Source organism: Sprattus sprattus (assembly GCF_963457725.1).
Source record: "Sprattus sprattus genome assembly, chromosome: 11".
Classification (NCBI taxonomy): Eukaryota; Metazoa; Chordata; class Actinopteri; order Clupeiformes; family Clupeidae; genus Sprattus; species Sprattus sprattus.
This window is the reverse complement of record NC_137909.1, coordinates 909,883-1,031,778: the sequence shown is the minus strand read 5'-3', so window position 1 is coordinate 1,031,778 and position 121,896 is coordinate 909,883. Positions and strand designations below refer to the sequence as shown.

The 121,896-nt window shown below is 41.8% G+C and overlaps 1 protein-coding gene across 1 annotated transcript; it reads right to left on the bottom strand.

Moving 5' to 3' along the window:
- Nucleotides 1-1,914: 1,914 nt before the first annotated feature.
- On the bottom strand, nucleotides 1,915-75,814 carry ermp1 (endoplasmic reticulum metallopeptidase 1; the record flags this gene model as incomplete). The annotated part of the gene is made up of 15 exons (XM_080847261.1): nucleotides 1,915-2,715; nucleotides 2,900-3,063; nucleotides 3,192-3,307; nucleotides 4,318-4,520; nucleotides 13,715-13,867; nucleotides 14,161-14,351; nucleotides 14,451-14,625; nucleotides 47,847-48,067; nucleotides 48,251-48,463; nucleotides 52,107-52,199; nucleotides 52,297-52,443; nucleotides 55,486-55,591; nucleotides 56,066-56,193; nucleotides 72,062-72,366; nucleotides 75,543-75,814. 15 exons carry the CDS (start codon nucleotides 75,812-75,814, stop codon nucleotides 2,548-2,550), a joined length of 2,655 nt encoding a protein of 884 aa, XP_080703387.1. The 3' UTR covers nucleotides 1,915-2,547.
- Nucleotides 75,815-121,896: the final 46,082 nt, after the last annotated feature.

Here is a 121,896-nt window from a genome sequence, read left to right as displayed (position 1 = left end):
TTGATGGGTAATAGTGTATTACAGCTGTAGACTCCATGTTTTTACCAACATATTACCTATGGTCATTCCCCAAAAATCTACTATAATCTACAGAGTAAATACTTAGTTATAAGGGGACTGCAAGAGGAATGGCGACAAATGAAAGTTTAGTGAGTGAAGTTGTTAGATGTGTCAATACTACTTTGTCTGCTCTTAAAAATAATCGTCATCATATGAGTCACAAGGAAAATGTATTTAAATGCGAAGAGCTGCATTGCTGTTTCAACATTCTTGTAAAGTCTTATGGTGAAGGACTTTCAGAAGGTGCTAACACATCCCTGTTGTTGTGGTGAAGGTGCTAACACATCCAACACTGCTAAGGTGCTAACACATCCCTGTTCTTGTGGTGGAGGTGCTATCACATCCCTGTTCTTGTGGTAAAGGTGCTAACACATCCCTGTTCTTGTGGTAAAGGTGCTAACAAATCCCTGTTCTTGTGGTGAAGGTGCTATCACATCCCTGTTCTTGTGGTAAAGTTGCTAACACATCCCTGTTCTTGTGGTGAAGTTGCTAACACATCCCTGTTCTTGTGGTGAAGGTGCTATCACATCCCTGTTCTTGTGGTGAAGGTGCTAACACATCCCTGTTCTTGTGGTGAAGGTGCTATCACATCCCTGTTCTTGTGATGAAGGTGCTAACACATCCCTGTTCTTGTGATGAAGGTGCTATCACATCCCTGTTCTTGTGGTAAAGTTGCTAACACATCCCTGTTCTTGTGGTAAAGTTGCTAACACATCCCTGGTCTGTAGCAACAATCCAGCTCACTACAAAAGACTACAGGAGTCCTTGGACTTTTTTAAAGAAAATCCTTCTCCATGACTCTTTGTACACATGCACACTACCTTGCCAGAACAAGTAACACGATGAAGTGGGGATATCACGCAAAGGCATTTCACTCAGACAGATTAACAGTGTGAGAGAAGGGAGCGCAAGAGAGACAGAAGTGAGAGACCACGGTAGAGAGACAGAAGAGAGAGACCACGATGGAGAGATAGAAGAGAGAGACCACGGTGGAGAGACAGAAGAGAGAGACCACGGTGGAGAGATAGAAGAGAGAGAACACGGTGGAGAGATAGAAGAGAGATAGAGAGAGAGACCACGGTGGGGAGACAGAAGAGAGACAGAAGAGGGAGACCACGGTGGAGAGATAGAAGAGAGATAGAGAGAGAGACCACGGTGGGGAGACAGAAGAGAGACAGAAGAGGGAGACCACGGTGGAGAGATAGAAGAGAGATAGAGAGAGAGACCACGGTGGGGAAACAGAAGAGAGACAGAAGAGGGACACCACGGTGGAGAGATAGAAGAGAGATAGAGAGAGAGACCACGGTGGGGAGACAGAAGAGAGACAGAAGAGGGAGACCACGGTGGAGAGATAGAAGAGAGATAGAGAGAGAGACCACGGTGGGGAGACAGAAGAGAGAGACCACAATGGAGAGAGAGAAGAGTGGAACAGAAGAGAGAGATCATGGTGGAGACAGAAGAGAGAGACCATGGTGGAGAGACAGAAGAGAGATAGAGAGAGAGACCACGGTGGAGAGACAGAAGAGAGATAGAGAGAGAGACCACGGTGGGGAGACAGAAGAGAGAGACCACGATGGAGTGATAGAAGAGAGAGACAGAAGAGAGAGACCACGGTGGAGAGAGAGAAGAGAGAGACCACGGTGGAGGGATAGAAGAGAGAGACCACGGTGGAGAGAGAGAAGAGAGAGACCACGGTGGAGAGACAGAAGAGAGAGACCACGCTGGAGAGACAGAAGAGAGAGACCACGGTGGAGAGAGAGAAGAGAGAGACCACGGTGGAGCGATAGAAGAGAGAGACCACGCTGGAGAGACAGAAGAGAGAGACAAAAGAGAGAGACCACGGTGGAGAGTCAGAAGAGAGAGACCACGCTGGAGCGATAGAAGAGAGAGACAGAAGAGAGAGACCACGGTGGAGAGAGAGAAGAGAGAGACAGAAGAGAGAGACCACGCTGGAGCGATAGAAGAGAGAGACAGAAGAGAGAGACCACGGTGGAGAGATAGAAGAGAGAGACCACGCTGGAGAGTCAGAAGAGAGAGACCACGCTGGAGAGACCGAAGAGAGAGACCACGCTGGAGAGACCGAAGAGAGAGAACACGCTGGAGAGTGGAAAAACATTTGGGTTGGTCCTCAATAAATAAACTTGGTTCTGGCTTGGCTTTGCAGTTTCTCCATAGTATCTTAGACCGTTGACACAGTGATGGTTGTTTTTGTTTAAGTGTGTGCGTCAGAAAAAGGTGTAAGGATATGTACACGGTACAAGTATGTATGTTTCTTGTGCATCTGTGTGAGGTGGACTCATCCAGTGGATGTTTGTGCAGCAGCAGATTGGGTGTGAATAAGTGTGTGTGTCTGTGTGTGTTTGAATGTGATATTTTGTACCGGCAATAACTTGAGAAACTCTCTCAACCCTTGTAATGGTATATGTAATGTATGTAAGGTGTGAGTGTGTGTACATGTGTGCATGGCTGTATGGATGGGAGAGCCCCTCAGTAGCGGTACATGTCGTAAGTGCTGACCCAGGATGAGGGGAAGGCCCATAGAGGGAAGCGCTGCAGCATCAGGTCCAGCTGGGGGGTGAGCTTGTCCTCCCCGAAGAAGTAATGAGATGAGATGGCCATTGATATCATGCCCTCGTCTGATTCTGTGCTTGAAGGCTGTACACCACACAGACATGAGAACATGACCATCAACAAACATGTACAATTGACATCAATGCATTCAAACCATCAGCAGAAAATACCGGACCACATATTTCAGCCATGAGTACAGGGAACACACAGCTATATATAGTCAGTAACACAGGCATTGGGTCACACTTGTTGGCAAACAAATTCTCACCTGAATTTCAAACCAAAAGTTCCAAACAGGGGCCTCCAGACCATGGGAATAAAATATAAAGTATTCCCCACTGAGATCAAACTTGGGAATGCCATCCCCCAATGACCAGCTGGTGAGAGTAGCTCCACTGTGGGGGAGCAGGTACAGGGACATGTGGCTGGGCCCTGGAGGACACAACAGCAGTTGCACACAAAAGCCACATGTTGATATTGGCTATTTGCCCTAATTGAATAGAAAATTTCAATTTGTTTACAATCGTTCTACACCTCTTTTTATGGATGATTATTCTGACCTTCTGCCTCAAAAGACAGTCTGATTGTGCCCCACTCCGTCTGGTGTTTGGACACAAGTCTGAACTTCATAGGGGACTTTGGGGACACTTCTTCTGCTGGGAGGTACCAGTTCTTTCTAAAAACACAAAGCCAGAATAACACAAACCACTCATGAAAGTGTAACTATGTATGTACAACTTGTTCTAATAATAAATATCAAGAAGCATGTTCCAAAATCCCCTGCACCAGGGGGGTACTCTTAGTGTGGCATTTAGTCATTTCGCAGACGCCTTTGTCCAAAGCGACATACAAGGTAGAGATGTACAAGGACAAAACGTAGGTTGTCAAACACAAAGCCAGATATAACACTAACCACTCATGAAAGTGTAACTATGTATGTACAACTTGTTCTAATAATAAATATCAAGAAGCATCTTCCAAAATCCCCTGCACCAGGGGGGTACTCTAAGTGTGTGGTCTAAGATCTAAATTGGATAAACTGACTTACTGAGTAAGTGGTAATCCTCCTAAGAGAAGAGCCCTATGGCTTTGTTTTATTAGAAGAATGAAGCCACAGGGCTCTTCCATTAGGAGGTTTACTTATCCTAGTCACTGAACCACGTACTTGGTTTGGAGAGGACATTTACAATTAGTAATTTAGCAGACGAACCTAGGTTTTGTCATTGTACATCTCTACCTTGTATGTCGCTTTGGACAAAGGCGTCTGCTAAATGACTAAATGTAAATGTCCTCTCCACACGCTAAGCCTCGCCTCTTGGTTTACTGCAACGCTCTGGATCCTCTGCATTCTAATGGGCAGCTTCCCACAGTGCCAACTCACTTCTCCCGTGGAGCTTGTTTACTGCCTGAGAAAAGGCTCTGGTTTCTAATGTTCATTTGTGAAGTCTTTCTGAGAAAAGGTTGCCTCACATTGGGCATTGCCTCACCTATTGAGATTGTTTGGTTATTTGCCTGCACATAAGTCTGTTCTGTTATCTAGGCCTGTGGAACAAAATAAAAGACCCTGTCCCTGCATTTTGCTATGCAACTGTTACAGGCCTCTTTTTGTTTTTATGTTTGTACATGCACCGGGAGTATACAAGAAATACAAATGATGTTTTTAAGTTTCATGATCTTAGTACTCACTTCACCAGGAACTTGACGGGGAGGAACCAGGGGAAGCCGCAGAAGGGCAGGTCTTCCTGGCAGCGTTGGCGGATGGTGTCATTGATTTCTGGGATGTGAGGTGTGATGTGTTGCATAGCTGTGAAGTCAAAGCTGTTGATCCATAGCCCTGAGTCTTTGTGCTCGACCTGCCCATCCAGTCCATGGAAGGTACGAGTCGTGTGCTGAAAATATGCCAGAGCAAGTCATCATAGGACACAGTACCAAGGAACTAGTCATCATAGAACACAGTACCAAGGAACTAGTCATCATAGGACACAGTACCAAAGAACTAGTCATCATAGGACACAGTACCAAAGAACTAGTCATCTAGGACACAGGACCAAGGAACTAGTCATCATAGAACACAGTACCAAGGAACTAGTCATCATAGGACACAGTACCAAAGAACTAGTCATCTAGGACACAGGACCAAGGAACTAGTCATCATAGAACACAGTACCAAGGAACTAGTCATCATAGGACACAGTACCAAAGAACTAGTCATCTAGGACACAGGACCAAGGAACTAGTCATCATAGAACACAGTACCAAGGAACTAGTCATCATAGGACACAGTACCAAAGAACTAGTCATCATAGGACACAGTACCAAGGAACTAGTCATCATAGAACACAGTACCAAGGAACTAGTCATCATAGGACACAGTGCCAAGGAACTAGTCATCATAGGACACAGTACCAAAGAACTAGTCATCTAGGACACAGGACCAAGGAACTAGTCATTTAGGACACAGTACCAAGGAACTAGTCATCATAGAACACAGTACCAAAGAACTAGTCATCATAGAACACAGTACCAAGGAACTAGTCATCATAGAACACAGTACCAAGGAACTAGTCATCATAGGACACAGTACCAAGGAACTAGTCATCATAGGACACAGTACCAAAGAACTAGTCATCTAGGACACAGGACCAAGGAACTAATCATCATAGAACACAGTACCAAGGAACTAGTCATCATAGGACACAGTACCAAATAACTAGTCATCTAGGACACAGGACCAAGGAACTAGTCATCATAGGACACAGTACCAAGGAACTAGTCATCATAGAACACAGTACCAAGGAACTAGTCATCATAGGACACAGTACCAAAGAACTAGTCATCTAGGACACAGGACCAAGGAACTAGTCATCATAGGACACAGTACCAAGGAACTAGTCATCATAGAACACAGTACCAAGGAACTAGTCATCATAGGACACAGTACCAAAGAACTAGTAATTTAGGACCAGTGGCGGTCCGTGCATTTCACGACTGGGCATTCAGCGATGTCCTACTACACGATGTTAAACTGAGTGAATCCACCTCCTAATACTATCATTATGACGCCATGGCTCTCGAACCATTATATTTATACAGAAAGGCAGTATAAGTGAGCATTGCATCACCTTAACATAGTCGAGTACAACAGACTTTATTAATATTTCCGGAGCATTTAAAATCAATATACCCGTATTAACAATACATTAAGAGTAGTAAACTCTCAGTTATATGATCGCTTGGATATTACTGTCACAACTTAAAAATAAAAGGCGATTTTCAGGGATTAGTCTACAAAGTCCACCGAAAGTAGCCTATGAGAGCTTAAACAAGTTTGTCCACTAAACATCGCATTGTCCCACCTGCAAAGCAGTTTCATTAAACTTCCCATCCTCACGATATCCAGTTTTTCTTGAAAGTTCCGTCTTGAAAATGGCGTTGTAATTGTATCAAAAACTGGAATTATCAAGTTGGTGTAAACTAGTTTATTTGAGTTGGTTAATGTAATTATATTTAGTCTTACCAATTGAAACAACTAGCATAATAAGCATTGAAACCGATGTACGTCGTTTTCGCATTAGCCAGCTAAACTGAGCACTGAAGCACTGCACCGGTCTGCCTCAGTATCCAATCAAAGGACGTTTACGTGTCACGTTCACCGCGAGGAAAGACATCTTCCGGGCCTTCTAGAAGGCCCAGTGTCGCCAACTCGAAATCTGATTGGTTGTCACAACTGTCTGTTTCAGTTCATTCAACTTAAATGAACTGAAACAGCCAGTTGTGAAAACCAATCAGATGTACACGGGCCTTCAATGTGAATTCTGAAGGCCTCAGGGAAGAATTCTGTTCTCGGGGAAGGTTTCTCGGAGCGTGGCAACACATGATAGCTGAAATATGATTGGATGAAAGCTCTAACATAAATTAACAACGCTGGAAGCTATGAAATGAAGATAATGGACTATGGGGAATAATTGAATAAATATTTATGAAAAGAAAATATTAAAATTAAATGTATTTATTACATTTATTTTCTGATGATGTTTAGGCCAGCAGAGAAGGCCTTGAAGGCCCTGACGGACCACCACTGTTTAGGACACAGTACCAAGGAACTAGTCATCATAGGACACAGTACCAAGGAACTAGTCATAATAGGACACAGTACCAAGGAACTAGACGTGGAAATCTCTCCAGATATCTACAGACGTCTGAAGGCAACAGTGAAATATATATTAAGTTTACTTATTTTATGTATGTTTTTGTATTATTTATTTGTGTAATATGCCTTAATTGACACCCAGTGCAAACATACAGGGACAAAGTCACTATTTGACTTGAACCACGGATGAGCTACAAATAAATTGCCTTCATCTTATAAGTATAGTGATAACATATTCATGTGAACATGATGGTGATGTTCAATTACATAGAAAGCTTGATCAGACAATCAATATTTATTTCCACTATTTAGTCTCAAATTTGTCATCATATATGTTTTGTTTATGAAACATCATTTGAAATTTAGCAATGCAACCAAGTTATTAAGGATGACCTGAGAGTTTCCTTCACTGTCATACACCTCTTTCGAGCTAGGCACCTGCTTTGGGTTGAACTTGGAAGGGCAAAGAGGAAATTAATAGAGGTAGATACCAAAACAGCTCATCTGATGGTTTCTAAATATGTGTTGAATCTTAGCCTGGTTTATACGCCTCTTTCAAACATTGAACGTTGAATTCACTGTGGTGGGGGTTAACAGAATTGCTTTTTGCTTGTATGCAGTCATCGGACACTAGAGTGGTGCAGAATGGCATATTAATGCATGCATGTATCGTTGAATTTGTGTCTGAGCTTATCATACCAAGGCGAATTCAGATGTGATAACAAGCCATTTATCACTTGTTTAGTTCAAGTTCACAGACACCAATGCATGTTATGGAAATATTTTAAATAGTTAATGGTCATAGTTAAATAATCAAATGTGTTGAGTTAGATTGATAACATTGCACTATTGACTACAGTTAATAAACAACTCACTGGTAAGAAGATGAACTCGTTACTACCTGAGACAGGACTTAAGGCGCTTTCCCACAGCAGGAACTCTGGGCACTTAGGCTACCAGGTGGTGCAAACGTTTACAGAATGGCCTCCGGCCCTTACAGCCTTTCTATTTCCATTGCAGTGCAGAAACTATGGACCAACAAGTGACGTTTTGACGTTTCAAACCAACATTTTGCTCTTCAATTGCAATGTTGAAAAAAAATATATATATTTCTTCAAGCAGCATCAAGTTGAGACTGTTGCTAACACTTGATTAGCGGTGAATGGCATCATGGCAACGCCCTCAAGATATCTGACATGTTCCTAGGTTTACGGTGTCCACTGTTTTCAGTTCACTTCATTCATGTATGCAAACACCATTGCACTTTTTCGACTACCACTATCACTACCACACCTGCGAGTAGGGATCGGTTGCTTTATACTTAGTCTCGACACACATCTGAAATTAACTAAGCAATACTGCGTCAAAGCAATAGTCCAGAGCCTCAACAAAATGGATGATTCCTCACTAACACCCCATGCATGTCTCTTTCCCGTCCCACTGTAGAGATCATGTTAACTGTGTACGACTACTCACATGATGTTTAATTATGTGTTTTGTTGTTTTCAAGAAGATTTGTTAATTGTATGTTTTGGGACTTTATAAAGAACAGAGAAAAACGTGCATTAAAAACAGTATTACATAGGTTTTGTTTGAAATCTGAATCAAATATGGGGGTGAATCAAAATGAAATAGAATGCACTCCATACCACAAGTTAAAACGAGTGTGCGAAGCATTGGAATAACAACACATACGAATGTAGGCATACAAATTTGAGTGACCACCAGACGTCACCATTGTCACAATAGTGGAGGGTATCAGAGGCTTCCAAGACCCAAACCACTTCTGCTATGAAAGTATCACTGTTTGAAAAGCTTTGCTTGGCACATCTCTGTCTCATTTAAAACTGTGTGAGGGACCCCCAGGTAAGTTGACCCCTGTGTAAAGCACCTAGAGACAATTGTATTGTTATGGCGCTATATAAATAAAATTGAATTGAATTTAATTGATGGGTGAAGCACTTATGTGTGGGGCGCTCTGGATGGGAGAAGTACAGTTAGTGGATGCGCAAGGAATGCCTGTGTGTGTGAAGCGCAAGGGTGCAGTTTGAGGATGTGATCTTCACTCCAGATTAGTTTGTGCTCTGACTGCCATGTCATCTAGCCTGCCTCTTTGGCGTTGCTGTCAGAGTGCATGTTTGGCACCCTGTGGACCAAGGTTCGAGTCCGGGTGGGGTGACCACGCTCTCCCTTCGCTACAGTAGGACATAGAGACATTTGCGTAAATATGTTAAAATGGAGTACACTGACGTCAATGGACACTGTAAAATAAGTTAAAATGGAGTACACGGGCACTGTAACCCTAAGAACAGCTCTTCCAAAACACTTTTCAGATAGCTTGACGGCTGTTTCATGGCAGCTGTAATGACTTAATAAATGAATATAGCAGCACAACTATGAGCAGGCACGTGCACAGACATTTTCGGGGGCAGGTGCTCAAAAAAAAAAGGGCACCCATCGCCAAAATGATTTATAAAATTAAAAATAATAATAATAAATATATAAAAAACACAGTAGGATATTTTCTCCCTCATTTGTTTTACTAGTTTATGGCCTTTCAATAGTCTGCCTGCCTGCCTGCCTGCCTGCCTGTCTGCCTGTCTGTCTGTCTGTCTGTCTGTCTGACTGTCTGACTGTCTGACTGTCTGACTGTCTGTCTGACTGTCTGTATCTCTCTCCCTCTCTCTCTTTATTAAACATGACAAACGTCAGTAAACAGCTGGACAAGATTAGAATTCACGGATTCGTGAGTTATTTGTTTGTTTATTTTTTAGGAAACGTCGGACCAGTTGAAACGTAATGTTTTCAACACCTCTAATTTTGTGGTTAATGTATCACCAAACAACGTCGTCCGGGGATTGCACCGTCACCGTCATTACCTGTTTGTCAGATGCTGCGGGTCATTTGACCTGACGCTCAACACTGGATGAGCACTAGGAGGAGGAGGGAGGGGCGCGGCGGGGGCTTGTGAGTTCCACGGAGCATGTCGGGTCGAAATTATAAATGCCCCGTCAGATATCAAAACACATTTAGGGGGAATTGATAACAGAAAGAGTAATTTTGATTCTGAATAATCATGAATGAAGAAAAAATGTGGCCCCAGCAGAAGGGGCACTTTTCTCATCCAGGGCAAAAGGGCAGGTGCTTGAGCACCACTAGGGGTCTATCTGTGCACTTGCCTGACTATGAGGTTATTTCATATGTCTCTTGTGCTCAGTCAGTGGCTGGGACCTTACCAAGCTCACTATGTAAACCAGTGCTTCTCAAACCTTTTCAGACCAAGGACCACTTAGCCAATAAAAAAAACTTGCAGACCATCTAACTAAATAGTATATCCCCAGTACAACAGGCCTCCTACCCAGACCTGGCCCCATACAATTGTTAGCGGCACATAATTGTCATGGGTGGGCACTCCTTTTCTACATACCGGTAGGCTAGTTATAGATATGACGAGTTTCTAGTTTAGTTTAGTCTACTTTTTGGAATGTTTTTGTTTCATTTCTGAAAACTGGGCCTTCCACCATCACTCAAATGTATTGTACTCTCCAAAAACATTAAAATTGACAGTAAAATCGGTAACACTTTCTATGAAGCCCAGCGTTATAAGGCCCTATAAGGACATTATAAGGGCCTTAATAATGACTTATAGCGATTGCTACGATGACTTATAGCTACTTTATAACTACGTATAATTTCTTCATGATGACTCATAATCACCTTTATGATACATTATATCAGTTCATTATGAATGGTTATAATTAAAGACGGAATAATGCATTATAAATATGTGACTGTCGGGTAACACTTGCTATGAAGCCTGCCTTTATAAGGTCCTATAAGGACATTAATGATGACGTTTTAAAAGTAGCTATAAGTCATTGTAGCACTCTTTATAACTATGTTTAGCATCTCCACAATGACTCATATCCACTGCTCTGAAACGTTATGTCAGTTAATTATAAATGGTTATAATCTAAGATAAAATGATGCATTATAAATATGTGATCATAGGTTTGTGTGGGTAATCATGAATCCTATGAAGCCTGCATATATGAAGCACTATAAGAACATTCATAATACCTTTAAAAACTAGTTAAGTCATTGTGGCACTCATTCTTACCTTCTCAGTCCTACGTCTTCTACCTTCTTGAGCGTGCTCTCAGGTCTGAAAGCTGTATTACCATCGATATTTGCTTGACTGGTTGATGAACAGATTTCATTGGTCCAAAAGCGCGCAGTGTCAAAGTTATGCTTTTATGTAGACAACTTTAATATTTCGTCGTTTCTGCAACTATCAGTATTTATTGTGTAGGGACATTGGGTTTGGAGTAATAACAGCAACTCTGAAGTTCAAAAGCCCGAAATCTTTACAATGTGTTTTTGTATAAAGTTTGAGCACTTCCAGAAAGTTTTAAATAAAAGGGTTTTCATCTGTATCCTGTTGTATTTACTGTCAGCACTATTAACAAGTTCATAATGCCTTATCTTCTCTTCTCTTATCTTATAATAATCTTATATCTGTTTAAAACAACATTACCCTTTTGTCACTTTACTTAAAGCTGACAAAGTACACTTATAGAATCTTATATCTGTTCATAACAACACCACCCTTTTGTCACTTTACTTAAAGCTGACAAAATCCACTTATAGGATCTTCTAAAAGTTTATAATATTCTATGTCTGTATAGCAGCCTAGTCACCATACTAATAACCACTAATGAATATGCATAATATATCACAAAGGTGGTTATGATGTGCCGTGAAGACCTATATACATAGTTATAATTAGGGATGGGTATCTTTTGGGTTTTTTCCGAAACCGGTACATAACCGATACTTTTAAAACGATACCGGTGCCTAAACGGTGCCAGAACCGATACTTTTTTTTTTTTTAATTAAAGACATTAGGCTTATTTATTGCCAAGGCAAATAGTTTTCTTCAAATTTAACAATATATTAACTGTTTAAGGTATACTATAAATAAAAATAAATACAAAACACTTGGCTTCAAACCTTTTAACTTCAAACTATGAACAATATATTAACTTATAACAACTGTACAGTATACTTAAATAAATATAAATAAATACATAACAAACTCTGTACACACACTTCACACTTAAATAATACTTTTGCAGAAATATGAGCATGTTTGCCTTCAGAGTAAAACAAATATTAATTAGTTTGCATTTATTTAAACCCACTGGTTTCGTGAATGTGTACTGCCCCTTTAAAAGTTTAGTTAGTGCTCTCTTAAGAACTCACATTGAGAAGGAATATCTTTGGATGAGACGGTAGCTCTCCGTTTAATAAAGCGTATCCAACTTCTGCTTAGAACAACCACACTTATCTTGAAACCAAAACCACACGCAAGTCAACCCATTACCATGGCAACTCCTCAACACAAATCCCGTTTCCACTAGTCCCATACGGAATGCAGCGTGAGCGACACAGGCGAGAGTCTATATTGGGAGATGGAGCAGTTTTATATGTGCCCCACGAAATCTGTTATCAACACAAAAAAGTATACAGATCGTACTCGGAAAGATCTACGCCACTAACGTTACTTCTCGTTAGCTATCGCTAGTTTTGTTAAAAAAAAAAAAAAAAAAAAAAAATGATCTGCTCAGGCACCGAAAGGAAGCACCGAAATCTGCGTTGCATTTCGGTCCGGGTAGGTATCGGTTGTATGGAACCGGTGCCGTATTGGTACCGGTTCTCGGTACCCAACCCTAGTTATAATGAGTGCCACAATGACTTAACTAGTTTTTAAAGCTATTATGAATGTTCTTATAGTGCTTCATATATGCAGGCTTCATAGGATTCATGATTACCCACACAAAACTATGATCACATATTTATAATGCATCATTTTATCTTAGATTATAACCATTTATAATTAACTGACATAACGTTTCAGAGCAGTGGATATGAGTAATTGTGGAGATGCTAAACATAGTTATAAAGAGTGCTACAATGACTTATAGCTACTTTTAAACGTCATCATTAATGTCCTTATAGGACCTTATAAAGGCAGGCTTCATAGCAAGTGTTACCCGACAGTCACATATTTATAATGCATTATTCCATCTTTAATTATAACCATTCATAATGAACTGATATAATGTATCATAAAGGTGATTATGAGTCATCATGAAGACATTATACGTAGTTATAAAGTAGCTATAAGTCATTGTAGCAATCGCTGTAAGTCATTATTAAGGCCCTTATAATGTCCTTATAGGGCCTTATAACGCTGGGCTTCATAGAAAGTGTTACCGTAAAATCTTCCATGTTATTCATCGTTTTTTCCCCCGCAAAGTGTTACCAAATTGCTACAGTTATCAATGACAGTTACAGTTAGATACAAATAACCACAACGTTCCGTTACGTAAATGACCGGACCACTTGCGGAATGATATGAAAGTGTGAATTACAAGCACAAAACCCGTTGCTGACACTGACATTTTTGGAACATTCTGAACAGCCGTATAATAATCTTTAATAGCTCAGCTACTACTGACTGTGTTCTCTTCGTTCTGAGTGGTATGTCAGAAATGTTGCAGTAATCTACTTGTGGCTGTCGCGGACCACTAGGGGGCACCACACTTTGAGAACGACTGATGTAAACTATCATGTATGTAGTAGTATTCAACATATAATCTCTGGTAAATGTTGCTGGTTTAAAAAGATGATGGTTGTTGTCTCTCTCTCCCTCTCAACACAATTAATAAATCAAAATAATAAAACATTGATAAACAAATAATAAAACATAGACCGATTACAGTTGTTTACACAGGGTGTGTGTAAAACAAGAATCTAAAGATATCGTTGCTGTTAAGAACCCACAGAAATAATACATTTGTCAATTTTGTCATCAAGTTGTGTTAAAAATCTGTGAGGAAAGCTGACGTTCACAGAGAGTGGATCTACCTGCAGAAATACTCGCTTTGGTCTGGGACAAGAAGGGTCGGAGGAGTACGGGAAGAGCATCCCACATGACACCAGAAGAAAGACCCCTGTAAACACAGTCCCCAGCACCGACAGGATCCACTTGGTGCCACGGGCCAGGTAGATGAAGTGCAACTAGCAGTGAGAAAGAGGAGAGAGGAAGAGGAGAGAATGTGTGTATATACGTAGACAGACAGACAGACAGACAGACAGACAGACAGATAGAGACAGACAGACAGACAGACAGACAGACAGACAGACAGACAGACAGACAGACAGACAGATAGAAAGAGAGAGAGTATGGTGAATGTGGGAGAATGTGGGTAGAGGGAAGACCAGAAACAGAGGCAGATACACAACAATTAACCACAGCTGTATTTCTATATGCATTTTAAAAGATAAATATCACTACCAGCATGATAACCTACGAAGTATGAGGAGAGGAGAACGGTTGCCAGGGTGATAAGTGAGGCGAGCACCACATCTGGAGGTATCTCAGTGCCACTACGGCCAAGGATCGGAGTGAAAATCTCAAAGACCACCCAGATTAGGAACATGAAGTGCACATAAGGTAGAGCCAGTCCCACCAGAAAGAGGATTGAGTATTTCACTGAGGCACCTTGGAAAAGAAACACATAGCAGAAGAAAGACTGAGTGACATAAGCATATTGATAGAAGAATGGAGGATGAGAGACAATGAGAGTTCAAATGTTCCCACCTCTCAGTTTGAACTCCCTGGCTAACAGCAGCTTGGTGATAAGGGGGAAAGCCACCATAAGCATTGGCACATAGGCAGAGCACAAGCCCTGCTGGGTGAGGTAGACCAGGGAACAGCACCACAGCGCCAGGCTCACGTCGAAGAACAACTCTCCCAGCTCCAACTGCTGCACGTTCTAGGATGACAGTCAGAGGAATATAGACAAGGAATATAAAAGAGGGATATATACAGGAAGGGGGTGAGGAAAAGACAAAACAGAAGGCAGCAATGGAAGATTCTAGACGAAGAAGACAGAAGAGAAAGGGGGCAGGCTTTCAAATCCAATTCAACGCGAAATGTATCAATGAAACTGAAATGAAGAGGGACAGAGACTCTTATTAGGGTAGGGCTAAGAGAAGGACAGGGTGAAGGGGAAGGGACTCTTATTAGGGTAAGTCTAGAAGAAGGGTGAGGTGAAAGGACTCTTATTAGGGTAGATCTAGGAGAAGGGTGAGGTGAAAGGACTCTTATTAGGGTAGATCTAGGAGAAGGGTGAGGTGAAGGGACTCTTATTAGGGTAGGTCTAGGAGAAGGATAGGGTAAAGGTGAAGCGACTCTTATTAGGGTAGATCTAGGAGAAGGGTGAGGTGAAAGGACTCTTATTAGGGTAGGTCTAGGAGAAGGATGATGTGAAGGGGAAGGGTGGACACCGCAATGGGTTGAGAAGGATAAAAAGTTGCAGGTCATAGGTTATTGAATAATACAGTACAAGAGAAGAGACTGGAATATTTATACCATAGCCTGGTTGGATGCACATAGTGTGTACATTTATACCATGGCTTGGTTGAATGCACATAGTGTGTACATTTATACCATAGCCTGGTTGAATACACATATATAGTGTGTACATTTATACCATGGCTTGGTTGAATGCACATAGTGTGTACATTTATACCATGGCTTGGTTGAATGCACATAGTGTGTACATTTATACCATGGCTTGGTTGAATGCACATAGTGTGTACATTTATACCATAGCTTGGTTGAATGCACATAGTGTGTACATTTATACCATGGCTTGGTTGAATGCACATAGTGTGTACATTTATTACACGGCTCTTCTTAATGCTGTAGAATTCTCCATTCACTTGAATGGGGCTTCCCAACGTTCTGCGGTCAACTATTTTCCGATAACTGACCGTTGCTATGGACTTAATGACCGCTGTCAAGGAAAGTGGCCTTTTTGCCTCTAATTCACGTCTTTCGTAGCACTCCGCAAGTAGTACGATAACTTATCAATGGAGTTTCAGCGGACGGTTGAGCAGCTGTGTTCTAAAGAATGTTCAACTGTCTTTGAAGTTCAACGTCTTTGGCGAACTATTTCTCTCCTTTTAAACACTACGTATAGTAACAAATGCATTGTAAAAAGACACACGGTGTTAAGTAATTTGTTTGTTTTAGTTGTAACCGTATAATAAGCGGGATAATGTATAGAACGCCGGTCATTGTCGGGAAAATAAGCCCCTTCAGGGTGAACCAACACCCCTCCGCTTTCGCGTCGGGGTGCTGTTCGCCCTGTCGGGGCTTATTTTCCCGACAATGACCTGCGTTCTATACATTATCCCTTACTTATACCATGGCTTGGTTGAATGCACATAGTGTGTACATTTATACCATGGCTTGGTTGGATGCACATAGTGTGTACATTTATACCATGGCTTGGTTGAATACACATATATAGTGTGTACATTTATACCATGGCTTGGTTGAATGCACATATAGTATAGTGCAGGGGTACTCAATTAGAAAGCCAAAAGGTCCACTCGCCAAATTTCCACTCAGTCCAGGGTCCGGAGCAGTGACGGTCATAAAAAACATAACCTAAAAACATAACTCCAACAAAAACGTATAAACTATGCACGAAAGGTGATGTGGTCTGGCCATATTTGTGTGAAAGACACCTTTTTTGTGCTTTAAACTTGGGCATAAAAGGTGTGAGGGCCAGACGGAGGCACTGAGGTAAATGTTCATTAGTGAGTGTGCTCCTGTATTTGTTTTTCACCATATTCATGGTTGAAAAGGCAGACTCACAACATTATGTTGAGGTATGCATGCACTTGTTGTGTGGCTGATCTAACAATTACACTCAGGGCCGGATCTACCATTAGGGCCCACGGCACTGTGCCCAGGGGCACCAACCATTCCACAATGTTTGTACTCTTAAAATAGTTATACATGGTATTATTAAATAGGGTATTCATTTAAAATTCATTATTAAAACGAATGTCATAAGAACAGCAATATAATGATTCTGAACAATATAGTGGCCTAATGTGACAGTTAACCCCCCTCCCATAACCTGTCAATTGAGCCAGTCCACCTATGGTGAAAAAAAAAAAACGCGGTAGAGATGAAAAATGGACAGTCACAGACATGAGACATCAACTGAGTGGTTTCGCTAAAAGACAAAGAAAAAAAGTGAAAGACAACAGGCGTTTAGCCGCAATTCAAAATGTTCCGGTGTTGGATCGGACTACACCCAGCGCTGACGCCGAGGCTAGTTCCATCAGCAATGCTAGAGAAAGAGATTGCCCTGCCACTGCCAGCACTAGCCGGGGAGATGCTAGTGCTAAAGTGCTACAGGGGGAGAGGTTAACATCACAGCCAGGCGTCGGCCCGACGATGAGGATGATGGTCCCCTCCAGGAAGATAGGAGCGAAGGAGAAGAGGAGGGATGTGAGGAGGAGGAGGAGGATGTGTGAGAAGCCACCTTAAGCCATGGAGTGACACCCCCCCCATGTGATGAGAAAGAGGATGTCATTGTCAGCCACCCAACGCAGCCGATGCCAGTACACCTTCCAACTGATCCTGCGCTATGGGGAGAGCTCAGTGAGTGGAAAAAAAGATCTAGCTATTGCTAATGGTCCCGCTACCTACCACAACCGGGCGGATAAATATGTAGCATCTGCACGGAACGACGGAAAGAAAACCCGATGTCTTACGAATGATTTATTCCAGTGCCAACTGCCGAATAAACAGTAAGTGTCAAGGGATTGGCTGGTCTATTCCCCTTCGACTGGAATGGTCTATTGCTTTGCGTGCAAATGCCTGGCCGGGCAGCCGAATGCTTTCACCTCCGGTTACAGTGACTGGAAACACCCGGACAGAGTCATAGCCCACGAGAAGAGCACAAGCCACCGCGAGTGCATGCTCGCACTTCTCAGGAGGTCACGAAATGCAGGTACGGTTGATGCTGTTCTGAGGCAACAAAACGATGATGCGGCAAAGTATTGGCGAGAGGTGTTGCGACGCATTGTGGCCGTGATCAAGTTTCTAAGTGTACGGGGCTTGGCATTCCGGGGAGACAACGAGCTGCTGGGGTCATCTGGTAATGGCAATTACCTTGGGCTGATTGAGCTACTGGCAGAGTTCGACCCATTTCTCAAAGACCATCTGGACAAGCATGGCCAAAAGGGAAGAGGGCACGCGTCTTACCTGTCATCTACAGTGTGCGATCAGTTGATTTGCTTGATGGGCGAGAAAGTGAAGCGGAAGATAGCATCCGGAATTCCGTGTGCAAAGTACTTCTCCATCATTACGGATTCAACACCCGCCATGTCGCACACCGATCAGCTGACGTTCATCCTCAGGTGCGTGAGTGAAGGAGGAAACATTCTTGAGCGGTTCGTTGGCTTCGAGCCAATCTACAGCCACACCGGAGCGAGTCTGGCTGGTTGTGTCAAGGAAATGATAGCCGATCTCGGCTTAGATCTTTCAAATTGCAGGGGCCAAAGTTATGATAACGCCAGCAATATGTCCGGGAAATATAATGGTCTCCAAGCTCACCTGAAAAAAATCAACCCGTTAATTCATTACGTACCATGCGCAGCACATTCCCTCAATCTCGTGGGAGTGAATAGTATTGAAGACAGCTGCCAGCTCTGCTAAAGGTAAGAAAGCTTATTTATTTATCTCTGTCTCTTTTAAACAAAACTCAATTGACGCGGCCAATTTACTGGTTTTCTTTGCCTGGTTCCTGTCTAGGCCCTGTTGCTGTCATTGTGCTCTGGGACGGCTGTGGCAACGGATTTCCCCTCTTAGTGAAGTTATAGTTATTTGTTGCAATGAGCAGTGCTTTATGTGTCAATATGTGTGTGTGTTAAAATAATAATAATAAAAAAAAAATATTTTTTTTTTTCTGATTTTTTTCGGGGAGGGGGGGGGGCTCCAGACATTTGTGCCCAGGGGCCTATGATTTGTTAATCCGGCCCTGATTACACTGCATGCTGCTGGGTATGATGATTACAGATGGTTTCTGGCCCTAACCTCAGAATTCTGGGGGTAAAGCACACTTTGCTTCATAGTGACGTATCACTTTTGACAAGGACAACCGTCTCTTTGCAATTAAACACATCGGTTTTGTGCTCCCCACAGGCAGCATACTTGTCATCCACTTTCTTAATTCGCGATTTTTTGAATCACCTTTAGGTTGTTGTCGGGTTTAGAGCACGACATGATTTTCATTTAATGAGAAACAGATACCGTTCACAAATCGATCTGCACGCGTTGTTGCCATTGACACACACAACCTGCGTGACCCGCATAGCTCGCGCCCAACATTGAATGAGTGAGTTGTCATAGTGATGTTGTTATTACAGCTCCTGATTGGACCTCTGGATTGGACACGGAAGATACAAACCACAATGAGTAGGGCAAAATGGCGCTGTTGAGCGATAAGGAGATAAGACGCGCCTTGCTGTAGCTCCTACAGATTTCATGTAAAAATTACATATAATACAAAACCTATGCAATTTTGAATCGAACTTTTTTCAGATTTTGCATCTTAAGCACTCCTAGTACCTGCCATTAAGTTAAAATTCCGCCGAAGATAAGAGGACAGTCCAAGGCTGAGTCGAATGATGAAGGAGGCCCGACTGAAGCACAGAACCAGAGTGGAAAGGGTGACCGGGAGGCAAGCGTGCAGAGAGGAGACAACCAAGCGGTATTGGCCGCTATAGCATCACTACAAGCGGAATTGTCCCAAGCCAAATCAGACATTTGCGATAAAATTGACGAAAAGATTGCTGACGTGAGTACAACTTTGAGAGGTGAAATGGCCGCTCTGAAAACTGAAAGCGACACTGCATTTTTCGCAGGAAATGCTCGATTAGACCCCCAAAATGAAACTTTAAAAAGTTTAGGTGAGTCAGCTAATGTTACCTCAGACACAGTTGTGGAACTCGAAGCTAAGGTAAAGCAACTACATAGCCAAGTTGAACAACTTTCAGCAAAATGTTTGGACTTGGTGGGACGGTCTAAACGAGAAAATCTAAGAATTGCTGGAGTTAAAGAGGGGGAGGAAAATGGTCAGAAAACCAGGGATTTCGTGGCACAACTGCTTGTGGATGTTTTAAAGCTGGACGGAAAACCAGTGATAGACTGAGCACACAGAGCCCTCCGCGAGCGCCCCAGTGGTAATGGGCCACCTCGACATCTGATTTTAAGGGTGCACTACTGCCATGCTCTGGAGGACATATTGCAGAAGGTTATGAAGACCAAACGCCTCATTTATCAAGGACAGCAAATTCAAGTTTTCAGAGAATTTCCATCAGAAGTAGTTAAACGCCGAGTTGCCTTCACTCCGGCCAGGAATTTGCTGCGAGACCAACCTGGAGTCAAATTCGGACTCTTATACCCAGCCAAGCTGAGAGTGACGCACAATGGGAACAAGACCACATTCACAGACCCCGAGGAGGCCCGTCGTTATGCTGAACGCCACTTCGGCCAGGGCCACAAATGAGACACACACTGTAAAGCATGGCACATTCATTTATGAGGGTAAATGACAACTAAAAAGGGGGATATTGTGGCGAGTCATCCAAGTAAGCCTACACAATAGGCCCAGGCACACGTTCACAATCGCACTTAAGGTAACAATTTTACTTTGATAGAATGGTGACTGAATTTGAGAGTTTAAGGGATGTAACAGCTCTTCTTTATTTCCCTGTTTGGATCACTAAAGGCCAGAGTTTTTATTTTCAAAGTATTAGCCTGGAAGTTGTATGTTTATTTCAATAGGATCTGCTAAAACTTTGGAGTTCACATATCCTAATTTACTAAATGGAAGATGCATAATCTTTATTTTGAGAATCTTTAAGTTTTATAACTGTAGAGCTACTAGTTACAGTAGGATAAAGAGTTCAACCACTGTTGGTTGCTAGAGTTGGAGTTCATTCTCGGTTTAGAGAGAGTAGAATTGCTTAAACTATCAATGTTATCAATGTTTTTTTTTCCCTTTTTAATCGAAGTGTATTTGGGGTGGGGAGGGAATGGGAAAGGGTGGGAGGGAGGATGGAGTGTCGTTCAGCTTGTGGTTACATACACCCAACGGTGAGAGGAGAGAGTCAAAGGACAGATGCCTTAATCGGCTTACATGATGCACAATAAAACACTTAAAGGGAAGAGGGGGGATGATATAACATTTTGTTCATGGAATGTAAATGGTGTTAACGAACCTGTTAAAAGAGGCAAAGTGCTTGCACACCTTAAATCACTACAAGTTGACATTATTTTCTTACAAGAAACGCACCTGCAGAACGACTCACATGCTAGCCTCAGGTGTAGGTGGATACAACATACAGTGGTGGCCAAAATTGTTAGAACACTCAGCATATTTAAGAGATCTCAGATGTTTTTGTTGAATTGACGATTAAAATACCCATCAAACAAATGAAATATCTACAAAATGATCTTTATGCTCTATTAACCATATAATAGAGACATTTTAAGTAGATTAAGGTCATTTTCCTTACAAAAAACAAGCTAGGCCTATTTCACTGTCAATATCACACAATCATGTTCCTTCACAGAAGCAGCCAAATTACTTGTATAATCATTGTCAGGTGTGATCCCGGTTGAATTGCTGGTGATGAAAGAGTCTTAGGACACAGCTGTGTAATTATTTTGAATGTACAAGGCCTATCCTGCTCATTAAGTGATTGGTAACACCAGGGTTTTGTCACATAGGCCACACCACCAATTGGTATAAATTCAAAGCCTCTAGAAGTTGTCTTGTTACACATGTTGTTCTTTGAACATGGCTAAGGTAAGGAAGGAGCTAACAAGTGAGCAACGGGCTCGAATTAAGGCCCTTTTTGATGCTGGCTGGAGTTACCGCCGCATAGCCAAGGACTTGAGATGCAGTCCAAGCACCATCAAGTACACTATAGACCGCCATGATGCCACCAAATCACACCAGAACCGAAAGGGGAGAGGTAGAAAAAATAAACTTTCTGACAGACAAGTGAAGCATCTGAAAATTCTCAGTCTTAAGGACCGAAGAAAGACCTCACGAGAACTTCGTGATGAGATCAACACCACAATGAATGATGGTGCAACAGTGTCTTCAAGAACTGTGCGACGGAAACTTGGAGAAAAAGGACTTGTTGGCAGGATAGCAGCAAAGAAACCATTGCTGAGAGAGAAAAATAGAGTGAATCGCCTGAAATTTGCAAAAGATCACAAGAAATGGACTAAGGAAGATTGGTCTAAAGTGTTGTGGACTGATGAGTCCAAGTTTGAACAGTTTGGCAACAAGCGTAGAGTGTATGTTCGACGGAGGGTGGGGGAGAGGTATAAAAATGAGTGTCTCTTGCCCACAGTTAAACACGGAGGGGGTAGTGTTATGGTGTGGGGTGCCATTTCAGCCTCAGGAACAGGTAACCTGGTGAAAATTGATGGCATCATGGATAAAAAAGTGTACCACAACATTCTGGTGAGGCACGGAGTACCATCTGGGAGTCGTCTTATTGGGCCTGGATTTATTTTCCAAGAGGACAATGACCCTAAACACTCTTCTCACCTATGCCGGAACTACCTGCGACAAAAGGAATCTGCTGGATCACTGAAAATGATGGCCTGGCCACCTCAAAGTCCGGACCTCAACCCCATCGAGCAAATTTGGGGCGAGTTGGACAATAAACTCGACAGATCCATTATACATTCAAAGGAAAGCCTTTGGCTTGAGTTGCAGAAGGCGTGGGATACAATTAGTGTTGAAGTTCTAAGGAAATATATTGACACTATGCCAGAGAGATGTGCTGCTGTAATTGCTGCAAAAGGTGGACATACCAAATATTAAAGTTAAAAGTGGATAAAAACAGAAAGACTCACTTCATCTGTTATTTGTTTGTGCTCAGAGCAACCATGTGCATGTTTCATGAACATTATGAGTTGAAATTATGTTTTGGAGGCGAAAAAAATGCACATTTATTCAAATTTGTAGGGTGTTCTAACAATTTTGGCCACCACTGTATATACCACTCAAATTTTTCAGTAAAGGCTAGAGGCACTGCCATTTTGATTCGCAGGGGAGTTCCTTTTAAACACCTATCTACAATAGTAGACAGGGATGGGAGATATGTCATGGTCGTGGGGGAAATCCATTCTACACCAATAACCCTATTGAATGTTTACGGACCAAACAATGATGACCCTGAATTTTATAGAAAGGTTTTAAATCTGATACCAGATATTTCTAGTACTAATCTAGTAATTGGTGACGATTTTAACTTAGTGTTGGACACTTATTTGGATTGGTCTTCTACACAGAGGGTGGAACCTTTTGAAATCCTATATTGAAACAATGAATGTCTCTGATGTATGGCAGATTTCTAATGCTACTGGCAGAGAGTATTCCTTTCATTCCAAAGTACATAATGTCTATACTAGAATGGACTTTTTCTTAGTTGATGGCAAACTATTACCATTTTCCTATAATGCAAAATATCACAATATTATTATTTCTGACCACAGTCCAGTATCATTTTCACTAAAGCTTGGTGAAGATGGGCCTATCCACAGAAGTTGGAGATTTAACCCCCAGCTTACCACAGATGCAAAGTTCTGTGAACACCTAGAATCTAACATTAAGATATATTTTGAAACCAATGATAAAAATGATATCTCTCCTACACTACTATGGGAAGCTTGTAAGGCTTATTTGAGCGGGTGCATTATTTCTTTCCAATCTTCTCTCAAGAAGCGCAACAAAGCAATACAGCTATAACTGGAGAAAGAAATTCATCAGTTAGACATAGAGAATGCCCAGCAACCGTCTTTAGAAAAACATACAAACATCTCAACCCTTAAATACAAACTTAACAAAATATTATCAGATAGAATTTGCAGAACCTTTATCTTCACAAAACAGAGATATTTTGAATTCGGAGACAAACCACATAAATTGCTAGCAAGGCAACTGCGTAAACTTGAAAATGACAGGACTATTCACAAAATTAAGTCTGGCTCAGGTAATATCCTTACATCCCCCAAAGATATTAATGACAGATTTAGGCAGTTCTATGAAACATTGTATACATCTGAATCAACTTCTCTACCTGAAACAATGCAATCATTTTTAGACAAATGTGAACTCCCATCACTTAGTCAAACGGACCGCGATGCCTTAGAGGCAGACATTACATGTGAGGAATTACTAGCAACCATTGGGTCAATGAAAAATGGTCAAAGCCCAGGCCCTGACGGATTTAGTACTGAGATATACAAGAAGTTTGGAGGATTGCTGGCTCCCTATCTATGCAAACTATACACCCAGTCATATGAAGATGGTGTATTGCCTCAGACGCTGACTGAAGCCACCATCATTCTTCTCCCAAAAAAAGGGAAAGACTTAGAAGAGGTGGGCTCATATAGGCCAATATCATTGTTAAACACAGATCAAAAAATTCTGGCCAAGACAATGGCCAGAAGACTTAATGCCTTTATGGGTAATCTGGTGCACCCTGACCAAACTGGGTTTATTCCAGATAGAAACTCCTTCCACAACTTTAGACGTCTTCTAAATATCATGCATTCTCCCAGACTTCCCAAAAAAGACCTTATTATCCTCACCTTGGATGCTGAAAAGGCATTTGACCGAGTTGAATGGCCATACTTATTTGCAGTCTTGCAGAAATTCAACTGCGGTGAGAAGTTTGTGTCCTGGACTAAGCTGTTATACAATGGCCCCTGCGCCAGGATACTCACTAACCGGACTCTTTGTACTCCTTTTCAGCTTGGCAGGGGTACTAGGCAGGGATGCCCACTTAGCCCGTTACTGTTTGCACTAGCCATAGAACCACTTGCTGAAACCATCCGATCACATCCCGAAATCCATTGCTACAACACAGAGTTTACCAAAAATATAATATCATTGTACGCAGATGACAATTTGTTATATGTTACTCAACCAAGGATTACAATTCCATCAGTGCTGAAAATGTTTAATTTATTTGGTACTTTTTCTGGGTACAAGATTAACTGGAGTAAAAGTGAGCTATTACCAGTACAATTTGAGGATCAAGACAAACAGCTTCCCTTTCGTAAAATATCGGACAACTTAACTTATCTGGGGTTAGTAATTACCAAGAATTATAATGCTCTTTACAAGGCTAACTTCCCTGTGCTGTTAAACAAGCTAGAGCACAATATTCAATTCTGGAGAACACTCCCTATCTCTCTGTTGGGCAGAGTGAATGCTATTAAGATGATCTTCGTCCCCCAGCTACTTTATCTTTTTCAAAACTTGCCTATATACCTTACAAAATCTTTTTGGACTCTATTATTCTTCCCTTTATATGGAACTACAAGTCTCATAGAATAAAAAAGGACCATCTTTGCAAACAAAACACCAATGGGGGGCTGGCGTTGCCTAATTTTATTCTATACTACTGGGCCACCGGAATACGCTCTATTGCACACTGGTTGGATGACACTCCATCACCCTTTGATGGGCTAGAGATGGAACGGGAAGATTGCCTACCATTCTCTATTAGAGCAGTTATGCTATCCCCTGTACCAGTCAAAAAAACCTGTTTTAAGCATTATCCTATCATTCATGACACAATTAGGATATGGGAACAACTAAAAAAAACACTTCAAACTTAATGCAGTGTCTTTTTTGCTTCCTAGAGCAGCAAACCCCACCTTCACTCCCTCTGTTCTGGATGGCACCTTTAATACCTGGGGCCCTATCTTGCACACAGCGCAATTGACATTGTCACCAACGCATGTATCATTCCTATCTTGCACCCGGCGCACAGCGCGATTTTCCCTCCAGAGGCGCGCTTCGAAATGAACTAGCGCCGACATGGGCGGGGGCGGAACAGAGAAGGCGTTTCTCTGGCGCAAGTGGTATTTTGCAGTTTCAAAACAACGCCGTGCGCCATGCGCCGTGCGCCATTGACCACAAAAAAGCCGGTCTAATGTCAGAGGCGCAATGTCTAAAGTCTGTAACGCGTATTCAGAACGCTATTTTAAGGGCGCATGTGCTTGCCCGCACAGTATAGGACCTATAGGCTACACTTTACTTCTGTCGTCCACACGAGAGATTAACACCATTTTTTTTGGCAAGCCATATATAATTACAAGGGAAATAAAGTATTTACCACATATGGAAATCATTGTGATATCCATATCCAAGATATTTTAAAAATAGGCATATATCTAGCGTACACATTGACCCAAATGATTCAGGTTAATTGTAATGGCAGTGTTGTACCCGATTCCGCACCCTCCGCGGCAGATGCACCCCCTCGATATTTAGTCTTGTGAAACGCCGTGTCAAATAGCCTGCATTCAACTTGCTCAAAGGAAAATTAAGTTAATTCATTTTGTAGCCATGGCTGGGGTAGGCTATATATTTCCACAGAACAAAAAGGTGTTCTTTTGCGTTCGCTATTATCCGAGGTTTTTGGAAGAAAAACATCGGTTGTTTGTACTCTTTAGAACAGTTCTAAAGACTGTAATCACTTGTGTTCTTCTCTTCCATCTCTTTCACAAATAATGAAATCGTAGTATAGTATTTTTTCCTGCGTTTGTTTAGGCAAACTGCTTTCCTTTCCGATCAAGCGAGTGGTGCGCGCTCCCTCGAGGGGACGTTGCATTGAAAGCATCACTGTTGCATTGAAAGTGTGATCACATACTGTATCAGTGCATGGTATGTCAACTGCACAGACAAGCACAGGAAATCCCTCAGTCGGGTCATAAGATCTGCTGAGAGAGTAGTTGGACTTCCACTGCCTCCCCTGGACGACATCTTTAGGACGCGCTGCCTCCGCAGAGCACGTGGAATTTTGAAGGATGAGACTCACCCCGCAAACCACCTCTTCACCCTGCTACCCTCTGGCAGGCGCTACCGGGCCACTACAGCCCGCACTTCCAGACTGCAGAACAGTTTCATCCCCAGGGCCATCACAGAACTAAATAATCACACTACCCTCCATCCAGCACTTCTGCACTTTTTTTAGTGGTTGCACAAACTAATTTCGTTGTGTATCTAATGCACAATGACAAATAAAGTCTATTCCTATCTGCCGCCGAGGGTGCTGAATCGGGTACAACACAGGCGTTCTGGGAGAAGTATGGGTTCCCTGGCGTCCTTGGCGCTATAGACTGCACCCATATTCACATACGTGCCCCCCCAGTGTTTTACACAACATTGCCATGAATCATGGATGTGTCAATGACATAAATGAGGATAGATTAGAGAACTTTAGAAGACGTGAGGTTGAACTGCATGAGCCGATGGGTGCAATATTATTACCATGCATACATAACCTAGTGATTCAGTGAGGGTGAACCCAAAACATCGGAAAGTATGTTTTTGTGACTTTTATTTCAAATATGTTGCCACCAAAAAACGAATGCTAGTAACTGAAAAAATACAAACGAGAAATGAAAAGTAGAACCATTTCTCCAAACAAGCATGGGAAAATATTGCCGTGATTGTTTCTGGTAACACACGTTCTGGTGGCCTCACGGTCTTCCTCCCGGTAATTCCGCCATTACGATAAAAAGCCGCTTTGCAATATGCGCTCCTCGCTCTTAAAGGGAATGTGAGATGCCGCTCTGATTGGTTTATTGCATATTACGCCCAAACCACACCTATGGCTGAGTAACCTCCTTTGGACCAACCCTTTTGACACTTGCGCTGGGCGCAAGTGTGTTTTTTCCGCCGTTAAAATAGCAACTGCGCCATAGAGCCGCCCACACAGCTACTTGCGTTTGGCGCCGTCCTACTTGCGTTTCTGATCGGCAAGATAGGGCCCCTGGAAGCAAATAGGAATTTGTAATGTTGGCAACCTGTACATAGAAGGGACTTTTGCTTCTTTCCAACAACTCCAAGAGAAATATAACTTGCCTAAGAATCAGTTTTTCAGATACCTTCAGATTAGAAACTATGTCAGAACACATCTCCCTAACTTTGAGAAGGCAGTGGCAGACAAGTTAGAGAGTTTTATTAAACTAATAAATAAAATATTAAACTTTATTAACACTGTTTAATACAATTTAAAATCCTGCACAGGCTACACTTTTCAAAGACAAAATTACATAAAAATGTTCCAGAGGTCTCACCTTTGTGTGATAAATGTGAGCCCATGGAGGCTACCTTATCACATAGTTATGCTCTTTGCACCAAACTTCAAGGTTATTGGGGTAAAATATTTTGGTTCCTTTCTGTGATCTTGAAGGTTCAGATAGAGCCAGACCCTATTTTGGTGATTTTGGGTATATCTGAGGAGCTAAGGAGGTTGGATGTGGCACAACAGCGACTTCTGGCATATGGCCTAATAGCTGCAAAAAAGCTGATCTTGCTTCTATGGAAAAAGAGAGAGGTGCCCTCCTTTAAACACTGGCTGACGGATTTGGCTGATACTCTTCATTTGGAGAGAATAAGATACATCCTAAAAGACAAACTGAGGGACTTTCAGAGAATTTGGCAACCCTTGATCTCCTATCTCGCTAGAGAGTCCAATTGACACCCAAGTGGAATGCACTCATGGGGAGGGATGGGTGGGTTGTGGTGGGGGAAGGGAGGGGGGTTGTGGTGGGAGGGTGTCTTTTTTATTTTATTTTATTTTATTTATTTACCGCGGTCCGCCTATTGAGTATCCCTGTATAGTGTGTATGACATGGCTTGGTTGAATGCACCGCGGTCCGCCTATTGAGTATCCGCGGCCCGCCTATTGAGTATCCCTGTATAGTGTGTATGACATGGCTTGGTTGAATGCACATATTTTGTGTGTACATTTATACCATAGCTTGGTTGAATGCACATATAGGGCCCTATCTTGCACCCAGCGCAATTGACATGTATCATTCCTATCTTGCACCCAGCGCACAGCGGGATTTTCCCTCCAGAGGCGCGCGTCGAAATGAACTTGCGTCGACATGGGCGGGCCGGAACAGAGAAGGCGTTTCTCGGGCGCAAGTCTTCCTTTGTGGTATCTTGCAGTTTCAAAACAACAGTGCGCCATTGACCAGAATAAACCTAGTCTAATGTCACAGGCGCATTGTCTAGAGTCTGTGGCGGGTTTTCAGACGCTATTTTTACGCCGCGTGCTTGGCCGTACAGTATAGGACCTATAGGCTACACTTTACTTCTGTCGTCTACACAAGAGATTTACACCATTTTTTTGGCAAGCCATATATAATTACAAGGAAAATAAAGTATTTACCACATGAGGAAATCCTTGTGATATCCGTATCCAAGATATTTTAAAACTAGGCATACATCTAGCGTACACATTGACCCAAATGATTCAGGTTAATTGAAGCTGCGTGACATTTGATTTATTGTATGGCTTTGTAAAAAGCCGGGAGATAGATATATATGGGGATGCGAGAAACCCTCCAAAAGTTAGCAAAGTCAAGCAAGCATGGGAAGATGAAGATATGTTTCTACGGTTGCGTGCCCTAATAAGGAGCTGGCGGGGCGCGAATGTATGCAAATCCACTTTCACGAGAACGCGCATCAATTTCAGAAACTAATCCGGAGGAACACAGCAGAGAAGACTTTGGCTGTTTATGAACGCATTTTCAAGCGTGCGGGAATGAAGCGGAAGCATTTCCCTTGCGTTATTTTTACAAAGTCGCGTAAGTAACATTTCAGAAGAAGTTCAGAAAATGAACGAGAATGAGGCCCAATATTTTTATTTGAAATTTGGTAGAAATGTTATCAGTAGTTTATAGAATAAAACAAAAATGTTCAATTTACTTTAACACATCCCAATAAATAGTAAAACAAAAGAAACTGATAATTTTGAAACTTTAATTTTTTACACCATAGCTTGGTTGAATTTCCTATTGTGATACATTCTTCAGAATGTCCTTTAAAGGTGCAGTTTATAATCCAATATAGTTTTTGTGAAATTCAGTGAATTTCTCCTCATGGATCTCCATGTGGTGTTTTGACATAGGCTGGCTCTGTCAATGGGAAGGAAACAGAGTGGCTCTGACCAAGCAATACGCTATACCAGCCAGTCCACACTGCCAAAGGAGCAGTGAAGAGAGGCCTGGATATTAGGTTCTTTTCAATCTTTCGCCATGATCGAGGACTGCACCTTTAACTTTGTTTATATTTGCACATAAATGAGGTAGTTCCATTTGTTTACCGTATTACAACTGCTGATACATTTTCCAAGTTCATTTTGAAGTTTAAATGAGCTGCCACTTTGTGACAGCTACAAATTAGTGAAAAAACAGTACCTACATGTCTGAAATAGTTTATAACTTAAAGGCTATAAACTATGTTGTAGACTAACTAGGGCTGGGCAAATGAACACGTTATTATCGCGTTAATTCATCAATTAATTAACGCCGACAATTATGTTTTATTAATTATTTTATTATTGCAAAAGTCTGTTGCCTACAGGCTTTTATTTTGTAAAAGTCTGCTGCTGACTGCTTCGCAACCGGAAAAGAAAAGAATGGGCGGATAAACAAACCTGGAGAAGGGCATAGACACTTTAATAGTTGACCACATGTAAGTTAACACAGATAAACGAAGGCTAAACTTCTCGAAATAATGTGGTGATTCATTGCCTGTGCATCACCTCCAGCAAAGGGTGACAGTGGGCGTAAACCAGTCAGCTGTTAGCTAGAATCTAGAAGTTTTTTTGTCTCTGAATGATGTTAGTAGCAGCTTCCCTACTGGATCCATCATTAAGATCACATCAGGATGACAGAAAATCAACTATCGAAAATATGATTTTGAGCTTGTATCCACTATTGTTGTGCAATAATATCCCCTGTCCTCTCGGCTCCCGATAAGTTAAGCTAACTAATTTTAACGTGCTAGCTATCGCTAGCTAGCATGGGGAGTTTCCATTAACTAGCGAGCTACAAATGTCAGCCAACAATGCAAAATCCAAAGAGATATTGCAGAAACAACATCATAACCAGGCTGGTTAGTAACATTTCAGGGAAACCAGCCATCAAGTACATGGAATTCAGTTGTAATATTTCGTTTCAGGCTCTGGGCTGTAAAGCGCCTTGAGACCATTGTATTGTTCTGGTGCTATAGAAATAAAATTGAATTGAAGTTAAAAAAAAAAAGTAAAATGGGTTGATTTTGTTTATTCTATTCTGATTGTGATTTACAATGATATTAAAATCATAGGTAAAGGTTGTTTATGTCAAACAATGTCAGAGAAGGTCTGAAATGCCAGGTTTTATTTTGGCCGGTAAAAAATATGATTGGCTGGTAATTTTTTTCATGTACCAGCCATTTCAAGCCCTGCATGTATAAATACATGTGATAATCGCAAATCATTCAATGAAACAGCCAGTGGAGCAAGGCTTCGGCAGACTACGTACGGCACAGTAACTGCCAGCAGTGAACTTTTTGGTGCTTCACCACACTCTAAACATTAATAGCCTGGCAGTAGTTGTTGAGAATTACACAAAGTATTTATTTTATTAAACTGCTACTATATAAAAATGCTGATGTTAAGTTTTTGCACAACATGTTATGGCACTTTTGTTCATATGGCAGAACATTCAAAATAAAAGTGCGTTATACACTACTTTTGAATTGATTATTGGATTTTGCGTATAGAATGTGATTCATCGTGATTGATCAGGGAAATCATGCGATAAAAAAAAAAATGTAATCGTTGCCCAGCCCTAAGACTAACACTACTGAAATAGCTTATACACTAGGTTGAAAACTAACAGTACTGAAATAGCGTATACCCTTAAAGGCTATAAACTAGGTTGTACACTAAGGCCGAATCTCGATTCTTCTCCTTGAACCTTTTGCTTAATCTTGTCTTAGTCTTAACCCTAGCACTTGCAAGTGTAAGGGCCAAGGGCTGAGATCTTTCCCCTATGAAATGAGACGCCACTAGGTTTCGGGTACGTCATGCGTGACTGTATGAGCTATGAAACTAGCGATTTAAAAAAAAGTCTAATGAAGAACATGGTTGCAAATATATATGTATACAACTGTGTAGAGCACGAAACAAGACTGTCGTCATTTTTAAATTAATTATAAGCCAAAAATACTTACATGTAGTGTATGTAGCATGATAGCTGGCAAGCCAATGGAGTGGTGGTATACGCGCTAATTGTATCCTAAAACTACCGTTTGAAAGCTTCAGTTAAGACCGACAATACTATGCATCGCTCGTGTAGTACATTTCAGATCAAACCGAGTCATTATAAACATATAAAAAGTTGTGTAGATAGCTTTATTCATGTAAAATATTCCTCGCTTCAAGCAGCCATGTTTTTTTGAAAATTCCCGAGCTGGTTTCGCGGTGTGCTCTGGGATAGCCCTTGGAGGAGCAAGGTAGCTCTCCGATCATCTCAAAAACGAGGGCCATACACCCCTTAATCTTCCCCCTTAATCTTGATCAAGTTGGGTATTGAGACACCACTAGCTCTCACATGAACGCGCAATTTCAAGGGTAAGGGGTAAGATAAGGGGTAAGGGGAAGTATTGAGATTGGGCCTAACATTACTGAAATAGCTTATACACTTAAAGGTTAAGGCGAGACACTACAGGTGAATAGGGTAAAAATCTTAAATAATAGGTATCACCATGAAACTTTCTCAGTTGATTACTCATGTTTAGATGAGAACAAAATGTATTACAATTTGTTTGTATTTTGATGTTTGAATATGCAAATCAGGTATTATCTCGTTAAATATGCACTCATTTGCATAATGTTTAAAAGAAAAAATCTGATCATGGTTAAACATTCCTTTTCCCTTTTGTTGGCATATTAGAGGAAAAAAATTACAGAGGGATTTATGGATATCTACTTTTGTTTTCCTGTAAATCAGAAAATACTGTCAATAGCCTTAAAAAAAACGAGTTTCGCCATGTTTTTGGGGATATAATGTTATATAATTCAGGCTAGGAATAATATATTTACAAATCCCTCTATAAATGTCTTCATAATATAGTTGGGTACAAGACTGGAAAGTTTGGTGTATATAGGGTGAACTGAAGTGGAGATTTTTCCCTTGGAGTATGACAAAAAACTCATTTTGAGAAAATCGCATTTAAAGATTCAAGTAAGTGTCAAGCCATACCACGTGATGCGTCTGAACTAGGGATGCACCGATACCGATACCAGTATCGGGTATCGGGTCGATACTTCGTTAAAATACTCGTACTCGTACTCGTTTTAAATTACCGATACCAAAAACCGATACCCAGTGTTGCGTCTTAACGCGTGTGTTTTCTTCTCCTCTACTGTCTATGCCTGCCAGGTGTGAGGGCGCCGAGTTGCATAGAGGCCGAGAGCGGTATTGCAGACAGATAAGTTGAGGTTGAACTTGCAGTTTAAATCAATTCAATAACAGCTTGGATACGATGTGTGGAGGTGGCTTGCGTAAGCTAACGGTTTCGCTAGAGATTTTAAACTTAACACGTACGACCTCCAGTAAAGGTAAGTGCTATCTTCGGCTATTTTATGTTTTGCAGTTAACTTAGAACTGCTGTTACATAGGCAAAGTGTAGGGGCTAGCCTACTGTCTGTCTTTAGCGACGCTGCGCCTAAAACATTTTATTGCCATTTGCTACGGTTGATTGACGGGGACGGGAATGTATTTGTTTTCTCCTCTTTTACCCGGACGCATTTAGGTCTCGAAAGGAGGACATGTGAGGGTAAAAGAGGACGTCTGCCTTGTCTTGTGTTTCAGGAATCTTGTTGACTTGCTAGTTTGTCATAAACACCCGCTAGCAAGTAGCCGCTAGCAAGACATCCCGTTAGCGATGTTAGCAAGGTTGTTTTAACACTCTTGGACATTGATGCTAGTATTACGTTTTTTTTTTTCGTTTTTCCGCCTGATGCTAATATTAAGTGCTCTTGCGTTAACTTATTTGCAATGTTATTGTGATAGCTATGTTGGCTAGGTTGCAAACAACTTCCCTAACACAGTCACATATCAGGCAAGTGTCAATTTGGCTGCAAGAACGTAGCCCAGTTCATTGTCAACATTAAACTCTAGTAAGAAATCGCTATACCGTTGTGCTGCCTTAACGGCAATTTGGACTCATTTTAAGATAAATTATGATAGGAGTAAGGCACAGTGTAAGATCTGCACTGTTACAGTGTCGAGGGGCGAAAAGGAAAGTACTTCGTTTGACACAAGCAATTTGATTAAACATCTGAAGACGCACCATAGTGCTAAGCACACAAAGTTCACTCATGCCAGTGGCGCAAGAGACCAAAGCAACCAATCTTTACTGACGTCTTTCAAAAGAAAAAAACGCGCACGCACACAGACATAGAGAGAGAGAGAGAGAAGGGGAGGAAGAGAGTTGTTGATCCTTTTGTAACTGAACTGTGCTCATGTTCTTATTCAGGATAGTTCTGTTCACTTTTTGTTAAGCAGACTGTGTTGTTAACTATGCAGCAAATTAAATTGCCATCTGTCTATATTTACATTTTGTCTAATGTGATGATATTGACTCTTTTTTTTGTTGTTTAAACCAGAAGGCTCTGTTTATTTTTGGCTTGGGATAGCCTTCTGTTAATGTTGTACTATAGGCTTGACATAACCTGCAGAGGATAAAATAAAATCTTTCATGGAAACCAAATCTTGGAAGTATCGGTATCGGTACTCGGTATCGGCAAGTACACAAATAAAAATACTCGTACTCGTATCGGTTTGTAAAAAAGTTGTATCGGTGCATCGCTAGTCTGAACGAATCACGTTATCAGAAACCACCGCAAACCAATGAAATTGCGTCCTTAGGTTTAAAGCCCCGTTTTTACTAACATCATTGGTTACTGCTGGAAAGGAAATGTCCTTATTTGGATAACATAGCGTTGTGTGGGAGTTCCAGAGCTTTTCAATGATACCAAGCATGACAGGCATCACCCTGTAAGCAAAATGACGTCCCCTAGACGTCCCGTAATGGTCTCTCTGAACGTTCTAAAAACGTAAATGTGTATGGTTCCCGTGACAACTTTAGGACGTTTTGCACGACGTTCCCAGACTGTCCCGAGGACGTTGCGGTGACAACTGGGAAACGTTTTCTATAGGTCCTGGGGACGTTATGCAGGACGTTGCAAGCTCCTCCCGAGGGCATTGTGGTTACGTCTGGGGAACGTGTTTCTATAGGTCCTGGGGACGTTCTGCAGGAAGTTGCAAGAACGTCCTGAGGGCATTGTGGTGACATCTACAAAACCTATTTTAGACGTCCTGGGTACGTTATTCAAGGATGCACCGCGGACGTAGCAGGCACGACCGTTTTTGCTGAGCTAAATGAAGAAAATAAAATAATAATAGATCGCGGAGCCGTCATTTTGCTTACAGTGCGCACACACACACAAGTTCATTTATATTACACATTTCATATGATATGCATAGACACAGACACACACGATTACAAACTTGATTGCGGGCATGGGAATTGAACCGTAAACCTTCCTATTACTAAACGAGATCGCTACCTACTGTCCTAACACTGTCTGATTACTATAGTGCCACTTTAACAGGTTTATCACAGTGTGAGACAGCCAACAAACTTAGTCTTTTTTTCCGAGGGTTTGAGGAAAAGCATATTGTAGCAATCTCAGTCACTACGCATTGAGGGTTTTCCGTAATGATTCCTTTTTTAATTAACATCCATGGCACATCACGGACGTGCGGGCAGGGAGGCAGAATAACTAGCCAAACTAAGAATGATGAAATAAAATAAATATGAATGCTTCTGTACTGATCTGTGCTATAAATGTAATGTCTGCATGATTCCAATACAATGCATACATAGGAAGGTGACCAAGTGTCTAGCTTTAACATATTGAGCTTTCCACAGGCCTTCAAAGATGGTGCAACAGAACGAAGAGCTCACCGGTCAAATTGTCTGATTGGAATTTCTTTAAAAATCCCGTCTCGCAAACACAATTTTGACAACAATCCTAATATTACGTAAGGCCTATAAAGCAAACGTGCACTGCCCTTATTATGTTTAAAAGGAACAGGCTAATCTGCCGTTAGAAAGTTATTTAACAACACGCATATGCTGCATTTTAAAGCGCAAACCCTCGGTTTCAAACGAGGAGCGAACTGAGTGAGAAGGATCCAACATGGCCAAGCAGACTAGCCTTAAAAGCTTTTTTTCAGAGGCCAAAAACATCTGATGAGGGTAAACCTTCTGACGAGGATGAACCTGTAATACCTGCAGTGTTGCGCGTTTCCTTTTATTACCGTGCGTGAGCGCGCTGGAAGAGCCGAGAGCGGTATTGCAGACAGAGATTTTGAAAAATTATAGCACTCGCCTCATATTGAAAATTGGAGCTGTGAACGTAGTTCAAAATTATGAATTATCAACAATGAACTGAGCAAGTTCATGTAGAAAGTGAACTTTCCAAACACTGAATACCTGAAGCCCTAGATGTTCGAACAGCATCACCAAAGAAAAAGCTGAAATGTCGGGCGTTTATGTCGTTATGGAGTGACAAGTTCTCTTGGCTCAGGTGCGAGGTAATTGATAGTCACAGTAAAATGTGCAAAGGATTCACAAGAGGGTCGAATAATTTAAGAATCTCTGCTCTCATTGAACAGAGCAATGACCATGTTGCGGCGCTCATTTTAACGCCACAGCAGGTTGCGCTTAAAGGCCACTTATTGACGCGCATCAGACATAAATGTTTTTGTTTCCCATTGTAAACTTAGGAAAATAAACATGTTGCATTCTAAACTACCTGATTATGTTATTATTTAAGCTATGCAGGCCGTCAGTTTTCTTCAATGGGCTAATTTAGAAGCAGAAATAGGCTAGATATTTGGCCGGCTTATCATTAAAATGTCGGGCAAATGAAAATCATTTTTCTCTAGCGGAACTTCTGGTTCAGAGAGGACCATCAGAGGACCAAATAAGAACGGTCCCTAAAAGTCCGTTTTAAGGCTCATGCGAACGTCACGCAGAGGACCTGCAGGTAAAGGTTACGGGACGTTTTTAAATGACGTCCTGGGGATGTGTGCTGAGTTACCAAATTATAACGTTCCTTAATAGTCCGTTTTAAGGCTCATGCGAACGTCACGCAGAGGACCTGCAGGTAAAGGTTACGGGACGTTTTTAAATGACGTCCTGGGGATGTCTGCTGAGTTACCAAATTATAACGTTCCTTAATAGTCCGTTTTAAGGCTCATGCGAACGTCACGCAGAGGACCTGCAGGTAAAGGTTACGGGACGTTTTTAAATGACGTCCTGGGGACGTGTGCTGAGTGACCAAATTATAACGTTCCTTAATAGTAAGTTTTAAGGCTCATGCGAACGTCACGCAGAGGACCTGCAGGTAAAGGTTACGGGACGTTTTTAAATGACGTCCTGGGGACGTGTGCTGAGTGACCAAATTATAACGTTCCTTAATAGTCCGTTTTAAGGCTCATGCGAACGTCACGCAGAGGACCTGCAGGTAAAGGTTACGGGACGTTTTTAAATGACGTCCTGGGGACGTGTGCTAAGTGACCAAATTATAACGTTCCTTAATAGTCCGTTTTAAGGCTCATGCGAACGTCACGCAGAGGACCTGCAGGTAAAGGTTATGGGGACGTTTTTAAATGACGTCCTGGGGACGTGTGCTGAGTGACCAAATTATAACGTTCCTTAATAGTCCGTTTTAAGGCTCATGCGAACGTTACGCAGAGGACCTGCAGGTAAAGGTTATGGGGACGTTTTTAAATGACGTCCTGGGGAGGTGTGCTGACAGACCAATTTATAAGGTTCCCTAAAAGTCCGATTTAAGACTCATGCGAACGTCACAGAAGGACCAAACGTAGACTTGCTACGAACGTCAAAAACGTTCTGGTAACGTCCTCTAGCGAACGTTGTGGCGGGGACCAATTGGGGACGATTGGGGACCTTGCGAATGTCCTGTTAACGTCCTGGGGACGTTCCCTGTTTGCGGGGCAGAAAGCCGATAGACTGCGTTACGTTAGAATGCAAACTTTCCAGGAAACCTAGGAGAATGCTGATGCCGCGAACAGACAGAATGTGAATAAATATACACATTAATGTTTAATTAGGATATTTTCTTTATGCTAGTATGAAAGATTACATGTTTAGGGAGTGAACTAGCTCAAAATCTCAAAATTGACCACTGCTGAAAAAAACGATGTTTTTGCCTGCCGTGTCTCGCCTTAATTAAACACTAAAAGGTTGAAGACTAACACTACTGAAATAGTTTATAACTAAAAGGTTATACACTAGGTTGAAGACCAACACTACTGAAATAGCGTATACTAGGGGTATAAATCTCTCATGACAAAAACGATTCGATTCGTATCTCGATACATGGGCACGACACGATACAAGAAAAGATGCATGTTGATAAAAAAACGATTCAGTACGATTCGATGCGATGCGATTCGATGTGATGCGATGCCGTTCAATTATTGAAAACACTAAGTCAAACATCCGAACCTGCAAAAAGTAATTTCAAGGAGGTATTCCCCCCCTAGGCCTACGTATTTCTGTTGTGGTCCCTAAAAGTTATAAAAGCATAATATCATTCTATAGGCTATAGCCCTATGCAATTATTTGTGAATTATGTTTAAATATGTAGATACTTTTACTATTTATTATATGCCGCTAATACTATCCTATTTATGTTGACTGTTTTTATTTGTATTCCATTGCAACTTTAAAAGTGTAAGGAGCTTGTTGTTTTCATGTAGCCCTGGCAACTAGCGGGCATGAATAATATGCACATGAAATGAAACTTGTTGAACTCACCTCAACATGTCTTTTACAGTCATTTAACCCACCATGGGCAATGCTGAAATCACTGTTACAGATTAACCCTTGTTTGGTATTCATTTTTTTGTTACACAGAAGGTATTGTGGGTCCGCTAGATTTTTGGGTGTTTAATCAGTACAATCAAACAATTTTATTGGTAAAATACTCAACGGATGTTGTGGCATCACAGTGGGCCAGCTTGTAGTGGGGTGTGGCATTTTCCTGGAGGACTGGCTGCCACACCACAAGATGGCCGCCAGTCAAACTACATCCACCACCATGCAGCAGAACTTCACCAGGTGTAGGTGCTTCAGGCACCTAATTGATGAAGGAGCCTTTAAGACAGGTGGTGCCTGTTGTGTGGGAGAGACGCGAGAGAGCCAGAGAGAACAGAGCGCACCTGACGTGCGTTTGGAGCGTGCGTAGAGAAGCGCTTAGTAAAGCGCCACAGGAAGGGAGAAGGATAAGCCCAAGCCTAAATAGACCGGACTGACCCCTGGAAGCTGACTGACTGAGGGAAGTAAATTGGAGTTTAGGTTAATTTGGAAACCCTGAAGGAAAAGGGAAAAAGAACATTTTGTGTTTTGGACTTTTAAGTTAGGTTTGAAGAACTTTTGCCTGTGTTTGAAGAAATCCCTGAGTTGTACCTGTTTTGAGTGAAAACCTGAATTAAAAACCATCTTTTTACTGCCAGTTGTGACTGATTCCTCAGTTAGCTACACTGCCCACCCTGCAACCTGTTACACATGGTGGAGAATGCGGGCAGGGACAAAACGGGCCTAAGTGTGGACGAGTGGCAGAGAAGACGGTGAAGGTTTGGCTCAACTTTCAAGCAGACATACAGGACAGGAATACAGCCTTCACGCAGAGGAGCACCAACCAAAATGGAGGAACTGGTGAGGATGCTGGTGGAGAGCCAGGTGGCCCAGCTTGAGACCAGTAGAGCCTTACTGCAGATGCGGCTGAAGGACAACCCAACTGAAGCTGACCTACAGGAGGCTGCAAAGAAGAACGCCCGGTCTGGTGAGTTGTTTGCGAGAGCCGAGGAGAGGCTAGCCAAGATACGCAGCGCTGGAGCGTTTAACGAGCTGACCGCCACAGTGCAGCTTCCAGAAGAGGTGTTCCAGATCCAACAAGGGGCCGAAGAGAAGACGGTGAGAGAAATGCCTTCTGCCGTGATTGAAGTGGTGCAGCCTGAAGCTGATGGTTACCAGCCGCATGGAGAGGCAGCTAAGACTGCCCAGGTCTGGGAGGCTCTGCCGGAGTTTTCCAGAGAAGTGGCGGCACCGCTGGCCAGCATCAAAACGCTGGGGGTCCTAGGTGCAGATGATGATGACGAAGGTGGCGATGACTATAATGATCATGATGATGAAGATGTCAGTGATGAAGAGGTCGGTGATGTCTGTATCGAAGATGATGAAGGTGGTAAATATGATGATGACGAAGGTCACGAAGAAGGTGACGAAGACGGTGAAGACAACGGCGATGAAGATGACGATGGTGATAAAGGGGATGAAGAGGATGTTGATGATGAAGATGCCGAGATAGAGGGGGATGATGAAGATACTCCTGGTGAGAACAAAGCAGGTGAAGGTGCTGCCAAGATTAGCCTGGTGACACCAGCCTACGTATTTCCGCCTGAATTGATTTCAAGCTCATACTCAGTCTGGCCCAGCCCCATTGACAATCGTTTCCAGAACTCAAAATTTTGCCGGACCAATCAGCGAACAGTTCAGAGCTGTGACGCAAAACTCGCCTTGCCGAGTTGCATGTAGTCCAGCCGAGTTTGTAGTTTAACAGTATAGCAAAAATGGCTACGGAGGAAGAGACACGAAAAGCTATCGGAGAAGTTGTCTCAACTCTCGAGAACATCAGAAAATTAAAAGGAGAACAAGAGTATTTTCTTGTAAGTTTTATGATTGGAAAGGACGTCGTAGCTCTTCTCCCAACTGGCTTTGGGAAGAGTTTAATCTACCGAATGCTTACTAAACGTTGCTGATTGGTTAAGGGAACTCCAATGATTTTAAACCTCAAGATAAGCACCCGCCCATCTCGGAAACCAAAATGCATTGGGTTGGCCCAGACTGACTGACGGAATAAAATGGAGTCACAGTCTGGTAACGGCCAGGCTATGCCAAGATAGCCCCTGCTCAAGAAGAGTTGGTGGAAGACCACAACGGTGACAAGGCAGATGACCCAGAGGACAGTGCAGAAAAGGAGAAGAAGGAGAAACAGAGTGAAAAAGAGGCAAACAGCAGGGTGAGTAGATGGGTTCTAAACCACCTGTTTAATGTCTCTGTCGTTCACAGGCCAGAATGGCGCCATGGAGAAGCAGTTGGTTAATATGGTTAATATTTGCCCTTTAGCTTTGTTATTTCACATTTATGAATTTAAGTGCTACCCGTTTTTTTTTTTTTTTTTTTTTCTTGTCCATGTTTTACACCCCCTGCTTGAGGCATTATAATCCATGATGATCTCTGGTTTTTGATGCTCCAGGCCAGAGATGCTCCCAGCCGTGTGCAGTGTACTCATGAGTACAACATTCTTGCCTTTCTTTGGCACATAGGATACCAGGGATGTGTCAACCGTGTACACAAATTTAGAAAAGTTGACAGGCCTGTTCTTTGTAGGCAGCAGTTAGGGTGGGAGCTCAGACCTCCTTATTGTTCCCACCATGGTCAGCTCCTGTCCCAGCTTGTAGGATGTAAAAAGAAATTAGCATGTGAGGTTGTGTACACTGAGTCCCTGAGCCATGTCCAGGACAACTCTCATTCCTTGATTTTTCTCAGGGTGTCCTCATCAGGTTACCCTACGTAGACTTGTAAGTTCATTCGGGCGATTTCGGGCGAAATAAGAATCACCCCAGACCTCTCTCATTAACTCCCATTTTCAATCCATTTTTTTCACAAAACAGAGCTCTCAATACATTCTCTATGGCTTCCGGGAGGGCTCGCCCCTCCATGTCGTGTCATAACTAATGGACGATCCATTCAACAGGTTTCTACAAAGGGAGGGAAATTGGAACGAAAAAAAAAACACGGTTGTGAAGTGGCTAACGCGATCTGTATTTCTTTATACCACTGTCACTTTTCATAGGTGTCACAGTGTGAACTAACTATGAATTATTTTTTATGTGATGACTTATTTTGCTTTTGTAAGCCAATACTTTCAAGATCAATCAATAAATATCATTGGTTTTGACGTTTGTTGCCCCCTTCTTTATGTTGTTAGTGGACATATCATGTGTCCTGTTCAGCTATGTTACATCATACAACATTTGAGAAGTGTGGATAATGAAAAAGTGGGATCATTTAATGTGGAGCCACATCATGTTTGCTTATGAAGGCTCCTGAATGTAACTGACTTCCTTAGCGTTCCACCTGTAACTTTCTACTCTAGCTATGTAGACAGAGGGGGAATATTACTGTTGTTGCTGCCAATAGTGGACAAAAAGGTATTGCTGTATGAGTAAATCGGCTAACTTAATGTACCTACTGAATGGGTCGCTTTAATCATTATCAAAATAATTGCCCCCCCTGAGAATTTTTTCAGGAGCCGCCACTGCTAGGTTGTACACTAACATTACTGAAATAGCTTATACACTTAAAGGTTATACACTAGGTTGTACACTAACATTACTGAAATAGCTTATACACTTAAAGGTTATACACTAGGTTGCAGGGGCGGCTCGTCCATAAGGGCGATTAGGGAGTCGGGAGTAAATTAAATTTCCTTGTAAATTGCTCTGGATTAAAGCGTCTGCTGAACGGCTAAACACTACTGTTGAGGGCCTTTGAGGGCTCTCCCGTATCTTGCAGGGATAGGACTTCCTGGATTTCAAGAATTATGTAATAGGGTATTCTGTGGATTCAATTAAAGGAGGGGTCTGAGGAATTGGTTCTTCAGTGGGGTGGAGGGTGGGTGGGGCATGTGGGGGCTCTGGTCCCTGGCACAGTTTGATCTCAACATGCCATATCATGACCATTTCATAAATGTGCTTCATTAATCTGGCACAGAGTTTGATCTCAACATGCTATATCATGACCATTTCATAAATGTGCTTCATTAATCTGGCACAGAGTTTGATCTCAACATGCCATATCATGACCATTTCATAAATGTGCTTCATTAATCTGGCACAGAGTTTGATCTTAACATGCTATATCATGACCATTTCATAAATGTGCTACATTAATCTGGCACAGAGTTTGATCTCAACATGCCATATCATGACCATTTCATAAATATGCTTCATTAATCTGGCACACAGTTTGATCTTAACATGCCATATCATGACCATTTCATAAATATGCTACATTCATCTACGCCATGATTCAACTTTCAGCACAGATTCTACCCTGGAACTGAGAGATCCTTAACCATGGTGAGGCCCAATTTGCTGTTTTTTGGGCTCAATGCCCCAGCAGGCCACTGCAATGAATGGGAATGCTAATCCATCAGCCACTCCAAGTCTATATAACACTTCCACGTTCACAGAGAGCTCCACTGCCACCCACAGCCTCCAGCATTACCTCCTCAGTATTGAGAACAACAGCTTGTATTGTACATTGGTATATATTAATAATAAACTTTATTACAGGCTCAAGGCCCACATGGGAGATGAACAATACATAAAATCAATAAATTACATATAAATATACATTCATAAATGCATATAAATACACAAGGAAAGAAGGGCTAAAAAAGGCACTTATGCCAGTGTTCCCAGATCTTAGATGTGTACTTGACAGAGCTGCGGCCAGGGTCTGTCATCAGATCAATTAATACATTTGAAGAGCGGTCTAGCCGACACATAAACTTAAAAGTAAGGTTCCTCAGCAAGGCCATGAAGGTGGTAAGACCCATATTACAAAACAGCTGACTGGCTCTAGTACTCCTGGGTTTTTTCAGGAGTATCCTAAGACAGTCATTATAGGCTACTTTCAATTTACGCAAGCTCTCCTTCTTGTAATTCACCCAGAGTGGAGCTGTATAGAGAGGGGTGCAGTAGGCTCTAAACAAATTAATTTTAACATCATATGTACAGTGGTGGAATTTTCTAACCAACATGTTAGCTTGGACATAGAGCAATCTCCTCTGTCTAAACATGTCAGCATCATCCTCCAATGTGTCTGTGATAATGTGCCCTAAGTATTTGGTACTATTGGACACCCCCAGAGCTTGCCCAGAAAGATGAAAGGCAGGAAACTTAATTTCCATGTCCTCCTTAGTTCTACAGACCATTACCACACTCTTCTTCTTTATATTCAAGATGGCGGCGCGTGTAGACGCAGCGACCACCCACGCTCCCGAAAATGCGGTGTTTTGTTTATTTAATAAGTGTTTGTCCGAGAGTTTGTCGTGTTCGTCTCGTCTGTATGCGTTGGATTACAAGTACAGTCAACAGGCTCTGCTAAACATCTGTAAGAGCAACAATAACCACGTGTTGGACACTACAACAGAGAAAACAATCAAGGAGCTCGGACTACTTTGCCAGCCCTGGACTACACCGGACCCACACCGGACTACAGCCCCGATCAGGAGACGTCGAAAGCGGTGTGCGAGAGTGCAGAAGAGGGGCAAGCGCGGAGGGATCCGAGCCAGGCTAGCGGCTAGCCCAACTCGCCCAGCCATACCATCCATCATCATGGCCAACGTAAGATTCCTGGACAACAAAATGGACCACATACAACTGCTGAGATCAGCGAACCGGACAGTGAGTAACTGCTGTGTGCTTGTCTTCACTGAAACATGGCTAAATGACAACATCCCCGACTCTGCTGTACATCTTGAGCGTTTAACATGCTATCGAGCGGACAGAGCCCAGGTTAACGGGTGTAAACAACGCGGTGGAGGAGTCTGTGTTTACATTCGTGACGCGTGGTGCCAGGACGTTGTGGTAGTATGCAGACACTGTTCACCACTGGCGGAGTTTATGATCATGAAGTGCCGTCCTTTCTACCTGCCGAGGGAATTTACTGCGGTTTGATAATCGCTGTTTATATCCCTCCAACCTCCAGCAGCAGTGACAGGAATGCGGCACTCTTTGAATTATATAAGGCCATCAGTGAACAACAGACAGCACACCCAGATGGATTCACCATCGTCGCTGGAGACTTTAATAATGCCAATCTTAAAACACTACTCCCAAAACTTCACCAGCATGTTAATTTCCCAACAAGGGAGAAAAACACCTTGGACTTGGTTTACACCTCACACAAAGGTGCATACAAAGCCTCCCCCTCCCCCACATCGGACTTTCCGACCACATCACTGTTATGCTAATGCCAGCATATCGGCCCAGAGTGAGAGTGGAAAAACCGGTTCGGAAAGAGATTTCAGTGTGGCCGGAGGGATCAATGAGTGCTCTTCAAGACTGTCTTGCGACAACAGACTGGGACATGTTCAAGCAAGCAGCCACTCACAACAACCTCATTGACAATGAGGAGCTCACAGACACTGTTTGCTCTTACATCCGCAAATGCACAGATGATGTGACCCACACACAAAGACCATCATCACTCGGGCTAACAAGAAGCCATGGCTGACAGGAGCTGTCCATCAGCTGCTGAGGGCCAGGGACAAAGCCTTCAGAGCCGGGGATAGGATTGGCCTAAGAACAGCGAGAGCCAGCCTGTCCCGTGGCATCAAAACAGCGAAACAGGACTTCACAAAAAAGATTACAAGCCACTTCAAGGACAGCAGAGACACGTGCAGCCTGTGGCAGGGCATCCAGACCATCACGGATTACAAGCCTGCATCACAGACCTGCGACGACAACATCTCTCTGCTCAACGACCTCAACAGCTTCTTTGCAAGGTTTGAAGCAACCAACAACACAAGCCCACAGAAAACTCCACCCCCCCCCCCACGACCAGGCTCTGTGCCTGTCTGCAGAAAGTGTGAAGAGGGCACTCTCCACTATCAACCCCCGAAAGCAACAGGCCCAGACAACATACCAGGCCGTGTACTGAGGGACTGCACAGAGGAGCTTAAGGATATCTTCACAGATATCTTCAACACTTCTCTGAGTCAAGCTGCTGTTCCATCACATTTCAAGACCTCCATCATCATACCTGTACCAAAGAAACCGGCTCCATCCTGATTCAATGACTATCGCACTGTGGCACTTACCCCCATCATAATGAAGTGCTTTGAACGGCTAGTCATGTCACACATCAAGTCCATCCTCCCCCCCACCCTGGACCCCTTTCAGTTTGCATACCGGGCCAAACGTTCCACAGAGGACGCAATCTGCTCTGCTCTCCACCCAACCCTCACCCACCTGGAAAAAGCAGACTCACATGTGAGAATGCTTTTCATAGACTTCAGTTCAGCTTTTAACACCATAATCCCACAACAACTCATCTGTAAACTGGACCAGCTGGGGCTCAACACCTCCCTTTGCAATTGGGTGTTGGACTTCCTCAGCGAGTGGCCACAAGCAGTACGAGTCGGCAACAACATCTCGAGCAGCATCACACTGAGCACAAGGGCCCCACAAGGCTGTGTGCTCAGTCCCCTGCTCTTCACCCTGCTGACTCACGACTGCCCACCTACCTACAGCACCAATTTACATGGTAAAGTTTGCGGACGATACTACTCTGGTGGGTCTCATCACCAAGAACGATGAGACCTACTACAGGAAGGAGGTCAACCTCTTGACCACGTGGTGCAGAGACAACAACCTCCTGCTGAATGTCAGCAAAACAAAGGAGATTGTGGTTGACTTCAGGAGAAGACACACTGAACACCCACCACTGACCATCGATGGTGCTGCTGTGGAGCGAGTGAGCAGCACCAAATTCCTGGGGGTGCACATCAGTGAGGACTTCTCCTGGGCCACCAACTCTGCATCACTGGCGAAGAAAGCCCAGCGGCGCCTCTACTTCCTCCGCAAGCTCAAGAAAGCAAAAGCTCCCACTCCCATCCTGAACACATTCTACAGGGGCACCATTGAAATCATCCTGTCAATCTGCATCACTGTGTGGGGCAGTAGCTGTACTGAACACAGCAGAAAAGCACTGCCACGCGTGGTGAACACAGCTGCTAGGATCATTGGTGCCTCACTCCCTTCCTTGCAAAACACATACACCACCCGCCTCACCCGGAAAGCCACCTCGATTTCGAGGGACACCAGCCACCCCGCACACAGCCTTTTCAGCCTCCTACCCTCTGGAAGAAGGTATAGGACCCTCCGTTGCCGCACCACCAGACTCAGCAATAGCTTCATCCACCAAGTTGTCGGGAAGCTAAATTCTTCTCACTCCCCCCAGCCATATCCGACAGTCTGACAACAGGCTGAAATCCCCCCCCCTCCAAAAATCACTCAGCACTCTGAAACAAACTGTCTCTGCACTTTATCACTTTTTATCACTTATCACTTTTACCTCTTTTAACTTGCACTGCTAATGTACAACACTTCATACAGCTGCCATTACCAATTGCAAACAAAACCTCACTTTTAAGTAATAAAACCGATGCTGCTGTACGTTTATCTGTATGTTCTATTTAGTGATATGTTATGTTAAGTTATGTAATGTCTTGTCTGTATACTGTATACTACTTAGCTCTAATAAATGTTTATCTGTTGATATTATTTTTTGCATCAAATGCAAATAAAGTCATAAATCTTATAAAATGCAGTTTTCTGGATTTTTTTGTTGATATTCTGTTTCTCACTGTTAAAATACACCTACCATTAAAATTCTAGATCACACATTTCTTTGCAAGTCGGCAGGGGTTCAAATACTTATTTTCCCCACTGTATACTATGTCCATCGACCAAATGCTGTCTGTGTACAACCCCTGTTCTTTCCCTTCCCCTTCTGCCACACAACCCTCCCCCTTCCCACTTTCCCCCCTTCCTATCTCCACCCGGCCCACCTCAAGCAGATGGGTCCCCCCTTATGTGCCGTGGTTCTGCCTAAGGTTTCTTCCTGCCTAACAGGGAGTTGTTCTTTGCCCCTGTTGCCACTGTGCATGCATTAAGGGGGTTCAGGCTCTGGGCTCTGTAAAGTGCCTAGAGGCAATTGTATTGTTATGGCGCTATATCAATAAAATTGAATTGAATTTAATTTAATTTAATTTATTTTAATTTAATTCTGCTCGAATGTTTTCCTCCGTCAAAACTTTCAGAAGTTTTAGCATTCCGATTGCCATTGACATTCAGAAAGACAGCTAACTCAAAACAACTGGACATGGGATTTACCAAGTGGGCTTCTTAGGTAGTGAAACAAAAGAAAAAAATACCGTATAGTTTACAAAACAGTGGAATTAAAAGTCTTCTGAATGAACTGACGGTGCATTTCTGTACAGGGTTAAGTCAGTGATTGTGCATATGTACATATGTGTGTGCCAGTGCACTTACCCCATAATAGAGGTTTTTGGCCAGAGTGTGAATAAGGATCATTTTGCCGGTAGCGGCTGCCCCGTACAGGCAGATGGAGGCGTAGAAGTGGTTGTACCAGAACATGGACCGGCCCAACAGAGTCACTAGCAGCGCTACAATTAGCACTGACAAAAGAGTCGCCAGCCAGCTGAGCAGCGTCACACCAACCGCAATCACCAGATCCTGGACATATCGACCCCCTACACACACATAGATAACTTATAAGTGATAAATAAATGTAACGATATTTAATAGTCATAAATAACAAAACCTTTGTTACTGATGGTAAAACAGAATACCCGCAAGCCTGAAACTTTCTTTCTGTTAAGCCCCGTCACCAGCTTCATTCATTCATTCATATATTGAAAGATCTCATCACCTACCCATATTTCTGTGCAGCATGTACTTCTTCCCAAAGTAAAATAATGTTGCCATGGTAGCCATGCAGTTGATGATGGTGCCAACACGAGCTGGATATGCCACCACAACCACGCCCAGTAGGTCAAAAAACACCATGTTTCCGTGGCGATACTCAGAAGCATCAGCCAACTTCTCGGACATGACCAGGTGCTTAAGTACGCCTAGAATGTTGTCCCCTGAGGAGGAGACACACACAAATAGATACACATGTTAATGACAAGTTTAAAACATGTCAGATGCATTAAATACACATCATATACAAAGACACTTGTGATGAACATCTCACTCATAACTTAAGCTACATGTAATGCACTCATGCCAGACACATACAAAATATACAGAAATTGTACTGAGGTAATGTTCTTTTCTTGTGATACAGGAGAAAGAGTAATGAGAAAAATTGACAAAATGATGGGTTTATTAATGAAGTACAAACCTGTTGAAAATGAAGACGAAAAGGTTGCAAACCCAAGAACAATACGAAATTAAAATCAATCTGTAAACGTGTTGTGGAAAACGACACCAGTTCCTTGCTGAAACAGTTTGATGTCGATAGCTTATACAGGGTGCAGCAAGAGACACGTTTTGCGGCTGTCCCCAGCCAGTTGAGCCAGTTATTGATTCAAGTTAAAGTTTAAGTCCAAGTGTTTTATTTGTCACATACAACAAATGTAGTGAAATGTGAAAGGGTCTACGCTCCACACTGCGCAAAAATAAATAAATATCAAATTAATTAAGATGAAATTTTAATGTAAATAAAGTCTAAACTTAAAATGAATACATTTAAATAAGTGTTGAATTAAAAATTTGAATTCAAGTGTCTCACTGCCTGTGGATAAAAACTCCTTTCGAGTCTCTCAGTCCTTGAGTTAAGACTTTGTATGCGTCTACCCGACGGCAACAGGGTGAAGAGCCTGGCATTGGCGTGTGTGTCATCCCTCATGATGTTTTTTGCCTTGTGGTAGATATCATTCACGTTGGGTAGGGACGCTCTGATAGTCCGCCAGTTATTGAGCCAGTTATCCTGACACCCGTACTATCCTGTAGAACTACAATTTCAATGCACCATGTCAGCCAATATAACTAAACATAAGTTATCAAAACAAAACAACTAAATTCCCATACACCATGCCTCTCCCTCTCCCTTTTCGTATCTTTCCATATGATATTATGATAAGTATTAATACATGTACTAATCAAGTGACAATATTAACTCATCTTAATTGACCCTTCCGCGACCACTCCCCAAAACGGTAACTGATCAATCATAGCATAGCAACGGTTACTAAGCTCGGGACCTCAGTCAAGCGAGCCATTTTGATGAATGGAAGTCAATGAGAGAGATGTCTGCTCGAGAAGAGAAAATGAAACGTTGCGCTTATGGAGTGTGTAATTCTGACAGCCGATATCCAAAAAGGCTGGAGGGAGGGGTAACATTTTATCCCTTCCCGAAACCCAAGACCCAGAGAGAGAAATGCCTGCTGTGGATCAAACAATGTGGACGACCCCCCCATCAGCTGAATGTCAGCAACGTAAACAGAAGCACCTACGTTTGTTCCAAGAAGCTATGTCGCTAAAATCTGCCCACTGTATCGAAAACGTGAGAAAACCCTTGCTTAAAATACGATTCAGTTTTACCATCTTACATGTTTGCGTAGCGGCGACTGTGTAGATAATAGAACACATAAACATAGCTGGAATGAACCTGTTAGCCTTAGCATTTGTCTGTCTACAAACACGGCATGTAATGTCGTGGTTGTAGCCTATATAAGCATATTGCAGACCCTTTTGCCTGCTTCGATCTGAGATCTTGCCGTTTTTCCAAAAAATGCTTGTGATTTCTTTGGGTAGAGCTGAAATTGACACGGTTGAAAACATGTTGCCACGCCATTCATACCAATGCTGAGAACCTGGGAAACGTGAATGCTTGACTGATATAGCAACCGTTGCTGAGGGGGGCGGAGTTTGCGGAAGGGTCCATTGTTTACCAAAATGTATCTCTTTATTGGTTTATCAAATTGGTGTTTTCTAACCAAATTTTCTTGCGAAGGCTTGCGAACATCTTTTCTCATCACCATCCAAGCTCTACCCATTCAATTTGTCTCTTTCTTCCCCTCCTAATCTAGACTGTCTCCACTGTGGGATGCTGCTGTAGTCTCTCCACCTGATTTACTTGCAGAAACCTGCCTACACCTACCCATTCCCAACACACAGTCATGCATTAATTCAACCCCGCTCATGATATATCTGCATACTCTGTGCTAGCCTATTTACCCGTAATGTAAATAATTGCCACCATCACCATAGTTTTTCTGTTTCATTGCTCCACTTACCCTTGAAATCGTAACTTTATGAGCACATTATTCATTTTGTATGCATCATGAATATACCATCTTATGTTTGTATGTACCATGTGCATTTGCCATCTGTATGCTAACATTCTTGTCGTGCTACATGTATGAATTCATCTACCATGTTTCTGATTCTCTCCCCTCCCTTCACTTCTGCCCACTCTCCTTTTTCTGTCTCTACCTTTCTACCTGGCCGGCTGCACGCAGAAGCAAGACCACTGCCAGATATTCATGCTGACACAAATCATGAGACAGAAAGAGGATACTGCATTTGCTGCATTTTGAACAGAATTGATGACTAAGCAGGCAGGTCCATTTCAAGGAAGCAAAGGAGATTTGAAGGCCAATGTGGTTAATGTTTGGAAGACACAAATTGATGGCACTTTGTAATGAGCATTAAGTCTGAGGACACCTTCTTTTGCCTCGAAGAGCACTGAGAACAGACAAATAATGCATTGCTGAGTCCTATGTACTATTTTGCCCTTTATAAAAACATGAAATTGACCTTTGCAGTGAGAAATCAAAATAGGTAAATGAGTAAACACAGCAGAAGCATTTCACTCTGGTTTGGACAATGAAACACACCGTAAACACATGTTTGCAATTAGAAGTTTCATTATTCACTGATCAAAGTGATCTGGTATTGGCTACAAATCACAATGCATTGGTCGGTGCTAATTTGGGTTTGCATGTTGATTGTTGTTGTATGTAGATTTGATACATTACAGATATATAGATTCCATACATTAAGGTTCTTCCTGATGTGCTGAGAGAATACTGATTACTCTAGACCTGAAGTAAGTACCAGAGACAGTGGGAGGCCCAAACAGTAACCATGAAATGACCATCAGAAACACAGCTTCACATTGTCTTCCTTTTTTCCCCCTTAACCCCCCTTTTGGGATCGATCCAAAACCACATAGCGGTAGTTGCACTACACACACACACACACACACACACACACACACACACACACACACACATACACCACAGAGAGAGAGACAGTGTCAATAACAAAACAATGTTATCAACAGCCATGAAAGGCTCCTTGTCTACCGTACACAATAAATCTCTTCTACCGAGTGTGTTATTTAAGGCGATCTCAGCACAGAGTGCATTGCTACCTTTCCCAGCAAACATAGTTTGGCTCTCAACACAGACATAGCCTATCAATGCCACACATAGCTCCTACAGCTGGAGTTAAAAGGTCATGTGGATTTCATTTGAGTTTCTCTTTGTGCTGCGATGTGCATAGACTGCATGAGAAATAAATAATAAAAATAAAAATTATAATAACAATAATTATAATAAATATAGAAATAAAGGATGAGACCACACCATGATGGTGGGGTGATGTTAGGACAATGTGATGCTTAGACAGAGCAGAGCACATACAGCTGATACTCGTGTACAAAAAAACAGATACAGCTACATCCTCTTCCACACTCATTAACCAAAGCTCTGTCACCTGCTCTCTGGATGGAGTCTGTCAGGATGCGGTCTGGTGTATCATATTTGGTGTGGTAGATGAAGCCATTCTCAATGAAAGCCAGATCTATGCCTGAGGACAAGAACGGATCTCAGTAAAACATGAAACAGAACTGGGTTACAGGACTATGAAAGGTCAGCTTTGACACTGAATGAGTGCTCATTTATACCTGGGATATGGCCAAAGTCCCTGTAGATGCGGAAGTCTGTATCAGAAGGAATCACTCCACTCTGAAACACCTCCTGCCCGACCACAGAGGCAAAAGGGTGCTTGGCAGCGTGGACATAGGCTTGCACTAGCCAAGGGTTCTCTGGCCCTGTGAGGTTCAAAGGCATGGTTAGGTCAGGTTCATAAACTGCTTTAGTTGTATAAAGCCTCAGGTCTATGAAAGCATATGCTTCATTTGCAAATACAACTGTGTGTTGATTATGTCATAGGCATACAGAGAGAGCAGAGACGAGTGGAACAGGGCTTAATGCTTGTCTGATTTAAAGGCTGAAATTCTAGCAACCAGCAAAGGTGCTCAAACTGTATCCGGTTTCAAATCTAAACTTGAGATTAGCCAGTCAGATGTTTAAATATGTCACTACATGTCACAAAATATGCAAACTGTGGTGCGTCTTGCACAAAACGATTTTGATCAGACTGACCGAAATTTGGCTCTTGAAGGTGATTAACCCTTGCGGTGCGAACACGTGCCACCGTTGCGACGGAAGCGAAATTCTAAATCCCATTCATTTCTGTTGGGAGGCATTCCATTGTGACGTACGCCAGCGATTTAGGTGAAGCAAGCGACAAAAGTTGGGGAAAGTGTAATCGTATGCAAATGAGTAGTGATTTTCGCCGGCAGCGGCCAATCAGATTGTTTGGTGTTGTCTGACTGTTTGAAAATTGCAGGACTATGGCGTCGTTCGGTCGTTTAAGGGCTTGTTGTGGTTCCTGGTACATTACATATTTAATCCTGGGCTTACTTTAACAGAATGACAGTTTTGATATGAAGACAAGGGACTAGATAGCCTCTAGCTGGCTAGCCTGCTAACTAGCTCACTAGTCCAGTCTGTTATGCTATTTCCACACGCTACGCCATGCCCACTCAAAGCGATGGAAGCATTTCACGTCGCTAGCATGAGTTTTCACTCTGAAATTATAAATATGTAGTAATAAAACCACACACACTTTCTGAACGCTAAACACACATATGTATAGCTAACACCTTTGTTTAAAAGGTTCACAGTTCAAAAGTCTCGGTCCGAAATCTTTACAATGTTTTTTTTGTACAAATTCTAAGCACTTCTGAATTAAGGTTTTTGTAAGAGTGTGTTTGCACTTTGTTATACTGCATCCCTTTCACTCTCATGTTATTTTTGCTGAGGTCTTCTAGAATATAATCATATATGCCACTTGTGCATCAATACTTTTAGTTAGGGGAAATATACAAAAACATCAAGGCATGTGACACTTCCTAAAAATCCAAACAGGCCTCGGCCCCTAAGGGTAAAGACCTTTTGCATGGTATAAAACAGACTTTGCCCAGTAATCAAATTAATGTTTGCTTGCTTGCAAGTGGGCAGGCATAGCGCGTTGCAACTTGCATTACGCAAACCACCAACCAGTCAACTTCTTTCTCATACATTTAGACATACATTTGACTCAACTTATAGATTATAATTTATATATATAGACATACAGTGCCCTCCACAAATATTGGCACCCCTAGTGAATGTGACCAAAACAGGCTATGAAAAAATATATCTTTGCTGTTTATCCTCTTGGTCTTTCATTAAAAAAAATCACAAAAATCTTACCTTTTCATTGAAGTATGCTTATTGAAAGAATTCGTTTTTTGACATTACATAAAATATTTTTCTCCAAAACATGGGTGCCACAATTATTGGCACCCCTAGAAAATCTTATAATAAAAATCTAACTGAAGTATATAACCAGTCATGTTTTACATTTTTTAATTCACCTGTTTGATTAGGAACTCTTAAGTGGTCAACCCCTGCTTCACAGGGGTATAAATATGAGGGGACACAGGCCAAATACCCTTGGTCATTCATCAAGTTGGGAAAGACAAAATAACACAGTGTCGAAGTGTGACAAAAAGTTGTTAAGCTGCTGAAATCGGATATAGGGATATAAGAAAATATCTAAATACTTGGAAATACCCATTTCCACAATCAGGGAAATAGTTAAGAAGATTAAAGCAACAGGAGATGTATGAAATCAGCCTGGAAGAGGACCTGTCTGTAAATTGACCCCACGCACCGTGAGGAGGATGGTTCGACTGGCAAAATAATCTCCAAGGATCAGAGCTTGAGAATTGTAGAGGTTAGTTGAGTCCTGGGGTCAGAAAGTCTCCAAAACTACCATCAGACGCCACCTACATCACCACAAGTTGTTTTAAAGGGGTGCCAGAATAAAGCCTCTGCTGTCAATCGACAACAAACTAAAGTGCCTACAGTTTGCCAAATGTAAGTCAGAGTCTTTTATTATAGAGTTATATGTTCAGATGAGACAAAAATAAAACTTTTTTGCAACAAACATCAAAGGTAGGTTTGGCGTTTGACAGAAAGATAGCCATACCTCATACCCATTGTGAAGTATGGTGACGGATCTTTGATGTTGTGGGGCTGTTTTTCTTCCAAAGGCCCTCAACATCTTGTTAGGATACCTGGTATCATGGACTCCATCAAATACCAACAGATATTAAATGAAAACCAAACAACCCCCCTCTAGGAAGCTTAAAATGGGCCGTGGTTGGACCTTCCAGCAGGACAATGATCCGAAGCACACCTCAAAATCAACACAAAAATGGTTCACCGACAGCGAAATAAAGGTTTTGCCATGGCCATCACAGTCCCCAGACCTAAACCCCATAGCACATTTGTGGGAAGAGCTGAAGCCAAATCTACAAGTGTTGGCCTCAGAATCGGAAGGATCTGGAGAGATACTGTATGTAAAAATGGTCTCAGATCCCGTGCCATGTGTTAACCAACCTCATCACGCATTATAGGAGAAGACTCAGAGCTGTTATCTTGGCAAAGGGAGGCTGCTCAAAACATTAAATTAAGGGGTGTCAATAATTGTGGCACACCTGTTTTGAAGAATAATACGATGTAAAAAAAAAAAAGATTTCTTTCAATAATTTTACTTCAATGAAAAGGTTAGAATTTTGTGAATATTTTGAGTGAAAGACCAAGAGGCTAAACAGCAAAGACATATTTTTTCATAGCCTGTTTTCGTCACATTCACTACAGGTGCCAATATTTGTGGAGGGCACTGTACATCTGAGAGGCAAAAACAATGACGCACCAAATTGATCCGAATAAAACAAAGTATCCCCAGTTTGACATACCTGTCTGAAAGACCACTTCCTTGCCACCCACACCTGCAGCCTCAAGGTTAATAAAAGCTCGTACTTTCTCAGCCCAGGGGTGCTGGGTGATGAAACCATGACTTGCCTGAAGAGGAGACAGAGAAAAAAGACAGAAAGATAAGTGGAAAGCAAGGTAGAGGAATATATGCCTATCTGATCAGATTGCATTATCAAACAGGAGTTTTCTGAAACTTGAACTTGTTTCAAAGACTCTGGACCTTATTTTGAGGGCAAAAACAGCTAGTGGATATGGCCTATTCTGTCCAGGCAGGTTGTCTAAACTCTGGTGATAAACAAAACCACGCCTTTATTTTGTAAAAGCATTTAACAGTGTGTATGCATCTTTCATTTTCCCCAGATGTTTTATCCACTTGTACTCCGGGCATTTCATGACATACCGCCTATCTTGTATTTCAATGTAAGTGACTTCAAACAAGGACTGATGCCGGTCATTGTCTCTGTGTTGAGGCCAACCCATATTATTTTTACAGGTTAAAGCATGCGTTGTCTGGGTCATGATAATACACACTGAGTCACACTACAGTATGTTTACACACACCTGCAGAACATTCTCCTCGGCCCCGTTAAAGAGGAACACGACCCCGTGCAGCAGGGGAGTGGACAGGTTAGCAAGGGAGTGGAGAACCTCCAGCATGACTGCACAGCTCACAGCGTCATCACTTGCTCCTGAAACATGCCAACACACACACAGTCAACTGTCAACAAACTAAAAACACATACACAGAGCCACAGTGTCTGAAATGAAAACACAAACATACTTTAACAAAAGAAGTGTGATTTACTTGAACAACACCTTGGGCTGTGCCTCCTTGGGCTATGTGCTCTTTATTTTGCTTAGCCAGATGTATATTAACATATCGGTGCTTTGGAACAATTAGAGCATTAATGGCATTTTCAATTTCTAATTAAGTACAAGAAAATGCAGATGTTAGGGGTGGATCTTACCATAAATAGACATTGTTTATTTTCAATGCGCCTCGAGTTCACATTTTTAATGAGTTGTCTGAAGACTGAACTCTCGTCACATTAGTGCCGATGTCATGCCTAGCAAGTCTAGTTCTAGTTGACATTAGTTTTCGTTGTTGGAGTGAAAAGACTGAATATGCACAAATAATTTGCGTGTAAGCTAAGCTTAGCAAAACAAAGTTCGGCCGATGTTGAGACTAATAAGGTTACACTTCTACACCAGTACATTGAGAAGAACCCTTGGTATTTGCAGTTATTGTTGATTATTTGTGACCCACCAAGGCAAAACCCAGAATAATGCGGGAGAGAGATATTTAATGCATCACATTCTAAGATACCCAATGGTAAATATTTGATTTAATTTTGCCTGACAATGCCAAACTTTCAAAATAGAGCCGAATTTGGTGAATAGAGAACTATACATATTTCCATTATTGTCAAAATTAAGGAACAGCAGTTACCCATCATTAATCTCTCCTCTTCCTTTTTGTCCGCTTTCTCCTTTGCCTCTCTTTTTATGCCTGCGTTAACTATCCTGATCCTTTACTTAACAGTTATTATGTTATTTTTAACTTGCTTTGCATGCACTGGTATTTCCTTCAGAAAATGCACATTAGAGACACAGGGCACATTATTAATTGAATTCATTTTAGATTTTAGAAACTTATGTTTAATTGATACTTTTTGTACAATTTGATGCATATTGGAGATGCCACTGAAAATGAGTGATATAGACTTTGAAGTCCCGGTGATCCCAGGGTTTGGAGTCAAGTGAGAAAGGAGCAACATGGGTAACTGCTGATATTTGAGAATATTCTTACGCGTCCCTAAAATAACAAATCTCACTGACACAGCCGTGTGGGTGACCTGGCAACAGTGGTTCAGAAGGCTGAGCCTATGTTGGGTACGAACTGGAGACCTCGGCCATATAATGATGTGGGGTTAATTAATCCCCAGCACCACGGAGCATCCTTAATCGGTTCGGTTGAATTTCAAAGTCAAACAGTTGTCAAACGGTCAAACAGTTGTTTACGTTTTTATTGTAGTGCTACTTTTGTGCCAAGGTTTTGTTTAGTCCCTCTTCATGGCGTCATAAACATACGTACACATTTTCATGAGGATTGGACATTCACAGTGGTAATTATAACCTGCTGGATTTCGATTGGCTGCTGGCAGGGCTTTGCTTAAGATATGAAAGCAATATTTTGAGAAAAGTTAGACAATCTCACTATTACCAATGGTTCCAAATTTGAACCTTTTCAAAAAAAATTGTCATAGAAAAACAAGCATTTTTTAGTTGTAGAGCCTCCCACTGGTAGGAGGTACTACACTGCTCAAAAAAATTAAAGGAACACTTTGAAAACACATCAGATCTCATTGTGAAAAAAAAATATTTTGGATATCTATACTGATATGGACAGTTTAATGTCTTAGGAACAAAAGGATGCCACATCTTTGATGGAAATAAAAGTTTTCAGCCTACAGAGGACTCAATTTTATAGACACACCAAAAATCATAGTGAAAAAGTGATGTGGCAGGCTAGTCCATTTTGCCAAAATTCAATTTCTGCAACTCAAAATGCTTCTCGATATCTTGTGTGGCCCCCACGTGCTTGTATGCATGCTTGACAACGTCGCAGCATGCTCCTAATGAGGCAACGGATGGTGTCTTGTGGGATGTCCTCCCAGATCTGTCTAAGGGCATCAGTGAGCTCCTGCAAAGTCTGAGGAGCAACCTGGCGCCGTCTGATGGACCGAAACATAATGTCCCAGAGGTGTTCCATCAGGTTTAGGTCAGGTGATCGTGAGGGCCATTCAATTGCATCAATTCCTTCATCCTCCAGGTACTGCCTGCATACTCTTGCCACACAAAGCCAGTCATTGTCGTGCATCAGGAGGAACCAGTACCCACTGCACCAGCGTAGGGTCTGACCATGGGTTCAAGGATTTCATCCCGATACCTAATGGCAGTAAGACTGCGGTTCTCTAGCCTGTAGAGGTCTGTGCGTCCCTCCATGGATATGCCAACCCAGACCATCACTGACCCACCACCAAACCAGTCATGCTGAACGATGTTGTAGGCAGCATAGTGTTCTCCTTGGCTTCTCCAGACCCTTTCACGTCTATCACAGGTGCTCAGGGTGAACCTGCTCTCATCTGTGAAAAGCACAGGGCGCCAGTGGCGGACATGCCAATTCTGGTGTTCTATGGCAAATGCCAATCGAGCTGGGCAGTGAGCACAGGGCATACTACAGGACGTCGCGCCCTGAGGCCACCCTCATGGAGTCTGTTTCTGACTGTTTGGGCAGAGACATTCACACCAGTGGCCTGCTGGAGGTCATTCTGTAGGGATCGGGCAGTGCTTAACCTGTTCCTCCTTGCACAAAGCAGCAGATATGGGTCCTGCTGATGGGTTTAGGACCTTCTACGGCCATGTCCAGCTCTCCTAGAGTAATTGCCTGTCTCCTGGAATCTCCTCCATGTTGTGGAGATTATGCTGGGAGACACATCAAATCTCCTTGCAACGGCACTCGTGGATGTGCCATCCTGGAGGAGTTGGACAATCTGTGCAACTTCTGTAGGGTTGAGAAATCACCTCAGGCTCCCAGTAGAGATAATGACTCTAGCTATAGCCAACACTAATGGAAAACCAGTCGAAATGATCAAGAGAGAGAAACTTGAAATGGCCTCCACATGCAAAACCACCCCTATTTTGGGGTCGTCTCATTGTTTCCCCTCTAGTGCACCTGTTGTTAATTCCATCAACACCAATGCAGCTGAAACTGATTAACAACCCCCTCTGCTACTTAACTGACCAGATAATTATAAAAAAAAAGTGCAATTGAATTCATGACATACCCTGTTCAAAAAATGTTTTGAGCAGTGTATAATAATAATAATAATAATTAATTTTATTTGTTGAGCACTCTTCATTCAGGCAGAATCTCAGAGTGCTAAAAAACAGAGCTCAGCAAAAGCACAGTTTAAGAAAATTATACGTTTTTTAAAAAGTAGGAAATGCTTTTCTGAATAAAAAGGTTTTTAGGCCAGTCTCAAAACAGTCCAGTGTCTGTGTTGCCCTTAAGTTGTCTGGGAGGCTGTTCCACAGTCGCGGGGCTGCAGCGGAGAAGGCCCGGTCGCCCATGGTGCGTAGCCTAGTGTTTGGGACCTGCAGGAACAAACTGTTATTGGATCTGAGGGGGCGGTTTGATGTTTGGGGAGTGATGAGTTCTTGCAGGTAAGGGGGGGCATGACCGTTTATGCATTGGTGGGTGAGTAGGAGGACTTTGTAGTTAATGCGGAATGAGACAGGGAGCCAGTGCAGTGAGTGTAAAATGGGGGTTATGTGGTTGTATTTCCTGACTCATCAGGATCCTGGCAGCGCTGTTCTGGATGTACTGAAGCTTTTGGATGTTCCTGCCAGTGATCCCAGTGAACAGTGAATTGCAGTAGTCCAGTCTTGAGGAGATGAAGGCGTGGACGAGCCTCTCAGCATCTGGCAGGGTTAAAGTGGGGACAGAACCTTGTGGAACACCACAGGAGACAGGGAGCTGTCTGGAATTGCATCTTTCCAGTGAGACATACTCAGTTCTGCCAGACAGGTAGGACTGGAACCACTTGAGTGCAGAGCCTGACAGTCCAATGGTGGTGTGGAGGCGCTCTAGGAGGATTGTGTGATCCACTGTGTCAAATGCAGCAGTCAGATCCAGGAGGATGAGGAGTGAGGGTGATACTGCATCGGCTGTCATCAGCAGGTCATTCGTCACCCTGAGCAAGGCTGTTTCAGTGCTGTGGGCTGAACAAAATCCTGACTGGAATTTTTCAAACAGGTTGTTGTGTTTGAGGTGGTCCTGAAGTTGAGAAGCAACTACCTTCTCTAGCTCTTTGGACAGGAAGGCAAGGTTGGAGATAGGCCGGTAGTTGGCTAGGACCTCCGGGTCCAGGGTGGGCTTCTTGAGAAGGGGACGGATGACAGCGACCTTGAGAGCCGGAGAGACACAGCCTGACTGAAGGGAAAGGTTGACAATTTTGGTGATGAGAGTGGGGATGTGTGACTTGAGCAGAGCAGTGGGAATGGGGTCAAGGGTACAGGTACAGGCAGAGGTTTAATTGGGCCGGAGCGCTCAGCTCCGCCTCCTTAGGTCCACAACAAACCCCGTCGGAGCTCAGCTCCGTGTCCCTCATTGTAAAATAATCATATACTACTTTTCATATTTTTTTATCTCCTGACTAACGCATTGCAATATGAGACTATATAACTCACAAGACTTATCGAAGACACTGTAGCCAATCGATGATGCATGGAATTATGAGACGTGTCAAAAATCGACAGCTACAATCTTTGGTGATTGTTAAAATGGTTTTCTAACGGAACATTGTTGTTGTTAGTAAGCTGTCCACCAAATAGCCACCGCTAGAATGTGTTTTATGATCTGTTTTTGCTGTTCAGACTGGCATTTTCAGCCTGAAACAATTTGAACTAAGCTAACTTTAAGAAGCAGCCAAGCAGTTTGTTTAGCCTTCACTCAGAACAGAACCTAATAGCCAACGAGCTAAGCTATCCTAACCCAAAGAAAAAAACATGACACCACTTTACGACAAAGTGCAGTTAAACTCGCATTAAGGTGCTAATGTTCATAGGGGAATGTCAAATCAAATGTCAAATCTTGTAGACTATCGCTACCTGCTTTAATTGTAGACCTAACTGAAATAATCAAACTCAACTATTAGTTTTCCAATATTTACTTAAAAATATATTTTTTACAATACCAGTTTAACTAAAATACTAGGCTAATATGATATACAAAGACATGTGTCCCTCTGTTGTGGTTTCAGCTCTGAATTACACACAATATTTAAGTTCACATAGGCTAACTTAAAGTTGTTGGTGCAAAGTCATTTTGAAAAACTGTAGGCTAATAGATTTCCAATGACCCTGAAATAAGTGATGATATACCGGTAGGCTACTGTATAAATACCAATGTCTGCACTAATGTACTCATGAGCATACATTTTATTTTCTTCATGCAGCTTTGTTACGTGCGAATAATGTTGTTTGATATGATTTTAAGAAAACATTGAATTGTAGCCTTTTTGTTTGAAAAACTATTCAACCCCTACGCATAAGAAAAGGAAAAAGAGCCCCTTTAGTGTAATAATGCATTAATTCATAATGTATGTGAGAGCGATATTAATAAACATGCTTTTGAAAGATGACCATTGACCACACAATGGCTCCCCCTCCTCACAAAAGCCAATTTAACCACTGGGTACAGGGTTTCATTTTTCTGAGGATTTCCTCAACATGGCTCTCCTGAACCTCAGCAAGATGCAGGGGAGACAGCACACTTGCAGATAAGGTGCTGGCGTCAGAGGGAAGCAGAGATGGAGAGCTGGACATCTCAGAGCGAATGCTGTCAACCTTTGATCTGAAAAAGTCAATGAAGCTGTTGCATTGCTCTTCTGTAGCCTCAGTTGAGGAGGATAGTTGTGGTTTCAGGAGATGCTCTATGGTGGAAAAAAGCTGTTTAGAGTTTCCAGGGTTTTTATTTATTAGGCTGGAGTAGAACTGTGAGCGAGCATCTTTAAGGGAATTGGAGTAGGCCTTTTGATGTTCACGGAAGGCCAGCTTATGGACTGTGAGCCCAGAGGGCCTGCATCGCCGTTCCAAGACACGCCCAGCTGTTTTCATTTTCCACAGTTCATCAGTGAACCATGGAGCAGACCGTGAGAAATTTACAATACGTGATTTGACCGGGGCATGGAGATCAAAAACACTGCTCAGGGAGGTACTTTAGATCTCCACTAATTCATCCGCTGACGCAGATGCTGGGCAGGTGATGAGCTGGAGACCCATGCTCATAGTGGCTGCGTCAATTATTTTCCAGTTGCGAAAAGATATTTGACGCCTAAGTGTAGTGGTAGGCAGCATAAAAGTAAAGGCCATTGAGACCACCTTGTGGTCAGATACATCAAGATCGTAGACCTGTATGTTATTGATTAGGGCAGTGTCAGTGATGACCAGATCCAGAGTGTGCCCCTTGGTGTGAGTAGGGACCTCAACATGCTGCTGCAGGCCAATACACTCATTCATTTAGGAAATCTGCTGCAAACAGACAGGAGGGGTTGTCGACATGGATATTAAGATCACCAACAATGACAATGTTTGTTGAGATACTGTAGAGTGAGGTCAGCAGATCACTTCTCTGGCCATCAACACATCTCTGGTAAAAAAAGATGGGTTTGGCTTTGGAGGACGGTAAATAAGAAGCACTGTCATGGGGTATGGATGTTTACATTTGAAGGCCAGACATTCCATAGAAGAAAGATCAGGCATTTGCAGAGGAGATAGTTTTAGTTCAGCCCGGTGTATGATGGCCAGTCCACCACCACGACCAGAGCTGCGGGCGTTCTCCATATAGTTGTATCCAGGTGGGCATGCTTCATTGAGTACGTAGTAGTCCACTGGTTTATGCCAGGTTTCAGTTAGGCACATGAAGTCAAGCCTTTTGTCTATAATATGGTCATTTATGAGGAGGGATTTATTTGTGAGGAATTGTGTATTAAACAGCTCCATGGTGATAGGAGACAGAGCTGAGGGTGGAAGTCTCTGCAAGCTCCGTAATCCGGGTGATCCACTCCATATTTTCCACTTTGCCTAATCTTGGGTATTTTCCGATTTGTTGTCAATTGCGGAATGGGACAGCAGAGGGCGCCAGATGCCGTATGCTGCAGGGGGATCGTATATTCCACAGGAGAGGAGCGGAAGTCAGAGGCAGGAAGTAATTTCAGAGCATGGCGACTGCATGTCACGGCATAGTGGATATTTGCAGCTAGCAGGCGTGTGCCTTTCGCGTTTGGGTGTAATCCATCCCTCAAGTAGAGTGATTGTCTGTTCCAGAACACATCGATCAATAAAACCCACGTTGGTTTCCCCGCAAGTGTCCCGAAGCCAAGTGTAAAGGCTAAAAAGACTTTTCTCAGCTGAATGAGTCTACTCCACCTGGGTTTGTTTACACTTCTCAACCCCGTCAGAAAGGCAGAGGAGGTGGTCTCCCTGGAAGGTTTCGCCTGTCACTGTGCCAGTTTGTCAGTCCTTTGAATCTGTCGCTCTACAATTGAATGGTCCCACTCCAACTGTCAACATCTACCGCCCACCTAAACCTAATAAGGATTTCATTGATGAATTCACCACATTTCTCACCCACATCTGCTCACTCTCATCCAACATAATTGTCCTGGGAGATCTCAATATTCACATGGACAACCTTAATAATGCTTCCACTAAGGAGTTCACTTCTTGCCTGGACAGTTTTGGCTTCCAACAATGTATTGATTTCCCTACCCACTCCAAAGACCATATTTTAGACTTGGTCTGTTGCTCAGGTGTCACTCCTTTTAACTGTTCTGCTGTCGATCTCCCCATCTCTGATCACATGCTTGTTTCGTTTAATTTGTCTTTAACATTATCCAAAACCAAACAGTCACATGTTATGTCCTTCCGTAACATAATAAACATTAATTTAGCTGATTTCAGAACAGGCATTGACAATTTCCCCATGCACCCCGGATCATCTGGTTTCTCTCTACAATAATGGTCTCCAAACTCTGTTGAACTCACTTGCTCCCCTCAAAACTCGGACTGTCTCATTCACCCACCCTGCCCCTTGGTTCTCCCCTCACCTACGTCAGCTGAAAGCCAAAGGGCGCCAGCTGGAGCGGCTTTCCAGAAGGTCTGGACTCACTATCCACAAGCAGATCTATCATGCCCATATCATCAAATACAAAGACGCCCTCTCCTCAGCCAAATCCCAACACTTTACAGAAAAAATCACTGCTGGTGCTGGGAACACTAGGGCCCTGTTCTCAGTGGTCAACAGCACACTGCGCCCCCCAGATTCCCTTCCCCCACACTTCTACTCCACTGACCACTGTAACACCCTGATGTCATTTAAAAAAAAATAGCCACCATCCACCATTAACTCACCCCTCACATGTCTAGTTGTCCACCCCCTCTAGTTCTCCACTCCCCCATCTCTGTACCACTTTCATGCTTCCAACTCCCCTCTGCCGCCGAGTTATCAGATGCCATCGGGAAATCCAAATCATCCACCTGCCAACTCGTCCCCCTGCCATCCTCCCTGGTTATAGCCTCCCTCCCCTCTCTACTGCCCCTGACAACTGCCATTATCCATTCTTCCATGACCTCTGGTTCAGTCCCATCTTCTCTTAAATCTGCTGCAGTGACACCGACGCTGAAAAAACCTGGTTCAGACCCCAACAACTTCAATAACCTTCGTCCCATCTCCAAACTGCCATTTCTCTCAAACATCCTGGAAAAAGTAGTGGCATCACAGGTCCATGCTCATCTCTCCAACAATAACCTCTATGAACAATTCCGGTTTTCGCCCCCGCCACAGCACAATCATCAAAATCACTAATGACCTCCTGATGGCAGCTGACTCAGGACTATTATCCATCCTCATCCTCCTCGACCTGAGCGCGGCTTTTGACACCATATCCTACTCCACCCTCCTTGACAGACTAGCCCCCATTGGCATAACTCACACACCCCTAGACTGGTTCCGCTCATATCTCTCTGGCCGTACTCAGTTCATCTAGTTAAAATCATTCTCATCCCACCCATCCCCCCTCTCCACTGGTGTTCCCCAGGGCTCTGTCCTTGGCCCTATCCTTTTCATCATATATCTCCTCCCACTTGGACTGATTTTCCGTAAATACAATAGTCATTTCCACTGTTATGCGGATGACACCCAGCTCTACGTTTCCACCAAACCCACTTCCACCTTCCCACCCTCCTCCCTCTGTGCCTGTTTACAGGAAATCAAATCCTGGTTTTCTTCCAATTTCCTAAAGCTTAACAGTGAAAAAACTGAGGCAGTCCTCAATGGCTCCAAACACACCCTCACCAAACACCCCAGTTTCACCCTCACCATAGATAACTCCTCGGTTACCCCCTCTCCTCAGGTTAAAAGCCTGGGTGTCGTCCTCGACAGCACCCTATCATTCCATACCCACAACATCAACACCATCCGATCTGCCTACTTTCACATCCGCAATATCAACCGCCTCCGCCCCTCACTCACTCCCAACACCGCCGCAATCCTGGTTCACTCCCTTGTCACTTCCCGCCTGGACTACTGCAATTCACTTCTCTTTGGTCTCCCACACAAACTCCTCCATAAACTTCAACTTGTACAAAATGCTGCTGCCCGTATCGTCACTAGGACGCCATCCATCAATCACATCACCCCCGTTCTACATCAACTCTTCTGGCTTCCCATTAAACACTGCATTAACTACAAAATCCTCCTCTACACATTTAAGGCAATCCATAACCTCGCCCCTCCATACCTCTCTGACCTCCTCCACATCAATGTCCCTACCCGGTCTCTCAGGTCTGCCTCCTCCATCACCCTGACCGTCCCCCAAGCCCATTTGTCCACCATGGGATCCAGAGCCTTCAGCCGCTCTGCCCCTCACCTCTGGAACTCTGACATCAGGAACATTGACCCTAACTCAATCGCTCTTTTTAAAACTCACATCAAAACCTGTTTAGGAAAGCCTATAACCTGTAAAGGGTCCTGCCAACTGAAGTTGTTGCTGTTGCTGTATTATGTATTATTCAATGTATTATTCACTGTTGTAAGGCGACCTTGGGTTTCTTGAAAGGCGCCCTATAAATAAAATGTATTATTATTATTATTATTATTATTATTATTATAAAAGTCTACTGAAACGCTCGTTCCTGCGCCCATTGGTAGGAATTGGACCGGAGACAAATACAGATTTACCACACTGCTTAAGGTAGCTAATGAGAGCACTGAAGTCAGTTTTTGTGAGCTCTGACTGACAACAGGCAGAGTCATTTGTCCCGACATGAACAATAATCCTCCGAATTGTAGATGGGAGAGTTGGAAGCATATCCCGGAGCTCAGCCAGGACTTCAGTAACCAAGGCGCCTGGCATACAACGCGTGATAACGTTGAAGAAGCGCAAATGTCTAGTGATGGAGTCGCCGATTATCAGAGTGGATGGTGGGAACAGTGGCTGAATGACTGGGATCTTGGGGCCGGGGATACAGTCTGTGGTGGCAGTGCTTTCAGAGGCTCCCTGCAGCGTCTGTTCCACCGAGGGCTGGAGGGGAGAGGCACTGTCGGGCTCCGCCTCAGGAGGCACCGTGGGAAAAGTTGCCGATCACCTGGAGACTGCCTCCTGCAGCAGCCTTCGCCGGGATGAGGAATATCCATTTTGCTGTTGGCCTGGTTGATCAGACTGGATGGTAGATGTGGCAACGGACGGATGCTTCACCGAAGGAACCCCTTGGACAGCCGTTGGAGATAACTTCAGCCCCCAGGGAGGAATCGACCGGAGGAGCAGCCCCAATCGCCGGGACACTGGCAAGCGTCCAGTGGGAAGTTGCTGGAGGTGATGACTGGGCTGGCGAGGCACGCGGCAGGTCCTGCTGTTCGTCCGACTTGGCCGGTGGAGTGTTTGAAGGTTCGACTGCGGAGAGGGCCTAATACCGATTTCCGAGGGGCAGAGCAGGTGTGACCGCCCTAGTGTGCCTTCTTCTTCGGTCGCGAACGATGACCTCCGTCCAGGGTTGAGGGCCAGGAGTGGAGGAGACAGGTGCTCGGATGCCTGATGGGTCCCAGAGGACAGTGTCCTGGAGGGCTGCACTGAGGGTGGAGATCTGCTTCGATTGATCGGTTGCGAGATCAGTGAAGCTGGAGAGTAAAAGTTCTTTCTCCCGGAGTTTTTCACTGAAACTGGAGAGGATCGCTTCTTTCTTTCGCAGCTCAGCAGAAAGTCTACGGATGTCATCAGTCAGGTAAGCTATCTTGTTTTGGGCGTTTTGCAGGAGGATTGAGTCCTCAGGTGATGTTGCCATCTTGTTAGTTGTGTAGTCTGTAGCCACAAACAATCTATGCTGTAATCACAAACAATTGATGCGACGATTCTGTACGTCACAAACAATTGATGCGACGATTCTGTACGTCAGTATTTGGTTTTATATACTGTCTCTGTTTACAATCCTATTGCAATGTCAGTATTTCTGCACAAAATGTTATTGAGCAGGTAATATCAAATGTAACAGGTAGTTTCCAATGAGTAGAGCAAGCCAGATGTTATGACACTTGCAACCTTGGGCCATCAGCGCGGCCATCTTGAAAAACCGAAAATACGTACGTGATTGACAGTTCACTAGCGCATCAGAAACACAAGGGAACACAAGTAAGAGCTGCGTAGGCGAGATACAAGACATCAACTGTACTTCAGCATTTTGATCAAATTTGAGCTGTTCGTATAATCGCAACAGATCAAAGTATTGCAATGTCAATACCAGGGCTTTGAACCAGAATTTATTCCCAATTGGTTCGTTCCGATCAGAAACAGTATTTTAACGTTTCCGGTTTTCGTTCCAACCCTAAAATTGACGTTCCTGAACCGGTTAGAACAAAAAAATAAAGTTCCTGAACCGGTTAATAGCGTTCCATGTCAGCTGCGGGACATACAAATAAGTAGACTGATCATTAGGACTTTAAAATAATCTTATATGTCTCTATCCTGTCATTAAACATTAAAAAAGCACTATAGGCTACATTATGTAAGCGGCAACTGTAATTCTGACATTTTGTAAGTATTATACATGAGTTAAGACAAGGAAAATGTATGCTATGTTGTTTATTGGGCAAACAAACCATAACAGCATTTGGCCAAACCTCGTCAGGGCCCAATCAGTGCATTTTTGTCAACAGAGACAATACAAATATTACAAAACTACAATGGTATCTACATACATCCCTCAATGTTGTATTTGGATTTGTTAGTCGCGGGGTCAAATGAATAATGCTGCCGCATAGGATTCTCGCAATGTCTTCCCATCTGAACAAAAAAGTTAAAATTCCAAATATGAGAACTACCGTATTAGCCCACGTTTTAAATAAAGACTTAACATACTAGGGTCGGTTATGCTGGGCAATAGCAAGGTAGTCTACTGTCAATGCTAACTGTCCAACTTAGCTATAATTTCATTAACTTGACCCTGCAGATTTTTACAACAATGCATTGGAAATTCGTAGCCTATCTTATAGAATTCCTATTTAAAACAAACATGTGTGAGATACTTGGTACAATATTTACCTCTTCTTAAGATTGAGTTTGAGAGACTGGTGGCTACAGCTTGTGCATAGATTTGATCCGATAAGGCTACCAGCTGGCGGCGCGGCACGGTTCTCTAGTATCTAAGTTAACGACCGGAAGAGAACATCACCAATCATATTGCATTTAGGAATCTTGTGAAAGAGCGAAAAAATAACGTTATTAACCGGTTACCATTATTTTAGGTAAACGATTCTGATCCGGAACATATCTTTTTTTAAAGTTTCTGGTTTCGTTTCTGTTCCTAGCAAAACATCAAAAGTTTCTGGTTTTCGTTTTCATTCCGTGAACCGGTTCAAAGCCTTGGTCAATACATACAGTCATGGACAAAAATATTGGCACCCCTGCACTTCTGTCAGATAATGTACCAATTCTCCCAGAAAAATTTCGCAATTACAAATGCTTTGGTATTCACATGTTGATTTCTATTGTTTGCATTGGAACAACACAAAAAAGCAGAGAAGAAAAGCCAAATCTGACATGATTCCACACAAATCTCCAAAAGTGGCCCGGACAAAATTATTGGCACCCTTTCAAAATTGTAAGAAATTATTATATTTCAATCATGTAATGCTCCTTTAATCTTTATTTACACTCACCTGTGGCAAGCTACAGATGCTGGTAATATAAAAATCACATTTGCAACCAGTTAAAATGGAGCAAAGTTGACTCAACCTTTGTGTTGTGTGTCTGTGTATACCGCACTGAGCATGGAGAAAATAAAGAAGAGCAAAGAATTGTCGGAGGATTTGACTACCAAAATTGTAGGAAAGCATGAACAATCTCAAGGCTTCAGGTCCATCTCCAGAGATTTTAATGCTCCTGTGTCCACTGTGAGCAGTGTCATCAAGAAGTTTACAGCCCATGGCATTGTCACTAACCTCCCTGGTTGTGGAAGGAAGAGAAACATTTCTGACAGAATGCAACCAAAGATTGTTTGAATGGTGGATAAAAAAACTAGAACAACTTCCAAATAAATTCAAGCTACCATGCAGACACAGGGTACATTGGTGTCAGCTCGCACTATCCATCGCCTTTTGAATGAAATTAGATGCTATGGTAGGAGATCCAGGAGGTCCCCACAAAGGTTGAGTCAACTTTGCTCCATTTTAACTGCTTGCAAATGTGATTTCTATATTACCAGCATCTGTGGCTCGCCACTGGTGAGTTTAAATAAAGATTTAAGGAGCATTACATGCTTAAAATACAATTATTTCTTAAGGGTGCCAATAATTTTGTCCGGCCCTTTTTTGAGTTTTATGTGGAATAAAGTCAGATTTGGCATTATTTGTCAGATTTTTTGTGTTTTTCCAATGCAAACTAAGTAAATAAACATGTGAATACAAAAGCATTTGTAATTGCGACACTTTTCTGGGAGTATTGGTGCATTATCTGACAGAAGTGCAGGGGTCCATGACTGTATATATATACATATATATGTATATTTATATATATACACACTACCGTTCAAAAGTTTAGAGTCACACAAAAATGTCCTTATTTTTCAAAGAAAAGCACTGTTTTTGTCAATGAAGATAACATTAAATTAATCAGAAATACACTCTGTTAATGTGGTAAATGACTATTTTAGATGGAAACGTCTGGTTTTTCATGAAATATCTACATAGGTGTATAGAGGCCCATTTTCAGCAACTATCACTCCAGTGTTCTAATGGTACATTGTGTTTGCTAATCGCCTTAGAAAACTAATGGATGATTAGAACACCCTTAAAAAACCCTTGTGCAATTATGTTAGCACAGCTGAAAACTGTTTTGCTGTTGAGAGAAGCTATAAAACTGGCCTTCCTGTGAGCTAGGTGGGTATCTGGAGCATCACATTTGTGGGTTTCAATTATACTCTCAAAATGGCCAGAAAAAGAGAACTTTCATGTAAAACTCGCCCGTCTATTCTTGTTCTTAGACATGAAGGCTATACCATGTGAGAAATTGCGAAGAAACTGAACTTTTCCTACAACGGTGTGTACTACTCCCTTCAGAGAACAACACAAACAGGCTCTAACCAGAGTAGAAAGAGAAGTGGGAGGCCCCAAGTGGCAAAGAAAAAGCCATATCTGAGACTGGACAATAAAAAGGAAAGAATGATATGGGCAAAAGAACACAGACATTGGACAGAGGAAGATTGGGGAAAAAGTGTCAGACAAATCAAAGTTTGAGGTGTTTGGATCACACAGAAGTGAGACGCAGAACAGGTGAAAAGATGCTGGAATAGTGCCTGACGCCATTTGTCAAGCATGGTGGAGGTAATGTGATGGTCTGGGGCTGCTTTGGTGCTGGAAAAGTGGGAGATTTGTACAAAGTAAAAGAATTTTAAATAAGGAAGGCTATCACTCCATTTTGCAACACCATACCATACCCTGTGGACAGCGCTTGATTAGAGCCAATTTCCTCCTACAACAGGACAATGAACCAAAGCACACCAAATTATGCAAGAACTATTTAGGGAAGAAGCAGGCAGCTGGTATGCTGTCTGTAATGGAGTGGCCAGCGCAGTCACCAGATTTCAAACCCATTGAGCTGTTGTGGGAGCAGCTTGACTGTATGGTACGCAAGAAGTACCAATCAAGCCAAACCAACTTGTGGGAGGTGCTTCAGGAAGCATGGGGTTAAATTTCTACAGATTACCTCAACAAGTTAACAGCTAGAATGCCAAAGGTCTGCATTGCTGCAATTGCTGCAAATGGAACATTCTTTGACAAAAGCAAAATTTGAAGAACAAAATTAATATTTCAAATAAAAATCATTATTTCTGACCTTGTCTTAACTATATTTTCTATTCATTTTGCAACTCATTTGATACATAAAAGTGTACGTTTTCATGGAAAACACGAAATTGTCTGAGTGACCCCAAACTTTTGAACGGTAGTGTATATAAAACAACGTTTTAGAGGCACTAAAAAGAAGTCACTGCCTAATGCTACTATTGTGCTGAGGGAATTGGAAATATGCAAGATATTAATTCTGGTTCAGCCTTTTTTCCCTTTCCATCCCGCTCCTCCCACATAACCTTAGATGGGGAGGAGGTATCATTGTCTGGACCACTTGCAGATTTTGTAGAATTTATTTTATGCATTCTTCCATGTTCAGGACAACAGAACTGTAAACAATAAAAAGTCTAACAAGTCGCAATTTAACCATTTTTTGGTATAAAAAAGTACATATTACGCCATTTCTTGGTTTTGACTATGTACTTCCTAACAGTTTATATTAAATTAAACTATCATTTCCATGAATGTTCTGATATATTTTCATTTCCCCAAAAATATTCTTTTATATTCTCATGTAGCTATGACAGCAAGACATACATCCTAGTGTGAGGAAGAAGGGGAGACGATGCAGAAGCTACTGAGAGTCTGTACTGTACCTGGGCTGTTGGCCACAGAGTCAAAATGACAGTTGGCAAGCATAAAGTGCTGTGCGCCACTCTTAGGCTCCAGCTTGACAGCTATGTTGGTGACCTTGTCATAGTAGCTGGTGAAGCCACCCAAGAAGTCGATGCTGAAGGAGCCGGTTGGCCGTTGTACGTCCACAGTAATGGCATGGGGGCCGGCCTTGCTCTCCTCCCTGATGACCTCGATCTCAGCCAGCAGGTAACCCACGGTGATCACCTCATTCTCCACACTCCCCACGGGTCGAGGACCCACACTGGTGATGCTCTCCAGGTGTTTTCTGCCAGGACGGACACCCATAGGCAGTTAAGGATAGACAAACATAGACCATGAAATAACATCACATTCACAGAATTAACATTTACTCCTTTTCCAGGACTTGCGCTACCTGATTTTATAATCCGATAACGACTACAATAACAGATGCTCTCAGAGAAACCAGAGGTGTTACTAACTGCAAATTACTCAATAGCTAGCTATCAATAAACTCCTCAAACTGGCTTGAACTCCTCAGACTAACCTTACCTCAGTCAGGGTAGAAAATACACTACATGCTGAAGGGAGAGGAGTAAATTCCTACAGTGGCCAGGCCTAGCAGATGAAACATGAGCAAAAGTACGTGGACAACCTACCATAAATTCCAGACTGTTAACTTTGGTTATACAGTGATTTTGCAAAAATGTTCTAACCCTGTGGTTAATAAACGGGAATGCATTTTTTATTTCTCCCTGTTCTCCTGGCATCTTCCAAATCCAGGTTTTCTATCAGAGCGCCATCTAGAAAGCATGATTTACCCCCCCAGACAACATATGCTTTACATAAATGGCAGTGTGCGCCTACCTACCACTCCAGCTAATGACCGGCATTGTGCATACAGATCTATGAAGTCTCTGCTGCCTTGTAGTCACAGCAACTCAGGCCATAAAGCTTCCAACAAACAACTCTTGTGCTTATGTTGCTTCCTGAGGCAGCCTGTAACTCTGAAGGTGTCGCTTCAAAGGGACAACCAGGGGGGAGTTTACTTCTGCTGGTACGGCTTTGTGCAATGCGGATACGGACGGTGCTCAAGGTGCTTATTAGTAGAGGTCACCTTCATTTATGTATTTATTCATTGTTATGACACATACCAGTGTTTCCCCTACCATTATATTAGGGTGAGAGCTATTTTATGCACAAATAATGACGATACGGGTAATTGGCTGTGTTTTCTGTATGTGAAAGTCAGAAGCGTCTTTTAAAATGTGCATTGACATCTCACTTTTCATGACTAGTCTGCCAGTTAACTTGCTAGCTATCTACCCTGACTGAGGTAAGGTTAGTCTGAGGAGTTCGAGCCAGTTTGAGGAGTTGATTGATAGCTAGCTATTGAGTGCATCAGCCTCATCACTTACAAAACTGATCAGATTTTGCATGTATAGCTGTAGAAAGCCAATCACAGTGAAAGCAATGCTCATATAGGACCATGATATAGGATATCACTACTACATAAAATGTATAGTAGATGTGCTATAGCTAGTCCATATGTAGTTCACACTGGGATATTGAGCTGATGATGTGACAGAAAACAATTGCCTTTTTACAGTGCATGAGAGAGAGAGGGAGGCAGAGAGAGAATCAGGGAATAAATCCTTATCTTTTGGTTTATCTTGTTGACTAAATAATTCCAGAATAAATAAAGAATGAAGGAAACATATGAACACCATGATTCCTTAAAGTGTTTGTGTCGGTGTCTGTGCCCTGATGTCTTTTTTTCAATTCTTAAACTTTTCAACACTGATTGTTATAGAACACAATTGAAACCAGACAATGGAGAGCCGTTCCATTTGTGGAGCAATGACAAACAATAAATAAAGTAGGGACGTATTGAATAAATACAACTAAGAATAAAAAGGTCCATATGTTTTACAATGTAAAAGATTGGGGCTTTAATCACATTATCACACGCGCGTCACTGATTCTGCACTTCATCTTAAGAAATCTGTCTGCGCAAATATCTCCATTTGTGCAGACAGATGTTTTCTTTACCCTCAGACAATTTCCTTCCAGTAATCAGAACACTGATAGATGTCTACTCCTGTGGGCTTGGGTTGTAGAGGAGAGGGTACTCTCCTAACCTTCTCCAGGACTTGCTCGTCGAAAGCATCCATCCTTTATTCTGCTCTCTCTCGTTCCTAGCCAAGTGGTTTTAGAGCCTTCTACTGCATTCCACACAACCTGATCTGCAGCTTCTCCCACCTACTGGATTGGCAAAATTCTGCACGGCCTGTTTCGCACATGTGCAGTCAACGTGCACAAGTCTGTACTGACACAATATTTTGGTGCTGCACCGACAGTCTGTGCAGACCACGAAATTTGGGTCATGTGCACAGACTGTGTAAACAGAAGTATACTTCCCACTAAGTGGTCCCATTCTTGTGTGACCCATGGCCTCATAGTTGAGCTGTTGTTGGATGTCCTCAATGCATATTAACTGCCCTTACTGAGAAAATGTAGTGGGGCAGAAACTTGACAAAGTATGATAGTTTTTTTAATTGCGCCACATTCAAAGACGCTGATCTACACAACATATTCTAATACAAATGTTTATCTGTGGTGACTGAAAAGCTGTTTATTAGACTTCACCTTTGCACCTTTTAGCAATGGGTGTGGCTGAGGCAGTTGAACCCAATGATTATAACTGATGTCCACATAGTTTTGCCTAAAGTGTAGTGAAAATGCTCAGACCTCACAGCACAAAGGAACCAGCACCAAAGGGGAGCCTGGAAGTGGTTTCTAAACATCGGAGACGCCAAGCACTTTCATTTCCCATTTTTCAGGGTCATGTCACTCAGATTTCACATGTTAATCACGCAGTAATACAAGAACTGCCCCTTGTTTTTAAACAGCTAAATCTCACTTGATGTGGCGACACTGAGCAAATATCTCATTCAAACAAGGTTGATATTTACAGTTAACTGAAAAGTGGCATCTTATTTAACCTAATTTTGGATAGTGAACCAACTAGCTTAGTCGTGTTTACAAATGCAAGAAGGCTGCAAATACCGTGTGGGCAGCTAAACTCGTATAGGCTTAAATACACTACATTACAGTGAAACCTTCGTGTTAGACCGTAAAAAACACTGCTATGCATCTTCTATGTGACAAGTCAAAAGCAAGTCAGTAACATATCAAAAGTTATTGATGCCTAAGTACTATGTTGGCCTGAAGAAAACTAGGAAGACTTTACTGCCAATTCACTTTCACAAATGAATCAATAATTACATGCCTACATTTTTGCAGAAATGTACATGCTCATTTCACTGCTTTTCCTCCTTTCAATTTTACGTAGTATAGCTGGCCACCTAAGAGGCGAGGAATAAGGTCAGTTTAGCCAGTTCTCCACGGGTTCTGTCATAGTTTTAGTCAAATTATCAAGGCAATACAATGACATACTATGAAATTAAAGATGTGATTTACCTTGCTCTGGCTGCATTGAATTCCCCAGTCGATCTCCCTAGTACAAGCTGTTGTAAAGATAAATGAACTAGTCCCCACAAAACCAAAATAAATACAACCACCAATACAGTGGACCCTACTTCGCTTAACAAGAACGAGTTGACTTCGGACTTCTTTTGTACGTCCCCATAGCCGTTGTTATCATATTGGTCATGGGCATATTTTGTATTCTTTAATGAATTATTTTGTATGGCGTTCAGTTTTATTCTCCTTACAGTCGTGTCACTCTCCATCTTTACTACTGGTACACCAACTTGCGTCAGTCGGGCGGACTCCGGACGGCACACGCCGAGGGACAAATATCGTGAAGGCAGATTGCAAGATTACGAGTGTATCCCACTGATCTAAAAAAAGAAACTGGATAGCGCATCGCATGGTTTCTGACAGTTTCAAAGTGAGGTCACACGAAAAATCGTGGCGGTCATTTTGTAGGGACCACTTTTATATAAGCATATTAAGCCTTATAGTAATTGGCCAGGTTCTAATCATCAACACTTATAAAATACGATAGAGGAACCAGTTTCAATATTTGAAAATATTTATATATATATATCAAGCAAACACAAGCTATATAACAAGTGTTACGGCCCATCTTAGGCTCTAAACAAGAACTGATGACCAGGCGAGAGTTAGAGAAAACCAGGGTTGTTTTATTTAGTTTCCCGCACACAATTGGTCAAAGACCCGAAGGCCAAAAAGTAAAGGCCTCGATATACTTCTGCATCCCTCTCCGTCCTCGAAAAAAAATGGGCGGGCGGGGGCAGGCGGTTGATTCAGAAAAATTTGAACATACTGGTTGGGCTTACATACTACTCCGACGGCTATGTGTCCTACAGCCTATTCAACGCCGGACTGCTGGGTGGGGTAACGACTGTTTGTAGAGCCCGTAGCTACCCTATTACCTCTTTATTGTTTTTCCTCCCGACTGTCACTGACGCGGCTTCAGGACCTGTCGGGCAGGTGTCGTCACATGGGCCTTGGAGACAAGTAGCTCAGTCAATGTTAACATGTCTAATGCTATATATTCACTTGAGAAGGCAAATGTATCTCCATCGTGGTGGTCATTTTTTTGTGAAAAACATAGTAGCGATTTATAACAAAACGATATGCTTATCTTACATACAATACAGAAACTATTATAAAACGATCCAATAAAATGAATACGTTCTTATTTTCCTTTGGTATTTTTGTCACATTCATATTTGCAATGATCGCTGGGGAACCTTTGTATAACTACAACGCTATGACAATGCACTCATTGGCCACGAGACGGTTGCCCTTGTCAAAAAGTGGTAACGTGAATGTGTCACTATGAAACAAAGCATGCACACTTCGAACCAAATTACCCCCCAAACTCTGAGGACAGGGCCAGAAAAATAAACCCACGGTATTCATAATACCAATCAACATGCAGTGTTATAGTTATATCAGACACACAGCAAGAACATGCATACCTCAACATACAGTTGTGGGACTGCGATTTCAACCATGAATATGTTGAAAAACACATACAGGAGCACACTTACTAATGATCCTCTGCCAGGCTCTCACACCTCACACACGAAAAGTTGATTCCAAAAATCTCGAGTGGACTGACTGGCTATGCATTTGTGCTGCTTGTGGGCAGGACAAAACCGATGTGTTTAATCTGCAACGAGACGGTTGCCCTTGTCAAAAGTGTTAGTGTGAAACGTCACTATAAAACAAAGCATTAACACTTCGAACAGAAATACCCGTAGAACTATGAAGTAAGGGGCAGAAAAATAAACCCACTGCAATCTTCATACCAATCCACATGCAGTGTTATAGTTATATCAGAAACACAACAAGAGAATGCATACACATACATGCCAATAAACATGATTCTGATTCTGATACCTCAACATACAGTTGTGAGACTGCCTTTTCAACCATGAATATGATGAAAAACACATACAGAAGCACACTCACTTATGATCCTCTGCCTGGACACCTTTAATGCCCAATTTTCAAGAAGACGTTCTTAGAGAAATCGTTGTGTGTGTGGTAGTCGTTTATTGTATAAATACCTCCTCCCGGGAATCCTCACAACAGCGAATGATGGCAACTAACAGACAATGGTTGATGGTGGAGCTGGACTAATTTGAGTTATAAGCAGAGGACGTGCTTGTAGCGATTTGAGCGACAACTACAACAACAACAGAACAGGAGACAGGTGGTACGTACGTTTACTAGATTTCCCGCTAAATCAAGCGTTAGCGTATTCACAATAACTCTCAAAAGTGTGCTGCTAATGTAGCTAGCCTCGCTGCTAATAAGTACAACGTTATTGTGCTGATTATGCTCTCACACGCCACCCTCATTGAAGCAAAAGTAATGTTTGCCTCAAATGTCTTTCACTGCCGTTTTATGTAAAGTCAGTCATTCTAAATAGGTTCTACACATACATGAAATACATTTCCTATTTAATAGATGCAAAGTAATGCTGCCAGCATTACTCCGTAGCAAATTACGTTAGATGTCAGTTGAAGCTGGTTGGAGAAGGCACTTTCAACACCGAGCCACCAGCCAACCCTGTAAGCAAAATGACGTCCCCTCGACGTCCTGTAATGGTCTCTCAGAACGTTCTAAAAACGTAAATGTGTATGGTTCCCTTGACAACTTAAGGACGTTTTGCACGACGTTCCAAGACCGTCCCGAGGACGTTGCGGTGACAACTGGGAAACGTTTTCTATAGGTCCTGGGGACGTTATGCAGGACGTTGCAAGCACGTCCCGAGGATGTTGCGGTGACAATTGGGAAACGTTTTCTATAGGTCCTGGGGACGTTATGCAGGACGTTGCAAGCACGTCCCGAGGTCATTGTGTTTACGTCAGGGGAACGTGTTTCTATAGATCCTGGGGACGTTCTGCAGGACGATGCAAGAACGTTCCGAGGGCATTGTGGTGACGTCTGGGGAAAGTGTATTAGAGGTCCTGGGGACGTTCTGCAGGACGTTGCAAGCACGTCCCGAGGTCATTGTGTTTACGTCAGGGGAACGTGTTTCTATAGATCCTGGGGACGTTCTGCAGGACTATGCAAGAACGTTCCGAGGGCATTGTGGTGACGTCTGGGGAAAGTTTATTAGAGGTCCTGGGGACGTTCTGCCGGACCGTCCAAGAACGTCCCGAGGTCATTGCAGTGATGTCTGGGAAACGTGTTTTAGCCGTCCTGTGGACGTTATTCAAGGATGTTCAAAGAACGTCCCGAGGTCATTGCAGTGACGTCTGGGAAAGGAGTTTTAGACGTCCTGGGGACGTTATTCAAGGACGCACCGCAAACCTAGCAGGCACGCTGGGGTAACGACTATTATGAGCAAAGCTAGATGTGCTTATTGACGACCTTTAGTCGCCTTATGGCACTTGTTGTTTCTGTCGCTGTGACTTAGGCTACTTGTACCAGACGTATTGAAGTAACATGAACAGTTTTATATTACAACCTGTTTATTGCAGTCTAATACAACAGTAGCCTACAGTATCCTGTAGGTGGCGCTATGGAACTGCTAGCATTCACAGAAACTTCCAACTAACACACAGACAACCCAACTTCCAACTAACACACAGACAACCCACGCCAAACTACTACTGATAGTGGCTTGACTGCTAAACAGTAAATACACTTTACTACACTTTATACTATTTTATTTTGTCCAAGCTAAAAGAAAGACATATTCAGGATAAAATTTGGTGATATTTATATTTATTAAACATAAAACAAAACAAAATTTAGATTTCAAGGTTGTCATCATTTTCGATTTCCGCTTCCGTTTCCCCATCTTCCTCCTCGTCCACGGGCGCACATGTCGGCATCTGCATTCAGAAGAGGACGACACCTTAAATCAGAATCCACTTAAAAGGTAAGAATTATAGACTACATTATAGAGAGAACACTGTGTTAACTTGTATAAAAAGCAAGTACCAATAGCGATGCCACCTAAGTGCTGAATTTGCACTTACATTCCTGCATGTCGTTTTTCTATTTCTTATGTAAAGTAGTATTTATTGTTACATCAGGTTTGTATTGCTCTAAGCTTGACTGTTCTCTCCCTCGTACGCCTCTTTGGACAAACGCGTCTGCTAAATGACTAAATGTAACTAGCGAGCAAACTTAGCTAGAAAAGCTCATGTGGAAATTTCATTAGTCCAACAAGTCATTTCCATTAGGCCTACGTTTCACATTTATTGCGTGTTTTTTATTTAATTATACATTATTGAATGTGTTTAGAAGCGCACCTGCCCACGTGCTGGCCCACGGTGTGGGGCATGCATGAGCGTGGCCATTATGCAGTCCTCAACGCAGTTTACTCTTATCAAAGGATACGCCTTATGGCATGCTCCTGTAAGATTGGCAACAGTGGAAAGGGATTAATTAGGCTAGGTGAAAACACTGATGGGTTTATGTAAATATCACGTACTGCATACTTACTTATTATGGTCTCATTTAGGGACAGACTGTTAAATGGCCGTTTTCCCTTTCTCCCCTTAAAACTAAAAAGACTCCAGAGTTCGTTGGTTCCCACTCTCCTCATCATCCGCCTCACCCCATCTCTTATATTCACCCCTGCCTGCAGACTCAAGTATTGGATCTGTAAAAAAAATCAAAAGATCTGTCATGAGAGTGCCATATCAGGAAAGTCAGGTAAGAAAATGTGGAATGAATTGTTCTTACCATTTTTATTTTGTATGGCCCATCTGCCTTGAGTCTCTGGCATAGCCCGTCCAACTCCTCCAGAGTCTCCAGTGGCCGCTCCAAAATATCCTCCACCTCCCCAACCACGGGCCTGTTGCCCTTGCCTTCCAGGTGGGTCACCACCTTGGTGAGGATGCTGTTGAAGCCCTCCTGCATCACTTCCAGCTTCAGCATCATCCTCCGCTCAAAGGCTTCGTGCATTTTTTCTAGTCTGCTCACCATCCTCTTTTCAAACGAGTCGAACATTTGACTCAACTCTGTAAGAAATAATTGAAATGTGGTGTAAAAATGATTTAAATCAATCTCTTATTGAAACAGTAACTTAAGTGAGAGTGGGGCTATCAGCACCACACCAGACAATATCCTTGTTATTTGAAATGGGCAATGCCTTCATGCACTGCTGTTGCTGTGATGCATTTACAAAATACAATATGTTGTAGGTCTACTTTTACTGTATCTGTAGTTAATGTTACAAATATTTCAAGCAATTTAGTTTTTTCCGTCCCCTCACTTGGCATTCTTTTTCACGACCTGGCCCCCATATCAAACTAATTAAATTGTCCTGCTGCACATTTACCTTCTCGTTGTAGCGTCATGCTACCACCAGCAATTGGTTCCGATTCTAGGTCCAGGGTCTGCTGGGGACTTGCAGGAGTAACTGTAAAATCACAGACAGAAAGGAGGGAGCTGGTTGGAGCTTAATATTTTTAAGTCATATGTAGAAATATTCTCCAGCGTTCTACTCACACTGGGGAGCCCTGGGTAGGCCGGAATGCCTTGGCCTCTTCAGAGGTGGAGGTCTTTCAACTGTCATCAGTGAGAAACAATTAAAATCACATTAGATGCAGTTTACAATATTTTCAATTTCCATACTTATTTTGTAGGTAGTTTTCATTCCAGTTTTGTAGTTACCTTCCGATATATCTTCATAATCAGCTGCAAGGCAAGCGCAGAAAAACATAATAAATACAATTGTCGTATGTAATTGTAAGACAGCAAAAACATTTTGAACCACTATATGGAGTTAGAGTTGACCAAATATATATGAGTATGGCTAATTATTGATTGTTGAGGCCACATTTTTTATATATGAATTACTTACATTCTTGTCTTTGTGGCCCAAGGTCTTTGTTTGCTATAGAAGCAGGTGTGAATGTTATTTCAATTGTGGACAAAGCATACAGCAAATAGGCAAAACAAAAATAGGAGCTCTGAAGGCAGAAGTGTTTTTTTGTTCTTTTGAGTACTTACATAGATTCTTATTTTTTTTTTTTCCTGCCTTCGCAATCACTGTTGGTTAAAAAATATAGTTTACATTCATTGTCTAGGCAACTACTGCAACAAATATATTTTTTGCAATATTTCTGATTATAAGTCTACCTCCGTATCTTTCCGGGGCCCTACTCTGCCGGGATTCCTGTTCAGAGTCGTCTTCAAGATGTGACGTCTCTTGAGCTCTTTGAGCCTTTCTCCTTGCCACTGCATACGTTTCTACAGAAAATGAAACACAGAAAACTTGTTTAAGTCACACTGCCTCAAAAAGTTCAATTCAGTTATTCGTTGCACATACACTACATCACAAAAGGGAAGAGTGGGATCGGTGAAGAATATCTCCATGGCTGGGAATTGTCTGTAGCCTTTAGTAATGGATTTTGAAGACATACATACCCGTGTCCAAGAGTACACGGACTGAGTATTTTGTCCAGAGCTCCCTGTCAGGCAGGACACATCGCTTTGCGAGGGTGGCATAGTTGCGCAGGGGCCAGTAGCAATATACCATCTGTAACATTTGATGTTGATGTGACATGATGTGTTTATATATATATATATATATATATATATATATATATATATATATATATATATATATATATATATGTATACAATTAAAAAAAATAATTTGAGAGAATACAATACATACTGATCTATTTCTTTAAAGAGACATTTGACACTTTTTTTATAAAACAAATGTGTTTACTGACTTTTCATATTTTCAGTTGACTTAGATTAAGAGGATTATAACTGCAAAAATGTAAAAAGTCTTACCCCATCGCTGCTCTCCAGCCAGTTAGATGGTGCTGCCTCCACTTCATTTGCTTCGATGAAGGTTATTACCACATATTTTTTCCAAGCCTAAATGAAAAATAATACAAAGTATGATAAAAGATATTAAAGTAACAGTAAGTAGCAATTGTATTGTAGGGTTAGGCTTAGCCATTTCACCTTAAAATAACATCATAGGCATTTGCCTGAAGCCGCCTGGTGACTTCTGTAAGTAGCTTATTTGCCGTCTTGCTTTGTCTTATGTTGCACTTGCTTGATGTTTGACTGTGTTAGGAAAGTTGGTAGGTGGTGGTTTCAGTAATTCTCTCTTCTTCTTCGGTTTGCCTTTACAGAGTGTGGAGGATGGTGACTATGACCCTGTATCCATGGTCCTTCTCCACTATGAAGGCCCTCTTCAAGAGGGCGCTCTCATGAATTTCACGCATCTCGGAGGACCGGATGTTGCCACGAAACATACCATAGATGCGTGAATCACACGGTGTCATCAGATATGGCTTCAGGTTTGTGAGAACCCTACACAGAACACGTCCATTTCTTCCTGGAGATGTAACCTGACAGCATTCACTGTCACTGAGAATGTAGACCGACTTTTCCTGTCTTGTGGTTTGCTGCTCATTGGGGATTTTCATGTGTATGCTTTCCTCTAGGCGGTTGGCAACCTGCACAAGAGGGTTTTTGCCGGATCTTACTGTCCTTTTTATTTTGTACAACTTGCTTTCAAATGGGAATGCGCTGAAGTTGTCAAGGCTTCCTAAATGAGAGACATCGGCTGCAAGGTGCAACAGTGAGTGTACATTGTACACTAGAAATTTTCGCCCATACAGCGTCTGTCCATGCTCAACAAAATATCGCAGGAGATCATGTGCATATTCGACATGTGACACAGCCAAAACTGGGGACACTAATATGCACATGGCTGTGCTGAAGGCCAAAAAGTGCTCAAAAAGATCTTCTCCAAGTACACCTTGCAACACAATTTTCCCGGTGTAGAGGAGAAACTGGCGGAACTCGGTAGCCTTCCAGCGGTCAAGATCATCCAGCCCCCTTGGCTTGCGGGCAAAACAGGTGGGAATGGCAGTTCTGAGGGCCCCCAGATGACTGTTTACCATTGCCATCTGTGCTCTAGATAGTCTGGCCTCAGTCTTTCCCCTTGTCCACAGGAGCAGCAACTTTTTCATGACACCTAGGCAGCATTGGTGCATATAGTCAGCCGGGAAAGAATGGACCATGTCAATTGGCAGGCTGCAGAAGGGAGATGTGCGCTCTGCATGGTGGTGTTCGGGCTGCCAACACTCCCTAAAGGACTGGTTGGTCCTCAAGGTAAGACTGTCCATCTGTGGGTAGAGCATCCTTCCATCCCAGGCCCCCTTCTGGTTACATTTGTCACACCCATAGTACCCTGAAAAGAGCTTAACACATCTCACCATGGCTTTAGCAGGGGCGTCGCAGGTTACACAATGGACTTCTACTGTTAAGGATCTGCCCATCCATTCCAAACCGTCTTGCATTAGGGTACATAGCTGTGTTGATATTCCATTTATGAAGGTGATGTCCTTGGGTTTTGATGCGGCCAGGGAGAGGGAGAGGGGGAAAATGCATTTGGGTGACAAATTGATTGAACACAGAATTGGCCAGAGGGATTTGTTTGACGATTTGAAAAGGGGCAAGCCGTCGATGTTTAGGGAGATGTTCACTGATCGAAGATCTTTGGTTGTGTCCGGGGCATATTTCGCAAGATGTAGTTTGAGCTGGTCGGCAACATCATAATGTATGGTGTCAACCCCTCCAATCGTTTCTACTCGAAATGTTCTTTTTCTTTCCAGGAGTGTTCTGGCAGTAGAAGGGAGGTCGTTGTGGCCCTGCCGGCTCAGGACTTTAAGAAGAGCGTCCAGTGCATTGTGGGTGACCCCAAAGTTACAGGCCCACTCTGACAGTTCTTCTTTCAGTGTGGGTGCCACCATCTCAATTTCCTCATCTTCGGATGCTTCTGGACTATGCTCATAAACTGAGGTATGTGGTATATGGTCATTCACATCAGAATGTCTTCTGGCCAATTTGTCTCTGGTGTGGTGGGTTACTGCTGGTTGACCCGATTTCCTTTTCTGTGCTCTTGCCACCCTCAGCCATAATTTGTTGTATTGCCCCTTTGTGTTGTATTCATGTCTCTACAAACAACAAATAACAACAAAGAAGGTAGAATCACATAGCAAAATGGAATGACATACTTCGGCAACAATTGTTATGATGACAGGTTAGACTTACCTTCCTGAAAGACATTGTGTCCAATTTCCAACCCGGAGAAGCTGAAAGTCAACAATCATATCTGAATTAATTGAAATTATTCACAGAAGACAGTTTTAACTGCAGACTTAAGAAAAGTTGATGTGTATACGAAGCTCATTTGTATCATGATTAATATCTTCATATTCCTAGCAATAATTCAGAATCAAAGTAATGATTTACTATTAAATGGCTGGTGAATTTGACCATGTGAATGTCAGTGGCTACTAGGTGATTGCATTGTTAAATATAAATCTGGAACACGTATAAGCATTTTAGTTATTGTGTTGAGTTATAAAGCGGAAATGCAGTTATGGGACTCTTAATTTGACCCCAGCTGATTTGGCAGGAAACCATGTTTGTTTACTTTGTTGCTCTAACGTTTTTGATCCAAGTCACAGATACTGACGGTACTGTGAGATTAAGTAAAGTAATCAACTCTTAAATGTTAATTTCTAGTTTGATAACTTTGTATTAGCTATAATTGACAGGATATTACTCCGCATCAACATGGATAGAGGGGATGAGAATCTAACTGGGTATGAGCCCAGGTGCGCGAACGTTACTGGAGGGAGATAGCAGCGGCTAGTCTTCGAAGGTGACGACAATAACTACGAACCTTGTGAGGTAACATTTCCTCAGACATCTGAAAATAAATGGTTTAAAATAAACGCAGAATATCGACAAAGGAAACAAATTAAAGACTGGTGGACGGTGGGGTGGCCTGTTGAAGTTAACGGAACTATTTCCCGTACTAGTCGCCTTGCACGTAGTTAACTCGTAACGACACATATTAACAGCCTCCCTGGCCAAAATTGCAGTTGTATAGCGTTATTTAGTGCACTAGCTAGATACTATCTCCTTACACCACACTTATCACAGGTAAATCACGAAAGGCTGTGAATGGGTACAACCTCCTGTATCAGCTATTTTTGCGTGTTGGTCTACACAACGGAAGAAAACACGATTTTCGATGTTTAAATGTTTTTAACTGTCACTTTTTTAATAGGCGTTTATAGGTGTCGTTACGATATCATTTTTCTGATTGTGTCATGAAGTCAGTCACTGAACGCTAACCTTAGCAAACATTTAGCCTCATTCGCTAACTACTCACCTTCAAAGAGAAGTTTTGCCAGCCGTGAAACTACCTTAGCTACTGCTACTAACACCTCGCCTTCTCTGTAACTATATATCTATAGCTATATCTATCTATGTCTATATATCTATCTATGACTATATATGTATCGCTATATCTATCTATGTCTATATCTCTATATGTCTATATATTTATCGCTATATCTATCTATGTCTATATCTCTATCTATATATCTATATGTCTATATATTTATCGCTATATCTATCTATGTCTATATCTCTATCTATGTATGTCTATATATTTATCGCTATATCTATCTATGTCTATATCTCTATCTTTAATATCTATTGCTATATTTATCTATGTGTCTCTCTCGCTATCTATCTCGCTCTCTCTTGCTATCTATCGCTATCGCTTTCTATCTCGCTCTCTCTCGCTATCTATCTCGCTCTCTCTCAATCTCCTGCTTCAAACCCACAATGCAACGTTGCTAGACAAGCTTTTTTATAGACCATTTTATTACCTACGTCATAAAAGGGATGCGGCGCATTCTGGATTCAAAAAAGCAGAATGTTCATCCATATTGTCGTTGCCGGATCGTAGTCGTTACCGGATCGTAGTCCCACACATCGCGCATGCTCAAACACAAACGGTTTACAGCATAAGGCTCAATATCAACATATCTGGCATGTTTACGCAAAATGTAGGATTATTTAACGTAATGTTTTATAATGTTTTATAACGTTAACAGCATAAGGCTCGACGTCAACATATGGGGCTATTTTGTATATCTGTTACTAGTAATGAATGCACTGCTTAACTAATAATTCAATAAACCTGAAGCTTAACATCATAAACCTTGGTGGATTACCTGGCTCATTGTAACTGTAGAAGAATATAATTTTATTGCAAATTGTTTGTCAAAATAGTATGTGTGTCTGGACAGAATACCCTGGCTATATAATAATCTTGTTGAACTAATTAAAACACATGAAAACCACCAATATACAACAGTACTTACATGTGAGATGTCTTGAGTCCAAATTGGCATGCTCTGCTGTTGATGTATGACAACGTGCTTGCAGTGTACCCAATGTGCAGTCATGACTTGTACACTTTTTCTGTTTTTCAGGGGGAATCACTCTACCCTCACTATCATCCCAGCCACCTCGCTTCACTTCATCCCCACCTCCTCCACCCTCACTTCCACCACCTTCACTCCATCCCCACCTCCGGACGGCGAAGTTGGGACGATGGGGCCCTATAAAGCTCTACCAAAGCGGGTAGCCACCTTCACCCCGAGCCCTTCCTAGCCGACCCAGAGCGGGCTTCACGGATCTCACCATGGCCTAAGCAGGGGCGTTGCAGGTTACACTACGGATTTCTACTGATGAGATCTGCCCATCCATTCCAGACCATCTTGTATTAGTGTACATAGTTGTGTTGCTATTCCACTTATGAAGGTGATGTCCTTGGGTTTTGATGAGGCAAGGGACTTTTTGTTTTTCAGGGGAAATCACTATACCCTCACTTTTATCCCGGCCACCTCCACCTCCATTAATTTCATCCCCACCTCCACCAACACCTTTACTGATAGATGCGTGAATCACACAGTTTCAGTAGATATGACTAAGTTTGTGGGAACCCTACACAGAACACATCCATTCACTGTCACTGAGCATGTAGACTGACTTTTCCTTTCTTGTGGTTTGCTGCTCATTGGGAATTTTAATTTGGTATGCTTTCCTCTAGGCGGTTGGCAACCTGCACAAAACACTCCATCCCAACCTCCTCCACCCTCCCTTCCGCCAGCCCTCAGTCCATCCCCACCTCCACCACCTTCACTCCATCCCCACCACCTCCACCATCCCCACCTCCGCCTCCACCATCCCCACCTAGAAGACCCAAACATTTCTGTATTTGAACCTGTGTAGGCTCCGTGGCGCCACCGGACACGTCGGGTTAATCCCCCGGGCGGACCCCATACTTTCGCCTCGTAACGGTTTCACGCCCTCTTGATCCTGTCTTTGCTCCCTCACCTCAGCAGCAGGACATTGACACACAGTGCCCTTCACATTGTCTCACCTGGAATGAAGACCAACTATACCTTCATTATAATTTGCTGGTCATTTTGGATTTTTACTTTTATGATTTCTTCTAGGCGGTTGGAAAACTGCACAAGGTTTTTTTTTTTTTTTTTTCACATCTTACCATTGTTTTAATTTTATACAGCTTTGTGTCACTATACCTGAAAATGAAAATTGACCCTCATGGTTTAATAAAGTGTATGAAATGTATTGTATTGCATTTAATTAAGACCACCACCTTAACACACACTCTGTTACTAAACTCACAAGGAAGTAGGCTGCATGTATAATGTGCATTTCCTAGTCTGTTAAAATATGTGTTTAGGTTCTTATAGCTGCATTAACTGCATGGTCAGTGGGCACTACCATGTCAGAGTGAAATACATTTTGGAATAGTAGATATAATTAACTAAAAGTCAGTCAGAAATGCGTTCAAAAATGTATATATTACAGTTCACAACAAACACATAGAGCCTTTAGTATACCTAGCACAGACAGTTTAGGGTGGCTCCAAATCTTGAATGGAAAAAAGGGCCTTTTCGTTGCTAATCAACCGAAACAAGTCTTTAGCGACATAGGGGAATCAATGCATGCAACAAATCAGACCGCATTAATTTATGTTACACAGCTAACAATACCTTAGTAACACTGTACTACAACCACACAAACTGTTCCAACCAGCTTTTACAAAAAGTCCTTTGTTGGACTCCAAACATGCGAGTGTTTTCGGACCATCCTGAGCGTTCATGCTAATGTCACTGATGCTTCTAGCAACCTCAGTGGTGGTGCAGGGTTGACCTCCTTGACCACAGCGTTCCTCTCCTTAAAGATCCACACCAGATACCCCTGGAATTTATATTTTTTCTGCGTCACTTTCGTTTTTTAATCGTTCTTCCAAACGTGGACATTTAGGTAGCAAAAACCGATGCATTCTAATGTACCAAGCTCGCTTTCAACGTCAACGTTCACGCGTGCGACGTCAACATTGGGTCAAAGGTCATGACAGCATGATTGCTCTGTGTCCAAAACAATCTGTTAATTTCAATCTGTTATAATTGTATTTTGTGAGTTAAATTATAAATATTATCACACAATAAATAACGCAGGATTAAATGAAATAACAAAATAAACCAAAATAAACCATTATTTTATTGGGGGTGCTATGGCTAATCCAGGGGGAGCTAGAGCACCCCCTAGCGCCGCCCCTGTTCATGAGCATGGTTCACAGTCGCGCTTAAAAAGTATGGAAGTTACACTACTTGGTAAAAAAGGTGAATGACCAAATGCGAACGTCAGTGGGACGTTTTTGAAGGACCGAATATGAACGTCCCGCAGTGGACCACAGGTAAAGGTTACGGGGACGTTTTTAAATGACGTCCTGGGGATGTATGCTGAGAGACCAAATAAGAACGTTCCCTAAAAGTCTGTTTTAGGGCTCATGCGAACGTCCCGCAGTGGACCACAGGTAAAGGTAACAGGGACGTTTTTAAATGACGTCCTGGGGATGTATGCTGAGAGACCAAATAAGAACGTTCCCTAAAAGTCTGTTTTAGGGCTCATGCGAACGTCCCGCAGTGGACCACAGGTAAAGGTAACAGGGACGTTTTTAAATGACGTCCTGGGGATGTATGCTGAGAGACCAAATAAGAACGTTCCCTAAAAGTCTGTTTTAGGGCTCATGCGAACGTCCCGCAGTGGACCACAGGTAAAGGTAACAGGGACGTTTTTAAATGACGTCCTGGGGATGTATGCTGAGAGACCAAATAAGAACGTTCCCTAAAAGTCTGTTTTAGGGCTCATGCGAACGTCCCGCAGTGGACCACAGGTAAAGGTAACAGGAACGTTTTTAAAGGCCGTCCTGGGGACGTGTGCTGACAGACCAAATTAAGATTCCCTAATAGTCCGTTTTAAGGCTCATGCGAACGTCACGCAGAGGACCTGCAGGTAAAGGTTACGGGAACGTTTTTAAAGGCCGTCCTGGGGACGTGTGCTGACAGACCAAATAATAAGGTTCCCTAAAAGTCCGTTTTAAGACTCATGCGAACGTCACGCAGAGGACCTGCAGGTAAAGGTTACGGGGACGTTTTTAAATGACGTCCTGGGGAGGTGTGCTGACAGACCAAATTATAAGGTTCTCTAAAAGTCCGATTTAAGACTCATGCGAACGTCACAGAAGGACCAAACGTAGACTTGCTACGAACGTCAAAAACGTTCTGGTAACGTCCTCTAGCGAACGTTGTGGCGGGGACCAATTGGGGACGATTGGGGACCTTGCGAATGTCCTGTTAACGTCCTGGGGACGTTCCCTGTTTGCGGGGAAGAGACCAACAGTGGTCGAGAGAAATGTACTTTGTACGTTTATATAAAATATGGTAGCCGTAATGCTGCATGCTGTGCAGCTTTGCAGTTTACCAAAGTCGTACTAAAACATTTTGACAGAAAACAGGAAATGTGAGGTCCTGACATGTGTGATTCCGGAAATGATGTTGTTTGGAAATGATGCCGTAAACTGGCCAATCACAGCCAAGGGGGTATCCGACTCTCTCCGACTCTTTAAGAAAAGTTAGAAAAAAGCGTTTGTCTCCGACCAGCTCTCCGACGGCTCTCCGACGGCTCGGATGGGCGTCAACACCTGGTTGAAGGTGTTACCAAGGCGTGCCAAGGCGTGCCAAAGTGTCCCTCTACGACCAAATCGGAGAGAATCGTAGTACTGTAAAAAGGCCTTAACGCTCCCACGCAGGAGAGAGAACTTGGGAAAAAGGTAACGGAGGCGGTGGCGAAGCCGGAGGCCAGTCACGCAATCCTTCCGAAAGTGTTGAGGGGATTTGGGTAAAAGGTAACGGTGGCGAAGCCGGAGACCAGTCACGCGATCCTTCCGAGGGTGTAGAGAGAGAGAGCTCAGGTAAGAACTGTGCTCTTAAATGAGGAACGCCAGGTGCGCCTAATGGACACAGCAATCAGCCTGTGAAAAGACGGACAAAGGGTGAAAGCAAAAGGTACAAACATAACTGCCCCAGCAGGGGGTGCTAGGAATAAACCACAAAAATATGAGCGTCCGTAACAACAAGGTTTATGAAAACTTGAAATTACTAAGGCTTAATATGCAAATTCATTAAATATCTTATATATAATATTCATTGCCCGTCATAATCATTGGTCTCAAGCAGGAAAGTAGTTCCGTTCTGCTAGCAACGATAACCCACAATAACCCCATGAAGTAAAACGAAACGAGGAAGTAAAACTAGAAAATGCATTTCAGACAGGAAACTCTCAGAGAAAAGATAAAAGATAAAAGATTTTATTAATGTAAGTACAAGGTAGTATGTTTGGTCATGGCGCCCTAGATCTGCTCAAGCTGCTTCTGCAAGATAAAGTTGCACATTGCAACTCCTGCAGCAAGATAAAGCTGCACATTGCAACTGCTGCTTAAACACAATTTACACTGTAAATTACTGCCACAATAAATACAAGCAGGATTTAACGAAAACCCCCTTTAACTATAAGCAGATCTAGACAGGTGGAGCTGGGGAGGAGGAGGGAGCAAATAAGCGGCATCATACTCAAGCTGAGTGAGCCTGGAGACCGGAGGATTTAAACTATCGCGGGCGTATGAGAGCGAAGGTGATTGGATAGATTGTGTTGTCACTAATTAGGGGCGTCTCTCCCGTTTCCTGTATGAACTTGGTCATTTCAGACAGGAAACTCTCAGAGAAAAGATAAAAGATAAAAGATTTTATTAATGTAAGTTCAAGGTAGTATGTTTGGTCATGGCGCCCTAGATCTGCTCAAGCTGCTGCTGCAAGATAAAGTTGCACATTGCAACTGCTGCAGCAAGATAAAGCTGCACATTGCAACTGCTGCTTAAACACAATTTACACTGTAAATTACTGCCACAATAAATACAAGCAGGATTTAACGAAAACCCCAACATAGCAGATGGACGCCAGACATGTGTGCTGCTGCAATATGTTTCAGTTTCAGTGACCTATAAATGAAACCCAGCCTTGGTGAAAGCATGGGCAAGCTAAGTGAACTAAAATACCAGTGTCGATAACTAGTGACAATGTGTGTACCTCAGGTCGAAGACGGAGGTTGCTAATGACCTACCAGTGAATGTGATAAATAGAAAGAAGAATAGAATAAGAGAATGCCTGAACGATGACACACTTGGTCATTTCAGACAGGAACTCTCAGAATAAGTAAAAGATTTTATTAATGTAAATACAAGGTAGTATGTTTGGTCATGGCGCCCTAGATCTGCTCAAGCTGCTGCTGCAAGATAAAGCTGCACATGCAACTGCTGCAGCAAGATTAAGCAGCAGCTTGAACACAATTTACACTGTAAATTGCTGCCACAATAAATACAAGCAGGATTTAATGAAAACCCCGACATGGCAGATGGACGCCAGACATGTGTGCTGCTGCAACATGTTTCAGTTTCAGTAACCTATAAATGAAACCCAGCCTTGGTGAAAGCATGGGCAAGCTAAGTGAACTAAAATACCAGTGTCGATAACTAGTGACAATGTGTGTACCTCAGGTCGAAGACGGAGGATGCTAATGACCTACCAGTGAATGTGATAAATAGAAAGAAGAATAGAATAAGAATGCCTGAACAATGACAAGCAAGCTGGAGTGACGCCCCCCAAAGAGCAACAATGTGAAGAATAAACAACAGGTTAAGGGGTCCCAGCACCACCTGAGCATTACTCATAAGCTTTTGGCCATTGACAATGTCTTTGGCGTTAGGTCTGACATATTCAATTCAATTTAATTTGTATAGCGCCATAATAATACAATTGCCTCTAGGCGCTTAACAGGGCCCAGCCTGAACCCCCTTAGTGCATGCACAACGGCAACAGGGGCAAGGAAAAACTCCCTGTTGGGCAGGAAGAAACCTTAAGCAGAACCACGGCACATAAGGGGGGACCCATCTGCTTAAGGTCGGCCGGGTGGACACAGAAAGGTGGGACGGGGAAGGGTTGTGTTCATAAGCTGAGATGACCAGCGGCCCATTCTTTAAGGGTGGCAGCCGGTACTTTAGGCGCAGCACTGTGGCAGCTCCGATCCTGAAGGAATGAGGCGTGTATGCTTTAGGATCCAAGCCGCAGCTGGCAAATGGACTCCAGCTTTTTGAAGACCAGGCTCTGGTCATGGGCTTGCCGTCCAGTGTGAGGAACAGGGGCTCATCGGGGGCAGCAGAACATCGGGAGGCGCGATATGGAAGATAAGGGACAGAAATCATTGTTAGAGGCAGAAATAATGATAGGCACACCCTTGCAAAATTTATCAGTTTGAGTTTTAAAATTAGAGTGAGTGGTCGTGATCTAATAAGAGATCGGACATGGTAAGGTCCGAAGTGGGATTGAAAGCCCAACATAACTTACAGCGAGAATTGTGCGTATTTCGTGGACTCCGTGTACAGATGGAAAAGCAATGTACAATCTGAAAGCCTCCGAGGCTTTATCAATATAGCTACCATTTGTAGTGGTGTAGTACTCCACCCTTTGCTTGTGATTTTGATGGCACCCAGCCCTTTATTCATGCTCTGACAGGTTTAATGAACCCAGAGCAAGGCGATCACACACAGTATCTTCCGAATGACAGCCTCTCCCAGCCAGGGAAAAGCAGACTGAGTTTATATTATTACAAATTGAGAAAACAAAGTACACATGAATTACAACAGATACATCGGGACACATCGGAAACCTCTCTCATTGCGTCAGTTGATGCATGACGCATGGTTACTGGTCTAGCTAACCAGCACGTTGATAGAAGCTCTTATACGAATACATCAACTACAATATACTACTTAACATGGTAGTGAGAGTTGGTTACATGCCAGGCCCATACGCATCAGCTGGGTAACATCTATGACAACGACTGTTCTATGACTGACATCATTCACGTCGCACGGGTCCGCCCATAGTGCCTCGATACCCATAGTGCCTACCGCAACGGTAAATACAAATATCTCGCAAACTATGAATTCAAAATCTTCAAAATCAAGGATGCACAGGTTCACGACATGCGTAGCTACAAGCAAAATCTCATACTAACGTAAATACCGTCGGGGAGATACGCCCTAGACGGACGCACCGACACACAGAGATTTCTGGATTAATAGATAGATGCACAATGAAGGAGTTTATAATCGGAATGTTTAAACAGCGTGAAAGCAGCACAGAAGGAGGTGAAGTGAGACCAAGCAATGTCATAGGAATTCAGTGTTGATTTGGCCATCCCCAACCTCATATAGTGTGCAGCTGAAGAGAGAAACGGCGGACTGAAGACTGAATCATTCCCCTATACGAAGTAATTTAACCTCGGGAAGGGAAGCCCGCATAGACGCTACCCAACAGAACCTACGCTGTAATATAACTTGCATGTGTATGCCAACAATTTTTCAGCAGACACAACTCAAATCCTTCGTTTGGCTTTCAACTTGTTATTACCAGTAATCTCAACCATTTCAGCGATTTAACATTAGAGTTCCACATTAGAACTCCACATTGGAGTTCCACATTAGAACACCACATTAGAGCTCCACACTAGAACTCTACACCAGAGCTACACCAGAGCTCCACATCAGAGCTCCACACCCGAGCTCTGCATTAGAACTCCACATTGGAGCTCCACACTAGAACTCTACACTAGAACTCCACATTAGAACTCCACACTGGAGCTCCACACCATAATTCCACATTAGAGTACCACACTAGAACTCCACATTGGAGCTCCACTCTACACTAGAACTCCACATTAGAGTTCCACACTAGAACTCCACATTGGAGCTCCACTCTACATTAGAACTCCACATTAGAGTTCCACATTAGAACTCCACATTAGAGCTCCACATCAGAGCTCTGCATTAGAACTCCACACTGGAGCTCCACATTAGAACTCCACATTAGGAGCTCTGTCATGAGCGAAAAGTTCCGGGCTAGCCAAAAGTTCCGGGTGACGCAACAGAGACCGATCAGCTGTTTCTCCGGCTAGCGAGAAGTTCCGGATGACGCAACAGACGTGATGAAGAATTTTAATGACACCGAACATTACTAGGGAATTACGGCGATAAATACGATCAAATAACTTAATATCACCGATTCTGTTCATTTAAAGCTCGCTTTGGACGTCTTAAACTTAATTTGGATCGCGGACTTCACTGTTAAAGGATAGTTTGGCTGTGAACACAAAGCTATCGTAGTTGTTCTTAAACTTTATGTATTAGGTAATTGGTTAGTTTAGACTACAGTATCTTGACCTAGCTGTAATCTCACCAGCGGTACATACACAAAAACGTAAATAACTTGAATGACTGATAAAGGATATTACACATCACAAACACACGTAATCGATGTTTTTTTGTTTGAGAATAACGTAATTGGTTAACTTATTTTACGCAAGCTAATTGACCTAGCTGGCTATGCAGTGTTTGGTTAGCTCAGGCTAGCTATATGGTGTTTTGGTTAGCTCAAGCTAGCAATCTCACAGACACACACTTGATGTTTTGGGGGAAATAAGGTAATTGGTTATGTAAGGGATAATGTATAGAACGCAGGTCATTGTCGGGAAAATAAGCCCCGACAGGGCGAACAGCACCCCGACGCGAAGCGGAGGGGTGTTGATTCACCGTGAAGGGGCTTATTTTCCCGACAATGACCGGCGTTCTATACATTATCCCGCTTATTATACGGCTAAAACTAAAAAAATTACTTAACACAGTGTGTCTTTTTACAATGTATTTGTTTTTGTTATTATACGTAGTGTTAAAAAGCAGAGAAATAGTTCGCCAAAGACGTTGAACTTCAAAGACAGTTGAACATTCTTTAGAACACAGCTGCTCAACCGTCCGCTGAAACTCCCTTGATAAGTTACCGTACTACTTGCGGAGTGCTACGAAAGATGTGAATCAGAGGCAAAAAGGCCACTTTCCTTGACAGCGGTCATTAACTGCATAGCAACGGTCAGTTATCGGAAAATAGTTGACCGCAGAACGTTGGGAAGCCCCATTCAAGTGAATGGAGCATTCTACAGCATTAAGAAGAGCCGTGTAATAACTTAAATTAATGCATGCTGTTCACTTGGTCATTGTCATTAACACATTTTATTAACCCGTTGTGTTGCTCACACGACTAATTAGACATGGTCAATTATGTTAGCTAGGAGTATGGTGTTGCTAGTTAATGAACTCCAATGAAGAGGGATGCAGTGCAGGAGTTTGTGTCTCACGGTCCTCATACCATGTGTCAGAGGAAGGAGCCCACCCCTTTATTTTCATGAATCCTGGACTTCGGAAAACTCATCTCTGTCGAAGTGTCAACTTTAACAGCAACCCACATGACCTCCGGTCAAGGTAAGTTGATTGACTTGCTTTGCAATTACAGATACAATTTGCATTTAACACGGTTCATTCACGTAAACGCTGGATTTAATTGTGTGTTAACTTCTGTCCACATGTTTACCAATCCATCAGGTAGGCCTACTTATGGAACAGATGCACATTTTGCAAGGTGACAAGGACATGGTCATGGTCAACATCGGAATTTGCCAAGCCACATTCCGAGACTTAAACGGTCAACTGAGTTCATCTGGATGACCGATGATGTAAGTAAAACTTTTTCAACAACCGAATGAAGTCTTTAGAAATGTAATAATGTAACACAGTATCATCGTAACTGGCAATTGAACGGACGAATTGGTCTTGCACCACAAGGATGCATTTTTCAACTGGCAATTCAACTTTGCATTATTTTGATTCAAACATAAAGGTCAATTCTTGTTTTGACAGTGGTTCTGAGCAACCTAGAACTTGAAACTAGAATTGCTATAATTATGAGGCTAGTTGATCACCACTGACAAGTACAAAAATGCTTTGTCAAAGTCAGAATTTCTTATTTCAAGCATCTTTTCAAGCAACCTTTTCATCTCTACAAAAGGCTTCAACAGATTTTCAATTAGTAACTTCAACCTAGACACAGTTGCTATGGTAAGAGCAGGTGCAAACACTATCTGCACACTCTCTATTATCTCAATGATCAATTTCACATATGCATTGACTTCCAAACTCTCCAAAACAAATGGCAATATCTTCAACAGGACAAGCATCTGCCCAGATGACTGTTTTAGGTTACCAACACTTGAAGTTAATGTACCAACAGAAATTGGGTATGGCCGATCTCTTACCTCTAGAGGGGAATAAGGGAAACCAGAAATAGCAGAATTCACTGAGTCAAGACCTGTCTGCCTAGACTGAACAAGATGATTCACACGCATTTGATTTTTCAATGCCCTCCAGAATTGCATGCATAATGTTTCTATTCATAATTTTTTCACACTGTCTGACATGTTTCACCAATGTCCTTTTAGTATATGCATCCTCATTGAAGTATGACTGCATTTACTCCATAGCACAATACATTGTTTTTCCTCGGTTAATAGTTTGCATTTTACCACCACTGTACAATGCATCCACGTCTCCCTTTATTCTATTCAATAGTACATCTACGACAGATTGACGGAGGTCTGCTGATCTAGCCATGGCAAGCAGCCTAATAACAACCAGTTTAGACCTGTATTTTGTATTTAGGGTGTAGTATAATGTTAACAATTTGTTTTCTGATGCAAAGGATCCTAGTGTTTTACAGATCTCTCTTTCATCCGTTTACAAAACAATCTGCAATTTAGCATTGCTGTGTCTAGCCCTAGTCAAGACTTTACATTGCCCACCCCCCTCCTCACACTTTGCTTTACCTCCAATTCATTGTCTATGTTGTACGAGCTCCCTTTATGATGTTACCTAAGTACTAGCTTTGAGTCTTTGCTACATTGCAATATTAAATATGTTTGTGGATAATACAATGGAAAACTTTACCCCATTGCTTAAGAGAGGTGGCCGTTCAACTGTATGGACATCTTGGGGGATGATTAGACACAAACGTTATTTAAGCCCAGCCCCACTAATTGGCATGGGTTGGTCAAAATAAAAGAAACACTCGTCAGTACAAGGCAATATTTGTCTTTCATAGGTATATCTTATGTTTAGTACTTATTGTTAAGTTATGTTATATTATGTGGAGTACTTACAGCCGCGGAAAAAATTAAGAGACCACTTCAAAATGATCAGTTTCTCTGGTTTTACTATTTATTGGTATGTGTTAAAGTAAAATGTACATTTTAGTTTTATTCTATAACCTACTGGCAACATTCCTACCAAATTTCAAATACAAATATTGTCATTTAGATCATTTATTTGCAGAAAAATGACAATTGGTCAAAATTGCAAAAAAGATGCAGTATCTTCAGATCTCGAATAATGCAAAGAAAACAAGCTCATATTCATTTTTAAACTACACAATACTAATGCTTTAACTTAGGAAGAGTTCAGAAATCAATATTTGGTGGAATAACCTTGATTTAAAATCACAACTTTCATGTGTCTTGGCATGCTCTCCACCAGTCTTTCACATTGCCGTTGGGTGACTTTATGCTACTCCTGGCGCAAGAATTCAAGCATCTCGGCTTCTTTTCATGGCTTGTGACCATCCATCTTCCTCTTGATCACATTTCAGAGTTTTTTTTATGGGATTCAGGTCTCGAAATTGGGCTGGCCATGACAGGGTCCTGATCTGGTGATACTCCATCCACACCTTTACTGGCCTGGCTGTGTGGCATGGAGCATTGCCCTGCTGGAAAAAACACTTCTCAGAGTTGGGGAACATTGTCAGAGCAAAAGGAAGCAAGTTTTTCTTCCGGGACAACGTTGTACTTTGCCTGGCTGAGGTTTGTAAAAGACCATCAGGATTGAACCAAAGCGGACTGGAGGGTCTCCTAGTTCGTCTTCTCTGATGAGTCCAATTTCACAGTAGGTGCAAGACTCTGTGGCTTGTAGGCCTCTCCAGGTCTCCGTCTAACCATCAGACGACCATGTGTTGGGCAAAGCTGAAAATTGGACTCATCAGAGAAGACGAACTAGGAGACCCTCCAGTCCGCTTTGGTTCAATCCTTATGGTCTTTTACAAACCTCAGCCAGGCAAAGTACAACGTTGTCCCGGAAGAAAAACTTGCTTCCTTTTGCTCTGACAATGTTCCCCAACTCTGAGAAGTGTTTTTTCCAGCAGGGCAATGCTCCATGCCACACAGCCAGGCCAGTAAAGGTGTGGATGGAGTATCACCAGATCAGGACCCTGTCATGGCCAGCCCAATTTCGAGACATGAATCCCATAAAAAAAACTCTGAAATGTGATCAAGAGAAAGATGGATGGTCACAAGCCATGAAAAGAAGCCGAGCTGCTTGAATTCTTGCGCCAGGAGTAGGATAAAGTCACCCAACGGCAATGTGAAAGACTGGTGGAGAGCATGCCAAGACACATGAAAGTTGTGATTTTAAATCAAGGTTATTCCACCAAATATTGATTTCTGAACTCTTCCTAAGTTAAAGCATTAGTATTGTGTAGTTTAAAAATGAATATGAGCTTGTTTTCTTTGCATTATTCGAGATCTGAAGACACTGCATCTTTTTTGCTATTTTGACCAATTGTCATTTTTCTGCAAATAAATGATCTAAATGACAATATTTTTATTTGAAATTTGGTAGGAATGTTGCCAGTAGGTTATAGAATAAAACTAAAATGTACATTTTACTTTAACACATACCAATAAATAGTAAAACCAGAGAAACTGATAATTTTGAAGTGGTCTCTTAATTTTTTCCGCGGCTGTATATGTTATGTTATGTCTTGTTATGGTAGTGTGGTACGGTGTCCTGTCCTGAGAATTTCAGTGCCCAGACCGACTCTGTTGTTCTGTGCATCTGACAATAAAAGACTTGACAATACGATTCAATAGCATTACACACTACACACTGCAGCCTCTTAAAAAGTGAAATGGTCTTTAGTGTATCATGTGAACCATCTTTTCCATTAAGTAGTAGTTTGGGGTGGCCATTATGTGTGCTAACTTCTGTACGCATGCTTCCAAATCCATCAGGTACTGACGCAACAGATCCACATTGCTGAACCAACAAAGACGTGGTCATGTTCAGTATTGGAAGTTGTCCTGCCATGTTTCGCGACTTTCTGGCAGGCCCAGATTTCAACTGGCTGACCGATGATGTAAGTAAAACTCAAAAAATACATTTTTATTTTTACTTTTTTCCAATCATGTTGTCATCAGATTTCTTTTTCTTTCTTGTACATTGTAAATATGTGCATTGCAGCAATTGTTTCAGATCACAAACAACGTTTCACTGTAAGTAGTTTCTATTTTCTCTCTAGTCTGACAACCTACCAGTATCTGTTATTGTTTTGTAGAAGTTTGCACTGGTTTTTATTTGTCTTCACAGGACAAAGCAGTGTTCCATGCCCTTACCACAGACGCATACACGTTGTGGTGACGTGACTGGACAGCACATAGTTGTGTTACTAACGTGCTGTATCAATGGCGTGGTGCTACTGCCCTGTCTCGTTGGTCTTGGCTCTCCTGACCGTGGCAACTTTGCTTTTTCATTAACGTTGTCTTGTCTTCTCTCACTAACACCCCACCCATAACATGTACCTTTCAACTAAACAGGTCTTGCTTTGAATAGTGTAAGTTAGCAGGTTTTTAAAGTCAGTATATGCTTTGCAGTTTGTCTTGTATATTTCCACAGGTCTACAGAATCAAACACATTAAGTCTCAATTCATTTTGACTGACCACAGCCTGCAAGACCCTCCACCTGAAGACTGGCACCTATCTTCCTTTAATCAGCAGATACTAAATGCCTGACATTGAAATGAAAAATAAATCCTGTACACTGGCATAGTTCTGCAACATTGTCTATTGAACTTTAGTTAAAATTCATTCAGATATTGCTTATCATGCTTATTGCTTATCATGTGTTTAAATGAACATCCGCACACTATTATAATTACTGCACTTGGTTTGGGACTGTACTGTTAAGGTGCATTCATGGGCTCAGCTACTGGGCTATATGAACATTGCCTTTAAAAGCAAGCAACCAACCTGTAAATCAATGTGAAACTCAACCCAAGATGAACAGAAATTGTGAGTAAGAATGCTCTTTTTTTCGCAACAATTTGTGAAATGAAGAAACGTCAACATGCTTCAGTGTTCTGCTTCTTGTTTAACAAACAAACACAATCTTCAGGAACTCATTTCAATAACATGATGCATACGAAGAGGTGTTCAGGGCTAGTCTAGGCTATTGCTTGATGTGCTACATGGTTTTGTATGTAACGCATAGTGTTACGGCCAGTTAGCGCAATCACTTCGTGACATGAGCAACAGACGTTTAACCCGATTTGAAATAAACAGGCAAGCCAAGACGGCAATAGGCTAGCTTGTCACTATTAAAAGCTTATTTTGACACGGTGTAAACGTTTGATTAGCACGCTGGCTGTGTGTTGGTCGTATAGCTTCGTAAAAGTTCGGTTAACAACACGTCACTTGTGTGTTTAGTTCTATGACTTTGTAAAAGTCTGGGCAATACGTAATTGTCTTCCGAAATAGGCAATTAGGATAATGAAGATTATAATATAATAAAGAAATGTAATTGAAATTGAATGCAGTCGCTGTCGCGGTCTCTGTAGCTGTCCGCTTGTGTGTGCCTGCGTATGTCAACCGCGAGGTCATAGCAACCATCATAGCAACGAACCAAAGACGATTTGATAAACAGATGATCGGAACGTCTGTAGCGTCATCCGGAACTTCGTGTGACATAAAGATTCTATATCATTCACGTGAAAAACAAAACAGCTGATAGGAACGTCTCTGTTGCGTCACCCGGAACTTCTGGCTAGGCCGGAACTTCTGGCTAGGCCGGAACTTTTCGCTCATGACAGCTCCACATTAGACAGAAGTGCCTGTTACAAGTAAGGGATAATGTATTGTCCGGAGGTCATTCTACAAAAATAATTCCCGACGGGGCGAACAACACCCCGACGCGCAGCAGAGGGTGTTGTTTCGTCCTGAAGGGAATTATTTTTGGAGAATGACCGACGGACAATACATTATCACGCTTATTATACGGGTACTTGCCAAAAACGATAGAAGACATTCCTCCAACATACCTCTTTTTAATGATTTAGGTGCCGTTTCATGTGTCCCGTTTAGAAATAAATAGTTCTTCAAGCAAATAGAACTTTGAAGTTTCAGGTGTTGCATAGCAACCCATTACTTGCTGACTTCAAATTACTCTCTACTGTTGCGTTAAAATGACTGGACTTCTGGCGGAATGATATGAAAGATGTGAATTAGAAGTACAAAACCCGTTGCCAATGACAGCGGTGATTATCTTTCGCAGAGGTCTGTTAGCAGGAATTAATGTATGAGTATGACGTAGGGCTGGCCTATTCAAATCAACGGTACTTTTTGGAACATTCTGAAGAGCCGTATAATAAGGTTGGATAAAGCATGTAACATAATTCATGTAGACCCTTATCATTCTTTGTTATCAGTATCATTTATCATTTTTATCATCATATTCATTTCCTGCTGATAGTAATGTTAGATAGTGCATGTAGAATTAGGCTACTGGTTGTAGCTCATATTGTTATTTTGTGAATTGCTGCTGGAATTCATCTTTGTCATTAAAGTAACCTTACATTGAGGAGTGTATATCTTCAGGCACAACAAAATCTTAACCAGATTGACATCATTACCTGAGAGGAGTAGTGGGTTATACAGCCCTTCAACGGAGAGGAGTAGTGGGTTATACAGCCCTTCAACAGAGAGGAGTAGTGGGTTATACAGCCCTTCAACAGAGAGGAGTAGTGGGTTATACAGCCCTTCAACAGAGAGGAGTAGTGGGTTATACAGCCCTTCAACGGAGAGGAGTAGAGGGTTATACAACCCTTCAACAACTTGATGTTTGTGACTTCAAATGAGCATGAAGATAGGCGTTCCATGGCATCCTCTCCATTATCCTCGTCCTCTCTATCTTCGCCACTGCACCCCATTCCAAACACAGATTAGAAAGCAGTATAGTCACTTTCGTCTGCAGAGACAACGGCGGTCTTGCCTTATCTGGCGATTTACTTCCTCTAGACTCATCCTTGCGTGTAACGCGTCAGTTCAAAGCGCTCAATAGAACGGCACGATTGACAACATCCGACAATAGCCCATGCACGACACGCACAGCACAGCACTTTTAAGATGTTCCGAGTTAATTTAACAGCACAGCAAGTGGCCTAATCATCCAGCAGCATTAGAACAGTCTTTCATTTCAATCTCCAAGTCCCCGGATTTCCAATACCGTCGGCAAGAAATAATGTTTTACCCACCAGCTTCCGTGATTGCGGCCTGCTCGCAGTAGGGATTCAACGGCGTTAGGACTTATATACGTTGCGATTAAGACGTACGGCTCCGCTTCAGGTTGGCAATCCATTGAAATACACAATCCTTCGAATATCCAAACGTATCCAAATCACGATTCCTATCCATCGATGAGGAAAAGGTCTTACAGTGTGGAGGCTATCCTATAAGCCTCGGTGTGGACGGCAAGTGTTCTCAACGCATAGCAAATCTTTGTCCAGGCATGAGCTCTCTTTGCGTGGTGTTCCCGTTAAATATAAAGTTACAGAAGTGAACATAATTAGTCCTTTTTACCAGGTGCTGTTTGCATATTAAAACAGGAGTCTTTCTGTGAAGTGGGTTTCAGGCTACGGTAAGACCGTGTGTTCCCCGCCATCCACACCTTTCCAGCAAATAAGCGGCATCATACTCAAGCTGAGTGAGCCTGGAGACTGGAGGATTTAAACTAGCGCGGGCGTATGAGAGCGAAGGTGATTGGATAGGTTGTGTTGTCACTAATTAGGGGCGTCTCTCCCGTTTCCTGTATGAACTTGGTCATTTCCTGAAGGAAATACCAGTGCATGAAATGCAAAAGTTAAGAAAGGAAGGAGAAAAGAAAGAAGAGTGAAAGAAGGAAATAAGAAAGGAAAAAAAGAGTAAAAGAAGGAAAGAAGAAGAGAAAGGAGAGTGGAAGAAGGAAAGATGAAAGGAAAAAGGAGTGAAGAAAGGAAAGAAGAATGGAAGAAGGAAAGAAGAGTGAAAGAAGAAACGGAGAGTGAAAGAAGAAGAAAAGAAAGAAGAGTGAAAGAAGGAAAAAAGAAAGGAAAGAAGAGTGGAAGAAGGAAAGAAGAGTGGAAGAAAGGAAAGAAGAGTGAACAAGAGTGGCTCTGGATAAAGACAGTAAAGAAAGTGAAGAGGGAAAATACTAAAGGAAAGAGAAAAAAAGAGTAAAGCAGAGATGCGGTGTGAGAGAAAGTGGATTGAGAGGAATAGAGAGAAAGATGGAGAGAGAAAAAAGTAGAGTATGGAAGGTGTCTCTTAATATTCCTAGTTATACAGTTGAATGGAGAGGGACATAGAGAAGAGGAGCCTTCGAACCTTGGCGCAGGTGTCAGTGAAGCACAGGTGCAAGCCAGTTTAATGACCCTATTATGATGTCATAATGGCCCATTGTAAGTCAATGGGAAAATTTGTATTTGTTTTTCTTTAATATCTTAAAAAGTATAAAGTTTAGAAAAGTGAAAAATACATAGCATAAGTGTCCTTTACAAGACCTATGCGCCAACGTTTGAATTAAGTTTCTAAGTTAAGCGGTTCGAGCTGAATTAAGCGCAGAAGTCGGTAAAAAGAATAATAAGAACTAGAAAATGCATTTCCAGAAGGAAATACCAGTGCATGAAATACAAAAGTTAAGAAAGGAAGAAGAAAAGAAAGAAGAGTGAAAGAAGAAAGGAAAAAAGAGTGAAGAAAGGAAAGAAAAGTGGAAGAAGGAAAGAAGAGTGGTAGAAGGAAAAAAGAAAGGCAAGAAGAGTGGAAGAAGGAAAGAAGAATGAACAAGAGTGGCTCTGGATAAAGAGATAAAGATAGAGTGAAAATATTGAAAAAAGGAGTTAAAAATTGAGTGAAGAAGAGAGATTGAGTTTGAGAGAAAGTAGACTGAGAGGGATAGAGAGAAAGATGGAGAGAAAAAAAAGTAGAGAATGGAAGGTGTCTTAATGTTCCTAGTTACAGTTAAATTGAGAGGAACAGAGAGAAGAGGTTCCTTGGATATGGTGCAGGTGTCAGTGAAGCACAGGTGCAAGCCAGTTTAAAGACCCTATTATGATGTCATAATGGCCCAATGTAAGTCAATAAGAGAAATTTATATTCGTTTTTCTTTAATATCTTAAAAAGTATAAAGTTTAGAAAAGTGAAAAATACATAGCATAAGTGTCCTTTACAAGACCTACGCAACAAAGTTTGAACGAAGTTTCTAAGTTAAGCGGTTCGAGCTGAATTAATCGCAGAAAAAGGTGAGAAGAAGAAGAAGAAGAAGAAGAAGCCTAGGAATAACAATACAGGGTATTTCATGCACTTTAATAAGAAGCCTAGGAATAACAATACAGGGCATTTCATGCACTGTAATTAGTTTCTCGTATCAAATGAAAGGTTTTTACAACAAACAACCCTGTTAATCGACTGGGTAATTTAAAAACCTTTTTATGGAACGAGTTTTATTGTTGCATTTGTCGTTATGATTGGGAAAATAATTGAAAGTGTGTTTGAAAAGGTACATTCCGTTTTAGCATCTGGTGTAGACACTCTCATGGCTTTCAACGGATTCGAACTCTGCTCAGACTTTATAACAGTTTTGTATTATAAACGCATAATTGTGTGCGTGATTACACAAACAAAGGCTATGATCATTGCAAATAGTATAAATATTTAATACTGCTTAGAAGGTACTTTAAAACGGTTATAGGCAAGCCTATATGAGATTGGGAAAAAATGGATCCTTTAATAACCAGAGGTGCGTTCAGAATCGCAAACATAGACGAACGTTCGCGAACGATTTTAAACATTTTCCGTTAAACGGACATATAGGCCGTAAGGTGACCCTCGAAAAGTGCTTTAGAAACCTAACTTCGCTCCTCAGGCTCCGAACTAAGCGAACTTCAGTTCATAAAAAAGAACGAGTCGTGCTGAGCTACCAAAAAAAAGTTTGCCGCTGACTTTCCAGGCGATTGTCGATACTTCTATGTTTTATGCAGAACTAGAGCCTTCACAGCGTAATAAGATTTTGATCACGAGTGGTGGCCCGGTTCGACATGTGATCGTTCTACACCAATGAGGTAGCTGCTTTTTGACAACAGACTGGCAAGATGGCGACCACCATGGTTTGAATTTACGTTACAGATAAAGTATTAGCCGAAGAAGAAGAAATATCGACAGAAAATGTAAAACAAAAGATATCTTCGAAACGCAAGATGCGTTACATGCATATATCTTCTGTTAAGCATGAGGAAACACAGAATTTCACCAACGCAAGGTGGAATACTTATCGAAACCTAGGAAACTTCGATCCAAATCAAGCTCTGGCCCCGTCCTACCTGCCATCTGTACAATTTGCAAGAAAGACCGCAAATTCATCGTCGCGAGTGGCAGACGTCAAAAAGAAGCTTTGTCAAAAACACAGACTTTAACAGCAGGTAAGACTGTTTCACCCTCACCCCCAACACACACTAACAGTAGGTAGTCTATGTGAATGCATCCCATCCTCCAAAACACACACACACACACACACACAGATGTTTGGAGAAGTTGAATGACTATCTAGCCTACACTGCTGCACAATCATTGTATTTGTCCAATTCTAATATGAATGCATGTGTGAATTGCCATAATGTGTTGTGCATGTGTCTGGGTGTGAAATTACATTACACCCCTCCCCCCCAGTGTTTTAGGTTTTTGATATTGACTGAATCACAATTTGACTTTAATAGGGTAGTGTGTATGTTTATATGGATGTCAAAGCATGCCTGATGTTAATATGACACTGAATACCTGTTCAGAAATGTGGCTCCTCAGCCTGATGGCCTGTCTGGTTAGCACACCGCTTCTGAGTAAGCCCATTCCCCCATAATCCCCCCTCTTTCCGCTTCTGTCCCTGTGTGTTGCTGGGCGGTCCCAGTAACCTTACTCCATCTCTAGAGGTGTATCCTGCCTGTGCTGCACATATGTGTGCTTAAAGACGCTTTTTTTGGGTGCACCACCGAGCACTCTTTTTACTATCTAGCCTACACTGCTGTACAATCCCTGTATTTGTCTAATTCTAATATGAATGTATGTGTGAATTGCCGTAATGTCCTGTGTGTGTGTGTGTGTGTGTGTGTGTGTGTGTGTGTGTGAGTGAGAGAGTGAAATTACAATCCAATACATAACATTCCCATGCCTATAATACCCCTATAAATTATTTTTTCTTTTCTTTTGTACAAGGCAAGTTGCAGGAAGCAGCTGAAGTAAAGGATGACCAGAGCATCCTCATTCACATCAAGGACAGAGACTGTGGCTCTGGAGGTGCAGTACCACAAAAGTTGCTACAGAGAATATACAAGGTTTTTGAGTGAGCCTGCCAGAGCAGAGAAAGAACAGCAAGTCATATCTTAATTTTATGAAAACACATACAGTACAATGTGTGTCCTATGATTGAGACAGTTTGTTCTCACAACACGGATCTCACAACGAAAGCTCTCACAACACATATCTTCTTCTATATTTTTTGTAAGGATCGGGTCAAGATTTGATCTGAGCTATAAATGATTCTGCGAAAGGATAATCCGTCAAAGGCTGCTGATCAACCAAGAGGTGCTGAGGATGAGCCAACTGAGGAAGGCATTTATTGACCTTGTGCAGTCAAGTGAAGGTGTTGATGCTTCAACCTACAGGTAATTGCAAGGCAGTTTATTATTTGTCAAATCCAAGGGAATCTGCTCTGCTTGTCATATGCACATACTGTACATGTATTGTTTTGCAATAAGGAGGATGGCAGTGTTCTTGATAGTGTGATGTTTGTTACAGTATGTGCTTCTCTTGGGAATACTTGGTATTATATATCTGTTGCATAGCAAGTAAACTCCACCAATATTATTTTATTCACTCCGAGTTAATTTGTGAAGGTGGCTATTGTATATCAGCCACAACATGAAGCCCCCCTTTGCTGGTACTCATATGACTCTTTTTTTGTTGTTGATTTGTTGTGTTGCAGACAGGATGTATTGAAGAAGAGACTCAGCCGTGATTTTCCACAGCTAGTGTTCCACATCCCCGCCAAACGCAACACTTCTGAACTGGTCTTTGCTTTTCTGCAGGACTGTGTTGCACAGATTTATGTCATTATAGTTATTGTGCCAATTCGAAAGAAAGTGAGGAACTTGATAGCTGTCCTGACACTGACAGTGAGGACTGAGTGTCCTTAATCTGTTATTCTTTAATTCTGTTTTGTACTGTTTTCATAAAGATTGTTTATGGGCCATTCTACCGAATTGATGCAAAGTCATGTCGGATATATTTAGAATATTTTTATGGTTTATTCCCAAAACTTTGTCCGTATGTATATTGTACCATATCTAAAGTACACATATCTAGTAAAAGAACAGTCAAGTTTTATATTGTATTTTCAGAATGTGTCGGAATGTTTTTCCTCTTCCAAAAATTGTCACTACCGAAACATCACATTTACTATAGTAAAAAAGTATTATTATTGACCTGTTCAGGTTGTGTTTCCTTCCCTTTTCTAAAGTGTATTTTTACAAATATTTCTTGAAGGTTTTCACAATGAAATCCATAGAAATGAATTTTTTACCAAATTTTCAAGTTCAATTTATCTGTTTCGGTAGTGACTGCACTGTTTCGGTAGTGACTGCACTGTTGGATGGATGTTCATTTTTCTCCCAAAATCATCCAAAAGGTGCTCTGGGCCGCCCTTAAGTCCACACAACACATTTATTTAAAAAATATGGGATTGAACTACTTACCATTTCATTTTGTCACTACCCAAATCATCTGGTCACTACCATATGTTTCGGTAGTGACTGTTTCGGTAGTGACAATTCTAGCTAACTTTAAGCATAAATAAAGAATTCTAGCAAGCACATGGCTTTCAAACACATCTTTGAAGAGGTGAACACACATACAAACATAAGATTTTCCATGAAACCCCAAAAGGTTTACTTAATTGAAGAAAACATGCGTTTCGGTAGTGACAATTCTTAAGGTTACACGTCGATTTTCAGACTTTGGAACACATTTATATAAAAACTATGGGATTTAGCTACTTACCATTCAACCATGAGGGACAGAGATGCAGTGTCACTGCATGGTCAAAAATGCAGAGTCGTGGCTAAAACACAGGCTCAGCCAATGGACTAAAACTCTTGTGTTTCGGTAGTGACATGAAAACTAGGGACATGATTTTTTGAGTATAGTAAATTGATTTAAAAATTAAACCTACAATAAATCTAAATATTCCAAGTTCTGTTTCAACCCAATCATAAAGTTCTTTGAAATTAAATCCTTGAAAAAAATCAAAAAAAAATTAAAAGTGTTATTTAAAGGCATTGAAATTTAGATGTCAGGGTTGGGGACAGCTACTTCCCAATAGAAAGTACCCTATAAATGATGATTTTGTATATATTTAGCTTATCACTATCTCATGTAATGCATTGGGTTTATATAGACCATAACATGTTCTAATTAAATATCTATGCCTAGATACCTAATTGTTTTGTAAATAGTTTTTATTGTTGAGGGACTGCATATTACACGAATTCGGTAGAATGGCCCTTATATGGTTGATCAGTGTTGTATTAATTTGTGGAAGAATGAATGAATGAATGACTGAATGACTGAATGAACAAATGGTCATTGGTTTAAGTACAATGCTGCCTTTTATTGATACAAGGAAGGAGGTTTATTTGTCACATACATAGAAATACTAATGTAAAGCATGTAGTGACATTTTGTTTGGTGTTAAGCTTTTTGCCTGACCTCAGTGTTTTGAAAAGTCAATGGCCAGTGATGATGCCGTCAGGACACTATCCACAGCTGTGGGGTGTACTACGAAACTCGATTAGAGAGATAGGTATGCAGTACCACGAACGTTGTTCTCTTTTGAGTCGCTACATCACCATGGTATCTTATGCTAGCAAGTAAACCTGGTCGGGAGGAGATTTTGTGCTAAGTAAAACTAAAATCGTGTGAAAACACCGCCTACTGAACAAGCGATCTCACGTGTAAGATTCTGTCATATGTTACAGGGGAAGCTCCACCTATCCAAACCCAGTTTGACAAATATATCACATAGCTGCGGTCGTAGTACCACTTAACTTATAGCCCCAGTTAAGGTTTTAGCAAGCCTCACTATGTCTAGATAGCCCGGCTATCTGTAACGAGATTCGTAGTACACCCCACTGTTTGCTGGGTGTTCACAGTCCATGTTAGATACTGTCAGGCGTATTCTCATGTATTTCAAACTTGATTTAAATGACTTAACATAAACATAACATTATCGCATATTTGCCTCATTGTTCTTCTTGGACGTGGCTAGGTATACACCACTGTTTAGAATCCCTTTGGCCCGATTTTGAGGATGTTCGGCTGTTTTCCTTTTTATCTGTAACGTAAATTCAAACCATGGTGGTCGCCATCTTGCCAGTCTGTTGTCAAATAGCAGCTACCTCATTGGTGTAGAACGATCACATGTCGAACCGTGCCACCACTCGTGATCAAAATCTTATTACGCTGTGAAGGCTCTAGTTCTGCATAAAACATAGACGTATCGACAATCGCCTGGAAAGTCAGCGGCGAACTTTTTTTTGGTAGCTCAGCACGACTCGTTCTTTTTTATGAACTGAAGTTCGCTTAGTTCGGAGCCTGAGGAGCGAAGTTAGGTTTCTAAAGCACTTTTCGAGGGTCACCTTACGGCCTATATGTCCGTTTAACGGAAGATGTTTAAAATCGTTCGTGAACGTTCGTCTATGTTTGCGATTCTGAATGCACCTCTGGTTATTAAAGGATCCATTTTTTCCCAATCTCATATAGGCTTGCCTATAACCGTTTTAAAGTACCTTCTAAGCAGTATTAAATATTTATACTATTTGCAATGATCATAGCCTTTGTTTGTGTAATCACGCACACAATTATGCGTTTATAATGCAAAACTGTTATAAAGTCTGAGCAGAGTTCGAATCCGTTGAAAGCCATGAGAGTGTCTACACCAGATGCTAAAACGGAATGTACCTTTTCAAACGATCACATGTCGAACCGTGCCACCACTCGTGATCAAAATCTTATTACGCTGTGAAGGCTCTAGTTCTGCATAAAACATAGACGTATCGACAATCGCCTGGAAAGTCAGCGGCGAACTTTTTTTTGGTAGCTCAGCACGACTCGTTCTTTTTTATGAGCTAAAGATTGTGTAGTTCGCCGTCTGCGGAGCGGGATGAAACGATAACAGGGTTCACCATCCGGCCTAATAAGCAAGCAAACGTTTACGAACATAGGCAAACTGTATGAAGAAGTAGTTCTCCACAAACAGACATGGATCGCGGACTGCAAGAGATGTGCTCCCAGATGGAGATTAACATGGGTATCTGTTGAATTTCATGAAAATATCGTATAGCAGTTTGAGTTGTTAATTTATCTTTGTCTCAGTTACGTTGAGAAGCGTATTTTTTCTGAAAATGTAAATGAATGCTAGTCTTATTTCCTTAACAAACGTTAGCTTTGTTGTGTTTGACGTTTTTATTAGCTTATGATAGATACCCAGTAAAGACATTTAAATATGCTTGATTGAAAAGTATACCCAGATAGCAGGGAGAGGTTGGCCCAACGTTGGCCCAATGTTGTCACAGACGTTGGCATTACGTCTCATGCCAACGATGGGCCAACGTTCTTTTGGCCGTCGGGGACACGTTGGCCCAACGTTGGCAAATAGGAGTGAGTGTCGGGTTTTGGTTGGCTTTAAACCAATTGCCAACGTTGGCTTATAACCAATTGCCAACATTGGCTTATAACCAATTGCCAACTTTAGCTTATTTTTGTTAAACCAAAGCTATTTTTCGCTTTCTATGATCTTACAGAAGTCCACCCGATGTCTATTCAATGTCATAATTCAATAATTCAAATCAGGATAAGGTGTTACAATGTCCCATAATCCAAGGACGGTCATACTTCTTGCCACCACAGTTAATGCATCCAAAAACTTAAACCAACCTATCGTAACGCGACCTATTATCCCGTGGGCCACCAAAAAATCTGCTTAACAAATATGTTTTTATCAATATAAATATGGTTTAATGTATCAACCTTACATATTTCAGAAGTGACAGGTGTGTAGACAATGCATGAAGTCTTGTTTGACCCTCAGCAGGAACATCTCTTACTGTATTTTCCGATTTGTTTTGTACAGTCGCGAATGGCAACAAAGTCGATAGCCTAGGCACGGCCCGTAAGGAATTTAAACAGACAGCAGTTACCTACAGGTTAAAATCATTTATTGTTGGCAACACGCAAGCAAAGACAAAACAAGCGAACACACAAATAAATTAGTTTTGGTAGGCTAGTCCTCATCAGAGCTGTCATCCATGCTGCTGCTGCTGTCGCTGGACACCGGATCACCAGCCGTAGAGATAGCTCAGCTGCTAACTAAATGACAGGTAGCTAGCCAGCTAACAAAATCACGCTTAGCGTAGACAAGAATGTGAATGCTGCGCCTGCTTGCGTTACCTAGTCGATAGTGCTACGTCTTATGTGGTTAATTAACGATACGGTTCCTACCTTTACTGATGAATGTGGATCAAACGTTTAAATTACTTGTTGAAAATTGAAATGACTCGCTACAGTCTGAAAAAGGTGACGAAGGCAGTTCACAATATCTGCTAACGGTTTTTAATTTTAAAATAAGCTCGTGGCTATTTGTATTGTTACGCAGTGATACAGAGATAGACTATATTCTGAAAGTGTTTACAGAGACGCGGAATCACAATGTCTGGCCACCAGTAGGCTATATGCTTTTAATACTCATGTTTATCTTAATAAAAAAACACAGGATTGACTACCAATATGCCCCGCAGAAAAAGGTGGAATGGTTAAAAAAAAAAAAAAAAAAACACAATCAAAATGTTGGGCAGCTGACGTTGAGCCAACATGAACCCAACGTCAACTGCCCAACCAATTGCCTTTTGATATTAATGTTGGGCAGTTGACGTTGGGTCAGTGTTGGCCCAACGTTGGAATTCCAACTCCAACTGTAAAAAACACAGAGTTGGAATTACAACCTTGGGCCAACGTTGAACCAACGTCAACTGTCCAACTGTTGCATTTTGACGAGATTGGTTGAGCTGCTGACGTTGGTTCAACGTTGGCCCAAGGTTGGAATTCCAACTCCGACGTTGCCAACCATTGCCGATGTTGGGCCAACCTCTCCCTGCTATCTGGGTAATATAATAATCAGATATTACCTTATCTGAAAGGTAATAGTTTGTTGTGAATAATACGTAGGCTATTTAACAAAAGTGTGTCGATTAGAAAAGTGCTACATTGTGCCCATACGACCCTGGTGCTACACAAGGTGCTAAAAAAAAAGCGCTTTAGCTGTTAGTTTGTAGAACAATGTTACGTTTGAACCGCTTGTAAGATGTCTCTGCATTTGCTGCTGTAGGGTGCGTAGAAAGTTGAGATTTGTTACAATGTAATATACATATTCACGGTACCGATTTCCTCTCCGATCCGCAGACGCACTTGACCAGCCACCAGCGGACGAGGTGGTAATCATTGGCAGTAAGTGGAAAGCTGTAGCAGCTCATGTAGTATGTGATATATCATATATAAACAATAAAAAGATAGTGTTCCCCCACTTAAAATATCCCCACTAGGTCACTACAACACTGATGCTTACTGTATGTTAGAAGGACCACCCAGTTTGGGGATTACTGTAGAAAGGTTGCTAGATGGTGGTGACTTTTCTGTGAGGCATTACTGCAGGAAGATCGTCATTTTGTTAAGTAGGCTGGGTTAACTTAGGGGTTAGTTTTGAACATGCAACTACTGTAGTCTAGTATTATTAAGTATGACTGTCTTGAGAGTGTAGAAGAGTGTCAAATGTTGTCTTGTTTGTTTACATTCCAGATAACTGGCCCCACACCCCTGTTTTGCTCCTCATATTGTCCATTCATATTCTCTAATTGTTCTCAGAAAATGCTCTAAAGATCTTTGATTGTGTTCCTCTGTAATCATAAAAGCTACTGGTGTAGACAGAAATGGTCCTGAAGGTGTTGCCAGAACAATTTTATAATAAAGAATTATTTTGCTTGTAAGTTTGGTAAAAACAAATCCTCCAGTTGCATCCCAAAACGCACATGTTGATTGGGTCATGTCATGCCACAACCTGATCCCACCCTCTGTAAAACAAATAACTTTTAAAGGACTCACTTGGATGAGCTGTACAAAACCTTTAATGTGCTTGTTACGTACATCCTCATTACACAATTTAGTTGGAAATTATCTTTATTGGGAATAACCCCTTGATATGTACCATCTTGTTTTCGAGGGGGTCCACAAAACAATCAGATAGTAAACATACGTACATTAAATATGACCTCATCACTGTTATTGAATGAGCTCTGGTGTCCTTCCCATTTCATTTTCCTGAGTATAGAGGAACTAGTCCCTATTCCACTCCTGTTGTATGATGCCAACGACTTTAAATTTGCCCTTCCTAATAAATTCTTGTAAAGTGTGTATGCAGTTGTACTTTGTAATGCTTCAGCTATTGGCCTTCTCTCTGGCATTCTAAATGGCCTGGCTGCCAGTTTGTCCCCCAAATGTTCTATTTTTCCTGTATATGACACATTCAACTGTGGCTTATTTGAATCCGTGGTTGTTATTTTAACTTGCATTTTGCATGAGGTATTTGCACAATAGCCATTAATAGTAAGGAACGGGGTGTTTCTTTGTCTCATTTTTGCTGTACTAAAAGAATGATTTCTGAACATAAGTGCACAGTATGGATTTGAGTCTTTTAATTTCTCTGCAAAAACACTCTCCCATACTGTATATATCCCCTGAAGTGTCTGCCCCCCTTTCCCTTTTGGACCCAAGTCCATTCCTCATCAGTGAGAACAAATTGTGTATCTTTAGGAGTCCCAGTTACAAATGGTTGAAATGATGCCTCTTCTGATGAGATACATGTCAGAGAACTCTCAGTAATTAAGTATTCTAGAGCATTCAGGGACGCAATTCACATCTACTTCACACATTTTATTGAGACACAATATATGGTCCTGCAATTGAAAATAATGCATTTCGCCTGTGTGTAGGCCTATTTTTAAAGTATTGTGGAGCATTCAGGGACGCAATTCACATCTACATCACACATTTTATTTAATGTTTGGAGTGTCCTGAACATATTCCACCCCACTTTCATTGAGACACAATCTCTAGTTTCATCAGCATAGTGTGATTTGTGTCATATGGTCCTGCAATTGAAAATCATGCATTTTTGCCTGTCTGATCGCCTATGTTTAAAGCATGGTGGATCATTCAGTGACGTAAATCTCAACTACTTCTCACATTTCATTTAATGTTTGGAGTGTCCTGAACATAGTCCACTCCCCTTTTATTGAGACACAATCTTTAGTTTCTTCAGCAAAGTGTGATATGTGTCATATGGCCCTGCCATAAAAGATATTGCATTTTCGCCTGTTTGTAGGCCTATATTTAAAGAATTCTGGATCATTCAGTGACGTAAATCTCAACTACTTCTCACATTTCATTTAATGTTTGGAGTGTCCTGAACATATTCCACCCCCCTTTCATTGAGACACAATCTTTAGTTTCATCAGCATAGTGTGATATGTGTCATATGGTCCTGCAATTGAAAATACTGCATTTTCGCCTGTTTGTAGGCCTATGTTTAAAGTATTGTGGATCATTCAGTGACGTAAATCTCAACTACTTCACACATTTTATTTAATGTTTGGAGTGTCCTGAACATATTCCACCCCCCTTTTATTGAGACACAATCTTTAGTTTCTTCAGCAAATTGTGATATGTGTCATATGGCCCTGCCATTAAAGTTAATGCATTTTCGCCTGTTTGTAGGCCTATGTGTAAAGAATTCTGGATCATTCAGTGACGTAAATCTCATATACTTCTCACATTTTATTTAATGTTTGGAGTGTCCTGAACATACTCCACCCCCCTTTTATTGAGACACAATCTTTAGTTTCTTCAGCAAAGTGTGATATGTGTCATATGGCCCTGCCATAAAAGATATTGCATTTTCGCCTGTTTGTAGGCCTATATTTAAAGAATTCTGGATCATTCAGTGACGTAAATCACAACTACTTCTCACATTTCATTTAATGTTTGGAGTGTCCTGAAAATATTCCACCCCCCTTTTATTTAGGGCCAATAGTTTTCGCGTCAAAAAAAAGCAAATTCCGTGTCACGTTTTTGGTAATTCCGTGATTCCGCGTCAAAAAAAAAAAAACAGCCGTATAATGCCTTTCCGCACGTTAACTGTATGAAAAACTCTGTTGATAGTGATGTTGCCTAGCAACGCTGTTTTCGCGTGCGTGTGCGCAGTGCACAGCACCCTCAAGTTCAGTTTGTCGCTAAGTAGTTGACCATACTGTGCCTTATACATTTCCAATGCGTAAATCATCATTGTTCGACCTGTATGTGAGGCATTATGTGCATACTTAATGAAAGTAAGGGTTTTCATGAAGTTGCTTCTGTGATATATCGTGTATTAAATACCAAATTTTGGGCTACCTGCTCGTGCTATTAGTAGTGATTAGCATGATGCTAAGCGGAGATTTAGCTATGTTCTGTTCTTATGTTGATACGCTGTAATAAAGATGGGTTCAATCCTGTTAAGATTTCGACTGGATGAGATATGAATGAGATCCATGTTGCCTAGTGTAATGTCCACTATTATATGTATCTAGTAATATTAGTTGTGTAATTGTTATTGTGTAGCAATAACTCATGGTAATGTAATTCAGTGCAGTGCTAATTAGTCCCCATAAATTATACTGCTTGGTAACTCAGTGAATAATACGTGCCCTTCTTAGATTGTTGTTTGACAGCCATCAACACAACAGAAGACTTAACATTTTTAGTTTTTAATGAGATTGGGAAGATGAGCAAATGAACGTGAGTACGTGACTACCGTTGAAAAGGGGGGCGTGGCCGGAGCAGAGTTCAGCGCAGACGTGACATTTTCTGACTGCTTTTGTTCTTTAATTAATGTTTGTTCATTGTTGCGATCTTTGTTGTGTTTATTTGAAAGAAATTCAGTCTTACAGGGTGAAATACAGGGGGTTTTGGGCGATTTTGATGCACAAAATGATATTTCCGTTTGAAAAGTTGCAATTCCGTTTTCAGTGGTCCATTCCGTTTCAGATGGTCCATTCCGCGTATTCCGTCCGTTTTCCGTTTTCGCGGAAAACTATTGGCCCTATTTATTGAGACACAATCTTTAGTTTCTTCAGCAAAGTGTGATATGTGTCACATGGCCCTGCCATTGAAAATGATGCATTTTTGCCTGTCTGATCGCCTATGTTTAAAGCATGGTGGATCATTCAGTGACGTAAATCTCAACTACTTCTCACATTTCATTTAATGTTTGGAGTGTCCTGAACATATTCCACCCCCCTTTTATTGAGACACAATCTTTTGTTTTTTCAGCAAAGTGTGATATGTGTCATATGGCCCTGCCATAAAAGATATAGCATTTTCGCCTGTTTGTAGGCTTATATTTAAAGAATTCTGGATCATTCAGTGACGTAAATCTCAACTACTTCTTACATTTCATTTAATGTTTGGAGTGTCCTGAACATATTCCATCCCCCTTTTATTGAGACACAATCTTTAGTTTCATCAGCATAGTGTGATATGTGTCACATGGCCCTGCCATTGAAAATGATGCATTTTTGCCTGTCTGATCGCCTATATTTAAAGCATGGTGGATCATTCAGTGACGTAGTCTCAACTACTTCTCACATTTCATTTAATGTTTGGAGTGTCCTGAACATATTCCACCCCCCTTTTATGGAGACACAATCTTTAGTTTTTTCAGCAAAGTGTGATACGTGTCACATGGCAATACCCTGGCATTGGAGATAATCGTTTTTCACCTGTGTGATCTGTGTGTCAAGTGTTATTTCACAGTGAATGACCAGAATAATTACTGTTAAACATATTTTACCCTTTCTTTACAGTGTACTGAACATGTTCAACCAACTTTAATGGAGGTATAATCCTTTTATTAGCAGATTGTGGTGTGTTTTACTGTTTCTTACTCTAATAATTGCAAAATGTCCTGTTTAGTCAGTGTTCCATATATTTAAACAAGAAAATCATACTTTTGTAACATCAGTGAATCGTTTTTAACCCATTTTGATGTTCCTATGAAATTAATATTTCTGACAGTTAAAGAAACACGGGATTAATAAGGCGCTTTTATTTTGAACAATCGTAACCGGAAGTTGCTGGAGCTCATTTGACTATAGTTGCTCACAGAACGCTGCTCAGGAAAGTGGTCCCTACAAAATGGCCTCCGAGATGCCTCGCTTTGATATCATGGGATGCGCTATCCAGTTTCTTTTTGAGATCAGTGGTGTATCCATGTGTGGATACACGCTACAGTATTGAAAATATTTGATAGTCTATAATGCATGTAGTATGAGCTAAAAGCGAATAGATAGAAAAAATTCAATTGTGGATTTTCATTTCATGGGATCACTGTTTGCACGTTCAGCTATTTTTTGTTCCTTTGACATAGTCAGCATCTTTTCTCAATTTAAGATGTCACAAATAGGTTGTTTATGTTTTTGACTTGCTCTAGTTCCGTTCTGCTAGCGATGATAACCCACAATAATAAGCAATATGATATGGAAGGAGAGAGAGAGAGAGAGAAATAGAAAGGGAGAAGATATGTTTAGTAATGCTGGCATTTGTCATTTAGTTTGGTAGTGTACTTATGGAGATATCAGTCGTAAGCTTAAGGGTCGCAGGGTATACAGCAATGCCCAATTGGCTGGTGACAGTTTAACACGCGCCGTATGCTGTACAGGAAGCAACGAGTCAAACAGCCCAAACCACACTCAAAAAGAAGCTTGTTAGCATGAAATTTTACAGAAGTAACATTAACATTTTGACTGTAACATTAACATTTTGATTTTAACATTAACACATTTGTAATAATACTAGTTGTCATGAACCATAACTGTTTGGGGATGTTCTCTCAACTAGATAGTTAGTTGTCATACCTAGCGATAGCTTAGTTGGCTAGTTAGATAGCTAACTGCAAGCAGCTTCATTGAAATGTTTTCCATTGTAAACTTAGGCAAATAAACATGTTGCATTCTATAAGACCTGATTATGTCATTCTTTAAGATACATAGCCTGTCGTCAGTTTTCTTTAATAGGCTTATTTAGAAGTAGTGATAGATATTTGTCCGGCTTATAATTAAAATGTCCTGAAAATGAAAACTCTGCCAGTCACTATGACAGGCAACATTTTTTTTCTAGCAGAACCTCTGGTTTAAATGTTCATCCGTTGCGCCACCAAGGTCCTGCGACGTCAGATCAGAAGCAACTAAAGTAGGCCTATCTTGTCTTCTTGTCTGCAAGTGTTAATATTTTCCACAAGAGAGAGTAACGCGGGTAACAAACTCATTTCAGTAATTGTTACTGCGTTAATTGATTTAAAATAATACTTCGTCAATGCTCGTTACCGCTAAAAGTAGTGAATTACAGTAATGCGTTACTTTGTAACGCGTTACTCCCAACACTGGTGATATGTGTCACATGGCAATGCCCTGCCATTGGAGATGAACCTTTTTCACCTGTGTGATCTGTGTTTTGAGTGAATGACCAGAATAATTGCTGCTGAACATTTTTTACCCTTTCTTTACAGTGTTCTGAACAAGTTCAACCAACTTTGATGGAGACATAATCCTTTTATCAGCAGATTGTGGTGTGATTTAGCTACCGTTTCTTACTTCAATATTTGCAAAATTGCCTGTTTAGTCAGTGTTCCCTATATTTAAACAAGAAGATCATACTTTAGCAAAATCAGTGAATCGGTTTTGCCCCATTTTGATGTTACTATGAAATTATTATTTCTGACAGTTAAAGAAACACAGGGCCTTTAAGGGACTTTTATTTTGAAAAGTCTTAACCTGAAGTTGTTCGAGCTCATTTGACTATCGTCGCTCACTGAACGCTATCGTCGCTCATGGAACAATCTACAGTTCCGTTCTGCTAGCAACGATAACCCACAATAACCCCAGGAAGTAAAAGGAAACGAGGAAGTAAAATACGTTTTTTGTATCAAATGAAAGGTTTTTACAACAAACAGCCCTGTAAATCGACTGGGTTGTATTAAAACCTTTTTTATGGAACGAGTTTTTGTTGCATTTGTCGTAATTATTGGGAAAATAGTTGAAAGCGTGTTTGAAAGCTATTGTAGCCTAATTTGCAGTATAAAGTCTGAGTCTGACTACTTGCTAGATCATTGTTTATAATAGTATTGTGTTATCTGTGCATTATATTAACCTCTTTTAAAACAAGGTGAGATAAAGTAAATTACTTTTAAACGTACAGGATACTTGTAGCTGAAAACTATATTAAAAATAATGTATTTGATCAGTGCACTTGCATTATAAGAGCAAAACAGGGTTACAAAAACATAGGCTATGACCATTGCATATAGTAAACATATTTGGTACTGTATAAAAGTTACTTTAAAATGGTTATAAGATACCATTGACTAAGCAGGCCAATGTATAAGATTGGAAAAAAAACCTAACCTTTAATAACCAGGACTACATCATGAAAGCACAGGTTTTACTTCACTTAAATTATATCTTCTGCAGACATGCACCCTCTCAAACTGTCTATATTTGTATTGGTGCTATTTGTATTAACAGTGTAGGCCTATATTTTTTATATTCTCCTACTTTGGATTCAGTTTAGGTCCAATGTAGTCAAATTATACCTAATTATACCTATAAGTCTCTGTTGAAATTCAAGAGGAAATTATGGATTAATAGTGGTTCCATGTCTTCTATTGACCAGCCTCAGATTATATACCTGATGTGTCTCTGGTGGTGGTTAAATCAATTTTAGTGTTTAGTGTTTTCTTTTTGAGTATGTATACTCTTCACTTACTGTTGTATATCAGCCCTATTACATCTCCAAATTGTTCTAAGTAGCTTCACACTACGTCTTTGACCTTTTGGTCTTTCAGATGGCCAATAAATAGCTTGGAAAATTGGATGTAACACTTTCTTTTACTTTACCCTTTGAGAGAGAATAAATTGCAGTGCTATCCTACTGCAATTGAGGAACTGTTTTTTTCCCCCTTTAAACTTCTTATGTTCAGTGTTCTTGAAAGGTGCAACATTAAGTACATTACGCTCCCCTCTGCCATACAGCAGTGGTGGTCCGTCAGGGCCTTCAAGGCCTTCTCTGCTGGCCTAAACATCATCAGAAAATAAATGTAATAAAATACATGTAATTTTAATATTTTCTTTTCATAAATATTTATTAAATGATTCCCCATAGTCCATTATCTTCATTTCATGCTTCCAGCGTTGTTCATTTATGTTAGAGCTTTCATCCAATCATATTTTCGCTATCATGTGTTGCCACGCTCCTTGAAATCTTCCCCGAGAACAGAAATCTTCCCTGAGGCCTTCAGAATTCACATTGAAGGCCCGTGTACATCTGATTGGTTATCACAACTGGCTGTTTCAGTTCATTTAAGTTGAATGAACTGAAACAGACAGTTGTGACAACCAATCAGATTTCGAGTTGGCGACATTGGGCCTTCTAGAAGGCCCGGAAGATTTCTTTCCTCGCGTTGAACGTGACACGTAAACGTCCTTTGATTGGATACTGAGGCAGACCGGTGCAGTGCTTCAGTGCTCAGGTTAGCTGGCTAAAACGACGTACATCGGTTTCAATGCTTATTCTTCTATTGGTAAGACTAAATATAATTTCATTAACCAACTCAAATAAATTAGTTTACACAAACTTGATAATTCCAGTTTTTGATACAATTACAACGCCATTTTCAAGACGGAACTTTCAAGAAAAACTGGATATCGTGAGGATGGGAAGTTTAATGAAACTGCCTTGCAGGTGGGACAATGCGATGTTACTTGTTAAACTTGTTAAAGCTCACATTGAGTCACATAGGATACTTTTGGTGGACTTAGTAAACTTTGTAGACTA